Genomic DNA, 142,383 nt, shown 5'->3' on the forward strand with positions numbered 1-142,383 from the left:
ATATGAGTTCTGTCACTGCAAAAAGTGAGAGCTGAGGATAAGCCCTTTCATGTTCATTGAATGAATGGTTAAAAAACTATTTTGAACTTAACTGTTATCATTATTTATTTATCTGACCCATTATAAGGCATCTTACAGGGTCAGGTCAACACAAAGAAAAGGTGTTTACAAAGTAATAATCACATTATGACAATCTAGAATCAAATATTTTGCAGCAACCTAAACATAGTGAACCTCGGATTGAACAAATCAAAATCGTTTAACAAAAGAAAAATTAAATCAAGGCAAGAACACCACCTTACAGGCAAATTCAGGAAATTAAGAGGATTAAGAGCACAGTAAAATACTACAGAAAAGGTCATGAGTAACAGAAGGGATGTTTAGACAGTTTGAAGATAGCGGGAAAAGAGGTGAGTATTCTAAAGGTGCAGAAATTTAGAAGGCTTGCAGTACACCTGATTTTGGGTTTAAGTTTATTCAGCAGCTCTGGAACAAGAAAAAAGAATGACTGATCCTTTCGCATGCCTCCATGGATTCGAAGTACAAAGTGAAGGTAGGTAAAGGAGTCAGGGGACAACTAGTAGTGTAGTGGTTGGAGCAACTGCCTTTGGACCCCCAAGGTTGCAGGTTTGAGCCTCACCTCTGGCTGTAGTACCCTTGAGCAAGGTACTTACCCTGAATTGCTCCAGTGAAATTGCCCAGCTATATGGATGGGTGAATAATTGTAACCTTAACATTGTAAGTTGCTTCAGAGAAAAGGATCAGCTAAATGAATAAATGTAAGTAGGTGTTATACCAAGGACAGTACACAGAGGGAAAAGAGGAGAGCTTGCAAGTTAAAATGAGGGTCTTAAACTGGAGCCAGGCTATAACAGGCAGCCAGAGGAGCAACCTGAGCTCCCGAGAGGTGTGCATGTAACATGCAATGTTATACAGTAGACAAAGAGCAGCATTTTCAATGAGCTACAGAGCAAAAAGCAGCAAAAAGCTTGACTAGGACTAGGAGCTGGGTGGTAAAGTCAGCATGGAAGTTTTTCAGATACTGTGAAGGAATAAGTCCAAGGTCTGGACCATCAAATTAATGCTATAATTTTATTGTCCAATGCTACAATGAGGTTCTTTACAGAAGGTGAAGGTGAAAGGGTAATGTGACCAAGAGAAATCTTGAATGGGAAGTTTGTGGAAGGATTTGCAGTTGGCAATTAAAGGAAGCCAGAATTAAAGAGATTATGGTGAAGTAATGGTCAGACATCCAAGAAGAGACACTGCAGAAACAAACTGATATCTATTATAAGATCTGAGAGGCAAAACACAGAAAGGAGATGTAGATATGAGCTTCATCTGCAGATAGATGACAAAACAGGAGATGAAAGGTGATGAGGGTACCCAGGAGCAAATGTATAGGTAGAAAATGTCCCAGCAGTAATCCCTAAGTTAACCTTGTGGAGAGGACTCAAGAAGATCAAGTTTGTCCAGGAGACAGGAAAAGACTCGTTGGACAGACAAGGCTTCAACCAGTCCAATGCCGTGCCAGTGATGGTGAGATCCTTATGAGAAGAGAGTGGTTAATCATGTCAAAGGCTGATAATGGATCAGGATAAATGAGGATGGATGACTGAGATGCAGCAGGTGCTGATGCTAGTGCACATCACCGAGAGAGGAGATTCTGCAGAGTGCCCTCAGTGAAAACCAGATTGAAGAGGATGCTAAAGATTGTCTTCAAAGAAAAGAGCAGATCTGGTTGTGTATTCTTCGTTTTGATGTTCTACAAAAAAGGGAAGTGGGAGACAGGCAGTTTTGTGTGGTGTCATAGACAGCAGATGATTTCTTGAGGAAAAGGATTACATAAACCTTCTTGAAATGTGCCCAGGAGGTGCCTGTTCTCAATGATGAGTTGAACAAGAAACCAATGTATGGCACAATGCTGAGTGTGACAGGCTGGAGAAGATGTGAAGAACTAGGCTCCAGTGCATAAGTGGTCTCTGTGCACCTAAACAACAAGTCTGACATGTAAAAGTCTGAAAATGGCAAGAAAATGACCATGAGACAAGCCAGACGCTTCTAACATTGTTACATTAAAGAAAAATGCTCAGTGAAAGAACAAATGTACAGAGGCATTCAGCCACAGAGAGGTTGAATTCCCATTGTCAGAAACCAGAAATGAAGTACTGGAAATGGACAGGCAAGCAGCTTAGAGTGATCCATAGACCAATGAGCCCGGTACAGGCTGTTTGAATGGGGGATGGGATCACGAGTGTAGCCAGTGGAAGGAAATGCTGAGAGTCATGAAGGAGCTACGTAATCATTAGAGCAGCGGCCCTGTTGTGGTTTTTATGAGCACGGCAACGGTGACTGTACGTTCTGCAACTAACCATTCTCTCTCATTGCTCTACACTCTTCTACCCTTTGCATTTGGACTCAATTACTAATGGTTCTTTCTATGTAATCCACTTTGGGCTTGTGTTAATCGTAGCAAGACAGAGACCTTAAATGGTGCAAAAAACATATTTGCAAATACTGTTTGTGTGTGATTGTTGCAATTATTGAGTGCAGGACACAAAGTATATTAAAACACCTTCATGCTTATATGCAGAAAAAAAAGAGGTCAAAGCATGAAAGGAAAATGCTTACTTCTATACATAGAAATATGCCATTTTTCTGTTGTGTCAGCAGATCTGTGTTGGTCTTTACCAAAAAGTACTCATTACAGTAATGCTGCGTGCACTAAATGTCTCCTAACTGTACTTGCTTCACTAAATTCTTTAGAATAAATGTTGAAAATACATTAGGATTACTGTCCCAAAAAAAGTGCTCAGTCGGAAATTATCAAATGTTTTGTAATAACTGTTATCGGGAAAAATATCATATTGCAAGGAAAAGATCATTTAAAATCAGTTTATTCACATTTGTTCTGGATCCAGACTTTTTGCCTCTCATGCTGTTCCCTAAAAGTTACTATACAGAAATATTGAAAAAATTAATAAAAGAAATAGACCCACTCCACCCAGTCTGTCAGATTCTGCTAAGCTGAAGACATTTGGTACTGAGACAGAGCTGATGTGGTATAGTGACACTTTAGGAAAGGCTGCCCTGGAATTGTGTCCCCAAATCCTTAAAGATCATCTTGAATGAGTTCTTTGGGATTGGGTTGAAAGAGACAAACGCTTTAACCTCAGAAAACTGCGCCCGTGCAATTCTTTTCATGGTACATCATAGTCATACCCATCTCCTAAGAAGGAATGCTTTAGAAATGGAAATCTTCCCAAATATTGTAGATTTGAAGAAACATCTAAAGCAGGAGAAATAAGGACACGTTTGTGACAGCGTTGCACGGACGCGCTTTTGTGAATTTGCAAAATTTCAGACGTTTGAGGTCGGAATTCACTTCCAGTTCGGAGCTGGAACATAAACAGAGTGCGGTACGTCCTTCTTTTTTGCAGTAGCTTGGGATGAGCTACTCCGAGTGAAGACGTGTCGAGTCCTGTTTCCAAGCTGGCTCTGCTGCATAGAGGAGAGGAGAGGAAAGGAGGTGAAATGAGATCTCCTCACACCTGTCTTTGTGCTCTTCTGCAAGGCACACACTCCTTCACATTCCTCCACAAGCTGCATTTCACTATACGGCTTTCTGAAATCTTACAACTCACGAAATGGGAAACAGCCATTTTACCTCACTAATAAGTATCAGTTTAACGCACCGTGTGTGCACATTAAAAGGTATGACTTATGTACTCTTACCAAATTATGCAAATCAGACATAGAGGAATACAAACTATATGTATACAGATTCTGACTATGTTAGATTTGTGGCACATTTTTCTAATACTTGGATTTGAAAGCACACAATGAATTCACAGCCACTTTTTTCATGGGTTCTGTATTTCAAATGGAACTCTAGAGAAAATCACGGACTGTGTATATTTTGAGATACGAAATAAAACATGAAAGTATTTGCAAGCATATTGGAAAACTATGTAAAAAAAAGAACCACAAAGAACGTGAAGACACTTCAGTAAACAGATCTTATAGTATGCAAAATTTTCTCGAAAAATCGATCCAGTTCAGCGTGTCACGCCCAGGCCTAACAGTAAGTTTTGAAAAAAAAAATATCAAAACTATATAAAAGTTACAACGGAATCCTTAAAAACGTCCTAAAAATGTTTTCCTCAACTTGTGCTTTTGTGGCGATAGTAACGTCCCGCGCGCGACAAACGGCGGGATGCTCGCGCAGGTCGGCGCGCCACTCGCGCGCGGTAACCTCGCCTCCTGCGCTCCAGCCACATCCTCCATATGATGGAGCTGCAGAGTTTAAGAGAAAAAAAAAAATGGGGGGAGGAAGTTTTTCCCTTTTTAAAGCACCATCTTGTCCACGTCCTCAAAAAGAATGGATCTAATTAAAACGTTGCCCTCGTCATCACCGTCCTCCGCGCGCTGCCAGAAGTTCTGGAGGAGGCTGGAGACTAGGCACCACATGACCTGGTGGAGCCGCACGAGGAGCGCACAGCTCGCCGCCCATTGGTCGAGAGGCCGAGTCCCGACACGCGGGCGAAGGAACCTCCTGTCATATAAATAGGGCCAGTCGGACTTTATTGGTCCAGCGTCACGGCGGCAGGTTTCTGCACAGTGTGGAGTTACTCTTGGTCACCACAGCTGCATGTCTTCTTGAAGTGGTTTCAAAACAAAGACCCCGCAGCACAAGGAGTCTGCATGTCTGAATAGACATGCTCAGCTTTGTGGATACACGGATTGTGTTGCTGCTTGCAGTAACTTCATACCTAGCAACATGCCAATGTAAGTTTACGTATGCCTTTTTTTGTTGCTTTACCGAGGATTCGTCTTTTTTTCTGTTTCATGTGTGATTTTCTTGAGGGATAATCCTGTGTTGGTTCTGGGGAATGTTACTTCCAATTTTTTTCCAGGAGAGTTCAAACCCTTTTTTTTTTTTTTTTTTTTTTTAAACCTTTTGGAGGATTCAGAGGATACAATTGAATTACCCCTTAATAATTTACTGTTTAGTGGGAGATTAATGAAAATGGTCAACATCACTGAAGAAAGTTTATTGAAAATCCTTTCTTTTAAATGTAAAAGATGTTGCAGATTTGGGGAAAGAAATTTTAGGGTTTGGGGGGATGGAAATTGGCATGATGAAAAGTTTTGGGCGTTGTACTTCGCTGCCTGCTTCAGGGGACGGTCTTTATTATAGGGGCGCTGAGTTCTGCCCCCTGGTGGCGGTCGTTTGCAATGGTTCGTCTAGCGGATGCCAGCGTAGGGGTTTTACACGTTCTAATAGTTAACCTACATTTTATCATCTGTATTTTTAAGTCCAGGAACCCCCCTTTCCTTAATGCACTGAAATGTCATTTTTATAAATACATCTTAATACAGATTTTCTCTTCCTGTTTGTTGGACAGTCGACGACCAATGTGCAGAAGAAAACGGTTTTTTTTTTTTTTTGACTTTTGCGAAAAAAAAGTACTTATTACATAAAATGCCTAACTTTTCTCTTTCGTATGATAATTCAGTTCTTTTAACATTGATAATTTTGGCAGAAGCCAAAGTCGCCACCTTGTGGTTTTTCAAGAATACAAGCACAGAGGTGCAACACTGCCTTTTACCTTCAGAAATAGTCAATTTTTCCTCTTTTTTTGTTGCAGTGGCACTTTTGTGACCCTTTTGCATTATAAAATGCAAAAACTTTAAACTATAAACTTTCTCATATTGTACAGTGTGCATATACTGCATATGGTTAACAATAGAGCCACTGCTTTGATTTTTTTTTTGCCTTTTTTAAGGCTTAGATTATGAAAGGTAGCTATAAAGGTGGATAACTGAATTATATTTAATAAGATAATAGGGATTGTGTGCTCCATGTCTGAGCATGATGATAATCTCAAACATAGATCAATCAGAGCAGAGCATCTCTGGCTTGTAATTAAGTGGTTGCCAGAGGGTATAATTTTTTCCGTTTTGGACAGGGTTACACACTGATTATATCCTGCATGGCGGCACCGCTTAGGTACTACACTGAGACTCAAAGTACTGGCTGGTCGACTTTTCCATTTGTAGGATTAAACCACCGAAGCGCTGGCGGCTGCAGGTTCTGATGGTACCTTATCTGAGATGTTGTGCCAGGCGATCACCTCAAAAGGGGGCCGTTCGGTCCAGGGGTCCTCCCTCTGTCTCAGGCTCTTCTCTGCAGGCCATCCAGCAGTCTTTGGGGGGGGGAATCAATTTTTTGAAGGGTTTATCGGTTCAATCCCTGCAGAAATTTTTTTTTTTTTTTTTAAAAAAGAGCCACAGACCACAGTGGTACTTAGTGAGCCAAAAAGAATTTTATTCTGGTTCCAAAAAAGGCTCTTGAAGTATTACAGCTTATCAAAAGCCAGCATGCAATATGTACATAAAGAATTTATTAAGAATTTACATTTATTCATTTAGCTGACACTTTTTTCCAAAGTGACTTACAATGTGAAGGTCACAGTTATTACATGCTTACAATCATTTACCCATTTATACAGCTGGGTAATTTATAACAAAGTTAGTATTTTTACACATAGCTGACTCAGTGAAATTATTTTTTTTATCTTTTAACTAAATTTAGCTTACATATTAGGTTAGACTTAATTATTTTGCCTGAATTAATTGCATATCTTGCAATGAATATGCTTTGTGCCTTGAAATGACTACTTTAGCATCTGTAAACAAAAAATGTGATTGGGAGCCTATAAAGCGAAATACTTATATTTACAAAATTCTGATTTTACTCTATGGCCTTTAAAACTTATCTGCTCTATTAATCATCTGTCAGACTATAAAACATAGTTGTAGAAAGATTAATATTGCACAGTTTTAGCAGTAAAAGTAAACATTTGGTTTAGTGTAACTTTTTTCTGTGTATTAACTGAACTTTCCATTTGTTTTTCTCTCTCTGTCCCCATTCCCCCTCCCCACACACACACACGGACTTCCACAGTCCAAATGGTCAGTACATTGGCGCTGCGCTACACAATGGTTTAAGAAACGCTTTTACCTGCATTTAGATCTGTTCTTTTGAATCAGTCCATTGTGATCTTCAGTGACGGAGTCCTTCTTCAGTTTTTTCCTCTCCCGGTAATGAATGTGAGACTTAATGCAAGGAGAAGCTCTCCAGCAGGCACTTTCACCTTTCTGGCCAGTAAAAGCCCTCTATTGGGTACGGTCGGAGTCAGTCAAGAGTGACCTCCCCCTCCTCGCTCGACCCGGGGGGGCTTGGCAGACTGAACGATGAGAGAATGGTGATCTTCTGATCCTTCACTGACCACCAAAATAGTACAGCACCGTATGTCTGCACTGGGTGGCATTTATTGAGGCCTTTAATAAAAATATTATAGCTCGGCTATGGCTGAGATGGCAGCGGATCATTGACACGAACATCACAATGGACAGCTAACACATTTCACAACTCCTGCAAGAGGCATGATAAACTCTTCCAGCGTAGCATTGAGTTTCAGTAGGAGTCCTGTGCTTCAGGTTTCTCATGGGTCACATACACACAGCTTAGATAAATTTGCAGGCGAAGGCACAGGTTTTTATCCTGCCTCTTCATCCATGTTTCTGCTCTTGCGCTTGCATGAGGTCTGCAGCTGAAGAACAGAATGTGCATGAATGTGGTACTTTACTTCATTAGTCTGCATGAGCTTGTTTTTAACCATGTGCAATGATAGGAAGCTGAAGAATAAATCTACTCTGCATATTTGTACATAAGAAATGGGGCAAACTGAAACAAATAAGTTACCAACACTTATTTATTTTTTGCCTTTCCTTATAGCAAGGAATCAAGGTGAGCAAATGTTTCTTATGTATAATGTAATGTGTGAAGTGTGGTGTAAATTTACTCATTGGGTAATCACTGAGCTTACAATGAGTGCTTCCACATGACGTGCAGATCTGAGGGCAAAGCAAATGTGTTTGAGCATCTTTTCTTTTGTATCTTTGCCCTATAGTGCTTTCTAGGCATGTGCTCCTGAGTGCGAGTAAATTGTGAATTTACTTGAAATAAGATGATGTAAGTGGAGTGAAAATTCAGATGTTGTTCTGTTTGCTTTCCAGTAAGCAAAAGAAAACTGCTGAACTGCAGTTGCATAGGGCATGCGGCATAGTGCGATTAGCGTGACATATAAATCATCCCTTTTGTGTGGAAACGTATTTGTTTATATGATTATGTCCAATGTCCTGTAGGGTCCCAGGGGGGACAAAGGCCCCAGAGGTGACCAGGTAAGCCCAGACGGCTTGTATTTACACTCCCGTTGCATGTGTACAAACGTTAAGACGCTCCCATGACCCCCATGTGCCTTTTCCTAGTCTTCATGGTTGACACACAGCAGAGCAGGTCTCGGGTCTCACGTGTCACTAAAAACTGTTTATGTGGACACTTTATGAACATTAATCACACGGAAATTCGTCTTGAAATGAAGAGACGCAAAAAACACACACGTTGTAAAATCGTCTTTTGGATCCTCAGTGTGGAGTTTGTTCTTCTAAAGATGTAAAGTTAAACAGGTGACATTAGAAATGCCACTTTCTCTGAGTAGACAGTCTGGTTTGCCCAAGGAGTCTTTATCACTCACATAACTAAACAGTTCTAATTCCAATTGCATAGCTATTACACTGTTATAACTGCAGTTATTACATAGTTGTGCTTTGTTTTCTCCCTAATCAGTGCTCTAAAAACATAATGACTACTACTATTGTTGTGAGAAGTCATTGGTAAATGACGTTGGCTCATAGCGGATAACTTTTTCCATAACAAGATACTTACTGCCTACGATTATAACAATGATTCTGTAAAACTTCAGTCATATGCGTATGATCTTTTGCCATAGGTTTACATATGGCTTATTATAAATCTGTATCAGCTATCCATTAACCATGTGTTCACATCCTTAGGGTCCCAAAGGTCCTAATGGAAAAGATGGCTTACCCGGACTTCCTGGCCCCCCTGGTCCTCCTGGTCCCCCTGGCCTTGGTGGAGTAAGTTTGGTGTTTACACTTTTTTCCTGTAAACTGGTAGTTCATGACCGGGGCAGCAGCAAGCATGGAACCATGACAGAAAGGTCTCTCTCTCTCTCTCTCTCTCTCTCTCTCTCTCTCTCTCTCTCATTTCATCCCTGGTTTGGGATATAAGGTCCCAGGAGGGCCTATATTGCTGTACACCATGTTCTTCAATGACAGTCAGAATGGTCATATGCCAGATCATTAGATCTCCATTGGCCTGACTGGAAGTAGTCATATGTTGGATTAACTCTTCATTCCAATCTCTTAATTCTCTTTATGTTGTACTTTAGCCACTCCTCTCAATATAGCTAGTCAGCATGGCACAAAAAACAGGAAAAACAAGTAATTAAACAGGCAATAATGACTGAGACTGAAATTCATCATCATAGTCACCAAGCCCTGTGAGAGGTCTGTAGGTTATCAAGAGTCAAAAGGTCACATGGGCAGATTCTGTAAACGGGTGCCTAATAACATTCATCATTACTGGTTTAGCAAAGTGAAAGTTTTTTTTTTTTAATAGGTAAATTGCTTTTTTGCAGAACTTTGCTGCTCAGTACGATTCATCTAAAGCTGCCGACCCAGGTCCTGGACCAGTGGTGAGTGAAGATCATCCTCTACAGTAACTTTCAGTTTTGGACAGACAGACACTCAGTGTTCCAGCCAAACAACAAGCACGAGCAGCAAATGCAGACATACTACAAACACACACAGACACTGGCCAAAACCACTTGTCCTGAGCGGGGTCGCAGTGAGCCGGAGTCTAACCCAGCAACAAAGGGTGTAAGGCTGGAGGGGGAGGGGCACACAGCACAGGACGCCATTCCGCTGCAAGGCACCCCAACGGGACTCAAACCCCAGACCCACCAGAGAGCTGGACCTGGCCAAACCTTCTGCACCACCGTACCCCCACGCCCCCTTTTAGACATACTAAATGATGTTTATGTTCATATTATTGCGAGGCACGTTTGGTAATGTCTGCAGCTGATACCATAAAACATTGATGTTACTCTAAAAAAATATCGTATAGCTAGCAAAGGATAACATCTTACATTTCACTTACACCTACATTTTAGAGTAATTAGAAATGATTTATGAAATATTTCACATATATTTTTAACCAAGTATTACTTCAGCAGTGACTGTGGATTAACTTTATACAACCCTAAAATATAAAGGTACTTCAGTAAAGTTGTGTTGAATGTTGCAAGTCGATATAGAAAAATCTTAATTGAACTCACCTCTGTACTGATTGTAAAGAATGAAAAAGGACACAGCTCTGTCACTTTTCCCTGACATCATGCAGTGGTTGGAGATCATAACTTTATATGATGCATAGTTCATATTAGAACTGTGGTACAGAGCCAAATGAATAATGCCTTTCTTCACTGTATTTAGGCTAAACTGCCATTGGCAACTGTAATCATTTTATGCCAAATGTCAACAGGGTTTGATGGGACCAAGAGGACCCCCAGGAACTTCTGGTGCACCTGTAAGCATGCATTCTACTAAACAGACATTATGCTATTCTAGTATAACTTTGCTTGTTTACAGTTTATTTGCACTCACACCTATTTCTTTTCCCTCGATGTTAATAGGGATCCCAGGGATTCCAAGGACATGCTGGTGAACCTGGTGAACCAGGACAGACTGTAAGAAAATGCTTCCAGCCTGAGCTGTCTCATTTTCTTGTGAAGTATTGACTTGGCCATGGTAATTCACTTTTATCCTCTTTCTTTTTTTTTTTTTTTTTACCTTTTAAGGGACCTGTTGGCCCCCGTGGACCCCCAGGACCTCCTGGCAAGTCTGGTGAGGATGTAAGTGGAATTCTCTTAATCATAGTAAAAATATATTTAAGAAATCAGACCTAACTGAAATTTAGGATATGTGTGGAAAAATATTCATAACATTTGGACATTGTGTTAAAACACGTTGGACTGACAACAGTTGTGTTCTCTGCTGTACACTGATTCAGTTACATAATTATACATTATTCATTTGATTCCAACATTGTTCATTTTTCAACACTTGTAGGGTAACAATGGAAGACCCGGCAAGCCTGGAGATAGAGGATCTCCTGGAGCTCAGGTATTGCCCACATTTTTCATTATTTAAGAGCATTAAAATATCCCTGCAGAAAAGTATTTTTGGACACATTTCCTATCATATAAGGAATTTCACTCTTGTTGTCTTCGTAGGGTGCTCGTGGTTTCCCTGGCACTCCTGGACTTCCTGGAATGAAAGGACACAGAGTGAGTGGACTTTCACTGCTGAAGCAGTGTGTTTCAGGACCCTATGGCCCTTTGTTTAGGTTCTGGATAATTTTGCAGTCTTTCGGACTGGCAGATTTAATGACAAGCCTCATGGCTGATGAGGAGTTGCAGGACTATAGGAATCCAAGTAATGTTCAATGAGTCCCAGGAAGACAACATAAGTACTACAGAAATAAACCAGTGGAAAAACTTTTGTTTCTACCACACATCTCTAAAGATGGGATATGGTCCTTGTTCTATCTAGCAAGGTCTTGCATGACTTGTGTGGTTAGTCACACAGTTCTTGAGAATACAAGATGACGTGAAATCTCAATAGAGGTAACTGACCTCTGGGAAAAGGGAGGTTTTATATTGTGTTACATCTGAAAGCCTGAAACTTGAAAAGCCCTAAAGAAGACGTCGTCCTTTGGTGTTTAACTGGTATAGTGGAATAGTGAAGTTTTACAAGATGATCAAAAGAATTTGAGATGATGCACTTCATTCAATCATATTAAAATAATGTCACCTTCCAAAAGGAAAAGAATCTGACAGAATAATCCTTTGTTTCTGCTTTCAGGGCTACACTGGTCTTGATGGACGCAAGGGAGAACCTGGTGCTTCTGGCGCCAAGGTAAATCTCCACTTTGTCACACATACACCACCTTGTTCTACCAAAGCCTAGGCAAGAGGATGAACTAATGCTTCAATGTCTTAAATATCACAGATGCTCTAGTTTTGAGTAATGGAGCAGACTTTATGGTTCATGGTGGTGCAGACTCACTGTCCAATGCATAAACAGTGTAATGTTGATAATACTTCTCTGCATTTACCCCAAATGTATTTTGTTTTCAATCATAGGGTGAAACTGGTGCTCATGGTGCAAATGGTACTCCAGGTCAGATGGTAAGTTATTTTATTTCTGATATTTTTGCTGGCCAGCTAAAGCTTATTTCAGGTGTCATAGACTGTAACATCTACGTTGAACATGTGAACTTCTTTGTGTACATAAATCTGTGAATCCAGATGTAAACAATACATGTTGCTTATGTGCATTAGTGACCTATGGCACCTTCCCCCCCAGGGTGCTCGTGGTCTTCCTGGTGAGAGGGGCCGCGTTGGCCCTGCTGGTCCTGCTGGTGCTCGTGGTAGCGATGGCAACACTGGCCCTGCTGGCCCTGCTGTGAGTATCCCATTCCATTTGGACTTTGCTGACACCCTTTAGACACAACACTAAACACTGGCTTAGAGGAAAAAAGTACATTAGGGACTTATCTGTTATATGCTTCTTTGTTAAAAACAGTATAAATGAGCATTCATAACCTCATAATATATTATAGCACCTAGTGATGGTAAATGTAACAGCCTGACTGATGTGGTCAATAGTCTTAGTCTGGTGCTATGACATCATCCAGTATGAACTCCAGCTCATATTGTTGTGCAGGGTCCTCTGGGAGCAGCTGGTCCTCCAGGTTTCCCAGGTGCCCCTGGCCCCAAGGTGAGTGTTACTGTAACGTTTATAAACTGTCATTATGAATTTAACATTTATATTGCAAACATGTCACATTCTCAATATCCACTTAGCATAATAATTATCCACAACAGAAGAAGAATACTGCATAGTAGGTCACCTATGTACAGTTTCGTATTTCAATTTTGTTGAAATGTTCCTAACAAGGGGGGCGCGGTGGCGCAGTGGGTTGGACTGGGTCCTGCTCTCCGGCAGGTCTGGGGTTCAAGTCCCACTTGGGGTGCCTTGCGACGGACTGGCGTCCCGTCCTGGGTGTGTCCCCTCCCCCTCTGGCCTTACGCCCTGTGTTGCCGGGTTAGGCTCCAGTTCCCCGTGACCCCATATGGGACAAGCGGTTTTGAAAGTGTGTGTGTGTGTGTGTGTGTGTGTGTGTGTGTGTGTGTGTGTGTGTGTGTGTGTTTGTTCCTAACAAATACAAAAAGGTTATGTAGATATTATTGCACAATTATGGTATAATACATTTCTATGAACTGCACAAACTGATGCTATTTTCTGCATTTCTTTATTTATCAATAATTTTAAATGCCCTGTGATTCTGAGCATGTATCATCTCCTTCAGGGTGAGATTGGACCTGTTGGACCCACTGGTCCTTCTGGACCTCAGGGTGCCAGAGGTGAGCCTGGTCCTAACGGCGCTGTTGGCCCTGTTGGTCCCACTGTAAGTGTTTCGCTATAAAAAATCAAAATGATGTTATCAGTGCATATATCCATGCATACACATCTATTTTTTTTTTTTTTTCCCCCCCCCACACAAACACTAACGTTCTTACTTCACCCTTAGGGTAACCCTGGTAACAACGGCCTGAATGGTGCCAAGGGTGCTGCTGTGAGTATTCATGTTACGAAACCAGTGGTTTTTAAAATTAACGCTGTATATTGAGATGGTTTCTTTGCTTGCAGATACCTATTTTAAAATCGCATATCTGTTATCTTCGCTAGGGTACTCCTGGCGTTGCTGGTGCTCCTGGTTTCCCTGGCCCAAGAGGAGGACCTGGCCCCCAGGGCCCTTCTGGTGCCGTTGGTCCCAGAGGCCTCAGTGTAAGTAGAGCTAGACTCAGGAATGTTCACACTGGTAGAGACCACCCCAGTGCTGCTATCAGTTGACATAGACCACATCTGTGTTACTGATATACCTGACGAAACCAGAATAAGCAACAGATTTTACATGTAAAGTTGGGAACACTAAACCTCCACCTAGTAAACAATGTATTGTTACCAAATGGCTGTAAAGTAGTTGATCCTCAAATTTAGTGAATTTATTTGTAGGATTTGATACAGTTAGCAAAATCATTCTTTAATTTGATTTTATTTTTAGCGCAGCATCCTAGCAATATACTTGATTTCAGTGTAATTTTAGCAGCAGAAACAGTGAGCAAAGTAAAGGTTAAGACTGACATTTTGCTATCCAATTTATTTGTTGGTTAAATGCCCTAATGAGAGCTAAGTCTTACAATTAAGCAAACATTTTAAAAATGACCATAGTTAGACATTTTTATTCTCCTTTTCTTGTTAAAAGACTAAATACTTAAGCTATGATTTTTTTTTTTTTTCTTCTCCTTCATTGTCAAAACCATTTGTTCTGAATCTAGAGTTTGCTATCAGTACAGTCCGTAATTTAAGTTATGCTGTAAACCCTTAGCACTTTGAACTGTCATTACAACACCTCACTCTTGATTTAGTCATTCTATGCCATCCCTTTTGGGAGAAATATTTCTTCTGTATCCTCTATTTTCTTTTCCCTTTTTTCTTATGTGCATAGTTTTTTTTTATTTTTTTTTTTTTTTTTTTTCCTGCTGCCATAGGAACACTGGATGGTCCATCTTGTTTTGCAACATGTCATAATGTAGACATAACGTGAATAAGGAAAATAAAAATACAAACATAATCAAGTACAGCCTGAATGGACAATCTTTTAAAATATGATAGTACTAAAATTAAGGGCTGTCCTATCTCTCCTGTGCTTTAGTGACAAGACCTTGATAAGATGAAACAAACATGTCTGGGTGGTCACCAACAATGTTTCTTCACAAAGTATTTTGATTCATTCACAGGGTATTCTCTTTTTAACTTTTGTTTTCTTGCTTCAGGGAGACCCTGGCCCTGCTGGTGTGAAAGGAGAGACTGGTGTTAAGGGTGAACCCGTAAGTATGCCCATTAATTTTTGCCCTTCATCACAGAAGATGCCCTCTCTATTTCCTGTTCACCTGAGTTACTTTGCCCCTACACAGGGAATGGCTGGTCCCCAAGGTCCTGCAGGTCCTGCTGGTGAGGAGGGCAAGAGAGGCCCAACTGGTGAGCCTGGCCCAACTGGAGCCATTGGCAATCGTGGTGAAAGGGTGAGTATATAGGAAGTCTTACCTTGAGCTTCCTTCTCATGCATGTTAATATCAACTAGATAAGTTAGACTTTCTTCTGGTGCATGGCCTTTGGTCTGAATGGCCAAGTGATCAAGATTAGCAAAAAGATGCTGCAAGCAGAGACAGGAACTTGAGGGGAGCTAGGAGACACTTCTGAAACATTACCCCATAGGTAGCTTGCAGCCAAAAATGTATAGCATTTATTACATCGCCAAAAAAAGTTAGAAATAAGGGTTTCAGAGATGGAATCCATTCAGTGTCTTTTCAATTCAGGAAGACTTGTGTCCTTCAGGTTGGCACAACTCATGGTTGTGTTTTCATCTCTGCAGGGTGTTTCTGGAGCTCGTGGTCTGCCTGGTGTTGAGGGAAGAGCTGGTCCCATGGTAAGGTCCTGAAATGGCTGAATGCATCTCCCAAGTTTACAGCGATTGCATGGTGTTCTAATAAAACCATTTAACACAGAACTGTGACAACATTGTCCGTCATCTTCAGTTTTTAATTGTTTAATGTTTGATTCTTACATGAAAAACAACAAAAGTATCTGGCTGCTTTAGTACTGTTTCTTATTCGCACCTGTTGGCAACATGAAAAGGGTGACTGTAGTTGTTGTTCTTTCCTAGGGAATGCCCGGAAGCCGCGGTGCCGCTGGTGCTCCCGGTGCTCGTGGACCCCCTGGTGATGCTGGCCGTGCTGGTGAGCCCGGTCTTGTTGGTCCAAGAGTGAGTATTCGTCTTTGTAACATGACTGATTTCCCAACAGATACATGTCATAATGTAGACATGTGACATAGTAGGAAGAAATGTTTTGCCCTTGGGAAATTGGGGAACATTCTAAACACATGAAAAATGCATCTGGCAACTGGAGACCTACTAATGTGAATGCATTTGATAATGAGGGACATCTTGATAACTGTAGATTTGCTCATAAGAGGTATAATGAATATGCATTTGTTAATGGGAGACTCCATAATGGCTGTATATCTATGTCAGACACATTATGGCTGTATGTTGTACGATTATACTTTTATTAATGAGGAAGAGATTAATGCTGATACCTTTTTGTTACAGAGGGACATAATGATTATATGTTGGCTGAACTATTTGGGTTTTAACACTTATACCTGCCCTCTCAAACACTCATTGAATTAAACACTGCCCCCTCTGCAGGGTCTCCCTGGTAGCCCTGGTTCTGCTGGTCCCCCTGGAAAGGAGGGTCCTACTGTAAGTATCTACAAGTCTGGAGCTCTAAAATGCATCAGCAATAAGGAGTGTGTGACTTGTGGCTGCAGCCATGCACCACAGATTCAGAAACCTCACAGATGTTGCTGTTTATAATAACTAGGGTGCTTCTGGTCTTGATGGACGTACTGGCCCCCCTGGTCCAACTGGCCCCAGAGGGCAGCCCGGTAACATTGGATTCCCTGGTCCCAAGGGTCCTGGTGTAAGTAGATTTCAGAAAACAAAACCTGTTAACCAGATCATCTCACTTTGACAAAAAGCAAGAATCATATCTTGATAAAATGATGTATTTAAGTAATCTGCGTTCTGAAATGCCACTCTGCTGTATTTTTATTACAAAAATATTGGTCTTGTGGCATATTATTCATAACCCTTTCAAATGCTTTCAATATTTAGGGTGAGCCTGGCAAACCTGGTGAGAAGGGACCTGCTGGCCCATCTGGTTTGAGAGTAAGTATTACCTGGTGTTTTAGAAATGGGCATGTATGCTATGCATTTTGTCTCAGAGTTATTTCTGAGTTTCTGTAATATTGCGTAACAGCAGCTCTTTATCAGCATAATGTAAAACAATATGAAACGAACTCTTCTTTCAATGTTTAGGGACCCCCTGGTCCTGATGGCAACAATGGCGCTGCTGGCCCAGCTGGACCTGCTGTAAGTACTGATCTCAGTGCTGTTCACCAAATCAACGGCAAAATTGTTTGTATTTTCCATAAAAGTGGTTCTAGGTTGTCATTTTCCATGCGCTCTGTCTCTTCTGCTACAGGGCAACACTGGTGAGAAGGGAGAGCAGGGTCCTGCTGGTATTCCTGGCTTCCAGGTGAGTTTCCTCAAATCTAAGTGCACATTTACACTGTCTTCAGTGACATGTAAGTTTCATTAGCCACATTACCCAGATCAAAAAGTTTGCATATTAGCAATATCACCCATACTTTTGCATATCACTGATTTTCACCTCATTTACTTTGACAACAATACATAATGTAACTGACACAGCAGTCATAACTGTCCACCTATGAGGGTCATGCATAAACACACCGTTTATACTACCAACCCCCATTTCCCACTTTTGATGCCATCTCAATTTATGAACTGTTCACAAAGAATGCCTGGCTTTGTGTTCATATAATAATCAAATGTGTCAGTCTGACAGAGCAGTTTGGTTTTTCTGTATGCATGTAGGGTCTTCCTGGCCCCGCTGGACCTGTTGGTGAGCCCGGCAAACCTGGTGACAGGGTGAGCGATCCCAAGAGTCAATCTACCTTCCATGACGAGAGGTCCAAAAAAACATGTCTCAAAACATGCAGCTCAAATCTCTCACTGCATCATCGTCTCTGTCCCATGCTTGACCCTCCTTGTGGAGTGGTTTAAGAATTAGCTTTCCACATTTCCACTGAAATGTGGATTATATTGGTATCTTCCTGCAAAACTTACATGGTAAAATTCCAAGAATCTTGTTCCAGCAGTAACAAATCCCTTTTTAACTGTCACAACAAAAAATAACTAGTCATAAATGTTTTGTAAAACATTGTTGTAAAAGTAGCAGAAAGATATTAGATGTCTGACAACTCATTTTGCAATTCATTATCTAATGATGTGTTTATGTTACATATATTGTCTTCATAAATATGATACATTTTCCATTTTAAATAAGAGGTACTTAAAAAGCTGATTTTTCTCTGATCCAGGGTATCCCCGGTGACCAAGGACTTCCAGGACCTTCTGGTTCTAAAGTATATCCTAAGCTTTCATTTCTACCCTACTTCTCTTTCTACAATGTCATGAACACATTAAGCTCATACCACAGTGTTGTACCAGTTATATAATTAGAACAGAATTCTGTAACTTCATGTTGTGTAAACATTAATTCTCATACACATATGCTAATGAGGAAAAGTTCAGTTTAAAGATCACCCTCTCTGCTCACCTAGGGAGAGCGTGGTACCCCTGGCCCTGCTGGTGCTGCTGGCGCTCAAGGCCCCATGGGTGCTCGTGGACCTTCTGGACCTCCTGGACCTGATGGAAACAAGGTAAGATCAGTCACAATTAATGTGACAGTGTCTAGAAATGTCCCTTAGTCCAGGACCTGATGCAATTCAATGAATTCACAAAAGTTCTGCTCTTATCTTGCATGCTGTTGTACACTATATCTGCAATATTATTACATTAAATTTTATTAAAACTAACCCCAAAACCCAAAGGTGGAAAAAGAACTGGATTCATTCATGATAGTAGATAATGTGATGAGAACTGATGACACATGTTGTCATGTGAGGTCTTCTGTTTTCTCTAAAACTCATCTAGAAGCCAGTGGTGAATCCATGCCCTCATCAGCTATCCTTGTTCCTTCACTACTGATCTATGTTAGATATGTACTGACCATATTTCTCTGCCTTTAGGGTGAACCAGGATCTGTTGGATCCGCCGGTGCTGCTGGCCTTCAGGGAGCCTCTGGCATGCCCGGTGAGCGTGGTGCTGCTGGTACTCCTGGACCCAAGGGCGAGAAGGTACAACCCACCCTCTCACAAGACTCACATCCATGAGAAATGGGCTCATTAGACATTTCCAGCTCCTGTACAAAACAATGATTCACATTTCCTGGTAATAGCAGTTACCCACTAGTAAACTAAGCACTCTGTTATTTTAATGATTGTAGATTATGTGTTAGATTAAAATGCATTGCACTGATTGCTACAATCTATAATGCTATATAATAGATAGTACACTGATCCTAGCATGTTGTTGATGCATAATTTTTCTTTTGACTTAGGGTGAGGCTGGACACAGAGGCCCTGACGGTAACATTGGCAGAGATGGTGCTCGTGTAAGTATTTTCTTAATATATGAAATTGCTTTTGTTTTTATTATAAAGTGAAATACATTGAGGATGTATAAATGGGCACCTTCTGCTTTCTAGGGTGCTCCTGGACCCAGTGGACCCCCTGGACCTGCTGGTGCTAATGGTGACAAGGTAAAAGCTGAAAAACAAGCAGCATTATTTCCAGTGTCTTTTGATAAAATAAGACAAGAATTGGCCATAGACTAATTACTTGGTTGCTCAACAGTTGATTATAGCAAATACTTTTTACAGTAATGGCTCCTTAAGTAAGAGCTAGGTTACATGGGCCAGCAACCGTTCCAACTTGCTTCCTAATTCTCTGCAAAAATCCAGTTATTCCAATATATAGCCAAGAAGAGAAGCATTACAGTTTGAGTCTTCTACCTTTTTCGTGCCCAAGCTGGACACTAGTTTTGGTTCTACAACAATAATACAGGGCTGAGCTGTCAAGTCAACGTTTTCACTTGACTGATGATCTTCACTGGATATTTTACTCAGAGGCCCACCACTTCATTAAATATGCTTTAGTTGTGAAGGAACCATATCAAGTAGTTTGGCAAAACAAGTGTACTGGAACCAGTTCATTTAAGTTCCGATACTTTCTCCATTTAGTCTCTATCTCCCTCTTTTCAAGAACAGTATGTCAATAGCACTATCAATAAAATGAAGTAGTCATGTAAAGGAGATGAAAAGCAGAAATAAATGGCTCAAGAGAGCAGATAGTTCAGTGTGTATCTCCCATCAGGGGATCGCCTTATGTCCCACTATGGAACGGCAGTAATTCAGGTCATAATTATAGTGGGCTTTGTTAGCAAATATTCTACACTGAATTGTTTTCAAGGACTATATTTGGCCTTTATAACTTATTAAACATAATGCTTAATTTAAAGAATAAAGGAGAATTCACAATCTACAAATAGCTTCATACAGAGATTATATCTGCCCATTGTTTCACCAATAAATGCAGTTCATAGAATTCTCATTTAGGAACTGTCAGGTTGCTTTATACACCTTGGTTTTAGGGCCTCTGAACTGGTTACTATGTTGCACTCATGATCATCTTCTATCTTAGGGTGAGACTGGTTCTTTTGGTCCTGCTGGCCCTATTGGTGTTCGTGGTCCTCCTGTAAGTACTGGATTTCGTTACTATTCATAACAACCAATGATAGCATCAAATATTTATCAGAAGAAAAAGCACCTGCCACTCAGACAACATTTAATTTGAACGTAAAAGGCCTTTCAAATGAAGCCCATACATGAATAAAAAAATTGATTGTTATTGTTAGAGAATTGTATGTAGGGTTTTTTTTTTTTTTTCTCTCTCTCTCTTCAGTAACATCTGGTGTTACAGTTGTGTCACCAAGTCTCTCTGTCATCTGTTCTAGGGAGAGCGTGGTGAGGCTGGCCCTGCTGGACCTCCTGGCTTTGCTGGACCACCTGTAAGTTCTTTCATTTGGCCTTGCATACATTGGATATAAACTTTGTTATTAGTCAACAGGTGTATTATTCTCATTCAAGCAATCTTATTTTTTTATTTATTAAAACATGGGTATGCACAATACACTCCAGAAGTTATAATTCTAAACATGGCACAAAATGCATAAAAACATTCTGTACACACACTCACATACACTGACAACACAGTGGATCCTGTACATATGCTTTGATCTGGCATGAGGTTCTGGAGATCTGACCCATTAATTGGTCTATTGCAGGGTGCTGATGGTCAGCCTGGACAAAGAGGAGAGAAAGGTCCTTCTGGTGCAAAGGGAGAAGTTGGGTCTGCTGGACCTGCTGGTCCTGGTGGTAGTTCTGGACCTGCTGTGAGTTTCTAATGTTATAAATCAGTTTTTATATTCAGTTCAACTTCTGTATAGCAGCATTTTGCTCACAGCATTTAACATCAAGTAAAGTGCAGATATGTGCAAAAGTAGTATTGATAAGAAGAATGATACACTGCTAATGTCGTACTGTACAGAGCTTTGAGATTCACCTCAAAAGGTGAATCTCAGCTTTACAATTTCATCTTCCTGTGAGTAAAAATACCTGCTCTGTTGCCAATGTCCATAATGATGACTCATGCTTCTCTATTGTTAAGGGCCCCGCTGGGCCTGGTGGACCACCTGGTGCCCGTGGTGACAGCGGACCTGCTGTAAGTAATGAATCTATGAATTCTGGCATTTGAACACACTTTTTCCAGCTGAAAGGACTCCATGTGACTTACCTTTATTTCAATAACAGGGTTTGACTGGTCTCCCTGGTGCAGCTGGTCGTATGGGACCTTCTGGCCCTTCTGTGAGTACAAGTTGTTTTAATGACTTTTAATATTTCTTATAATTAGACTTGTCATTTTTAGTCTGAAATTAATATTCTTTAATTGGCATCTAGAAATTACTCAGTGGTTTTTGGGAAATATTTGAAATATCCAGTACATTTTCAGCAATGTAGAAACTGGCTCCATTCCATTTTTGGGAAACTGGTCTTCAATGTCTGCTTAACAGCAGTGAAAGGGTGAATTCCTATGATTCACTTAACAATTCAACCTTATACCTTGTCTACTCTTTGATATTTTTACTTAAACATAATTATTTTTAATCTTAATGCTCGCTTAGTTTTTATTATGTTTACTACACCTGACAAGGATCACTTGAAATACTTAACACTCCTGCTTCTACAGGATTTGTTCAGCCGACATCTACCATTAACAGCAGCTGTACTGTTTGACCTCTTCAGGGTATTGTTGGCCCACCTGGCCCCGTTGGCCCTGCTGGCAAGGATGGTCCTCGTGGTCCCAGAGGTGATTCTGGTCCTGCTGGGCCTCCTGGAGAGCCAGGCATTGCTGGTGCACATGGACCTGCTGGCGATAAGGGCTCCGCTGGAGAGACTGGTGCTGCTGTGAGTCCTTTGTATCTTCACTACTATATTTGTTTAGAGTTTCTTCTTGAAATACAGTATCTTACTTGTGTAAGCAAAGAGAGGAAAAAATATACCCATCTTTAACATAGGCCTTCACTGATAATCTGAGTTTATGAATCTTATTTGTAAGTTTCAGCTTTTGGCCACTTATACAAAACAGATCAGTAATGTTAGAACCAGATGAGCCTCACAGTGCAACACCTGTGAAACTTAAGAGCATGGTCTCTTTAGGGTCCTCCTGGAGTTCCTGGACCTCAGGGTCAGCTTGGACCTCAAGGTTTTGTTGGTCTGCCTGGTTCCAGAGGTGATCGTGGTCTTCCCGGTGGTGCTGGCCCTGTTGTAAGTACATTACTTTTTCATTTGATAAAATATTTCATGTAAACTATCTTTTTCTACATTCTGAGCCCATAAAATGTACTGCTACAACATTACTATATATCATTTACCATACAAAAGCATACTGTACCCTATTGTTGCTATTAGTTGAAGACATCTGTCCTATAACTCTAGGACAGAGTCTCATAGCATGTGAGTGATACACATGCTATCAGTGTGTTTCACCTGCTGTGGAGCTTATCCAAGGTCATGTCTGTGTGATCTAGGGTGAGCCTGGCAAGTTTGGACCTGCCGGACCTCCCGGCCCCCGTGGTCCTGCAGGAAATATTGGCATGCCTGGTATGACTGGTCCTCAGGGAGAAGCTGGACGTGAGGTAAGCGCTTGTTGCTGTCTCCTGATGCCTTAAGTGAGAGCAGAACTAAGCCCCAGGATGTGTTCTTCTGCTGTTTTTGGAGATAACCCATTCCTGGATTACTTGTAGTATTCTCATAATTAGGAGAGTGTGAGGTTAATGTGACATTGAAATTGTTGCATGTGAAAATTTTACATTACTTTTGCAATAACTTCTTTGCATGTAGTTGTTCCACATACCTCCTCATTGTACATATGAAACACCATCTACTGCATTTTTAATAATGCAGTATTTGGGGTGTTCTTGCCTCAGTGTACAAGCACCGTCATACTTCAAGAAGTTTCTAGCAAAAGAGCCACTTGTCTATAACGTAGACAAGGAAAGTGCTAACTAGAGATCTAAGTATGCAGACTCAAGTTTGACAATTTTCCCAGCTATTAAACATTATTTCATTAAGGTGACATAATGATTATGATGAAATTGTGGCTCAAATATGGTCTGGTTTTTTCTTCCACAGGGTAATCCCGGCAACGATGGTCCTCCTGGCCGCCCTGGTGCTGCTGGCTTCAAGGTAAAGTTGAAGACTGACTCATTTAATGACTGATTATTGAAGTGGCCTTCACCTCATTGGGAAGGGTTTTTTTTTTTTTTTCTTCTTTTAAGCAGACTACTGTGATTGAAATTCCAGCATACTTTCATACTGCACATAAGTATTAATACTACTACTCTCATTGGTCACTTGCAGGGTGACCGTGGGGAGCCTGGAGCTCCTGGTCCTCTTGGAGTTGCTGGTGCTCCTGGACCCAGCGGTCCTGCTGGTGCTGCCGGTCGTCCTGGAAACCGTGGTGAATCTGTAAGTATCTCTGCCAGTTTTGGACAAACATCTAGTTAAATGCCTTTAAGTTGGCAATACAATATTGTACTTAAACAACCGTCTCAGCAGTACCTTAGAACTGATCAACAAATATACTTCTCTTTAGGGTCCTTCTGGCCCCTCGGGTTCTTCTGGTCCTGCTGGTCCAAGAGGTGCTCCTGTAAGTGCATAGCTCATGGTGAGGTGCTGGATAGGCTGGCTTCTGTTGTCCTTTGCTAACCCGGTCGTGTTGCTCGGTTTGCAATCCAGGGCCCTGCTGGTGCTCGTGGTGAGAAGGGTGTTGCTGGAGACAAGGGTGATAGAGGCATGAAGGGTCTTCGTGGACACGGCGGCCTGCAGGGAATGCCTGGACCCTCTGTAAGTGGTGTCTACCCACTCTTCATCCTCTCCTTAGTTCACATCAAGGAAAACTGTTGTTTAATACAGGACTGCTGCAATATATTGAGGTTAAAGCAGCAAATGTAATCATTTCTACAATTTTACAAGGTCTGAAATGGTATGCTTATCACATACATTCAAGCTTTTTACATCACAATGTCTAGAAAACATGGAACCTGATTCTAGTGTTTGGTGTTAACTTGTGTCCTTCCCACAGGGTCCTTCTGGTGATCAGGGTCCTCCTGGTTCTTCTGGCCCTGCTGGCCCAAGAGTAAGTGTTACTCCATGAACACAATACATGTGCTGCACATAACTAATAACTGGTATAGAGTGAGGCACCTGTAACTCCTGGCCTTTGCTCTTTCACAGGGTCCAGCTGGTCCTCATGGTCCTGCTGGAAAGGATGGTAGATCTGGACAACATGGTGCTATGGGACCTGCTGGTCATCGCGGTCCACCCGGTTTCTCTGGCCCTGCTGTGAGTATATGCTCTCCCTTTTAAAGACCTGGCAGATAGTTGCACAGGAGAAAATTTATCAAAGAATACCCTTAAATCATGCCCTTTCAACTAATTTACAGTACTGCCAAACTTGCTGGTGCCATGGCAGCAAAACTTCAGTTCTTGAAAACATTCCTGAGGGTTATGGAAATTCAGTACTTCATCATTAAAGTGACCTGTATCCCTATATTTGATAATAGGGTCCTCCTGGATCCCCTGGTCTCCCTGGACCCCCTGGCGCTGCTGGTGGCGGCTACGATATCTCTGGTGGCTATGATGACTACAGAGCCGACCAGGCTGCTCTCAGGGCCAAGGACTATGAAGTTGATGCCACCCTGAAGTCCCTGAACACTCAGATTGAGAACCTGCTCACCCCCGAGGGCTCCAAGAAGAACCCTGCTCGCACCTGCCGTGACATCAGGCTGAGCCACCCAGACTGGAGCAGCGGTGAGTGACCGTATACAAGGCATGCGATTACTGCCCCCTATATGTGCAACTGGAAACTACAGTCAGCCTTAGCCTTTCTCTTACAGACATAACAAATGGAATCTATTTTCTTCAGCTGCATTTTTTGGTAATTTGATTTAGTACCAAACAATGACACTACAGTTTTTAACCAGTTTAAGTTACTGAGGTAATTTTTGTCTGTTTTCTAGATCCACTTAGAGTAAGAACTAATGTATGCTCTCCCCTCAATGTCAATCTGTGATGCATACATTAAGGGACTGGGTTTATTTGCAAAAGTGGGAAGACTGTTGTAATGAAGTCTGTTGCTGTCTCCAGGGTACTACTGGATTGACCCCAACCAGGGTTGCATCATGGATGCCATCAAGGCTTACTGCGACTTCACTACGGGACACACTTGTATCTACCCTAACCCTAGCAGCATTCCCCGTAAGAACTGGTACAGAAGCTCTGAGGAGAAGAAGCATGTCTGGTTTGGCGAGACCATCAATGGTGGTACTGAGGTAAGCTGATTCAGTGGACTCACAGTATCTATCTTACTGTTCCACTTAGAGCTGAGGAAGAGTAAATAGCTGACTGGTGTGGTGAAGACTAAAAAAAAAAAAAAGTGGAATGAAAAACTGTTGTTTAGGTCATATACTGTATAGGTAGTTGGTTTAGTTTTCTTTCTGGTTTTTGCCATCAAGGTAAACCAGGCAAGAGCACCAAGTTGATAGATTTGTCATGTTTTCTCCTCCAGTTCGGCTACAACGATGACACCATCAGCCCTCAGACCATGGCCACACAGCTGGCTTTCATGCGCCTCCTGGCTAACCAAGCTACCCAGAACATCACCTACCACTGCAAGAACAGCATCGCCTACATGGATGGCGAGAATGGCAACCTGAAGAAGGCCGTGCTGCTGCAGGGCTCCAATGATGTGGAACTGAGGGCGGAGGGCAACAGCCGCTTTACCTTCAGCGTTCTGGAGGATGGCTGCACTGTATGTCCTCTCCTCCTGTCATATTTAATTGGGTAGCGCTAAGAGCACCAGGGAAACTAGTGTAACTACTGTTAAATCAGAGAGAGAATGCAGAAGAAACTGCAGAGCTGTAGCTATAAGTATGATCCTTAAATTCTCAACATACATTTACTGAACATGTTCTACATTTTAAACACAACTTTGCCAGCAATTTAGTATGATCATACACTCTTATGTTCACTGTATATAATGTAACATAACAGTGTTTATGTACCAATGCATATGTGTTTTACTTGTAAAATTCACAAGGATATTTACCAGTTTACTATATCCTGCTCTGATTACAAAGTTCTATAGTAATGTCTAGAATGACTTAGAATTAATACAATATTGGAATTTTTAGACTGAATCACTGTGGTAAATCTACTGTCTGCCAAGATGTGTCCCATGGTTCTCTAACACATTTTATCTATTTATTTTTTAACTTGCAGAGACACACTGGCCAGTGGGGAAAGACAGTCATTGAATACAGAACAACAAAACCATCTCGCCTGCCCATCCTCGACATTGCACCTTTGGACATTGGTGGCGCTGATCAAGAATTTGGTTTGGACATTGGCCCAGTCTGTTTCAAATAAATAGACTCATGATAAATTAAAAAGAGAAAGAAAAAAAAAAAAGAAAATCTCTGCCCTTTCTGTTTTTTTTTTTTTATACTGAATGCTGATTTCCTCTGCTCATCCACTTGCTTAAGCTGGGCCCTATCGGAGGAGACGATGGACTGAATGGAGCATTGTGCAATGCAAATTAATACAGCAGCCCAAGACACATGGGAAACACCTTGTTGTGGGACATGTCATCTGTAAAAAAACATGTAATAAAAACCCTGAAAGTATGCATCACTTGTGGTCTTTGTATATCTTCCAAAGAGGAGGTTTAAAACCACAACTTCTAAAGGTTTAAACTACCTCATACTTGTACTAAAACCCAATCCACATCCTAAATGTTTCGAAGGCTTCAAGCTTAGTCCTGTATCAGAAGGTGCTCAAATACTTGAAGCAGTAATATGGTGCTATACGTACAACTGCAGAGGAAACCACTTTACTGTATTACTTTGTATTGTCTTTGAGATGGTGTTTTGCCCTTTCTCACTGATATGCCCTTTTTAAGCAGGTGGAACACTCCTCAACCTAATGTCTGTTTGGTCCTGTTTATTTTTGTTTTTGTTTGGGTCCCTCCCCATTTTTCTTCATTACCAGTGTTCATGCCTTAAGCACATTTCGTCCAATTCAGTGGGTTAAGGAGGTCTCTTTCTCGACGGAACAACAAAGTTTATTGTACCTATTTTGTATATGTGAGATGTTTAAATAAATTGTGAAAAGTTCTGAAATAAAGCATGTCCAATGTTCCGAAACACAACACTAAATGACTAAAGTGCCTTTTATCTTTATCCCCCATTTAATGATGTTGGATGTGGACAAAACACCCAAATTTTTTACTTGGTGTTATTGAGAGACATCATCCTTAAACCACAGTCTAATGTTTAACACAATGAAATGAATCTTAGTACTCAGATGTACATAAACTGTATAAAACACATACTGCTGAAAAACTGTTTGGTTTCTTTTCCATAAAATACATTCATGGTTATGTGCACTTTCCTACAGAACTCGGTTCTTCTCCCAGCATCTCCAACTACTCTATTTGTAACATATTTTATTTCTCAGTCTGCTGTTCTGAATATTCTCTTCTTTTTGGGATAAAATAAAAAGGCTAATTACTACAAATTAATTGCTGAATGTCATATTTTTACAGAATATGGGGCTAAATGGGATATTTTCATTTTTAAAGAAGCATACCAATTACACTTTGATAAAGAAAGTGACAAGAGGAGTCAATTTAATAGATAAAATCTTATTACCGAGAAACAGGATAGCTGATGAGGGAGAAACACAACTGGCATCTGCAGCTTTGAGTTTCAGAGTCAGAATTCTATTTCTGAACCTTTACCTGAACACCTACTCTATAAGTTACCTTGAAAAATACTATATAATCATAATTTCTTCAACAAAAAAATTCCACTTTCCACATGATATACTGTACACTAGAATTTGCACTTTATTATAAGACATGGCATTAATAATGGATCTCATCATCTTAAGCTTTTTGCAAACTAATCTAGCACAAAACAAGAATGTAGTCATACAGAAGATGCTAAAAGACAAGTAGTCTATTCACTTTCTATATACAGTATGTAGGATTAATCGTAACTTTCAAAAGAAAGTCAAGAGACTAATTCAAAATCGATTTTAGGGACGATCACGACGGATCATTCAGGATCATTCTGCGAGCTACATAACTGCATCGATCTGTGAGTGCAGATCTAGGTCTCAAAACATCCCAAAACAAATCCCAGTCTTTAATATTCCTACTAAAGATGTGTCATCGATTTGCGTATCCAAACCTGAAAGCAATTCCACTTCTTGTTTATATACCTCTACATACTCCTACACTTAGAGGCGAGCTGAGCAGTACAGCTCTCTCACCGCACCTCCAGCTAAGTCAGTGTAGAGTCTTCACGTTCTCCCCGTGTTTGTCGGGGTTTCCTTCCACAGTCCAGAGACGCGTTTCATGTTGACTGGTGACTCTGAATTGCCCTTAGTGTGTGAAAGCATGTGTGGCTACTCTGCGATGGGCTGGCGTTGCGTTCGGTGTCTACCATGGCTATCCCGGCCCAGGCTCCAGACCACCGAAACCCCGACACGGACATGTGGTCAACCAAAGTGAGCGAGTTGGTCTAAGGGTCAAGGTCAGTGTGGTTTTCTTGAACACCTGAGAAGACACCAGGAGCCGAGAGAGCAGCGCCACACTTACAACACATGAAATACAATCACAATTCCTAATACTCTCGGCGTGACACATTCCCATGTGCGTGTACGTGAACGTGTACGCGTGCGTGTACGTGTGCGTCCGATGGAACCTCCCACCTCGGGGGCAGTGCCAAATCAAAGTACAGTGTCGTTTTCATTACCTAAAACTGTATCCGTATCGGGCTCCAGCGGGATACTTCAATCTAACCGAGACAAGTAAAAAGAATTTTCCGAGCATTAAACTTCTGACAAGACTATTTGAAAGCCGCCCTACATATTTTGTTTAATTTTAAAGTCCCGCGCTGTTGTGTTGTGGAACTTCTGCGAACCCTTAGTATCAACGCCGGGACATTCTCAGATTCTGACTGGCAGAACTAGTCGTCGTTTTGGATAACGTTTATTCGCCTGCTAGTTCAGGATTTCAATCATTTTGTGGATTTAATATTGCGATGGCGATTCAGACCCGCGCCAATTCAGACTCGTCCGAAGGCAAGTTCCTCCTTGATATCAACGCAAGGAATCCACCGCTCGCGCTAGGAGCTACACCGGGAAGAAGCAGCGCGCATACCAGGACGCAGGGCGACCGCGCCCCCGACGTCAATGCTGACGTTGACGTCGACGCAGCCGCCGTGCCGACGCTGAACCCCGCCTCGCGCTCCGCCGCCGCTCGCCTGTCTGCTTGTTGTCATGGAGGAGCCAAGATGGCGGTGCTGGCCTACAGCCTGGGCAAACGAGAGATCAATCACTATTTCAGCATAAAAAACGCGAAGCTGCTGTCGGCGGTGGCTGTGCTTCTGCTCGCCGTGCTCCACTCCATCGCGCGGTACTATGGCGGTAGGTGCTTAAATGGATCAAAATGTGAATTAAAAATGATGGCGCACTGAGCAGCGCCGCGCCGCAGACACACACACAGTCAGTCACATCGCTCGCGAGTCGCATGATAATCGGCCGTTTGTACTGGCAGGATGATGGATCTGGGTCCCCAGGCTGAATTGCCCCATACGGCTGTCAGGCTCATTTCACGCTGCTGGGCCTAAGATCTTAGTGAAGAGGTGTTTGTCTGCTCGCCGATCGCCGGTCGTTCACAGCTGAGCGGCAGGTGGAGGGGGCATGATGATGATGATGATGATGATGATGATGATGATCATGACAGATGTGTGTGCAGACATGATGGAGTGAGCGCACATCGTGGATGCCGATCGGGCAGGATGAACGCACAGCACACGCAAACGTACACGTACTGGGGCTGTGTGTGCCCTGTCGTGTGCCCTGGTGCCTGTCTCCGTCCCTTGTCCCCACCATGCATTGCCCATCACGTGACACTGATGTCTCCCTGACCCCTTCGCTGTGGACTCTTCATCACCGTGTGTCCTTCCTCTTCTTCGCTCTTTCATTTCCTTAAAGTTTAACGCTGCTTTGCTGAAGTGCTGCTCCTAACCGGCTTTTCCTTATTCCGCCGACCCTTTGCAGCCGAGTACTGATGAGTGGCCTGCACGGCCGTTGTTGTTGTCATTATCCTGTATTTATTTGACACATTTGTTAGTTAAGCTGCCTACTGTGCTTTACCTTTTCACGCGGCAGGGTCGCTTCAGGGTTAGCGCGTTTGTCCGAAGGGACGTTCAAACCCAGGACCTTCCGTTTGTGAGGGAAGAGCCCTTAACGCTGTATGGTTGCCTTATGGAGTCCGTACTGCACCACTCATGGTACTAGATCCCATGACATTCAGTTAATGTGAGTGACTGTGATTCCTTGTCAAGAGCGCCTAATAGTCATCTCATTCATGATGTAGGATGTAAGCGGTGCTGAAAACATATCTGTGGAACCTTTACGGCAGCAGGTGGCGTAGTGGTTAGGGCTGCCACATTGTACTCCAAGGACCTGGGATCAAATCCCACCTCCTGCTGTAGTACCCTTCTTTGACCCTTGCTACTAACCCTAAATTCCATCCATCGTCAACAACCGCTTGTCCCGAGCAGGATCGCAGTGAGCTGGAGCCTAACCCGGCAACACGGGACGCAAGGCCAAAGGGGGGAGGGGACACACCCAGGAAGGGACGCCAGTCCGTCGCAAGGCACCCCGAGCGGGACTCGAACCCCAGACCTGCCACATACTAGGCACCAGCTGAAACCGCCGCACCACCAAACCCCCCAGTTACCCTAAACTGATACAGTAAAATATATGGATGCGGTATAAATGGGTAGATCATTGTAAGTTGCTTGAAAAGCGTCAAAAGAGTATGTTTTATTGAAGTTCTAGTTTTATTTTTATTTATTGCCAATTATAACTTGTATACTAGAATTGATCGAGTGGCATTTATTGGTGCTGCAATTGTGTGCCACCACTCGATGACTGTGGTTCAACATTCTTGGGTGCTTGCTTAAGCATATGGAGTGCAGAGGACACACAGGATGTGTACACACACACACACCCACACGGAGCCATTCCCGCCCTGTGTTAACCCACTGTTACCATGACTGTGTCCTAAGTGTCAATGATCTGCGATGATGTACTTTGCACTGGTGTCTCACCTCCCTGCAGGTGAAGACAGCTGTGGGTGGCTGCTCTCCAGTGGTCGCTTCCTGGGAGAGAACGTCTGGCAGCCTTATGGCTGTATGATGCATAAATACAAAAGCAGGTGAGAACCGCAGCTCGGAGTGATGGCGCCCATCTGCCTGCCATCAAAGTTAAGAACTGGAGTAGTAATTCGTGGGAACAGTCAGTGAGATGTAAGGCCAGCTGCCGTGTAGCACAACTGTGCCGGATGCACTAATGACTGCAAGTACAACAGCGCCACATGGTGGCAAGTCTCAGAACTTATTGACTGCACTGCACATTGTATATACACGTGCAGTCTTGGAAAAGTTTTTTTCAATGTGGCCTTAAACACACACTTTCTTGTGTTTGCAGTGAAGCAAAGACATGTTTAGAGAGGAAAAGAGTGGCATTTATGGGTGACTCCAGAATTCGCCAGCTTTTTTATTCATATGTGAAGATAATCAACCCGGAAGTGAGAGAAGATGGGAACAAGGTACGCGTGTATATCATGAGTTTATACTGCACCACTTGTCTTTATTTTCTGTTACCTGTTACTAAATGTAAGTCTTTCTCAACCACTCTGCACTTGTTTCTCCTTTTTTCAGCATGAGAACATTCACATCGAAGACAAGAGCGCTTCGCTGAATGTGGTGCGTTTTTAACTCGGAGGAGAAAAAAAGGCCAAAATTAGCTGGAACTCTCTTTCCTCTTAACTCAGCACTTAACTATTTCTAGCACTTATGAAAAAGTAAAACTATTTCTGCTTTTTTCGACATGACGGAAATACAAGGAATTGTTCTACAAATAAAATTGACTCTATTTATATGGATATTTTAAAAAGTTCTGCATGCAGATGAAAACTGGGCTGATACTTTTGTCTTTCATAGGATTTCCTATGGTATGCAGAGGTGAATAACTCTATGAAGGAACGTTTCATAGCCTGGACCGAGGCAAGTATAAAGGAAAATAATATTAAGTAATTTTTTTGTCAATTAGTGATTGCCACCAGCAATTTAAAAGTTAAAAAAAATCAAAACCTGCATTACTGATTAGGAAAATGCAGAGGAGCTGCCTGCTGGTTCCTCAGGATAAATAAAATTTTTGATCCAGGTTCAAATCCCACCTTGTGCTGTAAGTACCCTTGAGCAAGGCACTTACTCTTAGTTGATACAGTAAAATTACGTAGCTCTATGAATGGGCAGGTAATCGTAAGTATCTTTTCTCCGGTGTGACTTATAATGTTGAACTACTTACATTTATTTACCCATTTATACAGCTGGGTAATTTCACTGGAGCACTTTCGAGTAAGTACTTTTCTCAAGGGTACTACAGCTGGAGGTGAGACTCGAACCTGCGACCTTTGGTTCCAAAGACAGTATCGTTAACCACTGCACTACTAGCTGCCCCTGAATAATAATCAATACGTCAGTGTTGTTGCAAATTATACACTTCAACTATGTATAATTATATGAAATTGCTGCAATGTATCTTTTACTGTTGGAATTTCCAGGGTACCTTGGTAAAGCCGGACGTCATCGTCATGGGTGCAGCTACTGTAAGTAGAAGGGATATTCCTACTAAAAAGCCCTTTCACAGACGTTGCCCTGCAGTGCTGTATTGGTGACGTCACGGCTTTTCCACAGTGGTCCATCAAGTTAAACAGTGGCAGCATTGAAACTCTTCATCAGTACAAAGCCAACCTTTCTTCCATTGCACATCTGATGGAGAAGCTTGCCCAAGAGTCTGAGGTCTACTGGGTCCTGCAAGGTAAGTTCTGGCCAGAATTTAGGAGGTCATCAGGGTCCCTTTTCCGAAATACTTACATCGACACCTTCATTTTTTATGTGTTCTAGTAATGAAGCCTTTTGTGTGGCGCAAGGCAAGTTCTGCCTCTAGGCCTGGTCGCATACAATTAATATACAGTAGTTCTGCTGTGGGGCGCGGTGGCGCAGTGGGTTGGACCAGGTCCTGCTCTCCAGTGGGTCTGGGGTTCAAGTCCCGCTTGGGGTGCCTTGCGACGGACTGGGGTCCCGTCCTGGGTTGTGTCCCCTCCCCCTCCGGGCTTACGCCCTGTGTTGCCGGGTAGGCTCTGGTTCCCCGCGACCCCGTATGGGATAAGCGGTTCAGAAAGTGTGTGTGTGTGTGTGTGTGTGTGTGTGTGTGTGTGTGTGTGTGTGTGTGGCCGTAGATTTAAGCTTGAGTTCAGCAGAGGCTCAAATGAAATTCATTATCTTTCAAATCTTTGAGATTCTTATTCTTCTTGGAATTTTTGCCAACGGTTGTGGCAGCCAGTGGGTGCTGGGTTGATACTGGGCTGGTATACTGGTGATTCAAAACAATTTGTGTTGGGAAGGGAATGGGGGTCTGGGTAGTAGTCCTCCTGTATCCACTGAGTGTCTGTGTTACAAACGTGATTTGTGAGTATTATGACGACACAAAACATTTTTCTCTTTCGTTTGTTTCAAATTTGTTTTCGTTTTTCTGTTTGTTTGTTGAAGAGCAAACATGCCCTGTGTTTACTCATCCAGTCACTAACTGACAGTAAAATGCATTCAGATACAGTAAGAGTATGGGATCAGATTAATTCAACTCACCTCCACAGTGTTTACAGCTCATGTCTTTTGTTCCCGCCTGCTGGTGATCAGTAACAAGCTGATGAGCGCCGCCCTGTTTATGGGGTCCGTCCATAATCGGCATTAAATCTGAGATTTAGTTTGAATGTAACTTAAAGTTTAAAAAAAAAAAAAAAGGGTTGCCTTTTGACGTTTTTATCTATTATAGCTATATCCAGTACATTCACAGACTCTAATGTCTTAATTATTATTCTAATTGTAACATAGTGGTTGGATTTCCAGGCAAATTGAGTTATGAACAGCCTTCCGGTCCCAGTTATGTTTGTAAGTTCAGTTCAGTTCTTTTTTAAAAAATGTTTTTAATAACCACTGACCCCTTAAGAAACACATTTTCTCTCTGTAATGCAAGGTTTTCCTTTGTCTTAGATCCGGTGTATGAAGAGAAGTTGAGTGACAGCAGGAAGATGATCACCAATGAGCAGTTAGAACACTACAATGAGGCTGCAGTGGACGTCCTTAACGGCAGCAAGAGGACCTCCACAACCAGGGTGAAGGTCCTCGGCGCTGCCCGACAGGCTGCTCTGGAGACCATCTCCGAGTCCCCGGATGGCCTGCATCTGCCTGAAGGGACGAGGGATGTGGTAGGTAGCACCCTGTCTTCCAGGGTTTTGTGCATCCATGTGATCAGTGTCACAACACACTGTAGCTTCATGGGTTCTCTGTGGCCAGCAAAGACACAGCAGCATTCCTTGTGTGTCACCTTTGAGGTCTCTTGTCCTGCATGTTTAATGAACACATTTTAACTAGTGTTTGACACTTTGGATGCCAGGTATGGTAATTTAATGAGCTTATTTAAAAACCAGTATGCCCCAGAGCTTTTAAATCCCAGGCTGTGCAATCGTAGCTTAAAGGCTAATATTACATGTTCATACACGTTCTTGCAAACAAAGCTGTACCCAGTGTATTTCAGCTACTTTTTCCATTGTGTGTCATTTTGCCCATTTCATGCTTTTGGTCAGAGTGGGAAACGCTGGTGCCTCACAGTTCCTGGTCTGTGGGTTCAGACTTGGGTTTGAATCTGGCTCAGTCTGTGTGGAGTTTCCATGTTCATCCTGTGTTCATGTGGGCTTTTTCCCTATAGTACAAAAGTAGTGTGTGAATCAGTGTGTCTTTGTCCTCAGATGGAGTGGTGTACTGTCCAGGGTGTAGCCTGTCTCATGCCCTATGTTTCTGGGTTAGATTCTAGACCATTGCGACCCTTCACTGGACAAGGGGTTATTGAAAGTGGATGGATGTACTTGACCTTAGTGAATAGTACGATGTCCTCATTTCTTCCGTCTCAGGGGGCCATGGTGTTGATGAATGCTGTGTGCAACAAGGTTCTGAAGCCCATCGACGGTTCCTGCTGCCAGCCGCTCCCTCCTCCAAACCTCCTGCAGAAGCTGACTGCTTGCATCTTCCTTGTAGCCGTGGTGGTTTTCCTGGTGATCCGCTTGCTGGGCCGCAATAGGCACCCCAAGGGCAAGCCGGTGTCCGACGTGGAGAGTGGGGCCGAGAAGAAGCCTGCCCTGGCCACCTCAGTGGCTGGCCCCAAAGGGGCCCTCCAGGCGGTCTGCAAGATGGGCCTCATCATGGCCTACTTCTACCTATGTGACCGGGCGGACTTGTTCATGAAGGAGCAGAAGTTCTACACACATTCCACCTTCTTCATACCCCTCATATACATTTTTGTTCTAGGCATCTTCTACAGTGAGAACAGTAAGGAGGTAATCAGGGGTCTTTTTCTAAAATACTTACACCCACATGTTGAATTTATAGCTGTTCAAATAAAGCAACCTTTTGTGTCACCTTATAAAGAACTGATATTTCAGTTATATGTGAATTTAAGGACATGCTTCACCACTTAATTTGTACATTGACTTTTTCACACATTTTCATTCATAAACATTAAATGATATTACAAATTTTGACGATTTCTAGCTGTTCTGAAATTTTTGCTTGAATAGAAGGAGTCATGTTGTGCATGTGTTGTGTTCAGAAATACTTAAGCTTTAATTTTTTTGGTGCTTTTTTCACTCCAGTCGAAGCTGCTCAACAGAGAACAGACTGACGAATGGAAAGGATGGATGCAGCTGGTCATCCTGATTTATCACATATCTGGCGCGAGTGCTGTGAGTATGTTTTGGAGCATTTATTTAGACTTCTTGTGTAGCAATTGAATGCGTATGAACCTGTTGTTAATGTGCGCTTGATCATATTCTAAATGTGAAAACTTTCTTTTTCAGTTCATACCCGTCTATATGCATGTTCGAGTCCTGGTTGCAGCATATCTCTTTCAAACAGGCTATGGGCATTTTTCCTTTTTCTGGCTCAAAGGAGACTTTGGACTGTATAGAGTTTGTCAGGTAGGTTTCTGTAAATACATCTCACTGCGTGTTTGTAGCACATTGTACATCATGCATTAATTGTCCTGTGACTAGGGATGGAGATGGCAGTTATTTTTGTAGTCATTGATTTGTTAGTATTAACTAGCGTAAAACCAAAACAATGTCATACCACTTCTGATCCAGAACCCAGTAGATGAATTTGTGAATACAGTGGGAATTACGTTAAAGAAGAATGTATTAACATGACCAGACATATGTCGGTTCAACCACTCGAAACGTTTAATTAAATATACCGTTATGTCGCATCTGAGATGGCACATTTAATACTGTTATTAGTTCATTTATTTGATATTTTTCTTCAAAGCAACATAGTGTTGAGATACTTGCACTGATTTACCCATTTATTCAGCAGGGTAATTTTTACTGTTACAATTCATGATAAGTACCTTTGTCAAAGGGTGCGACAGCAGGATCAGGCATTTGTTAGTAATGCTACACACACATTTTGTTTTCACAATAGAAATTCACCTAATGAGGCTTTTCACTGAACTGATTTTTTTTTTTTTTTTTTAAAAAACATGAGGATTAGGTGTGTTTAATGCAAAGGTGTGTTTAATGGTGGGATTAACTGACCAATAATTTTTTTTTTTTCTTTTTTTGTAATTTAAAGTCAGTGCTACCCCATAATTTTTTTTTTTTTTTTTTTTCCCCATTTCTTAATTTTTTCTGCATAAATGATATAAATCAACCAAATTTATATATCTTTTTCAACATGGCTTGATAAAAAAAATGTTAAACATAATTAGTATGTATTTTAAAAGCTCACCAGCTACTGATAACTCCCAGTCTGTGCCTGTTTTGTAGAGACTGCAGTCATGTGTACTCATTCCCTTTGTCCATGTCGCCTTCCTTTACAGGTTCTTTTTCGACTGAACTTCTTGGTCATAGTGCTGTGTCTGGTGATGGACCGGCCCTATCAGTTCTACTACTTTGTGCCACTGGTGACCTTCTGGTTTGTGGTCATCTACAGCATCCTAGCCATTTGGCCACAGATTGTCCAGAAAAAAGCCAATGGTAACTTTCCATTTCTCCTGTTCCATGAGGTGGGACCCAGAAGAAATCAGTAGCATTAACAGATTATTTGTTTCTCTCCCCCCAAAGGTAGTGGCATCTGGCACCTGGGAGTCCTTGTGAAACTGGCATGTTTGTTGTTGCTCATATGCTGCTTCGCATACTCTCAGGTGAGCTCGACCCCTGGTCTTCTTGCTCTACGTGTGTTGGAAAGTGCAGTGTTCTCTCTTGGAGCCACACACAGAGACCTGTTAACCCTGTTGTCATGATTTCAGGTGCTGTTTGAGAACATTTTCTCTGCATGGCCCATATCTACACTTTTTGAGCTACAAGGAAGCATTCATGAATGGTGGTTTCGGTGGAAACTGGATCGATTCGTAAGTTATATCCTACAGAACTCTACACCCTTTCCTCATATAACAGGATCCTGTACAATGAAAAACAGCTAAAACGGTTCAGGAAATTATATACCATATACTACACATACACACACACACACACACATTGACTGAAACCGCTTGTCCCAAGCGGGGTCGCGGCGAGCCGGAGCCTATACCATATACTAGTATTATATACCAATTTTTTTTCATGCAAAGGGCTTACCATGTAGTCCAGAAGCTTTTTTTTCACCCAGTTATGTAGTCATTTTACTTCCCCAGCCGGTATTTCACTACCTACTCTGTCTTTCGGTCTTAGATGCGCACATGCTATGCTTCTTGTATAACAAAACCAGCTGCTACATTTACTTCCTGCTTCCTGTTTCCTACTTCCTGTCAAATTGGAGATCTCAACCAATCACAACACCGACTGTGGAAAACCTAACACAACTAAAGCAGAATCTGCAGTTTTAATAATTTGGATAATAAGTTATACAGGCGAGTAGTTTTGCTTATTTTCAAGTATCGGAACATACCATGTTGATGTTGTTATTGTCATGCATAAAATACATTTGGCTTTCGTATTTTAGTTTTAGGGCGCTTACAGGGTTTTTTTTTTTTTTTTTCTTTTTTGCTCTTCTATCCATCGTCTGGGGGTGCGGTGGCGCAGTGGGTTGGACCACAGTCCTGCTCTCCGGTGGGTCTGGGGTTCGAGTCCCGCTTAGGGTGCCTTGCGACGGACTGGCGTCCCGTCCTTGGTGTGTCCCCTCCCCCTCTGGCCTTACGCCCTGTGTTGCCGGGTTGGGCTCCGGTTCCCCGTGACCCCATATGGGACAAGCGGTTCTGAAAATGTGTGTGTGTGTGTGTGTGTGTGTGTGTGTATCCATCGTCTGTGCAGTTTGTCCCATTAATGCCCTGCTTACCCAGCCACACACACACACACACACACACACACACACTCTCTTACCTGGTGCTGTGTACATAGCCACAGGCCATATAGTATATTTAAAAGATGTTTCCCCCACCCTGTTTTACAGGCTGTCATCTACGGAATGTTGTTTGCCTTCGTGTACTTGGTTCTGCAGAAGTGTCAGGTCCTGTCTGAAGGGAAGGGGGAAGCTCTCTTTTCAAACAGGATCTCCAACTGTTTACTTTTTGTGTCTGTCGTCTCATTTCTGGTAAGGAAATTATGAAACAATTAAACTGTGTGTGTGTGTGATAGAGAGAGAGACTTAAAGACAGCTCTGGATGCTTGTAATTCACTGCTTCTGGAATGACTCTGAGATATAAATGATTTCCCTTTTTATTACAGACATATTCCATATGGGCCAGCAGCTGTAAAAACAAGACTGAATGCAATGAGTTTCATCCGTATGTTTCCGTTGTACAGGTAACTATTTTATGTGTGAATTTTGAAGTTAAAATTCAAATGAATTTCTTTAAAATGTATAATAAACATGGAACTAGTAGGGAACCCTTTGTGATTGCTTGTTTTGTTTCCACAGATATTGGCTTTCATTCTGATCCGGAACATTCCTGGATATATTCGCTCTTTATATAGTTCATTCTTTGCATGGTTTGGCAAGATATCTTTAGAGGTGAGGAAAAAGATGAAGCCTGTGTAAATTCCATTTCCTTTTTTTTTTTTTTCTTTCTTGTAAAAAGCTGATTCTGAAATGAACCTTCACATTGGAGAGTGTGAAGAAAAGTACAGCCAGAGTTTTTTTTTAAGCTGTGCCCAAAGAAATGAACACAACGGTGTTGAAACTATCGTACCGGTTTATCTGCACACTTCTGCTCTTCAAGTTCAACACTGTTCTCTTCAGAAATAATTGCCTGTAACCTGTTTACTAGAAGTTACCGCCGATGTTCCTCCCGATATTATTATTTGCTGTTATAATTTACATTATTCGTTTAATTGGCACTTTTTGCCAAAGTGCCTTAGTGTTGGGCTACCTACAATTATTTCCCCATTTATTTAGATGTGTAATTTTTTTAATGGAGCAATTCTGGGTAAGTACCTTGCGGAAGGGTGCTATAGCAAAATGTAAGATTGTAACCCACAACCTCTGAGCTCAAAAGCTGTAATCAGTATGGTACCTATTATTATTATTATTATTATTATTATTATTATTATTATTATTATGCACATGTGACTGCTCTGGAATTGACCACTGCCCCATCCATGGCGTACCCTTCCTTGCAGCCTATGTTTCTGGGTACTACAGCAGGACTGGGGTTCAGTATAGCAACAGTGAGATGATGAGACAAGAGCCCTAAGCGCTCAGCTTTTTGAAATGGAAAAAGAACAGGTGTTGTTTCTGCAGTATTTTTACCTTTTTCACGCTTTACCAGCGTGTTAATTAGTTTTCGAAAAGTGCAGCAATGTTTTTCTGAGGCGCAAGAAAAAAAGTTTGATGTCATTATGATGGCATTATGCCCATATGACTGATCTTGGCAGTTTATTGAGAAAGTTTTGTGTCTTTTTGCAGCTCTTCATCTGTCAGTACCACATCTGGCTGGCTGCAGACACCAAGGGTATCCTGGTTTTGGTACCAGGAAACCCCATGCTCAACGTCATTGTGAGCACCTTCATCTTTGTGTGTGTGGCACACGAGATCTCGCAGGTCACCAATGACCTGGCCCAGGTGGCCATCCCGAAGGAGAGCCCCGCCCTGCTGAGGAGGATCCTGGGAATGGCCATCTTCCTGGGGGCTGTGCTGCTGCTGAGCACTCAGCAGACAGGGCACTAAGGGCAGACCGGCTCCAAAAAAACCTGAGTCGACAAACTTTCAAAGTTTATTTTAATACCACAGCAGCAGCTCGGAATTGACTGCCTTGTGGATTACAAGTGTACAGATTCTCTCTTCCAGTCCTCCGTGCGAGGAGCTCCGTTTCGCACCTCGCGGAAAGATGGCGGCAGACCCTGCACAACTGAGCCGGCTACACGATGGCGTCGCTCTCCGGCAGCCCTGCGCTCGCGTGCCGCTGGGGCGAGTACCGCGGGAGGGGACTTGTACAAGCCCGCTGTTGCGTTTCTGCTGAAATCAAATTATTTTGTACATATCCAAAGCAGCAATACCTCCGTCCCCATGGCAGCCCAACAGCGCTGTAAAGCAAAATCGGTAACGCTCTCACCCATTCTTCTCCAGGCGCTACATGGCACTGTCACTGATTGAGGGAGATGTAAGGTGCACTCTACTTGATGGCTTGGGGTTCCACTTTGTACAGGGTTTTTTTTTTTTTTTTTTTTTTTTTTTGCTTGTGTTTACCCAGGACTGCTTTTCAGAATGAGGTGTTACTTAGTCCTCGCTTTTGTAAAATGCACTTTTAAGCTTCCATAGCAAATAATGTTGTGTTCTAACATTGTTTTCCATTGGAGGGTAAACCACTAGTGTGTGTGTGTGTGTGTGTGTGTGTGTGTGTGTGTGTGTGTGTGTGTGTGTGTGTGTGTGTGTGTTTGGACAGCCCGCTAGCTGCTTTCCATGTGTTGTGCGCTGCAGACATGCTCTAGTTATTTTAGGGTGGTCTTCTGACTATTTTACCATGAGTGGGTGTCCAACCCTTTTACTTGGTAAACTAACTTGGGAACAGCCACAAAGCTGTGTAAGTGTTAAACTCCTCTGTGTGAAGCTGCTGAAAAATAGGCTCCTCTGCAAACCCGGTGTGTCCGACATTCCGTCGCTCTGCACCCTTAACGCCATTTGAAATGTTCTCTCTTGGACAGACATTGGGGTTGTGTTCTGAAACTGCTGTGTTTCACATTCGACTGCTCACGCTTAAGGCCGCAGCTGCTGAAAGGACGCTGGTGTCATGAGTGCTCGACGAGATGACCCTTCCTTTCAGTGCACCCGCACAAGGAAAGGTACCCAGTGCACTGCGGTTTGCACCATGGTCAGATTGGCAAGTGGTGTGTCGTGCGATACCATCATTTATTCAAACTCATAGCCCATGCAGTAATTTTTTATTATTGTTAATTGTATATTTTTTATGAGCGCAAAGTAGAGCTTTTGATTTTTATTGATCTGCCATAAAAAGCTAATAAGCAATGGCAGAAGTTCAGTTCACAACTGCAGGAAGGAAGGCACGCTGGGCATAATGGCAAGGAACGATTGAAAAAAACAGCGACGTACCAATTTTGACCATTCCTCTGACAGCGGTTCAGTCGTGGAAAGATGACACTTCACCAAGATACGACTGCTTCAGTTGGCCAAAACCAGTACTGTAGTACCGATGAACATAGCATCCTGCGCTCGCTCTGTCTAGAAAGACCAAGGGCCCCAGTAAATCGCACCCGAGCCCATATGACTTTTTAATTTATGCTTAAATGTACAGAAGTTTGACTTACTTGAAGATGAAGTAAAAACAGGCAGCCTCAAGTAATTTTAGTTCTACCTTTATGTTTAGTGTGAGCTGCAGGTGGATTGAACAGGCACTGATGATGTATGTTAGGAAATATTTAACTTAAAATATTTGTACCTTTTATGTAACAAATTGCACTGGCACGGTGCAGCTCATTTATACGCAAGAGACCGGAGCAATTGGAATACTATATTTTTGGAGAACTGTTGTGACCCCAGTACATCCATATTTGATTTTTCGGTGAGTACTTATCTTACTTTTCATCACTGCTTAACTGTGGTATTGGAACTCTGAATTATATTGCTTTGTAACTAAGACTGAAAAAAAATATATACATACATATATTATTGTTCAAACTGAATTGACTTTTTTTTTGTAAAGTACCTTTGTCTTGATTTATATAAAGCACATTACCTTATATTGTGACCAAAAGGTAATGTGAATGTGTTTTGTATATATCGTTTTGGTCATGTTGTATTTAAAGAAGCAGCAGCTAAACTTAAATCTTTGTATCCTTGAAGCCCTCTGTACAACTGTTTGTGAATTTGTGTTGTCTTAACGGGAAATTTTACCCATTTTTATTTATAAATGCCTTTTTGTTGTACATTCATGGTTAATTATAAACAGTTCTTGAAATAAAGGTGGCTGTTGGTCCTTTTGTTAAAGTGTATAAAACTTAATCTTCAGTGGAGATAATAGTTTGAAAGGGAACTGAATGGAAATGTCTGAAAAGGCATCCAACATATGCAAATGAGACCAGATTAAACATGAATTATTTATTTTTGTAAAGCACTCTTCTCCCAAAGGTGATAATGAGCAAATTTCCAGGGGGAGATGCAACGCAAAATGCCGCGGTCGTAGAACTGTTCGGATAAGCCAGTGCGTTCTTCACCGAGGTACGCCTTACTTTGGAGAAAAGTGTCTGCTGAATGAATATACTGTATAAATAAATGGCACAATGAAAATGTACAGAGAAGATAGAGCTGAAGAGAAGTGTCTTGTGAGACCCCTCTTGAATGCTGAAAGGTATTCAGCAGTTCTGAGAAACAGAGGGAGGTCATTCCAATAGTGCCAAAACAGAGAAACTTCTGATCCCTTATGAGTGGAGCCACCAGTTGGACCAAGTGGCTTGGTCAGGGCTGTCGGGAGGGTTCAGGTCTTGGACAGATGCAGATCCTTTGATTTTTGTACTGTACACCATAACCATATACAGGGAATTGAGTGGAGAACAAAGAATAACAGAACGCAAGTATTTAAACATTTTAATTTCACTGTGCAACAGAATGAAGAATGAGTACGACATACAATGTGTAACCTTAAGTAATCTCCATTATTTCGCCACTTCATAAACCAGCAGTTGAGGAAATGTGTTTTGTTCAAGGCTTTAAAAAGTGACTATTCCACATCACGTTTACTTTAACACTGAGTAAATGTTACACAAAAATATAAAACAGCCATTCTTCCAAAAAAAGTCCTTCATTAGTCAGTACATTATTCATTAGTCTGTACTGTATATTATTTACATGACAGGGAACATGTCCACTGCAATGTTACGTTGCGTGTTGGCACAAGGACATTAGCAAGGACAGCATTAGCCTTAATTTGCCATGTAACCCCTGCAGGCTGTACTTAAGGCGTTCAATCACAGATTCAGCGCCTCTGCCACCTTCCTTTCTTCAGGAATACCATTTACCTGCCATGGAAAAGAAATTCAGTCATTTAAAATGTCAGAAATTACCTATGCAATTTTTTGCTTTTAAATCTGGGTTCTTCATATTTTTTTTCTTTACTCATTGTATTTTATTTACAAGTTACTGCTGTAAAAGTCAGTTTCTTTCATTTTACTTTGCTTCTAACACTTTTAACTGAGCTGTGAGACATTTGTCCAAAAAAAAAAAAACCTGCCAAATGCAGAATATACTTGCCTCCAGCCTTCGAAATGTTGACATACAATAATTATCTCCTTTGTAAGCAGTAAATGGATAAACAAAAATGTGTAGTTAAGGAACCTGTAATCAATATGAACATTAATACTATATAGACATGTAGAGCAGGGAGACTTCTTGCTCTGACAAGCTGGATGACTGCTAAGGTCACAAAAATATTAAAGCAATTTACATTTATTCATTTAGTAGATATTTTTTCCCCAAAGCATTTCTTAAACTAAATACGTTAAATTGTATAGCCTTGTATATAAGGGCTATACAATGTATTTAAATATATATATAAGACATTTAAAAAGTCCAATATAGCTTCACTTAACCAACCTGATGGCTGCTGCCGGGGAATCTGCATCTGACTTTGTAGATTTCTGTATAACGAGAAACGTTTATTGGTTATGCTTTTTTTTACTCCCCCACATTCAAATATGCATTTTACACTTTGTCCTTATATTGCTGTTGTGAATCAGAGCAAAGCAAGCGACAAGAAAACCCAACTTCAATCTTCAGGTGTGTTAATTTACATTTAAGAAGCACTGCCTACTACTTGACTTCAGATCTCTGAGATCTTGGTATGTATATATCCCAGCTATACCAAGAACTCTGAGTCTTCTGTGATGCGACAGGCACGAAGTCAACACTTCAGTCACACCCCTCTCACAATCAAAACAGTGCCACTCACGTTTGCGTCTGCATCAGGGGCATGCTGGTGGTCTCGTAGTTGTCTCGGTGTATGGGGGGCACCACCTCCCCACTGACATGGTGGAAAACGGGCAGCGTGGAGAGGGGCCAGGAGATCTCGCGGTTCTTGGACATGCTGCGCAGCTCCTTGGTGGACTTCTGGATGGAGCTGTGGTGGACGAGCTGGATGCTGGAGAGAGGCGACAGCGAAGTGTTCGGAGCTCCAGCTCTAGAGGGAGTGCACCTCGCCAAGCAGAGCAACTAGAGTATAGGAAACCTATGAGCTGCATCACCTGACTCAACAAGCCCCGTCCTTCTTCTGGATTAGACCATTTTGCGTACGCTTGCTTTGAGTTTGATTTTGCAATTTAAGGGATTAATAGGCCAGCCAACAGTTAAGTCCCTCTTTTAGGCCGACGCATTTCCCTTAGCCGTCCGGCTGGGAGGAACAGTCCGCAAAGAAGGAGGGCCATGATGAAGTGGCTGCCTTTGTCTAACATCTCCCTGGGATTAAGCAGCTTCCCACACAATGAAGGACAGATGAGGCAATGGATGAATCAATGTGGAGACAAAGCGGTCACCATGAAGGAATGTTGAAGAAAACAAAAATATTAATGAAGTCAGTCCTATCAGAACTGAAAAACAAAAATTAAATGAAAAAAAAAAAACAGGATAGAAGACACTTACTCTGGGGTTTGCATGTTTCTTTTTTCCCTAGAAACAAAACAAAATGAATGAATTAAATACTAATATTAATAGTTAAGACATCCACACACAACGTAATGGAGATCAAGTCGGGCTGATGACCGATGGACTCGGGGCTCATGTAGCAGCAGTGGCGGGAGAAGCTTTTCCCAGTCCCTGCAAGGCTGATAATGGAAGGCACATCTTTTGCAAACAAAAATGATGATGATGATGATAATCATCAAGACTGGCATGAGAAAACAAAAGAAAATAATTTGTCTCAGCCGATGAATGGCACATATATAGACGGGAGAACAATGTGAATGAGACGCTGCTTTTTTTATAAGGAGATTGTTTTAACTCTTTCAAAGAGCCTATGGAAAGGTTTCTTTAAAACGTACCTAAAAGCTTAATGAAAGCTTGCCACTGTATAATATGAAAATACTGCAAGGGGCTGGGTTCTGTACGTCAAGCCACAATCGAACCCTCACGACTCAAAGTTTTTGAAACATTCTTGAACTAAATTCCAGAGCAGTACCATATTTAAGAACTGGCAGATGTAACCCTCAGTAGCCCTTCATGCATTACGTGCATTTTTCCGCAAACAGGAGCGTGGTAGCTGGTACATCATGACTACTGTGCTAAATCAAGCTCTACAAAGATGTTCGGCATTCTTGCTATTCTTCTTGAGAAAGGGAGCCGCACACTTACACCCCTTCGCGACGGCAGCACATGGAATAGCCGAGGATAAGCAACAGGACCAGGGCGACTGCGGAAGGCACAGCCAGTGTGATCAGGAAGTCAGCAAAATAGTCCCTACTTTCCAGCGTCTCTGAGGGGGGCTTATACTCCCCCATATCTGGCAAGATGCCTGTTCCGGGCTCTGCCTTCTCCCTGTGCACAGGAACCACTTTGGTGATGTCCACCTGTGGGATGAAGCTAAAGGTTAATAACCCTTATCCATCCTCTTGTACATCAGGTACCCTCTAATGTCATCACCTGGGCGAACATCTGGTGGAGCTCAGTAACGCACATGACATTCTTCTAAGCAATCCACACCAAATGAACTCTGAGTCTCTTTAGAAAGCTCTAGACACCAGTAAGGAGCACAATGAAATTGTTACCAATGAGGTCAAGTATCACGTGGAAGACCTTTGTCTTATAAACTGAATATGAACCACTTTGGCACTGAATCAAAGGACTATTAAAAAAACCACTTCAAATTTTTGCTTAATGTTTTAAAACTCCGAGTGGTTTTTATCTATTAACCTTCCGTGTCCACAATCGTCCCTGATGAAAACGGCCAGACTGCATTTGTGCACTAATCCCCCAGGGTCACATAATGCACAGTGTACCAGGGACCCGGTCAAACGCTGCACGGTCTCCCAGCCTCACCAGGGATATCTTGCACCAGTCAATGTGGAACTGCGCCCGGAACTTCTTGTCGCAGCTGATGACGGGTTCCATCTCCTGGCTGCAGCGCAGCTGGTTCTGCGGCGTTTCAACCTCCCGCAGACAGGAGGAGAACGGCACATCAGCGCCCACCATAACATACACCCTGCACGAACAACACACGCCGGTGACTGCCTGCACACACTACTGGGCTTCACGCATCACAATGCTTAAAATTCCTTATGTGTGGAAAGTATGAAATTCCAAACAGTTCAAAATGTTACGCGAGGCATAAAAACAATTATATAGATTGTAAATGTAAGATGCATTGACCCTAACATTATGCAGAATACTACACAGCTTATTTGTTTATTTTCAGTGTATTTACCAAGCCAAGTCATGTTTGGTCGTGACTTTATCCTAAAGCTTCTTATCTTAACAATGAAAGAGGATTTAAAATATATGAATTATTGGGGCAGATGAAGCATGACGATATCAGTGATCTCCCTGACCAGTAAACCAACAGAATGAGAGATGTGGGGCCAGTGGGAGGTAACAGGTGCATCCATGAAGAGAGGCAAAAGCACATTACCACTGTGACATTTCTTTGGGGCTTTGCTCTGCAAGCTTCTCAGATTGCAAAACAAAATGCATGCTTTAATAACTAGCTATACTTGTATTTCCTCCACATCATACAAACATTTCATGTATCCTTGCTGCCCAGCAACCTTTTTTAATCCATTTTATCCAGTGGGTACCATTTGGCACGGCAAATCACATTTCCTAATTCAAATTAAAAATACTAAAATGCCGTTTTAAAAGTATGGGGGGCACGGTGGTGCAGCGGTTTTGGCCGGGTCCCGCTCTCCGATGGGTCTGGGGTTCGAGTCCTGCTTGGGGTGCCTTGCGACGGACTGACGTCCCGTCCTAGGTGTGTCCCCTCCCCCTCCGGCCTTACGCCGTGTGCTGCCAGTATGGCTCCGGTTCGCCGCAACACCACTTGGGACAAGCAGTTTCAGCCAGTGTGTGTGTGTTTCAAAAGTGCTTCTCCATTGTTAATTTCAAAGAAAGCAATATTGAATTTCTGCATTTCAAAAACATTATCAAACATCAAAAAACTTTGCATCGCAAAACGTTCCCCTAGAGCACGCAGCACCCATTCCAACTCCTGAATTCAATGGATCCGATTGGATATACACGCTACAACATAACACTTTTGAATGGAACTGATAGCTGCAGAGATCCTATTATGTTAATCCTATTGCCTTTATATTCTGTATCTAGCAGAAAAACAGAAAATGTGTGATGCAAAAGGTACCTATGTATTTGCCTTAAGGTTCCCCTTCTACTTGGTGAGACCATGATCTGCACACAAACTCACCCTTCCTTCAGATCATTAATGGGCAAGGGCACACGCCCGCCCCTGTCCAGTGCCGACGTTATGTTGATGGCATTCAGCCGCTCTGGTTGCCACACATTCTTCACGGCACCCAAGAAGTCCCCCAGCACCTCGCTGGCCAGCATCTCCTCTACATTCATGTTCTTGATGAAGAACTCGGCTTGATACGGCAGGGGGAAGTCTGCCATGGGAGAGAGAGCACAGAAAGGGACTATTGGCTCTGTACCATGCTGAAGAATTAACAAATCCCTTTGGGACATACAGTACACTACAGCTGGTTCCTAAGTGTTTATACAGATTTTTTTTTCAGGACTTACAAATTTACAGGACTTGCAGTCTAGGAGATAAACCTGAAGGTTCCTGGTTAAAGCTCCTCTCCCTGCTAGTGCTGTGGTGCAAGGATCATCCCATGAATTGCTCCAGTAAAACTCCCCAGATGTATAAATAGGTCAAGATACCTTGTTTTTGGAGGATAAGTATCAGGTAAGAAACTGATTGATTATTGACTTATGTGGTTCACTGGAAATTCAACCCTTTGCGTTACCTTATTCACCAGTGGTTTTCTCTCACCTTCTGTGGACATGATGTTAATGATGAGGTTGTGTCTGGCAGTTTCAAATGTGCGCCTGTTATAGGCTGTAATCTGCAATACAAAAAAAGGAAAACTAAGTGCTGATCAGGACATCTTATGAGAGTACATACTTCTCTCCAGTCGTCTGAACTAGACAGTAAATAACATTTAAGAACATAAGAAATTGGGATCATTTTCTTATGTTAATCTGGAAGGCAACTGGATGAGGACAGATAACCATGCCACAATATTTTGGTGAACCAAAAGGAAGTAGTTTACAGCTTTAACTGTTCATGATGCTACTGCACGGAAAGCCAGATGGGATATGAGACAGTATTTCACAGTACTCTGGAGAGAGAAAACTAGCAGAAGCCCAGCATAAAATAGACTGCTGGCATTTTAAGGCAACCAAAATATGGTCGTAATTGTCATTACAATTTATAACTGTTTGCTGGTCCATGTATGGCAATGACCAAGTTGTTAAGGACACAGGTCTTCAGAGAAGGGTTGCCAGGATCAAATCCTGTGAGGGACCCTGCTATTGCACCCTTGTGTGTAGGACCCAGCATGTGTCACTTAAGGTGAAAAATCCAAGGGTATGTAAACAGAGGAAATGTAGTCACTTGGATGGAGGGAAGAAGAAACCATTGGCTAAGTGCCGAAATAACAATGACAGCAAGTTGTACCTCAATAACAGTGGGCTTCCCAACCAGTTCTGACGTCGGGGACCCGTATAGCACCCCGTCGCTATGTGGTGTGCGCTGGATGTAGCGCAACCACCCCGGTCTGTCCGGGTAGCCCATCAGATTGGTGTTAAACGTGATTGGGTCGTTACTGGCATCACCTGCAGTCCCATACAGGCACATAAACAAGTGGGACATGCTTGTTCATTTATGCAAGTAATGTAACGGAAACACGCTTCAGAAAAAAACATTCTCAGTGGAACAGAGTGTTAAAAATCAGTTTTTACATTTTTCCATCTTCAGGTCTTCCTGCATCGATGCCATTAATGGCACTGTCACAGTCACTCATACAACTGCTTTCAAAGGATGCAAAGGTACATAAGCTTTGCGTAAACATTAAAAATGGCCATACCTGGCTTCGGATAGGGAGGAAACTCCCCCTTGAAGTATTCTCTTTCAAGGACATGAACGAACAAGACCCCCGCTGATGGGTACACATTGCGGTCCGCATGTGACTTTGAGAGTATAGTGACAACTGAAGGGAGGGGAGAGAGAAAGAGAGAGTGAGCTCAGTGGTTGCTCATGCACAGGTATTTCTTATTGCATAATGACGCTGTGCACTGTGCTGGGCACCACCCCTGATGCCATTCTGCGAGACTGAATGGTGGACTTTTTCTCCGACATACATAACATTCCACATTTCGAACAGATGACACCGGACTAATGAGGATCTGCAGGTACTGTAACTGAACTCTCCTTGCAGCTCAAACAGCAATGCCTATTTTGCAATGTTCCAGCATTCATACACACACAAACACACATGCAGAAGCTAAAACTGAATTTTTAAATCAGTAATGGCACATACTGAGAAAAAAAACAACCTCAACACTTCAAATCTCTATGACTAATATCTCCAGACACGCTGTTGAGAACATGTCACATTGGGTAAAGGGTATGGTTCAGAAAAATGCTGAAAGCTGCAACAGTATAACTGTCTACTGTTGCAATACAGCCATGATGGCTGACAACCACAAAAGCATAAAAATCCCAGTAAAGAGAGTATGCGATATTTCAAAGAGATTAGTGCACAGATAAAGTCAAAATTAGCAACATCGGTGTTAAAAATGTGTATAGAAAACAAAATTGTGGTAATATTAAAACATGACAATTGACATAAACCCTGTACTTGAACACTACACATTTTTTCTAACATTATTTAAGGACCATTCCAGTAAAAATTATTATTTTATGCAAAAATACATCACAGTTAAGCTTCCCTTGCCTAAGCTTTTGGCAACAGTGGCTATAAAATCTCTTTAAACTCAGAAATAAAGATCTTCTGTAACAAATGACATCCATAAAAGAGTGGAGATGTAGCAGCAGTAGTAGCAAAACTGTCACATTTTATAGTGCCACCATAATCTGTGTCATGTGTGTCACTCATATAGTACTGAGGGACTTTGGGACCATTTTGCAGCACTCCTGATCATTTCCTTTCTGCTAAACATGCATTACACACATTTCAGAACCGCTTGGCCCATACGGGGTTACGGGGAACCGGAGCCTACCCGGCAACACAGGGCGTAGGGCCAGAGGGGGGAGGGGACACACCCAGGACGGGACGCCAGTCCGCCGCAAGGCACCCCAAGCGGGACTCGAACCCCAGACTCACTGGAGAGCAGGACCCGGTCCAACCCACTGCGCCACCGCGCCCCCCCTGCAACATGCATTACATGATCTTCTAAATTCCCTTCTGGATCAAGGCACGCAAGTCACTCATTGCGTTTTTACGTACTTAAAATGATCACTTTGTATTTTGTCCTTGAAAGTCCAGGTGACATCTTCAATGACTAAATGTAAAATCTCTCTGTGTGTAAAATTGCCCATTTTCACATTGCAATATCATTGCCCCAGGAGTCCAGAAAACATGATGCTTTTAGAATTGTACTGTGCTTTCCACTACAGTTCTCTCCATATTGGTCCCTTGTGGAATAGTGCCTTGAGCAAAAATATTAAAGAAGAAGGTGCCTTGTAACCAAAGTTCAGAATGAGAGCGGATGACCTCTTGAGTGAAGCTGAGCCCCTGCTGACACACTAGTCCACGATGAGATTGATAGCAAAGTTGGGAAAAGGACACAAACTTATCAGAGTCTGATAAGTCCCAACATATATCCAGTGTCTCTATATGAGGAGGCGCACTGGCGCAGTGGGTTTGGCTGGGTCCCGCTCTCTGGTGGGCCTGGAGTTCGACTCCTGCTTGGGGTGCCTTGCACCCCAAGGCGTCCCATCCTGGGTGTGTCCCCTCCTCCTCCGGCCTTGCCCCCTGTGTTGCCGGGTTAGGCTCCGGTTCACCGCGACCCCACTTGGGATGAGCAGTTTCAGACAGCCTGCGCCTCTAGACAATAGCAATCTTAAAATGTTTTTAAATCTGCCACTAACAGCAAATTCCACCATCCTGTTGTACCTTTATTTAGATTACATATGTCTAGCAGTGGGAGAGGAACACAAGCACTTCACTCACACACACACACACACACAACCTCAAACGTCCTTTCGGAAATCCTTGGTTTTTGCAGACACGGTTGCCCTTCACGCTCCGTGAGGAAACTTCTGGAGTGCTCAGTGGCTTTATGACCCTCCGCTGAGCGAGGGAAGCACTCATGCACTTAACCATTGACGAGCTCTGGCCGCTGTGGTGTACCGCTGCCGGCCTTTGACCTCCGGCTTCCTGGAGCCGCGCTCTCGGAGGCACCGTTCTCACAAGGATCAGCCACCAGGCAGAGCCGCACAGGAGCGCAGGGCGCGGAGGAGCTCCCGAAACCAAATTCAAGGTAAACTCTATTCTCCGGTCCTGTCGGTGCAGCAACTAGGGCTTGGCAAGTTCCTGACAAGCTTCTCAACCTGCTTTTGGGTTGAAAGATTTGCAGATAGCAGCAACCGTAATTGTGGAGTCTCGTAGCCTTAGGTTCCTGGTTTGAATTCCACTCTTGCTGTGCTTCCCTTGACCAAGGTACCTACCCTCAATTGATACTGTGAGAATACCTTCTGTGTAAATGGGTAAATCATAGTAAACTTGATTATCTGACTCTTTAATTGGGCAGAGTTGTCAGCAAAATACTGGCTGTAGCAGTATGAAAACCACAAGCATCTCTGGAAGGGTAGAAGAGTCCTGGCATTTATTTTGAAAAGTGGCAACCTTTGTTATTGAATGGCTGTATTTGATAGCTGGTTTTTGTATATTATTTCTCCAAAAAAATGGTCAGTGACATAGACGGAGGGAACACGATGGCTCTCCTCCACTTCTGAGATGTTCCTCATATACCACCCTACTTCTACTCCCCCTAAATTATTAAGAGTTCGGTTTTATTGTGGAAGGATTTATTTTTAAGTCCAACAAAAGCTTCACACATTTAAGTTAACCCTCGCCAGGGAGTTATTAAATTTAATTCTGGTCAAAACACCACACATTTTTCAAACTGTTACAGGGTCACAAACTGAAAACACACAGGAACGCAAGCGTAAATAACCAGTCATTATTAAGGGAATGCAGTGTGCAAATAGACGTGAGGACACTCGAAACTCGGCGCTTTATTAAGTTCTGTTAGCGAGTAAAGCAAACACACCGCGCGCGCGCGCTTCTGCGCACACGCACACGCAGACACACCGCGCGCCCCTGCGCAGACGAGCACGCAGGCGGCGCGCGCTCCTGCGCAGACGCTCACTCACCGTTCGTCCGACGGCCTGAATAACGGCGGATGTGGCCGGCGCTCCGATACACGCGGACACGTTTGAAATCCGCCGCACCGACCAAGCAAACTTTACACAATGAACAGAAATAAGACGTGTGAGACCCACCCACCCATCCATTCGATCAGCCCAGCTTGCTAAGACATGATATTTTTGTTTGTACAGATCATACCGCAGTCGTATGTGACCTCGTGTGGAATAAACAAGCAATACTGCCGCGTTATTATACTAATTACACTGAAGCATCGTTTTTCAAATAATCTTTAAGGTAAAATGAAGACGGAAATGTTGTGATTGCTAGTACAGTACTACTACTAGTACTAGCAGGCCAACTCACCTAGCTCGAGTGGATAGGAATGCTAATCGTCCTGACCCGCCGGTTAAAACACACTGAGCATGCCTGTGTTGGCGGTGCCGTGATTTAAACAATTACACAGCCGTTTGAGATAACTCTGCAGCAGGATTCTTTAAGCAGAGGGCTAGTCTGCACGGCGCCTTCCCACAGTCATGTTTTCCATTACGGACTCCCGTCTACTACTAGCCGTCATTTGGCAGCGAAAGCACAGATTATGTACTTGTTTTACTTAAAGTCGATACATACCAATCGAGAGCCATACGAGAACACCTACTGAGTCCATTGCGCGTGTCACGTCGTGAATGTTTTCATTTAGAGCGATTTAAACGTAATCGCCAGTGGTGATGACAGCTTAAGTTTAGCATCTCCCTGTGAGATTCCTCCCACTGCATCCACCGGGAGGAGGAGGCTGAGCTCTGCTCTGATTGGTTCTGGTGTCGTGTTAAGGAGCCTGAGCTCTGCTCTGGTTGGTTGTGACAACGCTTCCAGGAGGCCGAGGTCTGTTCTGATTGGTTTTTGGTGTGTATAGTGGAGACTAAGTGCGCTCTGATTGGTTAGAACCTCTGGCACACATGTTGACAAATCAGATGCCGTGTTTAAAAGGGGAAAGGGGGGAATTCGCATCACAACCAGGCTCAAGGAAGCACGAATGTGCGGGGAAACGGCTGTCATTGTGTTGCCCCTGGAAACAGAAAAATATTTTACTGATGTACATTCTATAATTTTAAGTCTGCTGGAAGCACGAAGATATATAGGAACACGTCGAATATGCTGTCAGTACTGATCACACGTGGAAATTTATATATATAAAGTCAATTAACGGATAAAATATAAATTGACATACTTAAATTTTAAGGATTAATCAATGATCCGAAACATGGGATTCGAAAGGTAACTTAAACAGGAAATTCAATACAAGCAATTACACTAAAAGCTTAAACATTATCAATCTCCTCCCTCCCTTTCCCAGAAGCTTTTCAGATGCAGTTTATTCACATAAACCGAATTTAGAAAATGACTCACGTTATCTTTAGACCTCACGAGCTTGCCATACCTGTCTACTTTATGCTGTATTTAAGCATTTCATGGTCAGTCTTGTTCAATATGTCAGAAGTAAGGTCACGACCAAAAAAAAAAAACACACTAAAACCGGAGTCTTAGAATTACTCTGCATGTAGGAGGTTGGTGTTTTCTAAAATACAGTTAGAGCAATGAATTCCAATTGTTAATATCAGCTGTACATATTTTTAATTTCAAAATAGTTTTCCAACACAATCTGCAAAATGAAGACGGACTTAAGAGTTCAAACATAATATTTAGCCTAAAATCCGCAAATTCTGATATTAAATGCATAAGTAATGTAAAGAAGTAATTACTAGTTCATTGAATTATGTTAAATATTTGTAAAGGTCGATGTTCCCAGAAGTGGTGCAGTGCATGAGGAGGGCTTTACTATAAAGCACATTAAAATTCATTTAACCCCCTGCTGAGCAGACCAGACAGATGGACATTCTGAGCTGTACAGCGCTGTCTTATGGTTTCGCACAACTGGGGAGATGTGAAGGTTATTCTCTCCTTTCCCTTTTGACTGAATGAACAGTTTTCTTTCTCATATTTGCCCGTGGTTCCTTTACAGGTCCCACCAAGACATCTACTGTTACCTGGCTTAATATACCTTCGTTTGTCTAGATTATGATATGTGACAGACTCACTTTTTAAAAGCTTATTGGGAGTAACCAGATCTTGTAGGGAAATGCATGTAATGCCATCTTCCATTTCCTATCTGCAGAGCTTTTTAAAAGATTATTTTTAGGTTGCTTAGCAACAATGACAGACAGTGGGGGCTGTTGACTCAGGCACAATGCATGGGAATTCCGTGATAACTGTCAGTTACACGGACAAGAAATAATTCTAAAAGTACCTCTGCGCGAATCATGTGTTGAGTGTTCATTTATGGTCATTTTCGGATCCCACTCACATTGAAAAGCAGTTGTATTGCGCATATCTGTCATTTTCAGTCCACTTCAAGGTTGCAGTCGTCGTTCGTGGAATAATGTATATTGATCGAGGTGGCCGCAATGAACTTTCTACACTACCTTGCTGAGTATTCCACCAGAATGGTCCAGCCTCTCCGTTTCAAAACACGCAAAGCCTTTGCTCAATATCAAAAATCTCTGCGTTCTCTATGTAACTCTTGTAGCTGTTCATAGCTGTGCATTTTCACTATGTTTCTATGCTTCCATTGCAATAGCTGCAGGGTTATGATGCTGTACACGAGACTTTTTCACAAAGCTTCCTTTCAAAGAGTTTAATCATATGCCTCTGCGTGGCAAAACACATCATCTATTTTCTTTTTGTGTTTCATTCATTTCTTGGTTTTTTTATCAAATGTCATTTCCATACATGCACACGTTTCTCATTTTTTTCTCATGATATTCCGATGAGATCAGCTCCTAAAGTAAATTGGATAAAAAGAAATGGCAATAATACCCATACATACTTATGCAAAAATAAAGGTTTAAAACCTTGCTCTGAATTGATGTTGTGAAACATTTACTTCTGTCACTATTGTGCTAATACTGTCAGTAAAGACACATGCATTTTTTTGCTGAATCAATGTAATTCCCACAAAGCGTTGAAGAGCTTTCGGCAACAATGATAAGTTTTGATATTTTCGTAAAGTTGGGATGATGGCTCGCACAAGATTTACACTTGCACTAAAACACGTTTTCTAAATTGGGCTACGCTATGCTATGTTTTCTGGCGAAAAACATAGACTGTAGCCTATGATAGAGCTATATAATAAATAAGGCCATACAAAGAAACTACACGGAAAACGCTTTAAACGGGATGTCCGTTTCGCGCCTCGGTGTGTTTCCGCGGTATTAATGAAACGTGTTAAACTGTTACGGTATTTTATACCAGACTGCGGTGAATAAAAACACCCCGTTGTGCGGCTTACTGGGTGAAACCATTGCCGAGAACACGGAGAGACACCTGCCATGTGTGCGGACCCTTGTGCGCAGCACGCGACCGCAGCGCGAGCTCGCGACGCTCCCGGCGGAGCGCACAGCGTGCAAAAGGTGCGCGAATCACAGCGGCCTCGTCGGCACAGGGGGTCTTCACTGAAATCCCCCGTGCTGCGGTGCGCGCGCACCCCCCGTGCCGCGGGTGGCCGTGTCACACACTGCCCGCAATGGCGCTGCGTCGCTGCGTGTGCAGCCGCGCAACCGTGTGTCACATTGTCTCGATAGGCGGAGTAGCGAGCGGACCTCGGGCGGTGCGGGAACACACACGCGCAAGCGCTCATTGAGAAGGAGCTCCGCGCGCCGATGCGCGAGGACCCTGCCTGCGCGTTCTGAGCTGCGTCTCCCGCCCAGCATGGCAAACGGGATGTTAGATTATTTGTTTTCCCGCGGCATCTCTTTTGAACCATGCAATGCACGTAAGTGTCTCTTTTGTTTTTGTTTTTTTTTTTTTTTATTTCTCCCTCCCATACACTGTAGCAACAGCTTGACAATATTGTAGATACAGAGCTCACTTCTGCTTTTTCGGTTAACAACATCACCATCCTCCCGTATTCATCATGCACGCACCGTTTTCCCTCCTCCGGTGATTAACGAAAACAACATGTTGTTTCGGTCCAAATCATAGTGTCTTGCAAGATGTAGCTGTCATTCAATATGTCCTGCTTGTGTGTGCTGTTTGTCCACTGAAGCACACTATGACACACTAGTGTACAGAATGGTTTTCACTTTTACACCGTCTGAAATTGCTATAATAATAGGGTGCCCAGTGTAATGTCAGTGTGTGACATCATATATTCCTTAAGGTTTATTTCATCCGAGCTGTGTGTTGTGTGGAATGAGATTATGTTGACTTCCAGGCATCCATCAGCTCCGAGGTTTATAAATTGCCTTTCTATGTAACAGACGTTTTAGACTGAAAAACACTGTATGTCCGTACTAGCCCTTGCTTTGTATGTGATATATAAATATACCGGCGACATGATCGATCATGAACAAGCGATGCTTATGAAAATGGAGTAACGATCAGGTGAAGCGCTCCCGTGTTTATGCACAAGTAATGTGTGTTATTAATATAGTGTATTTATTATGTGGAGTGTTGTATCGATGCCTGGTGGTGGTTACGATTTCAGCCGTGTTTACACCGTAGATGAACCCCCACAAAGTCAAGTGTATTCAACGGAATAATGAGTGCATTCGTCGTGTCGTCGAGGCGGTGCGGTTTCAGCGGCTGTGCTGGATTATTGTGAAACGTTTCTGTCGTGTTTTGACGTCTCCTGACGGCTCTGTCCGGGCCACACACACACACACACACACACACACACACACACACACGTCCCGTTGCATCGCGGCGGAAGATGCGCGGTGATGCAGAGCGCGGCGGGGCGGTGAAAGAGAGCGATTCCCATGCGGATCCCGAAATGTGTCTCCGAGGAGGCTGTAAATCACCCCGTGCCCTGCGACAGACCCGCTCACTTTATGCTCAGTGTTCTTATCTGTTCCACAGAGGCGCTCTGCTTCTCCTCCACATCTTTGGATCACATGCCACATACGGTATGAGCTTGCATTTAAGATGATGTGTTATGAATTGAGCGCAAACTGTGTGTCCTTCTAGCTGCCTGGACATGTAAAAATTGTGTTTTTTCGCTCTTTTCATTTTCTAGTTGAGGTTTTTTTTTTTTTTTTTAAGGGCTCATTTTTTGAGGTTTGCAAATTTGATGTTTTTGCTGTGCTTCTTCATCAGGTATTTCTTTGGTTCTAGGAAATTCTGCAGAATGCAGTGTGGGAGCACGTGGTGAAATGAAACACTGGAGATGCTGAAGGCTCCTTTTCTGAAGGAAGCATGATGAAAACGGAGGCTTCCGGGGAAAGGTCCACCCTGCGGAGTGCCTCACCCCATCGAAACGCCTACAGGGCTGAATTTCAGGCTCTGAAGAAAGCCTTCGACCAGCCCCGGCAGGATGGAGACCCGAAGCATAAGGATCCTGAGAGGCCCAAGCAGCCAAGAGGCCGGCAGTATGGCACCCACGTCAGCAGGATTAAAGACATGTTCATGCAGATGGGGTCAGAGAATTCCAGCGCCACCCCCAAAACCAAAGGGAAAGATGATGCGTCGCCTCAGAAGATCAACAAGCCTACAAACTTTGTCAACAGGGCGGATGGCTCTGTGGTGAAGCTGCAGCCTTCCCTGAGCGAGCGAGCCAGCGGTTCCCACTCCAAGTTCTCCGAAACCAGGAAGCTCTTCGAGCAGAGCACCCGCGAGGCCTCGCAGTCACCCGTCTATTCTTCCAGTCGGGAGAAGCGGGGTTCCCACGAGCATCTGGACGACTTGAGGGGCACGCGATCCAACAGGGGCAGCACGGACTCCCTGGACAGCCTTTGCTCCAGGACCGAGGCCTCGTCGCCCACCGTTAGCCAGCTGAGCGCTGTTTTCGAGAATGTGGAGCAGCAGCAAACCATGGGCTTCAGGAAGGGTGGTGGCGGGCGGGCTTTGCACTCCCCCGATGGGTTCCAGCGACCGGCTGATCTCAGTGAGGATGACACAAGCTCGCGGCGGTCGCCAACACGCGGCAGCCACAGGTATCGTGCGGGTAAGAACACCATCCCTCCATCATCGTCCTCAGAAGACCTCCTCAGTCCCAGTCCGGTGTCCGAGGCCAGCAAAGCCATCTCGGATGGCGTCCAGCAGAAGACAGCAGAACCCAGAGACAGGGAGAGGGACCAGAGAGACGCCCAAAGCAGGGAACAGGGAGATGGACACCGGCAGCACAAGCAGGTGGGGACATACACAGAGGCCGTGGGAGTGAGTACTGACCCGGCTGCAAGCAAGGCTGCAGTCTGTGATGACGCCACCAGGAATGCTGCTCACGCGCCAGCCGGCGAGACGGATGAAGGCACGCGAGGTGGCCCGCCCGAGGACTCGCCTCAGGTGGCAGAGAGTCTGGCCAAGGAGCCCGAGGAGGAGTATAGTGGCAATGAGAGGGTCGTTTTTAATGCCGACGGTGATGCCTGCTACCAGGGCTGGGGAGAGAGCTGCACGGACCTCGAGGATGAAGCATATGAGGATGAGTGCTTTGACCCAGGTTCAGAGATCAAGGAGATCCCTGGCTTGCCAGAGGAGGCCGAGGGAGAAATTCCAAAGGGGAGGAAGATCAGATTCAGCACTGCTCCGATGAAGGTGAGACGGCTGTCATCGTTCTGAATGCAAGAGTTCCAGGTTTTATAGGAAGGTCAATATTTCACTCTATTTACACTTTAATTTCCTCCTTAAGATGCGTAGAATATCTCCTTTGCATATCAAGTTTCAATTGAAATATCAAGTGCTAATGGTTTCTGAAAGATTGCTTCCACACAGTGTTTATTATTTGCATCGAGGAAACCTGCAAATGGTGTTTTGGTTTGTGGTACCAACTAAAACAAAATTACATTCCATTCCATATTAAAATTTAATGTTTTATAAAATACTTCTGTGAAGAATCCTGTTACTAGGAAAATAGCAAGGCCTCTAAAGAATGTTAACGAAGGGATCATTACCTGGCAAGTTGACCATTTTAAGGCTTGGATTGATGTTTACAGAGCTGATGCCTATGTTGCTTTTGTCATAGATTAGTGTTTCAAATGAGGAACAGGCCACAGTGTCCCGCTCTATGGCTCAAAAGCGCATCCTGACTGTAAGGTGTGAACTTCGACACGGATTCAGATCTTTCTCCTGTTATTTGCACACGGTTCATGTTTGGAAGACATTGTGATCATGTGTCACACTGTGATACTAAAGATGTTGGGTATGCAGTTTTGTGTTCCAGGTCCCTTTGTTCCACACCCCTTATAGAAGCTTGGTGATGATTACCTGTTGCCAGTTATTAAAAACTGCTTCTGTCTCAGAACGTTGAGAATGTCTTCTATTTACAGACCTGGAGGCTATGACAAATGATGAGGACAGAGTGATGATACGTTTAATTGTGTGTGTGTGTGTGTGTATGTGTAATATTGTGTAATATTGAATTAACCGCTGGTTCAAGTCTCGGACCTTTAAATTAATAAACGATAGATTTTTTTTGTTTGAGATTCTGAGAACAAAAGAGTTTCCATATTCTCAAACTCACTGAGTGTTTATGGTACTTCATGTAATTGAAGCTTTATATCAAGGACTGTAATTAATAGCTGCCAGCCTACATGCTATTGCTGTTCTGTAAAAGTTGTTACTATACTTACGAAAAAGGTTGGAAAGTTTGGCTAATCAGTAGAAGATAAACCACCAATAATACTTGTATGTCCGTGCTCTGCTGAGTTTGACATTCAATTTCACCTTTTCCTTGTAATCTGCTTATTTACATCTTGGCATCATTTTGTGCAGTAGGTGGCATAGCATGGTGCAATATTAAAATAATGTCAATTAAATTAGCATGCATGCAGTGAACATTCCGCAGTCTCAAAAGCGACACTTCTAGAAGTTTAATGGTAGTAGTTTTACAGTTTTGATCGGGATGTGAGGACGCAACCATACAATTAAAAAAAAAAAAAAAAAAAAAACGACAGAACTATTAGCAATAAACTAATTGTTACAGCAGGCTTTGGAAAATCATTTGGTTTGCCTTCTTAAATGTCATTTGGGTTGTGCCGTTGAATACCTCTGTGCTTTTGTTTTTCAGACAATGTGTGGCTGTTGTTCATTAATCATATGGAATATTTAACCGAGGCAGCATTTTCTGGAGATGTGCAAACAGCCGGATCTTTTCTTCGGCGCACTGACTGAGAGAGGGAACGCAACACAACACTGCCTTCTTCTGCAGGCAATTGCTATTCACAGAACAGTTTTGCTATTCAGCCTCCGACACAATAACATAGGTCAGAATACCAAGGTTGTTTCTGAGTCTTGGTTTTGTGCAGAAGACATGACGACAAGTTCAGTCTCTACCTGGGTGCCTTTGCCCTTGAGGTTCTGCTAATTTATTAGAGCTCGAAAGTTTGAAAAAAAAAAAGAAACTAATGGGCAACATTTGGCTCTGAGAATGAGAAAAGACCATCAGAGCTCATCGCAACGCGTACACAAGTACTTCGCTACACCCTAAAGCACGGCCAGTATTCTCTTTAGTTAATCTTCCTTAAAGATTTCTCTCTCTAATATTTCTTAGCTGATAAATCTTTTCCACATCTAGGCCGTTAAACTTTAATTAATCTCAAGGTATTTGGAGGCTGTAATCAAGGCTTTCCATACTATTTAATTTTTCTGCACTGATTACTCCACAGCGAGGAAAAACAGTCTTACAGAAAATTAAAAAAAAAAAAAAAAAACAAATTTAGTAATGTATGTATTGCGTGTTTGGAGATCAGAGCATCTTCTCTTAACTTACTCCCTAATGGTGTCTTGAATATTGTTGTATTTTTAGTTTTCTAAAATCATTCACTGGCTCAGGAGAATATGTGATTTTGAAGAATTGTGTCATGTGTTATCAGTGTTGGTGAATGAGTCCGAGTACATCAGATCCCCCACCTTTCAACCTCACGCACGGTTGCTCAGCCAGTGCCAGTTCCAGTTGTCTGTCTCAAGGCTGCGTGCCCCGCAAAACCCAACGTCCACACGCCGGGCCAGCCACTGCGTCAGCACCTTGCGAGGCCTAGGTCCAAGGTCCTTTGTGACTCATAGGCCTACCGAGTTCACTCGGTGCAATAGCTAATGCTCCCGGCTTCTCCCAGCCTCTGCTCGGCCTGCCGGTAAGGAGCTGCCGTCTGCTCTGAATGGGAATGTGGATGTTGAGCTGAGAAAGTGTGAGTATGTGTGTGATGCTGTGTAAAAGCAGCAGCTGAATAAAAACCTTGTGTTTTTAAAATTTCCTTGTTACATCTTAGGTTTTTGAATCTGAAAGTTGTCTCGAAATTAAGCTTTTAAATCGCTCAAGTAATCGTTACGCTTCGAAGCGATAAATGCCGAGTATGTTCAAAATTAAGAGAGAAATAAAAATTACAATACTTCCGGTAATGTATATATCCATATCCTTTACAGGTGGTGATTCCTGAACAAAAATTTCTTGCGCTCATTGCAGGCATATGTTTACATGGACAGTGTTTTACCCCTTTGTATGAACTCCCTTAAGTGTTAATATTTCAGAGAGTCTCCATGAGAACTTGAAAAAATAGACTTGGTGTAATGTGGCAGAAGGTCAAAGTAGGTGTCCTTATTTTTGAAAGAAAATATCACTTAAGGATAATGTACAGTACAATCAGAGTGTTTCAGTACCTGAACAACACTTCATCATGACTGAGAAGGAAAATATTAAATTTTTATCTGAGATTCACCTAACTCGCTCACTGTCGATATCCAGTTATCCAGTGCAGAGTCCCGGTGGTCTGAAGCCTATCACAGAAGTATGGAGCACGAGGCAAGGCACACCCTGCACGTGACACTGATCCATCGCTGGGCAGCCACGCACAAACACGCTGCAGACAATTTAGAGTTACTAATCCACTTGAAACACCCATCTTTGGATTGTGGGAGGGAAATGATGTGAACAAGCAAACTGGAGACAGACTGATTGGGGATCAAACGCACGCCTGATCGCGAGCCCAAATGCTGCGAGGCACCCGTCCTACCTGCCGTGCCATAAAGCAAAGATTTAATATGAAAGAGAAAGGAGGATAGTAGATCATTTGAACAATTGTTTTTCCATTCCTCTGAATTGAGAAAAAGGATTTTCTTTTATGGATAATGCTGACTTTTCATGGCTGTAACTTGTGAGATATTCAGCTTCTTCTAAGCATTTCTTCCGCATATGTTAGCAAACCTTTAAACTTCTGCATGCCTCTTCAAGCTGTAACAGCAGCTTACGTTCCTGTCAAGTTTGGATTATTCCCTGCTGCATCTCACTGCATTGCGGGAGACTGGATTTGGCTAAAGAAATTCAGTCATAAAGAAATTTTGCGGCGTTAGTGTTATGTCTCGTATGTCAGCATTAAAAAAAAAACTTGACACGGCCTCAGGAAAGGAAGTCATATGAGTTGCTGTCCCTGAGCAGAAGTCAGCAGAGAACCAAAAAAAGGTCCAGCAGAAGTTTTGTTTTGGATTTCAATTCCGATTTTATCCTGTCATGATCAGGGCTGGATAGAGTCTCCGTGTGATACTGTTAATGAGCTGGTACTGTTTGCGTGATAATGCTGTTGACGCTTGAGCTTCTCCAGCTGAACCTTAGACGGGTTGTGAAGAAACATGGCCATCGCGTGGTTTCAACGAGGCGATTCGGTGTCAGACACCCCGCTCTCCTTTTGTGACCTTATCCCGGTCATGTGGTCCTCATTGTTCCAGTGCCCACCCCATGGCAACCGGGAGCACTTGCAGCACCACACAATGTTTCACATTGTCGAGAGGTGCTTGCAGTGGTGTAACTGCAAATTTATTTATCCACTGTGCATTCGGCAGCTGTTTCTATTAGCAGCTGGACTAAACGTGTAGTGAGCCACCGGTTGTGCGGAGAAAACGCGGAATATCTGGTGGCAAAGGGATATTATTTACTGATACTGCTGCATTTCATATTGCTTGGGCAGAGGAAGCTATGTGCATTGCTCAGCTAAGTTTCACTGCTAACGCCATTAATTCACAAGCCCACCTACTTTGTTGGATTTTTGCGTTTAATGAAAGGAGAAATTGTTTGCTGTGGCTTCCATTCTCTGTACCTTAGAGCAACTCTGAGGGAGATCCGTTTTCTTCTGCCTCTGTGGGTTGGATGGGAGCTGAGATTATGCCAAGCGCTCGTAATGTATCACCGCGTGAGATTCTTGGCCAGATAGGCTGCCTACGGAGTGAAGAATGTGTTGCGTTAGAAAACAAACCTTATTCCCCCACCCTTGTCACTTTCATCACGAATGCATACAATGTATATGGTCACAGTGAGATGATGCAGGGCTTTGGCCTGCGTATAGATTCCTGAGCCCTTGCATCTTTTCCCCCCATGTCTAGCACCTGCAATCACACAGTATGACTCATCGTCATGACTCACAAAAGCAAGAACCAGTACATTCGCACTTCATAAAGTCACTCTTAATGCTGTCTTAATGTACAAGTACTAGCATGGGGGGTTATTGTGTCTACTTAAATGTATTGTAAATGGAAGTTGGATTGACCGTCGCACACGCTTGCTGCGGAGGCTGAGCATCTACCATCGCCATGGTGACGATGGAGCCGCTTGTGACGTGCTTCATGATGATAAACATGAGAGAATAGGCTGTTGCTGTTCGGAGTTGCACTGAGCAGACATGCCAGGCGTACGGATCACTGGTTCAAGGACAGGTTCCTGATCGACTACCATGCAGGCCTCCGGGGAAGATGACCAGGTCGTCTGTCTCAGACATAGCAAGGCCAAAAAGCTACTTAATACAGTCAGAGGTGGCTGGCGGTGGCCCCGGCTTCATGCAGAGCTCTTTCCCGAAGCCTGGCACCAAAAACGACTTTGCTTCTCCCTCCTCCTGCAGCAACACCATCCCCCACTCCCCCCACTGGACAGTCTTCACTGAGAACAAGTACTCGATATTCCTTAGTCTTGAAAAGCGAGCAAGTCTTGAACGGTGTCAAAGAATCTTGCTCCTCCCACTTGTCACAATGGTGCAAACGCAAGAAATGTCCTCAACTGGGCCTGTCGCCTGGGGAGCAGCGAAAATTGGCGGAACACATGGATTGGTAGAACACGTGGGTGTGAGCGTGGAACATGGAGCGAGTGGGCTATTTGTGTAGCATGCCTAGCCACTTCTTACCGTGTCCTTGTGAACCTCTAGGAAGTAATATCTTACTAAGGAGAACAGGCTATTTTCAGAACACGCTAGGTATCTAAGTGTGGTTTGGGCGGCTTGCAACGAAATTAGTATTTCAGTGGAAATGATCTCATTAGATATTGTAGCTTCGGCCAAATGATGAGTGGTGTTGGTGATCCTTTACTCTCTGTTAGTGGCTTGGGATTCTGCTGTTACCCCAGACAATGACTTATTTATGAGTCAGCTACGCCAATATACATTGCATCCTCCAGAAATCTACATATTTTTTTTTTTTCAACAGAAAGGAAAAAACTTGAACAGTGACATGCGATGTGATAAATGTTATACGCTACTGAGCTATGTATGAGTTGGGCACAATATTTATCGACGACTTTAGACAGCTAAGCCACTGGAACAACACCAGGAGATGAGATGGAAAGCGTGATGATCAAATGCATTTGTGTGCCTGCCTATACTGATTCTTTGATCAAAAATGTATGGTAAAAGTGTATAACAGTTGGTGTGTGTTCAGGTTTGGGTTGTTACCGTGGAGAAAAGACATTTGTTATGTTCGAGTGCGCGTTTCAGTGTGAAGCCTCTGCGTCAGCTTCCTTTTATTCCCACATACTTGTTATATCAAAACTGAAATCTCAGAACTCTACTAAATGTATTCTCTTTTCGCCATGCAGAGTGCACTTCCCTTTTATTGTTCGGTCTTCTAATGTGATTGTAATGCATTAACGTCTATGACCAGCAATCATCCTCATACCTTTTCAGCTGAGACTGTGTCCAGTGTCACTCTTGTGTTGAACAACATTATGCTTTCAAAGGTCCATCAACCTTTGATTATGTTCAGGTTCCAAGGCAGTGAAATAACATGTATTTGAAAGAGCTTTTTTTTGTTGTTGTGGGGTAGCTGTTTTATTAAAGCTGATTCATCAAAATGCTTTCACTGTATTTTTCATAGTTCCACATCCTCAGATAATGTTAGCAGAATAACCCAAGAGCACTGTATGGATATCACAGAAGTAAGTACACATGCAAAGTGTCACACTGGAATGAACTACGCGCTTTGAACGAGACTGATCTAACAATGCTGAAGACAACCTTCTGAAGAGCTTTTGAAAAGGGCCTGAGATCCTATCCTTTGAGGAGCCATTCAATTTTACACATATCCACAGGTCAGCTGAGGTCAGGTGCAGAACAGCTTTTCCTCATCGATGCCCTCAGCCACCTCTCACGTATTATTGCTGGCCGTCCTCCGCTGCTGGGAGCATGGCCTGCATAGAACATCTTGTCCTTGGTGTCCACCAGGTGATGTTCGGTCGGAAGATCTGGCTGCTCGCTTGCAGGGCACAAGAGGAACCGTTGACTTCCTCTGCAGCCCTCACGGAGCTCTTCCTGGCAGGCAGGAAATCACATGACCTGTGTCTGTTCTTTGGCCAGTAGCAGTTTGCTGTGTCAGTTCTCCTGGTGCTGTCAAAGCTGTGACCATCAAAAGAAGCCTTTCCCTGATGACTTTTATATTTTATGGCAAGTTTTCCTGCCTGAAAATAATGCACGCTTTGGCTGTGTTTCAGCTTTGCATACTTTAAAACAGGCTCCAAGGTTAAATGCACAAACATTTTTCCCTCTCATGCTGCAGTGTGCTGCAGCAGGCGTGCTTCCTAAATGCAGAACACAGTTCTGAAATCCATTATATGTTTCTATTGCTAATCTGCAACAAAGCGGTGTACAGTAATTGTGTTTCTAATGATGCAAGACCCTTAAGGACTTGAAAAGACTGATGGCATGCCATCCGTCATGAAGCTCTTGCAGGAGGATGTCCTGCGTTCCCTTGTCACAGTGGCGAGGTATGGCTCTGCTCCTCAGCTGTTTCTTAGTAGTCTGGTTTTTTTGAAAGCACGAAACAAGGACTCGGATTAAATATCACGGATCACGAAATAACTTCGAGAGCGTCATCGTACTGTTCGCACAAGTAGGTGTTTCACGGATGTCGCATGTCGGCAACTGAAGGGAAACAGATTCCGATGGACGAGCAAAGCGATTGCCACGGTGTGGTAGTCACACTTTCATTTGCAGATTGATGGTAACAATTAAACACCTACAGTCTCTCAGTGATGCTGCAGGAGCTGCCGCAGCCGTGTTTCCACAAGGGTCTTCGGGCCATTCGATCTCTCTGTCTCGACCGCTGTGAGCAGCTCAGGAGCGTAGGGCCGTCCCTCACACTGGAGCGAACCACACATCAACCTTCATGTTGATGCGTTTCCAGTGGGGGCAGAAGATGAACGGTGACAGAGGTAGCCTTGAGGACTTGAAATCACAGCTCCACCCTTTTTAAATTTATGTGAGGGAGATGTGTTTCAATCTTTTCCCAAATTTATCTTTCCAACAGCTAAATAATGTGCTGCAGAAATAGTGTGCATGCTTCTCAACATAGTAGTTAATATGCACGCGTGAAACATGTTGGCTAGGAATAACGAAAATCCGATTTTCCGGTGTTCAGGTTTTTAACACGTACTCGAACGAGGATTATGACCGCAGAAACGAAGAGGTGGACCCTGTTGCATCGTCTGCCGAGTACGAGTTGGAGAAGAGAGTGGAAAAGCTGGATCTTTTCCCAGTCGAGCTCGAAAAAGGTGAATCCCTTTCTTGTGTTTTTTTTTTTTTTTTTTTTTCACTTTCGAAATATTCAGCAACACATCAAGTTCAATTTGTGAAGACACAAGCATAGGAGAACAAATATAGTATGTAGAGAAATTGTGTGTGAAATGTGTTCATTTGTAAATAGAGAAACTGCACAACAAATTGACTATGAAGGCCAGCACATTTAATTTTAATTATACATCCACTCACAATGCATCCGCATTCATGTGTTGAGTGCTGTGTGCGGCCAGTGCGGTAGTATTCAGGGATTTAAAAAGCACAAACAGACTCGCTCCCACACACGAGCTAATGCGGCTCCATTGACTGCTGTGTTCGCCGTCCCTCAGATGAGGACGGGCTGGGCATCAGCATCATTGGGATGGGAGTCGGTGCTGACGCAGGCCTTGAGAAGCTGGGCATCTTCGTCAAGACTGTCATCGAAAAGGGAGCTGCAGAAAGGGATGGCAGGTAATGGGATTTAGAGCCAGGTGCTAGCCACCCTGTGGAGAGAGGGATTAGCAGGAACTGGATTAGGACTAGGAGGGCGAAGGGAGAAAGGGAGGGACCATTTAAGGACAGACACTCCACTGGGGGATGCAGTGGTGGAAAAAAGTGCCCATCATTTTGACTGATTTGGAGGTGGGCACTTGAAGTGGGGGTTATTGTGCTCAAGGGATTGGTGACTTTGACTGTACCAAAATGCATAGAACACAGAGGTCATCTCCCATGTGTGTATATATATATATATATATACTGTATATTTTTTTGTAAATTTTTAATCATGATTATTGTAAGAAAACATCATTCAAAAGGAAATGTTCTAAGCATCACCTTTGTAGTTCTTCAAAGGGACAGAAGGAGCACTTGGGGTTTAAGCCTTCGTCAATCTGATACATCACTTTAGCTGTCAAAGATGCTTGGGCATGGCTATTTTTTCATACTTCTTGGCAACGTGAACCCAAGTTGTGTTTGCCTTTGGCGGGCGATGGAGTAACCAGTGGCCGACTGAAGCTTTTCACGTTTCTTCCTACTTCATTGCCTGGTGAATTGTAGGGTTACGGACCATAAACCCTGATGATAACGGAACTTTCCGGCTAATTGTGCAACTGGGGGACGTGACTTGTCCTGTGAGGTCCTATGACTGCTACTGTTGTATTTAACCGTTAGGAAATGGCAATATGTAGTTCTTTTTGTATGCATTCATTGATATAACACTTTAAACATTAAAAATAAACACCACAGGTGCAAAATGACATGAAAACCCTAAGATATTTTTATACGTTGTATAAAAATTTCTTACCTTTGTCCATGGTGTCATATGATATAGAATGTACAACATGGAAAATTATAATGTTTGTTTTAGACCTCCATTTGCAATTAAAATGAGTATCAATATTTATTCTTAATGCCTCCATAACCAATGCAAATGCGTGAGAGCTGCGCCACCTGAAGAGAGGGCAATATTATTTGTAGATGGCATGGGTTACGAGTGCGGTCATTAAAGTGAGTCTGAGCAAACATGGTAAAGGGTACGGTTGTTAAAGTTTGCTCTCATTACGCAAGAATAACTGGAGGAGTTACACGTCTCTGCTACCAATTATTTGGACAAATCGGTCTTCTTTCTGTTTTTCTGTTTTTTAAAATACTTTCTTCACCATTGGATTGGACCTAACGCTTTGACACATGCAAATATCTGTGCTCCATACGGGGTTAAAACTAGATATGCCATCTCCTTTTTTCGAGGTGTATATGTTTGTCTCCCCAGGATCAAGGTCAATGACCAGATCGTGGAGGTGGATGGGACCAGTTTGGTCGGTGTCACCCAGAGCTTTGCTGCTGCTGTCCTGAGGAACACCCAAGGTGTAGTCAGGTGAGCATGCCTATCGTATTGATTAGAATCCTAGCATGAAAGCTGCATCTTTTTTGAGCCTTATTTCTCACCTGCGTTTGAGTTAAGGATTGTATTTCCAATATCAACATTCTTCACCGCTAGATACCCGCGTAGACCCGGATCTCATTAGCATATATAAATACCCTTCAGATATTGAGACACCCTTCACAGAGCAAAGCCATGTTCAGCTTCTCAGAAACAAGCTGGAAAACAGCCCAAGAAAGCTTCTAGCCAACAGCACGGTTCCACACAGGAAGGGAACAGGACTCAACAAAATGGAGATCTTTTTAACTGCTCTTATCCACTGTTGTATCTCAGAGATTTAATCTTGTCCTATATCTTTCCAGAGGGTCAGTTAAACAATGCCTTCTTAAGGATCTGGGTCAATATCTATGCGCATTACAATAAACAGGGGTTTAAGTAAAGACATTAGCCAGCTGCCTTCTATAGTGCACAGTATGTACTCTCTGAAGAAAAAGCTTTATTCCCGGCAGCTTAATCATTTACACAGCAGTATTGCTTCTTCTGCGCATATTGCTTGAGCAATAAAATTGGTAATCAATTTTCCTAAGAGACAACACAAAACAAGCAAAGCAAGCAAACATTATATTCTTTCCTGTATATGTCTGGCCAGTTGAAGAGCCTTTTCACATTTCTCTATTCTGTCCCAAAATAAATCACCTCTCCATCTGTCTGAAGTAATGCAGCACCTGAAATGTGCATATGTGCAAGGAAGGACTTCTGAACGTTATAAGGATATCTTCTGGGTAGCAGTATGCCGGAAGCACACATAACAAGGGAAAGCAGTCGTGTTGAAGTATGTGGAGGAGAGGTCTTTTCCAGGTCAACTAATTTCCAGGGCTGCGGCACACGAGAAAGAGGAGCACCACCACATTTTTGCGCAGCCATTTCACCCCATGCAAATCAAAGTCACACAGATCACAACCGATCTATGTTTTCTGACTGATTCAGGCTCTTGGCAGAGCTCCTTCCAGCATCGTAGGATGGGCCACGGGAAACCAAAAAAGGGTTTTTTTATTTCATATGATGGCTAAAAACATACTCTAAACCAAGAGTGTTTTTTTTTTTTTTTAAATCTCATCCAGGTTGAAGACATCAAATTTAATATCTGCTGCAGTGTTTGTTTTAGTCGGAGGAAATCAGTGCAGAACAGTGAATGTCCTCTTTGCTATTGCACTTCTGGATCCTGTGATTAAGGTTGCCTCAAGACAGATATGTCAATTTCCCATAGAATTAATATTTCTTGTGCAGGGTTCATGTTCCGGTATATTAATAGATGATTATTTAGTTCTTTACCCCGTGAGAGACGCTCAGCGTACCTTCGTTTTGGCTCTCTTCTGGAATACGGTGCTCTGCGGTTGAAGACTAAGATGTAGAGCAGTGAGCTACCAGAGCCTCTAATAGGGGTCCAGCCTCTGAGCTGTCGTTCTGAGGCAGCATCTCACACGATCGCTTTCCCTAGAGAGCGGGTGACATTTACTGCCTCATTGCACGAGCGTCGAATGGCTCCCCCATTCAATCAGGCGGCAGGAATGAGAGGAGCCCAATCACTCGGTGCGTAATTTGGTACCTCTGAAAATAACGCGAGCTGAAGAGTCTCTCGCCCTTCTTTTAGCCGAAGACGTCTTCGTTTCATTTTCATACACCACTGGAAACTGAAACCTGTCATCGCACTTTCAGACACAGAAAAGCTGTAAAAAAGTCTTTCTCATACATCTATTTAGGGATTTGTTTCTTTCCCTATTATTTTCTACGAGGGGATTAGTTATTTTTGAGCGGATCCCTCCCAGCTCATGGGTGTCTAATTCGGTTCCAGGTTTGTGATTGGACGAGAACGACCCGGTCAGGTGAGTGAGGTGGCCCAGCTCATCAGCCAGACTCTGGAGCAAGAGCGTCGCCAGCGGGAGCTGATGGAGCAACAGTATGCGCAGTACGATGCGGACGACGATGAGGTGGGGTCTGCGATCGCTTCCCTCCGGCCTGGTTGGAACGATCCCTTAACGCTGCACCCTAGTTGAGCTTAAAACAATCTGTTGAACTGTGACATCTCCATCTGCTGGCTACCTGCTTTGCATATCTCATTGCTTGATGTAGATAGACATCAGGGTAAAGGGCTGGCACGGTACTGTCTGTTATGCCAAATAAGAGATTGGAGGATGGAAGCTGGATGCAGATGCTGAAGCTCATGCTGGGGCTAGAGGAAGTGTCTTGCACAGTGCTCTTCCTGTATCCCCAGAACTGGCTGTAGCTGCCATGTGCTCCATCATGCAGAAACACAGATGCAGCAGAAGCTGCCCACTCACAGTCCTCCCTGAATTCCATTCACCTGTAATATTTAGTGCTCTCTGCATCCCAGATTGGTTTTAAACTCGGTGAACCCCAGGCCATTCACCACAGAGCTCAGTGCTGGGCTGCAGTGGTCAGATTTGTTTCATTTCATACATAAGAGCTAAAGTACCGCTCTCTTTTCTGAATATTCTGGTGACTTTGTGTTATGATAGTCGTGTCCTTACCTTGGGCATGTGAAACTTCGTAGTACATTGGTAAAGTGTCGATGTGCTCGGAACAGGATCAGTACGAAGATTATATTAATCAGCTTCTGTAATAACTACTGTATTTCCTAATATTTAACTGCAGTGGGGAAGAGAATATATCTTTAATAAAAAGCCCATAGTGGCAATGAGAAAGGGCTGTTTTTGCAGTTATAAATACGAATAGTATCTCTAGAGCATTGCTCCCCTTTGTTTTAACACACATTACACACCTCTGCATTATTTTTTTTACATTTTTTCCTTTTAAAGGAAGTTGATTTCAATTTTCCAGGCAATTCCACAGTTCATAGTGATATATTATTGTACTGGCAGTGATTATTACACGTATTGGCAGGAGCTTTTAATTAAGGTAACGGAACATAGAACAGACGGACATGAGGAAGCGTTTCAGCTCAAAGCAAGGTGGCAGCAAGTTTAATTAATGTTTCATTACTGCGTGCCAAAAAGTCTTAGAAACAAATGCCGTGATCATAAATAAGGCACAGTGAAATCTTTCCCTGCATCTCTTTCCAGCCAGTGTGGTTCCATGGAATGAGTCTGAGTGGATATACCTAAATTCCGTTGTTATATAACAGCAGTGAAAATCACAGATAGTGCCAGAATCGTAACATGCACAGAATTGGTAAGCGACTTTTAGGTCATGTGTTCATGTGATCAAGTCACATGCATGTGAAGGCTGCTGGTGGTGGTCCCGGGGGGGGATCCTGTTCTAGTGCCCTTGCGGAAAGGTGGAATGGTACATACACTGAATGGCTCCAGTAAAATGTTCTGTTGTACAAATGGGTGAAATTGTAATTTGCTCTCTAAAAAAGCATTTGATAAGCAACAAATTATTGTATCTCTCATCAGTTGGCGATTCGTTAAGCCGAATTGCCGCTGTCATGTGAATTTAGTTCTCGGCGTCATAATAATGGACAAGAGACTCGGCTCCAGTGGTCAGTGTGCGTTTGATGTTTGCGGACTAAAATCAACACTGAAAGCGTGTCTTGCGGATAATTTAGAGCAGCGCTCATGTATACAACATAAATTTTCTGTCATTTTATGTTTGGGAGCACAGCCTGCTTTTATCGCTAATTTATTTTTAGAGCCTATTTCCAGCCTTTTCGGTGTGTTAACAATTTGCCTCTGGTTTTGCAGATGTGTGAAAGCAGCATTCATAGAGGCCAGTTGCAGCACAACCAGTTGCCATTTCCAGCCTATATTTGGAGGCTGCAATGAACATTTCTTTCTTATTCCTAAATATGAGTCGACTCGGAAGTTTTTCCGAATTCAAGGGCAAGCCCAACAGGAACAACAGTAGCAACAGCAGTTGTTCAGCTATAAAAGTTTGTTGCTTAAGATGCAAACTAAATCCTTTGTGTATCTCTCAACATTTTGTCAGCTTCTAACTCTCCTTGGAACTGAAGGCACGGATTACAAGCAGTTGAAAAAAAACATGCAAACATTAAGCAGGAGAATTTAAGCACCATGCCAATTATTTTATGTAACTGTCATTACCCTCCGTTTTGATTCATATACATAAAATTTCACTCTAATAAAACACCTGGGGTGCTGCCGACAGCTAATAGCCATTTCTGGCAGCTTCTGCTGATTAATTTTTATAATCACAATAATAACATTTCATTTAGTACGCACATTATCTCCCTCGTGCTTCGCTGGAGGAAGATGCAAGAACTGAATTAAATTTGAAACGTATGTTAGGGTTCGAGCTAGCCGTTACAGTGCTGAGGTTCCACACTCTCAGCAGATCCAATATGTGATGTTATAAAACATTATGTTCTGGTCCTCCATCTGTAGTATAAAAAATGAGCCCAGAATTCTCAGATAAAATGAAGGCTTTTTATGTCTATCTAAACAACGTGGTGTGTGACTTGATGGTGCCATATCTGTGCCTGTATCAAAGAGCCTTTCCCATGGCAGGTATGTGTTGACATGGTACCTCTGCAAGGGCACATCAGGTAGCAGTCTTTGATCCTGCTCTGGAGCCACCAGGGGTTAAACCCCGCCTCTGATAGTAGGAGCTCCGCCCACACGGCACCTCCATGACCATGTTCTTTCTGCTCCTCATACCCTTGCCCTTTCAAAGCCTTATCCCCCCCCTTTCCACCTTATCCCATGACATCTGCCACCCTTCTTTTGTTAAGTCTAGACTTTACAAAGATTATTTAACAGGTAGTGAAATGGTCAAGGGGACATCAGACTGGTCGCTGTATCCAAAATGTGGAATAAAACATTCTACGTTCTACATTCAGAGTGGGGAAAAGCATGGATTTTGACCAAGTCAGTTAGAAAGCAGACATTTATGTATGAAGGTAAATAGCAGAAACTGTCTGTCCCGCAATTATGGGTCACCTGACTCTTAAACATCTTTTTGAAAGTGAATTTCCCCCTTCTGAACACAGATGTTATGTTTCAGTAATCCAGGCTGTTATTATCCAAATTATTATCCTTACAGTTCTAAGTGGTGCACTCTAAATGTGAGATTTGTCAGCGTTAATGTCAGAATTAGATATGTGGCAGAACATAGTAAACAGTCATTTAATTCCAGTGTATCATTTATAGTCAGAAAAAAAGAAAGGTGTATTGATTTTACAATCAACAAAATTCCTACCTCTCTGCTGAACACTGATTTTTTTTTTTTTTATCCTATGAACCTGAAGCATAAAAAAACTTAACCCTATTGTAACTGGTCAGAAATGTTATTTAGACAAAGGAATGAGCCTGTGTGCATGGACTAATTTGCAGACAGGTATCCCATGCACAAAATACATAAAATACAATAAAATTAATCACTGATCTGTACTGTTATTCAGGAGCATTGTGATTCCTGATTAAGGAAAATCATCTTTGTTTTCCTGGAATAGCCCTGCGAAAGTCCTCAGAGAGCCATCGCAGAGTCCTCATAATGAACAAACCTGAGTTGGGACCGGGTTCGCAGCCCACTAGTTAACACTCATTCATTTCTGATTGCAGCAGCAAATCAGCCCAGTGCTGCTTTGTGTAGGAAAGCTGTGCCTTAATTACAGTCAGCTTGCTAACCCATGTTTCTCGACGAGGTTTGACACTGACGTATGGTCCAGTTGAATGTGGATTACGTAGGTAGCAAGCTCCATTGCATGTTTGACGATGGCGTCTTCATTCTTCCGTTTTCTCCATCAGACACGACGGAGTAAGTGCAGACAGGTGAATTAAATCCATTTTGCTTAGATGACGTGATATTCTCCAGACAGGAGAGTACGCCACAGATGAAGAAGAGGATGCAGGCCACACACGTGAAGGTGGGGAGATGACTATTGAGGTGTTTGACTTGCCTGAAGCAGAGGACATGTATTCACCCTCTGAACTGGACACCGCCAAGCTTGCTCAGAAGTTCCGCGAGGTAAGCCTCGCCCACTAGGCGGTGCCGTGTGGTTTCCGCACATCACCCCCAGCATGCCCCTGGGTTCGTGAGCCTTGACAGAACGAGTGCATTCGAACAGTGTATTGAGTCAGTCTGTAGAACATTTGTTGTTTCCCAGATTTTGATCCCTGTTTAGATTTAGATCCTTTTAGATTCCTCGTTGATGAACCGGGTTAATGAAACTATATTTCTGCATGCATTCTTTCACTAAGCTCTGGGGCCTCTAGCGGAGATGCAGTGGCCATTAAAATGTCACATCCGGGTTTTCATTTGTTTCTTTAAAGTGTCCCGATTTCAGTCTATTTTCCAACTCTACAGTCGTCCCAAAAACCTTGGAAATGTGTTTTAAGAAAGGTGAAGACAGGCTGCTGTGAGAAAGACTATGCTCCCAGTCTTTAATATGCAAGAAATCTCCTTGATGGCAGAGATATCGATCCCATCAGAGCTTCTCTTCATTTTCTTCCCCTTCCTCTCGCTTGCTCCCTCTCTCTCCTTCTGTCTCATTCACCCTCCCTCCAGTTGCACCGTTTCTTCAGAGTAAATCTAAATAGAGGGAAGCCTGAGTCTCAGAGCATCAGAGGACAAGAGACAGTGTGATTTATAGCCTGCCACTGCTACGCACAGTTGCGAGTTGGCTTTGCTGTGCAGAGCCGTGGCCCTGCCTCCCAGCTATCTAACTCCTTTCCAATATCCGTACAGCTCCAGATCAAGCACACAGTCACAGAGGCCGAGATACAGAAGCTTAAAAACAAGGTAAGTTGGTCGTCTCTCCGTAGCACTCTGTAAGGCAAAGGAAGTATGAGACAGATTATAATACCACAGAAACTGTCTTTCTTATTGTAGAGGCTTAATTCACAATATAAAACACAAGTCCAGTATACGGTATATACCAACTGATCGGCTATAAACTTTTTATAACTGATGGAAAAAAATTCACTTACATGTGGCTGATGTCATTGCGGCTTCTCAATGGTACCAACTTTTGGTTGTTAAAAGCATCATGTAAATTAAATGATATGCTGTGCTGTATGAAAATGTAAAATGCCGCAATTTAGGGTTTACTGTTTCTCATGTCCCGTGCTTCTGGGATTGCATCTGGAACACCATGACCATGTTTAGGATAAACACTTACTGATGGATGGATCTACAGATGGGTGTGTGGGTGGCGGGATGGGTTGTAGTGTCGTGGTTAGAACTGTTTCCTTTGGATCCAGAGGTTACAGGTTCAAATCATGCCTCCAACTGTAGTATCCTTGAGCAAACTACTTACCCCAAAAGTTGCTTTGTGAAGCATCCTCAGCTCTGTAAATAGGCCAGTTGTACATAGCCAAGCATTGCAAGACACTCTGGAGAAAATCATCAGCTAAATGTATTTTAACTGTGAATGTTAAGCTTGGGCAGTTTTATAGCTGCTTTTTAGATTAGCTTTACTCACTTGATATCTGTTTTCCTGGCACTAGTCCCAAGGGTTTCTCAGAAACATTTTTCTTCTGTGCCAGTGCTCTTTCATCACTGAATTGCTGTTGAGTACGTCTGTATGGGCAACATCCTGAGCACGTCGGGATGTCTGGTGCTGCCAGTGTTGGTGACCCTGTGGTCAACCTTTGTGACTTGCACCTGGGACATGTGCTCCAGCTGCAGGCTGTAGAAAAGGAGAAGCAGCGCTGGGACAAAGAGCGAAGTCAGCTGAGGCAGAGCATTGAGGACAACAAGGAGAGGATGCTGAAGCTGGAGAGCTACTGGATCGAGGCACAGACCCTGTGCCACACGGTCAACGAACACCTCAAGGAAACCCAGAGCCAGTACCAAACCCTGGAGAAGAAATACAACAAAGCGAAGAAACTGATCAAGGACTTCCAACAGAAGTAAGTTTAGCTCTCGGGGATCAGGTGCATTCTCGTGCTCCAGTGATCTCTTGTTCAGCTATGTTCAGCTAGGTTCAATTGTTCAGTTATCAGTTGAAATCTAGCTGTTATGATGCATTGTGCTAAGTGGCACATTCAAAATAATGACTTCAAAAAAAGTAATTGTTGAAATTACAGTTGGTGAAATGAAATAATTTACCCCTTGTTACTCAGAATAAGCATTTCAGTTACACTGTGAATCATGTTAGTGACACAGAAAAAAAGCCCTTTATCTTATGTTTAGCCCTTTATGTTTCCTTCAAGTCAGTAATACCCCAGAAAAACAATGCATTTTGAAATGACAGCTAACACCTCAGATAAGAGGCCTTTGTGTAAGATAAAGGCCTTTTGCTGGGAGCATTAGTATTCAGCACAAAAGCCCCCTGTTAGAGCTAGGCTTGTGGTCTGTAACATGGTGAAGGAAGACTCCATCACAGTGCCGCATCCTTTCAGAACGAGTTTACCTCTCGCTAACGTGACTGGCTGTAATTGCCATTCCCCTTGGGCGACATTGCCACGGAGGAGCTACCCTGTTTTAATGGTGATGCCAAAGCGCTGCGAATGGGACTCAATTTTGTGAGCGAAACGAGCTCACGGAGCAAGGTCAACGTCCTCTGTGGCCTTGCTTTATTTTCTTTTAACTGTGCCAGAAGCCCAGATGCCCCTTACATCCGCCTGGTCCGAAAAGCCCATCTCAGCTCGTCATTTCAGGCTGTTACCATCGCAGAAAAGCAAGCTCGGTTTAATTTTCCCACCAATAATTTCCAACCTCCCCCCCCCACCACCCCCGGGCAGGGAGCTTGAGTTTGTCCAGAGAGAAGAGGCTGAGAGGAAGAGGCTGGAAGATGCGGAGAAGGCTCATTTAACTGAGATCCAGCTACTGCAGCAGAGGGTAATTACACCATCCCATCCTTTCCTCCTGCAGCACTTTCAATTGTTGCACCGGTGTAAGTTAGTGCAGATAACATAGACTTTGCTGTAACCCATCCACTGATCTGAAATGAATAATAGCAGAGGCTCAGACGTCAATTTTGTTGACATCAGTAGCTCGTGACAAGTATCCTTAATGCTTCTCAAAGGGTGTACTGTATGTTTGTTCCTCCCAAAGGGAAAAAAAAAAATGCCCTGACTGATTTACATCACCTACTACATACAATACTGCTATGTGTAATACAGTGATTACATTGTGGGCAGTGCAGGGGTGCAACGCTGCTGCTTCACAGCTCCCAGACTATGCGGCTTGGACATGGGTTTCAGTCCAGCTGAGTCTGTGTGGAGTTTGCATGTTTTCCCAGTGGGTTTCTTCTGGGTACTCTGGTTTCTTTGCATAGTGCAAAGATGTGTGTTTCAGGTGAACTGGTGAATATAAAGCACCCTTAGTGTTGTCCAGATTGGTGGATACTTGTTAAGTAGCTTAGTGGAGTGCATTTTGCATTGGGTCGCTTTGGGTAAACTAGGGTAGGGTATGATAAGTGCCGTCAAGTTGAATCTGATTCACGGTGACCATTATGTGGTTTAATGGTAAGGGAGGATACAGAACTAATTTTCCTTTGACCTTCTTCTGCACCCTGAGCCAGATTCGAACTCACGGCCAACCGAGTGGCTCAGGCACCGTGAGACACCCGTTGCGCTCCAACGGCATCATTAAAATAATAGTAATAGCTTAACACTCTTTCACCAACAGAGCTATCGTAGTGTAGAAGTGAAATTCCGAAAGATGACTTGGCACAAGCAGCCTGGCCTTCCTTTATGCTCTGGACGGTGTGATTTAGAGGTTTAACAGGGGGTCTGGGGAGCTGATGTTTTTACTTTCAGGATGACTCAGTGGTAGGCCTATTTAACATAAAAGCCAGAACTGCTAATTAAAGTGTCATTCTGTGTTTACTACGGTAAGATGAATTGCTTAGTCCATATATAAGTTAGTTTGAACATTTCTTCTGCGTGAGCACAGCACTGTGCTTCTGCATCCCAGCAATGGGATTATAGTCCAACTCAGACATTCGCTGTGTCCGGGGATATCTGTATTTGCACCCGCTGGATTATTTTTGGGCAGTATTTACATTTTATTTATATTGCATTACCAACTTCATTTGGACATTTGTGAGCCGTGCGCTTTCTCCGACTGAATTCTGACCCGAAGCCAAATGGCTCTCCCAGATCTCAGACCTGGAGGCAGAGCTAATGGTGCTGATAAAGCAGAATGGTATCCAGGTGAACAACAACAACAATAACTGCGTGGTGAGCAGGCCAGCGCCGGGAAGGGGCCCCGACTGGACACGGAGACCCGTGACAGCCGAGTCCTGCCGAGGTGAGTCTCGGGGGAGCTTCTCCTCTCTCCGATTCGCAGCCTCTTTCAGTGTGACTAACATTTCGTTGCATTTTTCGTGTGAGCAGAAGCCCTCATTAACAGCAACAGATGCCGAATATCTGAATTTAGCCACCTGTACAAGCCAATATTAACCCCAACCGCACCTTTCCCCTTATGACAGGACCTCGGCGAAATGAGAACGACGACAGTGCGGAAGATAAACACAAACAGACCTCTTCGCCAAGGCGGTGTGCTGTTCCGTTAAATGAAAAATGATTCTGGAGCCATTTTTATCCAAGCGGTAGATAATTCAGAATGAGAGAACGTGAAATATCTGGTCTCTGTTAAACGATCCTCTTCAGGGCTGTCGGTGTGTAATTTGGGCTGCATAAATAGGGCCCGCATCGATCGAGACCGTCTAGAAGGAGTTTTAAATACGCCACCGCGTTGAGTTATGTAAACACAAAATTACAGCCTGCGGATTCCAGTATTAATGTGCAGGGGGACGAAAGCCGAGGGCGCTATTTGCGTTTGTGAGGGGGGCTTCGGTCCTTGTTGTGCATCGTGTAGGCTTTGCGTGAGAGGAGAGGTGGTGTTAATGTACCTCTCAGAGTGTGCTCTTGCGAGCGGGACCCTCTCTCCAGCTGCCGTCGACCAAGACGGCCCTCGAGCCTCCCATGCTGGCCCGGCCGCAATATTTCTCCCACTTCTCGGGGGTACGCTCCGAGTGTGAGATATATTACAGCATGTTACAGCTACTGAAGTTTTATTAGATGTCAGTATATAGCTGATTATTAATGTATGTAATATACGGTGGGACAATCGCATCTGCAACTTATGCGATTTATACTTTGCTGTGCGAGTTCTCATGGCCTACCCAACATTTCTTTTGAATATGCCATGATATTATTGTAATGAAGGTACCAAAATATTTACTCATTTAGCCGATGCTTTTCTCCAAAGCGACTTACGATGCTAAGGTTACAACTTTTTACCCATTTACACAGCTGGGTAATTTTTTACTGGAGCAATTTTAGGGTAAGCACCTTGCTCAAGGCTACTACAGCCAGAGGGGGGATTTAACCTGTGACCTTTGGATCCAAAGGCAGTAGCGCTAACCACTACGCTAGGAGCTGTCCCGCTATTGTAAATAGTAGCTGCTTTAGCGAACTGAATTAGTTCTGTTGGCTCGGCTAGTAAAACTTTGCTTAATAAACACAACTCACTCAATTGAGCAACCTGTTTTCTGTGGCACCTTTGGGTTTTGGATCTGTTTCAGCATTTTTAAGTATGGCGACAGTGTTTGGGAATACATGTTTCAGCTGATGCTTTTCTTCAGAGGAGCTCACAAACACATGCTCATTTGCATAGCGGGGTAACTTCAGAGTAAGAACCTTGTTCGGGAGTTGGACGGCACGAGATGGGATTTGAACCTGCAATCGTGGGATCCGACAACAGCAGCACTAACCACAACGCTATCAATCTCCCTCCTTGGGGAGGTGACTGTAATGATTATTTAAAAAAAATGAATCCCACAACTGTTTCTTGTACTCTGCAGACACTTCATTTTAAATCTCAGTGACTGTCTACCTGAGTTGTAGGCAGAATATATTATTGTTTTACAGATGCACGATTGTGACTTCTGAGGTCAAGTCAAAAAGTATCCGCACCGATGTTTGTAAAAATGTTTGTGCATTGTTGCGGATACTTTTTGTCCTACCACCATATGTCGTCAGCCTAAGTGCTGTAAATATTTACAGTGATGTGGAAAAAATGTACATGCGGTACATGTTCAGAATATCTGTTTGTTCCATTTCTTCCAGAGTTTTTGCTTTTTTCAGCTTGGCCATTACTGTCGCGCAAATAGTCCTGGAAGCGTGCCCACTCAAAGCAATGCGATAGCTTGATAAAAGCAGTTTCACACTAAACATTCGATCTACTGTGACTGAATGGGGTGGCTTATTAGGCATTATCAGGCAGCTGCTGGGGGCAATTTTTTTTTTTTTTTTACCAAAACTGTTGTCTCTTATATTGCATTTTCTTTCAGTGAAAAATGTCAGATTACTCAGTAGAGTACTCAGTGCAGGGGGGATGTGGTGATGCAGTGGGTTTGACCAGGTCCTGCTCTCCGGTGGGTCTGGGGTTCAAGTCCCGCTTGGGGCACCTTGCGAGGGACTGGCGTCCCGTCCTGAGTGTGTCCCCTCCCCCCCCAGCCCCATGCCCTGTGTTGCTGGGCTTGGCTCTGGCTCCCTACAAATGGCTTCAGATGATGTGTGTGCGAGTAGCCAGTGCAGCAATTCATGGGTTGCCTTCACAGCAACGTAACAGGTAGCGCTTTCTTAATAAATATAAACCAGATCAGCTTTGGCACAAAAACAAATATGTGTTTCTGCACTGTATCTTTGTGAGCCGGATGTTTTTAACGTGCTGCTGTTTTGCAATAATTTCTTTAGTGTTTTATATTGTTTGTTAATGGCACTATTATTGGAAAGAAAAGTGTACAACGTACGTAGTAAAAAGTTTTGGTGGAATTGTGGATTCAGCCTTAAAATGCAGTTTGTATCGTTAGTTTTTATTGCTTTTATTATTAATGAGCATATAAGGTGACCTTGCCACAAATCCAGTCATAGGGTCTCCATGCAATGAGTGCAGTGTACCGCTGGTGATCGTGGGTGGTCCCATCTGTCAGATTTCGGTGAGGCGGCGCTGGGGGCGCAACGGCTGGAGAGTGATGCTCCGAAGGCACAAGCCCAGGTCTCGACCGGGAACAGCAGACAGAAGTCCTCCGTGGCTCCTCCGGGAGATGCGCTCAGCGCTGCGGTAGGGGATGACGGCGTGGACAGGAGGGTAAGGCACACATCGATGCGGCGATCCTGGAGCAGAGGGCAGAGCGAGGGCCACCAGCACAGTATCTGTCACACGCACAAACACACTTCTTCACGCTGTCACTCGCACACACAAATCCCTGTCACGCCCTATGACGCATCATGTGACGCTCCACTCGGACAGCCGGTTCTGCCGATATGGCTGAGAGCACGTAAAGAAAAATTCCTACACGCAACACTCAGGCAATTGCAAAGGCCTAGTTTAACTTTAAAAAGGCTGCAGTTCAATCAGACGCAACATATCGACGTATTTCTAAGAGACAACGTCAGTATTCCGTTTCATTCATTTTGAGGTGTGTGTCCTTGGCGATGAATCACATTTTCACCCCTTTCACCTACCTCCAGCTATGTCTGATGTTATTTCGTTGCGTAATGGATTATGTAATGCGCTAATTGCAGCACTGCTGCCCTATAGTACACATATGATCTAAAGTGGTGTTAAAGCACACATATGTTCCCCAGGGAGGTTGAGAGCGAAGATAATTTTACTTAAGATGCTCGTGCAACACCTGACACTGGATTTCTGACTTTTTGTGCAGAAGTCAGAGGGGCTTAGCAGTCCCACAGCGTCCCCCACAGTGCTGCCCCTGGGCTCCGTGATGGACGCAACCGCCAAGCCCTGCAGCGGCACTGACTCCGTCCACCACCAAGACCAAGGTCATGAGCGAGCCCGTCCGGTTAATGCGCTTCACTTAAATAATGGATCACGCCCTGGTTCTGACACAACCTGACAGACAGAGATTTCACCTCCTACGGGACCTTACATGGGCTTTTTTCGAGATTAAATTCATTTTACTTTTATGTAGTGCACATTCCGAAAAAGGGCTGCAAGGATTAGTAATAACTGGGACATGTAAAAAGTCACAAAGTACAGCGCACATTCTGAGTGAATTTTTAAGGATTTACATCTTACACGTTACAAATATTCCTTTTTCGAGGAGAAGGAACCTTTTTTTGTTCTACCTTAGACCGGTTTTCCGGAACCAACGACTATGCTCTTTTTACGCTTTCCAAGTTATCTGCACTTCGAGGGACATCACATATTTTTGCACTTTCTGCAACTCTGTGGTACCCCGTTCTTCACTTGTTAATATTTGTCTGGAATTTTCACATTTGACTGATTGCTGTTTTCCAGTATATGGTATTTGTCAGGGTAAAATGTACACCACCTCAGGTTGTAGATGTAACTTAAAAAATTGCTGGTTTTTGTCTCATCGATCTGCCCTCTTGAAGTTGTGCACAGTCTCAGGTGAAACAAGGTAATTCACCTGCCCAGAGTTTTTCAGCATTTCGTTCCGTTGCTGTCTCTCTGATGCTCCTCTGACTTTTTACGGCTGTGCTGTGACACATTGCAGCTTCATCGTCCCTCTGATGATATGTAATTGCACATTATTCCTGGACAGCATTTTAATACAAATCTTTCCTTGCTAATTGTATAACTCTGTGCAGGTGACCTCTTCAAAAGCACCTTAAAGTTGTTTTTATCATGCACCTAAACACTGAAGTGCTTTAGAATTGTACCTTGCTCAAGGGTGTTGCAGCAGAGTCTCGCCGGACTTGATCCGATGGCCTTTTGATGTTATGAGTCTATGTCCTTCACCGCGCTGAGACCTGCTGTTCTGTTCTCTGCAGTCCAAGACAGGAAAGAACTACCAGGAAAGGGCCATAATCATCTTAAATGGGTCTACTCACTGGAAGGGTCTTCTAGAAAAATCTGCAAGCTAAGAATGGCAGTCAGGGTGGGAGCAGATGTTGACCTGGTATGTACGTTTTTCTCTACAGGCTGCCATTCGCTGCACTGTTCCAGTGTTTCATCTGACCAGGAGAAGAAATCCAGCCGACACCCTGATCCAAGGTAAGATGGAAGGTGATGACAGTATTAACAGAAGATAATTCACTGGTTTACTCATCACAAGATTCGGGAGCTGTCCTCATATTGCTCTGCTTCTTCACGCTGCTCTCGTCCAATTTTCACTTGCTCCATCACCTTGACCTTAGTGTTGGAGGACGGAAGAAACGAAGGACAGATAGGAGTGATAGTGCTCATTTGCACACACGCCCTCCCGAAGAGGTGTGTAGATAAGACCCAGGTCAGCTGAGATAGTCAGGCCAGCTGTAGAAGAAAAGAAGTCGCAAGTTGCAAGTAGCAAGTAGTATTGCCTCTGCTTTACACTCTGAAGGTCCTGGGTTTCAATCGCCCTCCTTCTGTACTACCCTTGATCAAGGTACAGCAAGAATACCCTGCTGTACAAAAGGGTAAATATTTTGAGGTTGATTATGTTACATTGGAAGTTTGCTTGGACAAACAAGTCACATAAAACAGGTTAATAATTATTGAAAGATTTTGCTATATTGATATTGTATTTATATATAGGGGGTGCGGTGGCGCAGTGGGTTGGACCGAGTCCTGCTCTCCGGTGGGTCTGGGGTTCGAGTCCCGCTTGGGGTGCCTTGCGGCGGACTGGCGTCCCGTCCTGGGTGTGTCCCCTCCCCCTCCGGCCTTACGCCCTGTGTTGCCGGGTTAGGCTCCAGTTCCCCGCGATCCCGTATGGGACAAGCGGTTCAGAAAGTGTGTGTGTGTGTATTTATCATGGAATCCGTTCCAGGCTCTGTGTTTTTATGTGGGTGGAACTCACATGTTGTGCGCATATTTGACCTGTGCGCATTACATAAACTCCCAGTGTGCGCTAGGTGAACGGGTAGAGGCTGAATATTCCTTTTTGGGGTAGCGTGTGCACGTGAGCTCTTTGTGCTGTGTCATATCAGCCTGAATTGATACGGCAAAATTGCCCATCTGTGTAAATGGGTAAATACGGTGGTTGTATGTAGTTTATTTTACAAAGCAAACACCGCAAGTCACTTTGGATAAGAGCTCAGCCAAATAAAGAAATAATAATAATTATGACTCATCCCTCGTTAGATATTGTTACGCTCCTGAAAGAGATACTCCATATCTTTGTGAAAGACACAGCCCCCTATTTCTGCTCTCAGCCCATCGGCAGTGAGTTGTTTGAGCGCAGGGGGCAGGACAGCAGCTGTGGCCTCAGCGCACCGACCACTAAGTCCTCTCCTGGCACTGGCGTTGCCAAGTTGTCCTTGCCACAGCTGTGTCCTGCCCCAGGAAAGGGAACAACCTCCGTTAATCGCTGTACCGCCCCGTTCCTCATCTTGGCAGCAGATTGGAGGGGCTCAGCGCTACAGCCGATCTACAGACATGAATGGTGGCATTTTTTAACAGATGCTCTTCTTATGAACGCTCCCTCTCACTACACCCCCGCCAGACTGCTACGCTTCTCCACCTCTGCCCTCTTGGTGGTCCCACACACACGACGTCCAAAATGGGAAGCGCGGAGGCTCTCCGTTCCGGCTCCCAAGTAGTGAAATGACCTCCCGCTCTCACTCAGAACTCCGGCGTCACGCGTCTGCGTCCAAATCTCTCCCTCTGTTGGCGTAATGCTGTTTTTCTGTTGTTCTCTGAGATGCGCGTCGCTTTGGAGAAAATCGTCTGCTAGACGAATATGCGTAAATGTAAATGCACCGACTGGGCAGGATGTCGAAGGATCGGCGATTGAAGGGCTCACCTTTGCTAGATCACTTCAAGCCTGCCCTGCTCTTCCCTCCCTCTCCACCTGTCTAATGCCTGTTTCACTTCTCCTCTTTCCAGCCCCACAGAGCCGTCCGCAGAGAACAGCCCGGAGAGACGGAGGGACAAGGTAGATGAGGGGAATTCGGAGAAAAAACATCCAGAGGGTCAGCAGAGGGCATATGTTTAAAATGTAATCTTATAAAAATGAAAGTCTTTAAGCTGTGATAACCTGAAGCATCAAATTTGCTCAAAAAGTAAGAACAGTCGGTAAGAGCAACTCCTGCTATGGCAGATACAAATAAGTCCAAGAGGATTAAACTGGAATAACTAATACAGAAGATAAAAATAGAAGAAGAAAAAAAATGATAATCGATAGTGTCTGCGTAGAAAATTACTGGAAATCTGCAAAATGTATTAATTTTGCATCGCTGGCAATGCTCTTAGTCTTCCAAATGAGCAAGAACAACAACAGTAACTCCCTTCCTTTACTGTTTGATACATTTCCGCTGAACAGAAGTATCCTTCGTGGCCGCAGTTCTTCTCGTACTCGTATGACACGGTATTTTTTCCATCCTCGTGATTTATAATATCAAATATATCCATCATCTGATGCAAAACGATCAACCTTTGCACGTGATGAGAGCTCATGATTGAGTCACTGCATGAACACAACTAAATGAACATAGTCTGCAGCTCTATGTATTAGATAAGTCATAAATATTCTAAATCAGTTTAAATATTATTGATGAATTTTGTATTATCACCAATCTATAATACTTTGCAATAGTATTTGTTGCACCAATATTACTGTAAAAAAAATATATTGCTTGTCTGGGAAATTCATGCCAGTACTTTCCTGCAAAAGAAAGAGAAAATGAAGCGTACGCATAACTCCACGGAGCGCTGTTGCTAATAGTTCTTGGCTCCACCGATACCTGAGCAGCTGCTGTGCCACCATCCAGCATGGGTTTGGAACACTTGCAATACCGCAGTCTGTCGGCTGGTGGGGTGATAGTTTTTGCACACTTGTATAGAAGAGTGTGTTATTGAGGAGTCTGCTCAGGATATTGTGTTCATGCCTTAGGGTGTCTAGTCCTTGGGCTGAAGGTCTTGTCATCCGAACACAGTCACATGGAGCCCTTTGTCTTAACTTGGGGCTGGAAAATTAGTGCTGTGTATAAACTGAACACATAAACTGAGCAGCGGGGAACGTTCAGGGTTGGAGCTTGAGGGAGAAGTGCTGTTTAAAACCCGACTCAACGACAAAGACCCGCATCCCATGCCTGCACCCCCACCGTGTCAAATTGAGCTGCACCGGTGGGACAGGGCAGCCCCGGTGCGTCACGTCCAAGGTGAGCGACCTGTCTCTGGTGTGATCCTCCGGGGTTTGAGAGCGGAGGCGGCTGTCGCTAGAACGTCAAGCCCTCCTTTCCGCTTTGCCTGATTTGTCAGTTCGGAGCTTGGCGAGACAGTGCGGACGCAGGCATGCGCGCCGCTGTCGGGGCGCCGCAAACACGCGGAGGTCACGGACTGGCTGCAAGTGAGCTCGGGGGCGGGGAGGCGGAAGGGTTTCGCTTCCTTCTGCAAACGGCCCCCCGAACCCCTCCTGCTCCGCTTCATCGGTATGACTCAGCTTTGCGTCAGTCTCTCGAGCGGTGGTCGCACTGCAGCCGTCGCTGCCTGCGGGAGAAATCTCACACGGTGCGAAGCGTTACGTAACGCATCACATCATGAAATGTGAAGAAAACCGCTGGTCAGATTCCACAGCTCAGCGTCACTTGAACATTTTCATTGAGCTAAAACTTTCTTTTGCAGGATAGTAGGTGCGCGCAGGGCCCCCCCCCCCTTTTTTTTTTTCCACTGAATCCGAACGTACGTAATCTTTTTTTACTGGATTTACAGAGTCCGGAAAACCGTCTTTTATAATGATTCCGTGCATGCAACTATCCGTCAGATTACAGGTTTTATAAAGTTATTGAAGGTGACCTCTTTGCTATAACAGACCCAGGCTTTGAACGAGGATTTCCGCGCAAGTGCGGCAGATTTCAGCTGCATGCCAGGTGAACACAAGATGCCAGGCCGCTCGCACACCCTGGTGCTGTCATCTGATGAGGTGAGATTTCCTTTACATGGCTTCAAACCGACCATCACCCACAACCTCTTGTCCCAAGCGGGGTCGCGGCGAGCTGGAGCCTAACCTGGCAACACAGGGCGTAAGGCCGAAGGGGGAGGGGACACGCCCCCGATGGGACACCAGTGTGCCGCAAGACACCCCAAGCAGGGCTCGAACCTCAGACCCACAACACAGCGAGCACCGATCACACCCGTCGCACCACCACACACAGCTTCGTAACAGAGCTTAAAATGTATTTTACACACACACACACACACACACACACACACACACACACACACACACACACACACACACACACACACGGCGTAAGGCCGGAGGGGACACACCCACAACAGGACGCCAGGCCGTCGCAAAGCACCCCAAGCGGGACTCGAACCCCAGACCCACCGGAGAGCAGGACTGTGGTTCAACCCACTGCGCCACCGCACCCCCTTAAAATGTATTATTTTTATGTTAATCAGATTCTGTGTTAAGTGACAGCTACAAAGAACACACACACACACTGACTGAAACCGCTTGTCCCGAGCGGGGTCGCAGCGAACCGGAGCCTAACCCGGCAACACAGGGCGTAAGGCCGGAGGGGGAGGGGACACACCCAGGACGGGACGCCAGTCTGTCGCAAGGCACCAAAAGCAGGACTCGAACCCCAGACCCGCCGCTACAAAGAACAGACTGTCCTAAAGTGGGAAACAGAATGAGATTTATGTTACAATTCTCACTCTTGTCTTGTCTTGCTGTCTGAGCAAATGTACATTCCAGTCTTTTTCCTGTAGATGGCGCCAGATATGTAATTTTTCCACTGTTTAATATTCTATTCATGTTTTTCATTGTCCTTCACTGCACTTGTTAGAGCCTGGATAGGAAAGAAGACGAGGTGAGACATTGCTAAGAGCATGAACTTTAAAAAAGTCTTAGGCACTTAGATGCTTCACAAAAACATTTGTTTTAGATGCTTATTTAATGTCTTCTGCATTAGTGTCAATGGGAAAGAGCATATTTTACATTTACAAGCGTTCCTTTTGCAAAAAGTTACAGTGTTACAATAAGGGTTTTGCATGTTGTTAAAGCAAGAAAGTACAAATACACACCGTCTGAAACCGCTTATTCTAAGCGGGGTCTCGGCGAGCCGGAGCCTAACCCGGCAACGCAGGGCGTAAGGCTGGAGGGCGAGGGGACACACCCAGGATGGGTCGCCAGTCCATCGCAAGGCACCCCAAGCAGCACTCGATCTCCAGACCCACCAGAGATCAGGACCCGGTCAAACCCACCACGCCAAGCAGTTGGTGATGGATGCTTACTAAGCTTTGTAGGAAGTTTATTAAGTAAGAGCAGTATTTTTTAAATCATTCTCACTTTACAGCTTTTTCCCCAAGTGCCTAAAACTTTTGCACAATACTATATTTAAGTTAGTGTTTGATTGGCATGAACAGAGGGTGGTCAAAATATTGGAAACACAGTTCATGACATCTGTGAACAGCATCTAATTAAGGGCCACCCTTAGCCATCAGCACAAACCTTCTTGACTCTGCTTGGCCCTTGATGCAAGTCTGCAACTTTACACAGTAAGACACTGGATCTTCCTGTCCGCCTATGAGCTTCACCTCAGCTGCTGTTCTGTTCTAAAGCCATTTTTTTTTACTTCCTCTGCTGTGCCATTTTCCAACAGTTTTCTTTTCTATTTGACATAGTTTTCTGGTTTTCGCAATCGGCGCAAATGCATTTTGGCAACGAGCTGCCTGGCACTCTGTTCTTTCTGTTGATCGTCTCATCTTCCTGGAGAACCTCAACGATCAGAGTGATAATAGTCAGAAAATGTTTACAGCTGACACCCTTCCGCGTAGCTGCCTTTACAATTGTGGCTTAGTTACTACCAAGTCCAAGTTATTTCTCAAGTAGCGTTTCCAGTATTTTCCCCAGTCCCTGCACTTAGTGACCTGACTTAAAACTGAAGTTGTGTCACAGGGTGCAGTATGTTGTTCTATGTGCGTGCGCATGCTGTGCACGTGTTCCTGAGCGCAACAAGTCGGTTATGCTGAGCGGACTCTTTGCTCTCCTGTGGCCGGATTCGCCCCCTAGATTCCGGATGAAGGCCAGACTCCCAGACACCACCAGTGGCAGAACTGCAGCGTACTGGAGTGGAACTGCCAGCAGGTGTCCCGGTGGCTCATGGGCCTCAACCTGGAGCAATATATTCGAGAATTCACTGCCAGAAACATTGACGGGGAACACCTTCTCCAGCTGGATGGCAGTGCTCTCAAGGTATGAGGAGATCCTTCCCTGGGAGGCGGCCTCTTGTTTAGCTTGCTTGAGGAAATTGAGTGCCTGAGTGAATTTCCCCACGGGGATCAATAAAGTATGATGATGATGATGATTGTTATGATAATAATAATTGTGGAATTAAGCAGCCTCTCGGATGCTCTCCCTTCAGCTGTGTCTTCCTCTCATTGTGGATCAGCCTGGTGGTATAATAGGTTTCTTTCCACAGCACAAATGAGGGATTAATATATACACACACACATTTTCAGAACTGCTTGTCCCATACGGGGTCGCGGGGAACCGGAGCCTACCCGGCAACACAGGGCATAAGGGGAGGGGACACACCCAGGACGGGACGCTAGTCCATCGCAAGGCACCCCAAGCAGGACTCGAACCCCAGACCCACCGGAGAGCAGGACTGTGGTCCAACCCGCTGCGCCACCGCACCCCCGGGATTAATATAAATATATTAAATAATAATTGTGAATGTTTTACTTAGTTTCTTAAAGTATTTTGCCCATTTATACAGCTCAGTGTTTTTACTCTATCAATTTAGGGTAGAGCCTTAAGCAAAGCTACTTCAGAAAAGGGATTCACATCAGGTACCTTCAGGTCATAAGTCTATGTTTTGAAGTGAACTGCTGTGCCATTTATTTCTATGATGATAATGACAGTTGTATTTACATAATGCATGTTATGTTTAAATAAGTGCTTTCTTTTGCAAAATAAAGGCAAATGGAAGAAATTACAGATTCCCCCAACTTCTGTTGTTAGGGCTTGGGTGTGGTGTCTTCTCAAGACCGTGCCCTGATCAAGAAGAAGGTGAAGGACTTGAAGGCCCTTGTGGAGAAGGCTCAGAAGAGCAGGGAGAAGCTGGAGAAGCACCGTGAGAAGCTGCACAAGAAAGAGCTAGAGCAGATGAAGAAGCAGGCAAGGAAAGCGGACAAGCCCCCCGGGGTGCCAGTGGAGGGGGCCACCAAGTAGCCTATGAGAACATGCCCGTTGATAGAGTTGAGCGTTCCTTGAGTGGTGTCCTTCGAAGGTCTTCGAGCAGAGGATCCAGCGCATTGCGCTGAAAGGCCCAGAAGCTGCCACTGGAGCCGGGAACAAGCCGAACCCATGACCTCGGACTGGAGATTGAGACCTTTTCCTTGTTGCACTCGTCCTTCAGTTTTATGGAGTTTCCGCATCGTTCAGTCACGTCATTTATTTTGCGGGGTGGGGGGGTTAGTGACCGAGGAGCTGTCACTTGAAGGAAACTACAAGTGGAAGGTGTTGAAAATCTGTACTTCTGTAGTGACATTTTTCTCACAAGCTGTGAATGAGTCTCATGTGCCATTTTTACTATGAATAACATGTATATTCTGTGCAGACACACTGATTTAACTTCGTCACCTCACGCTTTTGGTGAAATCCACCAGACCATGTGCTGGATTACAGTCTAAAATATGTTTAGCACACTAATATAATTTATTAGGCTGCTGCTTTTTATCTAGTACAGAATGGAGGCCTTGTTCACGCAGCTGAAGATCCTGTGCACTTGGTTTCCTGCACGCTCCCACTGCCACTTTCATCGTTTTACATCCTTGGGTCCAACAGGCAGCGTGCAGCCTGGACGAGGCCTGCAGGATGACGCCTGCAGGAGGGACGAGCAGTTTCAAGCGCTGTGGGAACTGGCAGTACGGATGGGGCCGGAGCGTAGGCGGCGGAGCGTCCGAGCCGTATGACGATGATGGAACGGGAATGTCCGACCGGGAACGAGCCGGAACAGCGCAAGTGCGGCGCTCCGTCGGAGCGAGAGCTTGTCCCGAACGGTTCCGGTTTCATTCTAAGGAAACGCATCCCTTTTGTTAGCTACGTGGCCGGCTTGGCGTTCTCGGTGAGAGAAAAAAAAACTTGACAAACGAGCGAACTAGACGAGAGCGGGAATTTGATAACGCGATACATCTCGGAAGGTCACGAGCATAATCGCGTGAGATGCAGGTAGAGGTCGTGCGAATGAGCAGAGACGTGCACCGGAGCGTAGTGCGTACCGACGCCGGGCATTCAGCCGTTATTCGATCCACTCACGTCCTCATCTGGTCCTCAAGATCTGTGCTCTTCGGGAAACGATGCACAGTTATGTAAAATGCTCGGTGACGCTGCTCTCTCCGTTCTTTGTCTCGCACGTCGTGCACACGCTTCGCAGGCGTTCGTTTTGGAGGCGTTCCTCGCTCACGTGGAGGACGTCTGTAGACGTGCCGCTGCTTCGGTGCTCTTTGGCATGAGTCACGATGAGTCCACATCTACGTACTTTTATTTCCTCCCCAGCGGTCGGCAGGATGAAGTTTTTTTTTTTTTTTTTTTTACCTGTCTTTTAAGACGCTTCAAATTTCCATGAATGCATGTTTGTGTTTGTGCACGTTCTGAGAACTTCCAGAGTCCCCACCCGTATTTCTTCTTCATTTTTCCTTTCGTTGAATTGCGTGTTTTACTGGAAGGCTCAGGGTTTTTCTTTTTTGTAATTTTTTCTGTAATTTTGTCCCAAGGTTTTGGACAGTAGGTTGTGCCAAAGGTGCAGAAACCACATTACAGTGTTCATATATCAGCTGCCAGACAGCAGGAAACACCCACCAGTAGCCGGCCCTTTCAGTGTGGGCGAAATGTGAATTTAATAGCAACCCCAGTGACATATAAAACTGCAGAGCAAGTACTAATAACATTGTTCTGATTTTACCTTAAAAGCGATTCTCTAACAGACCCTTAACGACTGCTGCATATGAATTTTTTTCCGCATTTTTTGACCTTCGATTTTTTTTTTTTTCTGTTAACCAAATATCAAAATCATTTAGAAAATTTAAATGGTTTTGATTTTTAATTTATTTTAATAAAATTTAATATGTTTAACAGTTCATCATTTGAAATGACCAACCTCTGCAACGTTAAGGCCCGGTGAAATCTAAAGAGTTAGTAAGAACAAAGAACAGTTCTTCATATTATAGTCAGGCTTTTCAAAATGCTTATGCAACGTTGTAAAACCGTTTCGGCACATTCGGCTTTCTCACGCAAAGGCCTCGAGAATGGAAAGAAAGAGCTCTGTAGATATTCCAAAATTCATCCAGTCTGCTATGAGTCAGTGCTTGATGTTTTTGTAAATGCAGAAAGCAATATAACTTTCGAAAGCCTTGTTTTATATTATAGAATTCACAATATACTGTATAGGAAACAATTTGAGGGCTAAAAAGTCTGTTAATGTGAATGTGAGAGCAGCGATAATCACAGCTACTGACCAGGTGATATAACACAGATGTACATTACTGTCCAGCATTCTGTATATGTCTTGTATCCAGTATCTTATTATTATTATTATTATTATTATTATTATTATTATTATTATTCTTATTATTATTATTTTTTGCCTGTTATCATTTTACATAATATAAGAAAGGAAAGGGCAGCTAAACTATGGAGGAATTGTATTTAAAAGCACTATTCTTATCGGATCATTATGCTGTATCCTCAGTTATACAGTAGAAGTCTGATGTAGGTACAACCTTTGCAAATAGCATGTGAAAGTTCCGGCTTTTATTTGTACATTTTCTTATGTTCTACCCGCATGAAGGACACCTAGGTGCCATGTCTGTGTGAGCTCCCCTCCCTTTTCTGTTTTTTAAAAGCAGAAGGACGCAGCCTCTGAAAAGGCCAGTGATTCCACGTGTTCTGTTGCTTTGTAAATACACCTCATACCAGTGAGTAATAAGTCGGAGAAATACAGTGAAAGTTCATTCCAAAAGTGCACGTCGTTTGTGTCTTTTATCCCGGGTGGTTTTTGTCAGGGAAGAAAAAAGGTTGAATGCAGGGGGGTTAGTTGTGCCTGTTGAACTTACATTTATTCATTCAGCTGATGCTTTTCTCCAATGTGACTTATGATTTTAAGCTATAATTACTTACCCACCTATACATCTGGGTAATTTTACTGGAGTAATTCAGGGTAAGTACTTTGCTCAAGAGTACTACAGCCAGAGATGAGATTTGAACCTATGACCTTTGGGTCAAAAGGCAGCAGCTGTAATCACTGCGCTACCAGCTGTCCGTAGCAGATGAACTCTTAGATGAATCTTCAGTGAATCTTCTGGGAAATCTTGATCCTGGCAGTTCAACAGCAGGGCTGAAAAGGCTAGAATTCAATGGGAACGAACATTCACTCAAGGATCAGTTTTGGCTCACGATCTCGATAACAGCGAGAGAGGAACTGTGAGCCAATGTACTGTATATATCAGGGTATCAGCTGTAAGGGAAAGTACAGTAAACCCAGCGGGTCGGCCGCAGCGCTGCGACATCCCACCTTTAACAAACACGGCTCCTTGCGTGACGTCAGCAGACTGCGAGTGAGTCCAAGAGAGCTTGTCTGGTCGAAGGTCCCAGCTGAAGCACAGGTAAAATTCTGGGATGAGGAGAAAAAAATAAATAAATAAATAAAAACAGACATGTTGCTCCTCAAACCCAGTTTGCACTTACATTTACATTTATTCATTTAGCAGTACATCTCATAGAAAATACAATGTGTGCATTACATTAGGAGAAAGAGACATAAATGCAGATGTGTGATTCTTAAAAACAGTTAGTTTCTTTCACCATATGAACCAATGTTCATCACATGAGAAGCTGCTTAAAACTTTATTAGAATATCTATGATTCCGATCACCTTCCTATTAATTTTTAAAAAAAAATATATATAAACATTTATGTTACATTACAGGAGTGGCTTTGTGAAGGTCTATCCGGGCATCATCTTAAAGTTATAGGGGATGAACATTTACACCTTATATGAGCTTAAGAGATGATGGGTGAAGTGAGTGCAGAAGAGGTGAGTTTTAAGACCCTTTATAAATGTGGACAGGGATTCAGCAGTTCTGAGTGAGAGGGGGAGGTCATTCCCCCACAACGGAGCCAGAACCGAGAACCTCCGTACTTTACCTTTCGTGCGCGGGACCACCAAGCGAGCAGAACTGGAACAGCGTAGCAGTCTGGTTGAGGTGTAGTGCAGTCAAGTCACTTGATAGGCAGAGCTCCACACTTGCCTATCAAGTGACTTGACTGCGAAAACAAGGGCATTCATAGTGTTGCACCCACACACACACACACACACACACACACACACACACACACACACACCTACGCAGGAATATGCCAACAGAGCAACGGCTGCTATGACCACATAAATGACCTGTCCTGTGTCATTGCAGCTGAAAGGAGTGTGTTCCTCCTTGCGTTAATCGAGGCCACCCATGTGGTTGCTGGTTGTCCTCTTATTCTTCTTCCTCCAGCTTTTCCAAATGTACCATCTTTTCAAGAGAATCCGGTATCGGCCTGCGATTTCCGCTTCTCACATGCACAAGGCCTGGTAGAATGGCAACCACGTGGATCTTGATGTACGCTCTAAGTGACAGTTCCTAAGGGCTGTATTTCCTTTGCACTGTAAATCTGCTGCCTATAAACTTTGCCATATTATTTATGTGTTTCCTGTTGTGCTCCTGCTCTGTGCTGGCCGACATAACAAAGCGTCTGTAACGAAACGGCACAAACTATGAAAGGCGTGTCTCAGTCTTTCAATCTGTTCACCCGTAGTCTGCGAAAGACCGAGTCCTTACACATTTTCGTTTTACGTGATGCTTTTCTCCAGAACGACGCTACAATTGTTTACCATCGTTAACTACAGTTATTTATGCATTCATAGAGCTGAGCAATTTTTACTGCAGCAATTTAGGGTAAGTACCTCGCTCAAGGGTACTACGTCAGTAGGGGGAGATTCGAACCGACGACCTTCAGGTCCCAAAAAGCCACTCCACTGTCAGCTACTCCAGCGCAAGGCCTTGTCTTGGGGGAAGTCTATTCTACTTACCTCCCCCACCCCACCTGGTCCTAATTTCTATAAATAATGCCGGTGTTACTTTGGCCCACGATGAGGTGCAGAGAGGAAGCTGAGACCCACAATGCTGGATGACCAGCTGCCCCCACAAGAGCCGTGACCCTCTATAAATAACCTGGCAGCTGCACTGCGCCCTGATTGTGTTTCACGCAGCCCCGATTCCCACCGCACGCAGCGCTTCGGCCAGAGCTCCAAACAACGTTGCCCATGATCACGGTCCTCGAAGGGGAATGGCCCAGAGCACCCCGCGATCGGAGGCGGACCGCCGGCTCAAGACCCGCTTCCTGCAGGCGCTGCAGCGTGACGACGCTGACGAGGTGCGCAGGATCTTGCACGCCACCAGCCTGGATGTTGAAACCGTGCTCGACGTGGAGGACCAGAGCATGATCCTGGCGTCATACAAGCAAGGTAATCGTACAGAGGAGCCCCTGTTCTGAAACGACCCCTGTCAGATGAAATACCCTAGTAAATCCCCTGCTTGGCGTGTGACCCCCAGTAGTTGTTGCTCAGCTATGAAAGGAATTTGCTTCCACCCTCAGACCTTTCGAACCTTTGCTCTGGAATTGCAGCTCTTTTAAAGGCTGCAGCTCTAACCGTAACCGTAACCGTAACCCAACTATACAGCAGATACACACACATTCACACACCGCGGGCAATTTAGATTCCCTAACTCATTTGAAACACATCTTCCTAATGCACATACACTTGGTTTTGATGAGACCTTTATTTGAAATGATTTAAAGAGCTAATGATCTATGTGGTGGAGGGAGCTTTGCTTGTTCGATCCACTCTAAACACTCTACTCAGAGATACAACCGCAGTGCCTTACTAGGTCATTCAATCAAAAATGTTCACTTTCTGGCGACACCATGTGAATCCCCGGTTCACCACATTCCTGCAGGCTACTGGTTGCCGGGACACAAGCTGGAGAGCTCCTGGGCCACGGGCCTGCACGTGTGCGTCATGTATGACTCTATTGCCAGCGCCCTGGTGCTGCTGGAGAAGGGAGCTGCTGTCAACCGCAAGCCCAACGGCAAGACCCCCCTGCACGTAGCCTGCGAGGTCGGCAACAGTAACTTTGTGGCCCTGCTCCTCAACCACGGGGCGAGGATCAACAGCGTCTCCCTCAGCGGTCACACTGCGCTGCACCATTGCATCACGGGGGAGTCTGTAGACTGCGCCAAGCAGCTCATCCTAAAAGGTGGCTCCCATTCAAAGCAAAGTGAATATAAATCACTGCTGCAGTAGGCCCGTCTGTGGCATTGGCAGCTGAGAATAAATCTTTATGCACTAACTACAACATTAACTTTTCTTGCCCATGATGCATTGTAGACCAGGGCTGTTAATCTCACGGATGACTTCAGAGGGTTTTCCAGTTCTTACTACAGCACTTGGTTCAGTTAGGGTAGAGTGCAGTAACCATAATATTATCCCTAATTCAAACCTTAACCCTAACCCAGATTTTTCCCTAATCCTAACCTTAATCTTAACCCTAACCCTAAACCTAACCCTAACTGTAACCCTAACCCTATCCCTAACCTTAACCCCAACCCTAACCCTATCCCTATCCCTAACCCTAACCGTAACACTAACCCTAATCCTAACCCTAACCCTCTCCCTAACCCTAACTTTAACTCTAACCTGAACCCTAACCCCTTACAGTAAACCTAACCTTATCCCTAATCCTAAAGTTCAAATCTCACCACCTACTCTATAATGGATCAAGGTACTGATTCCAAAATTGCTCCAGTAAGTTATCCTGATGCATAAAAGGCTAAATCATTAAAATAAACTTAACACTATAATTTGAATGGGGGAAAAGCATCAGGCCAATAAAAAAAGCATAAATGTTCAGTTATATTGGCCCAGAAAAACAAGGAATCTGTAACCTTTCTCACACATTCTGTGCTGTGTGCTGTCTCCCGTTCCAGGGGTGCAGGTGGACAAGCGCAGCGACAACAATGACATGGAGACACCTCTCCACACGGTGGCCCGCTGTGGCATCCCCGAGCTGGTGGCCCTGTATGTGGCCCACGGTGCGAACGTGGATGCGGCCAACGCACATCAGGAGACCCCGCTCATCACCGCTGCCTTCTGGGCGCTGAGCATGCGCGAGCAAGAGTACAGCACTAACCACCACCTGGTGTGCCGCCTGCTGCTGGACCACGGAGCCAACGTGAACCTGCAGGAGGAGGACAACAAGACCGCGCTGCACAAGGCAGCCTGGAACTGCGACCATGTGCTGATGCAGATGCTCCTGGAGGCGGACGCTGACGCCCGTGCCATGGACATCAACGGTTGCTCACCCATCCAGTACGTGCTGAAGGTGACCCCAGTGAGGCCAGCTGGGGTCCCTGAGATCTGCTACCAGCTGCTGCTCAACCACGGTGCTGCTAGGATTTACCCCCCACAGTTTCACAAGGTACCCTGCACACGCATCACTATTTACACATCACAGTGAGTGCTGTGATCCTCACCTGCTCTGTCTCAGAGCTACTTTTCCCTCCATCTCACACTGTAGGGTTTAAAATTGTTAAAATACCCTGTTATGGATACTTACATTTATTCTTTAAGATGACATTTTCCTCCTGAAAGACTTACAAAGTTAAGATACTTACAGTAATACAGTATACTCCTTTTCCAGCTAGGTGATTTTTACTGTATCAGTTCAGGGTAAGTACCTTGGTCAAGGGCACCACAGCAGGAGAGGGGATCAAATCTGGGCCCTTTAAATCTAAGGGTGGCAGTTCAAACCACTATTGTACCTGCTGCCCCTGATAATAACCGTACGTTTCTTTGGCGTCTGCTAAATTAATGAAAGTAAAAACGAATGTAATACTGTATAATGACCAAAAATTTCCAGCCAAAACACTTCAAAAACTTTCTGAAATAACGTCAAAACCTTTAAGTATGACGTATTGTGTCCTGTCCAGGGTTTACGCTCCGTCAGCCCTGGACCCAGTGCTTTCTGGGAGAGGCTCTGGATCATCATCACCCTGCTCAGGACAAGCAGTTATTGAAATTGGATAACTAACACACGCACGCACACAGTCTGAAAGTGCTTGTCCTGAGCAGGGTCACGGCAAGTCGGAGCCTAACCCAGCAACACAGGGCTGGAGGGGGAGGGGACGCACCCAGGAGGGGATGCCACTCCATCACAAGGCACCCCAAGCAGGGCTCGAACCCCAGACCCACCAGAGAGCAAGACCTGGCCAAACCCACTGTGCCACCACGCCACCACACCACCGCACCCCCCCAGATAACATATTACAGGACTAAATATACGTATAGAACACATTAGACACACATTTTCCTGACAAACACACCTCTGCAGGTGCTGCAGTCCTGCCACCAGTTCCCCAGGGCAGTGGAGGTGATGGTGAACTCGTACGAGCACATCAAGTGCACAAGGAAGTGGAGGACTGCCATTCCAGACATTGTATACAAGGTACCTTCACCGAGCCCTTTCTACGCGTCGTCTCTCTTCTCTTGTCTCCGCGTCGCCAGAGAGCAGCGGAAAAGAAGATGTTTGCAGTTACGTAATTTGAAATGACATCTGTAAGGCAATACATACATATTTGCACAGTCACGGCGGAAAAAAAATAACAGGATCCCAGCAAAGAATGCTAACGTTCACACTTACATTTATTCATTAGGCAGATGATTTTGTCCAAAGTGTCCCACAGCTCAGGGCAAACAGAAGTGCGTTTTGCATTTCACCAGCAGACAGAGAAATATGGATCCAGACAAAGGTTGGATTCGGTGACCATGCTGTATATATGAACACAGAGACGTGAAAAAGGTGGGGGGGGAGGGTCCCTTTTAATGTCCAAATCACTTTGATGGCCCCTCAGAATTAATATATTACTCCGGTGAGTAAAATTACTCGTGTTTTTGGACCCAGATATCTGGCAAGTTGTTCATCCCGTTTCAGCCTGTCATTCTGTGCAGATCCTGGTTTCGTTTCCTCATCCCAGTCTCACATTCATCTTTTCATTCTCATGCGATGAATAACATCACCCTACCCGCCCCCCACCCCCACGATCATCAGCTGTTCTCCCTTTTGTCGTTCCCAGCAACACCGGGAGTTTTACGACTCTCTGTTCGCGGCGTGCACAAACAGCCCCCGCACCCTGCTGCACCTGGCCAGGTGTGCGATCCGTGCGCAGATGAGGAACAGGTGCCACGGCGGCATCCAAAACCTGCCCGTTCCTCTGTCCATCCAAAGGTACCTGCTGTTGGAACCCGTAGGAGTCATTTACTGATGCGATGTGACTTGGACCTGCAAAACTTGACATTTCTCAACAGCTGTTATTAGATATGGGAGTTTGAGGAAAAAAAAGAAGACGTGTTCCCTGCTTTGTATTATAGCTATGAATTGCACATTGGCTCTGAAAAGAAATACCTATAAGAAGAAAGGGACCACGGCAGAGGAACTGTGTAGGTGTCAAGGAACTGGTCTTGTCGTGAATTGGTTTAGTTTCAGGTTTCAGGAAGAACTTTGCTGTTTTTCACTAAGAAGATGCCGGAACGACTTGAGTAAAATACCTGCGGCGCGATGGGTGAAACTGCAAAATCTGCATGTTCATTTGCATAAATGCATAAAGCTGTGCTCTTCATTTAAATGAACTGTTATGGAGAACACCTCTTGTCTTTCCTGTGCCGTTTTTCTGAATATATACATATATATATACATATATATGTATATGCATAAAGGTACGTGCATTCTGGGAAAGTGTACAAGGAAGGCAAGTAGCGCTGCAGCTGTTGCAGCTGTTAAAAATGCACTTAACATGAAAAACCCTTTCATATTCAAATTTGAATGAGACTTTAAAAAGATGGACTTTTAGCAATATGAGTTAAAGTGTGCGATAATTGAAGTTGGGCTTTCATTACTGTCGTGGGAATTTGCGGAACTGGATGTGTTCCAAATGGGCAAAAGAGGTTTTAGGGTCTTATTTATTATGAATAACGTAACACTGGCAGACAACAGATGCACTTAGGGGAACATGAGGGTGAATCTTCGAGCTGTTATTCCTCTTCCAAAGACCCCAGATTACACCCTGAAGGGTTTAACTGGCAGCCTCTGCGTCCAAAACCCAAACAAGGCACTGTACTGCAGGGTAAAAATACACGTCTTCCATTCAACATAATGATGACTTTAAATATGACTTCTTCCCTCTGGAACATATGTAGAATGTAAATTATGCACAATATGAATTATTAAATTTTGCCTTTTTTTAAACTAAGGTCCTGTGCTTCGGGACTGCGCAGAACTACATTTTAAATACACGGTTACAGATCAGTTACAGGAACATGCATTTCATAAAAATAAAAATAAATCTGCAATAACCTAGTTTGCATGTTGCAACCTTATTCTCGGAAATATTCACTTTTTTAATTAATAATGAGTGACTTTGCTGTATTATACCTCAGAGGGGCCATTATTTCTACAAAGGGTAAAACAAATATCAGTTTGAAGCACCTTAGGAATTAAAAAGGTCCAGACAGAGTCATGGTAAAACGTGTATTTTGACCCAACAAACTAAAATTGTGCTACAAAATCACACTCCAACTGGCAGTGGGACATGCTTCTTCCACACTGCTGCTACATCCTATAAATTCCACCAGTTCTTCATCTACTCCTTTTGTTCCTGTTCACAAGCTGTAATAAGCGATGTAGTGAATGCTGAGATCTCAGCTACACACGCTGCTGCAGCACCTCCGAGAGAAAGGTGTAAAAAAAGGACGTGTACGTGACACTTTTCTCCAAAGCAAATTACAATTATTCACCGAGGCAATTTTACTGGACTCTTGTAGGGTAAACACCTTGCTTAAGGATACTGTAGCTGAGATTCGAACCCACAACTTTCAGATCCAAAGGCAGCAGCTCTAACCCCTATTCTACCAGATGCTTTGACAACTAAGTAAAATAAATAAATTATATGCTTTTAAGGTGATTTCACCTTTACTGATTTTGAACAATATAATTTTGCATTTACAAAGGGAGCTGTTATTGTGATTGTGTCGATGTATGTATACTATATATAGAGAGAGAGGTGTGTTTTCAAGATGCCAAGGTGAAGGGCATGGGCTGACCCAAGCGACTCAGAAATTCTTCCCCTTCGGGCTCCACCAACATCCAGGGGCCAGGGAGCTCCAGCCAAGGAGCTCATAACCGCATGTTGAGGCTCCGCAGCAGCGCAGCATTGAAAATCCAGCTGTGCAGATGGGTTCGGATTATAAGTTGCTTTGGATAAAAGCTGAAGAAACAAAGAAGTGAACGAGCGTCACCTCCATGGGCCGAGTGCTCCTGCACGCACAGCCGATGGTTCTCGTACGAGCAGCGTCCTTCTGACCCTTGCCGTGTTTATTCCAAAGTGTGCGACAGGGAATTCTGGGAATGCGGTGCAGACACGGTCCTGGCAGATTCCTCTGTCCAAAGGCTTTCTCTACACACAGAGGCAATGAGCCCGAGGCGAGCGACCCGCCTACAGCATTAGATAAACAGAGCCAGCAGCCCTGTACTGCCGTGCTTGGAGTTGGGCTGATAAGGCGGTTAAGGAACTCCCACGTTACCAGGAACGGCACCGGTGATGCGTTGGGGGTTCTATGCCCGTAAAGCCGAGAAGCGACAAGAACAACGTCCGAGGGTCACAAATAGGGGGGAAGCTGGTTCGGATGTGGCGCGCGTGCCCCCGCGCCGGCCGGAGGGGCACCCCGCCGGGAAGGAAAACGGCCAGGCGGGTCCAAAGGGAACTGTTTGTTCTCGGAGCCTGGCCACCTTCCAGGAATAAGAGTCCTGGAGCGGGGCCAAGGAACAGCTCTCCTTCTCAAAACAAGCAGTGGGGGAAGGTGGTGAAAGTCAACCATAAAGAGCAGCCATCACATCCCGTAACTCTCGCTGGACAAGATTTTTCGTTGACCGTCGCCCACCTGAACAACTGACAGACCACACTTGTATATTTTACGTTAAGCGAATGCTTTTGCGACTTTAAAACAGGATACCGAAAAATAAAAACACAATTCATCAAACCTGGGCCGCCGAGGCGGCAAGACACTCGTGTTACCGCGGTGCAAAGTGGTACAGAGGACAACTGCCTTCTGACAGTCAGGACTGGTCCTCCGTTTTCTTTCCTACAGAGGTATCATGCATTTGTCTTTAATTATCACAGTAATTATTATTATTGTAATAACTAGTACAAGTATTTAGTTGACAAGATCATATACAATATTCTGTTACCTACAATAATTTAGCTATTGATACAGCAGAGCAGTGTAACACACACACACACACACACACACACACACACACACACACACACACACACACACACACACACACACAAAGGGATGCCAACAGCTATTTTAATGTAATTAAGAGATAAGAACCAGCGAAGGAAAACACATAAGCAGCTTACTGCAATCACTTTATTTGCATCATAGGCTTGGAACACAATCGGGTGCCTTGTTAAAGAGGCTCTTTCGCAAGTCGGGGTGCGAAGAAGCCCCGGAGCTGTGCAGCACGGGGCCGCAGGGCGCAGGAGCGACACGCAGCCATTGTCCTTCTCACCCGATACACTTCAGCAAGATTCTTATCACATGTGGACCACACACTTTCCATTACGTAACGTATTAACAGTGTTGACTAGACAACATCCAGTTAAAAAAAAAAAAAAAGTGCTGTAGCATGCAAGTTTTCTTAGGCAACAACGGAAGCTGCCAAGTTCAAATTTTATTGCTGACCGTGTCAAAATGGGAAATGAGAGGTAATGCGAAGGCTTTCGGCTTGGCGTGGGAACGCCGAGAGGCCGGGCGCCCCCGCAGAGGCCCGGCGGGCCGGAATTCCAGAAGACGAGACAAATCGCAGCCACACTCCAGGAAAAACACAGAACGTTCAGCGTCGGGACCGTCCGTAGCTGCGGAATAACCGTCCGCGGTAAGACTGAAGGACTACAGCAACAAAGCGGTGCTGTGGAATTACGGGTACAAACCGTGGACGTGAGCACCGAAGAAATTCTGTCGTGCGACGCCATGAAAGCAATACAACGAGCAACATGCATGAAGGACAGTGGTTGTTCTTTATTTGAGTGAACAGAAATTTTAGTTTATAGTTTTATAAAAACTAACCTAAAAAAAAAAAAAAAAAAAAAACTATCCTCTCCATCACGCCTTCATTTTACACAACGCAAAAGCGGGTTTATTCAGTCAGCTCCACCGATCCGACCCTTGGGTCAAGTTTTCATGAACGCACACAGCACTCTTGACGATATGAACGTATGACACACTGCGACCATCCTGAGATCATGTGAGTAAAACAATGACATCCACCGCAGACACTCACGGCTGTTGGCACTTCAGTGTAATTAGTTTCATACCATCTGTTTAAATGCAAAACAATACTGAAGATGTAAAAATGCTGTTAAAATTTAACATTCATGTACAGTTGTATGTCTGTGTCTGTGTGTGGGGGGGGCGTTAACCCTTCTGTACCATGGGCTTGGGGTCGCTTAATGCATTTCTACAGAAATGAGCTAATCGAGAGTCACAGGGCACGACTATGGCAGGTTACACTCTCTCTCTCTCTCTCACACACACACACACACACACACACACAACAGGATCAACATTAAAAACAAACAAAAAAAAAGAGACAAATCACAATATTTCAACATGCAGGGAAAGGAATGAATAAACAAACCCTTTGATAGTGTTCCTTTTTCATACTTACGAGTGGTTTTATGCTTTTGCCAATAAACCGCATAGAACTGTGAAAAAGGCAGAGTATGGCCTAAACCAAAACTGCTTTGCAAATGTTGCTTTTGTAGAGAAAACTATGAAAACAACCCCTGGAAAAAGGAAAAAAAAAGAAAGGAAGTCTGTGGAACAGTTATATCACTTTACACCTGAAACCAAAAACTAGAGTAAAACAGAGTAAACATACGATGCTCCAGATACCAAAGAAAACACTTTTTTAAAAATTTTCTAATACTTTGGTTGCATACCCTTCACAGTCCCCTTGAGCAATGTAGTCTGACTTTAGCTCTTACCTAATAATATAACTGAGACAGAATTAACCACACACTAACAATACTTCACTTCCGGGATAACCCTTGTGGGAAACTTGCTATGGTCAAACTACAGAGCAGCTTTTAACAAAAGATTCATAGCTGGTGAGGTAAAAATTGGCTTTTCATCAAAACTGTCAGTATTAGCTTATCTATAACTGAAATCTAATTTCTACTCTGTGCTGTTATGATCGATAGGTCTGAAGCGCTTAGCTGCCGGAGAATGTACACCTGTGTGTATGTACATCTGTGTGAATGCACACCTGTGTGAATGTACACCCAAGGTATAATTTGCTCTTGAAATGGCCCACATGTGAAAGAACAACCTCCCACTTCACGGCTGCTCATTAGATCATTTGGTCAGAAACAACAGTAAGGTCAACAATCATGTAGTGGTTGTTGTAGCCAAGGCCTCTGTCTAATATACAGTACATTGTATATATTAACACTAAAAACTGAAGACATCTGTTCTCTTAGCAGAAACTGAAAACCATGGGGAATGCCCAAAGGTATGTCACTACACAACCCTGCTGGGACTCAAACCCATCTGTGCCCACAGCAGGCCCAGGGAACACAAATTGGCCTGTGTTCCATTAAGCAGGTGAGATGAGTGGGTCATGCTGCCCGCTCATGGTGACTCCTAAGGTCAGCTGTGCACCTACAGAACTATAGGTGGAACAGGAAAAATGTTGCTCTCTTCCAAATGTACTACATCAGAACGACAAAGCCCATTCAATAAAAAGAACAAACTGTGTGATTGTGTGAACCCAAGTGTCATGCTTTTGTGGGGTTACATAAGGACTGAATAACTGAGCATGTCAAAACTAGGAGGAAAAAAAGGAGTGAAAAAAGATTTTAAAAAAATTTTTAAAAATCAGAAAAAAGTTGTTTACATTAAAATAGCTCAAACGGTCTCCTAAAAGTGCAAATGCTCGTGTCAGTCCCTTATCAAGACAAATCAAGTTTATATTTTAATACTCTGTAACTACCATAATGATAAAATATACTTAAGGAATCTGCTACAATCTGTAAAATGCAATGTAAGAAATGCCCCCATACAAACATCTGAGAATTCCGGTACTAAAAGTAAATTCCTCAACGCTTCTGGCTGCCATCGACTCTAACGTGCTGCTGCCCGCAGACTTTGTGATCCACACTATGGGCTTCCGATGGCTCCAGCGTGTCTCTTGTCATGCCAGACTTCTATACATTGTACTCGTACTTGCCCAGCTTCTTGGGCTCACTGCTGGGAACACACCAGTCGTCAGCCTCCGTGCTCGTCTGGTAGTGCCTAAGGGCGGACTTATTGAATACCGGCAGCCGCTCAATGGACTCTGAGGACAAGGCCTGTGAGTAGAACAAGGAGGCACAGACAGCGGTGTTCATCTGGGCTTCCTATACGGTCCCATCATTGTTATCATTTACATGTTTTACTTTTACTTTTTCTCATCTTTTACTCATCTTTCCATTTTTTTTGCTGTGACATCTAAACTCATGGGGCAGCAGGCAGTCAGTATTTAAGCTCATGGATGTGTTTGAGCTCAAAGAGAGGACTGCTGCGGTATGCTTGAACACAGCAATTAATACACATGGAATCAATTAAATATTTCATATCTTGGCGAACATTTTAAGCTATTAATCAGTTCATGCAACTTATCACCATGTGGCCTAATGACAACTAATCACACCTCACGTTGATAAACTCCAAACCATAAAACACTCTGCACAAACAGAGAGGTGTCACCTTTAGGTAAATCACAGCGGAGGTTCCGTATCCTTCCATAGAGTACAGCTGCAGATCTCCCTGAAAATACTTGGCGTAGAGACGGGAAATAGGGAGGCCGTAACCAAATCCAGCCTATAACACAAGCCAAAAAAAAAAACTTCAACAAAAAGTTCCAAGTTAACATATGAGAAGCTTGAGCTGGTTGGTACATGTTATTTTTCAAAATCGTTCAGTTTTTTTCTAAGCTTGACACAATAGCCTGCTGACTAATTACCGCCAGCATATTAGATGTTTGATTGTCCTCACCAGTGGTGCATTGCGGGTGTTGCCAGTGACTGGACTAGGTGCTGTGGAGTACATGTAACTGAAGAGGCGCTCGATCTTCCTCAGCGGAACTCCACCACCTCTATCCGACATCTGTGAGCAGCAGAAATCTTAAGTTAGTCCTTTGCGCTCCAACTTCATCACAAAGCCATGATGGACACTGTCCTGCATTTTTTGTCTCTGGCTACATTTAGCGCCCCTCCCCAGAACAGGTTGCTGTTATTTTCTCTTTCGTTCCATTTCGTTATGGTCCCCCTCTGGGTGATTTTGCAGTTTTTTTTGGCATGGCAGATGGGGGATAAGTTTTGGGCTAACAAAGTGAACCACAAAAAAAAAACCTTTTCAACCCTTCATACTGATGTTTTTTTTTTAATGCAGTTTTACTTTTTTTGCAGTTTGTTTCTGGAAAATAATTTAGAAAAGTAATAATTTTGTTGTTTTATTCAATCAAAGCTTTTCTGAATCATGCATGTGATTGTAATAGCAAACATACTGTATGCCTATACATAAAAAGCTTCCTCACCATTCAATGTATGCGAGGCTTATGAAAGTCTACATTTTGAACATAGAATTTGGAAGATGATAACAATGAATTTTAATTATACTAACTTCTTTTCTTCTACTATTAATTATAAGTAAATGCAGAAATTGAGTTGCGATTTTACAGTGACTTTTTTTTTTAAAGGACTACTGGGTCTACAGGGTAACAGCAAGCTCTCTGTGAAAATTTCATTTTCATGGGGAGTGTGTAAAACTATGACAAACTGCACTGAGCATCACAAAACAAGCCAATTGCCCCCACACCTTTTCAAAACTGTTGGCTGCGATGCAATGCCAAGCTGACGAACCTTCCCACAGCAACATAAAAAAAACGTCACCTTTATGGTCAGGTCTTCGCTTCCGAGGGAAACTCGGACTTTGATTGGCGGAAGCGTAAGGCTGGACTCATGCGCCTCCACTGTAGCTCTCATTGCATTCTGCAAAGAGAAACAATGACCACAAAGGTTCAGCCCATAACAGCAAAATCACAGGCTGCCGTGCAGGCATAAAGACAAACGGCTCATTTCTCAGAACATGACCGGAAAATTACATACACTGGACAGACTTGAAAGCCTATGCTCATGCTTGACAAAACAGGAAAATCTTCCTGCATTTAAGGACTATATTTATACATTTACAAAAATAGAAAAACAATGCCTATGCTTGCAATAACCATTAAAAAATAGGGAAAAGCTTCCAAAGGTACCTTAAAGAGTTCAAATAACATGTGATAAAGATGGGACGGTACATAGACGATATGTAGGGGCTGTCCGGGCGCTTTGGCTGCAAATAAAAGAAAGCCGGCATCACTCAGCAGCCTTACGTGAACATTTTGTTTTGATCATTTCAGGCACAAATTAGAGACACGTTGCGTTTATTAAATTTAAAAAAAAAAAAAAAACAACACTGTAGGGCTATCGGAGTATAATTTCCTGACTGCCAGGGAACCAAAAAGCAGTTTCCTCACTCTGCATGCAATTTTAATGCTGACTAAATGGGTATAAATTGGCAGAAAGGCGGCTTCTGAACTGCAAATGCGATGAAGCACATTGGATTTAAGAAAGACAGGTATGGAATAATACTTCCACTGAAACAAGATAAATGTAAACACACTATACATAAATGTAAATACTAAAACACATAGTGTAGCTGTCACTCCTTATGTGATCTGGCAGTCTGTAATGACTTCCAAAACACCTGAGCAATGTGGCTGTAATTTTTTACAACACAACAGTCTTTCATTTAAGGGCAAAGAGCTTGTCAATCACTGGAATGTGTCTAAAACGAAAAATTCTACATTAAATGGCATTGCTCTGAAAAAAAATAAACTGATATATTTGCGGACTGATATAGCAGTCTATCACAAGGTATCGCAATTCGCTGTAAACCTAAATAATCTAGTATTGCTTTGAAGTTCAGAATATGATTAAAAGCCCTTGTTTAAAAACTGTAAACATATAAACCACAGGGCTGCAAGCCTCGTCAGAATGTAAGCACATTCTCTAAAGTTTAAACAACAGAATTAGAGGCTACGAATGCTAGAGCCGTTTTACAGGGTACTAGTATGAATAGACTATAAATACATTATATATACTGTAAGTACAACAAGTTACAATTAACTATACAATTATAACAGTTGAAGAACTGCAATAGTGGACCAGACTGAAAAAAAACAACCCTCACATTTCCGTGTGACTATCTTTAGCCTGTTTCTCCCCAAGGACTGTGACAGTAAAAATCAGTGCTGGTAATCATACAACCTGCACTAATGGGTAAAGCAGTTAAAACAGCCCATGGCTGCCAGTGCTGCTCTGCAGCGTGAGCCAGGAAATAAACCTAGATCCAGTTTTGTTTCATTCCTTTTTCTGTTGTTTTCTACTGGAAACAATGGCACTCACAATTCACTTGTTTGATCTCCACTTCAGGAGATGTTAGGTAATACTGATCGCAGAGCATCTTGGAGCTCTCGTAGGCATCTGAAAGAAAACAAATAGATGCGGGTTATTTCCTGCGCCGGGGGGGATCTGTGACTGTTATGCAACCCTGTCTTTCGTCTTTTTGGTGGAAATACAGACGGCGGCGAGAAAGAGAAAAGCAAAACACAAAGGCAACATCGCTTTCGGTTAGAGAGCTGGTTTAGTTCTTCCTTCCCACAGGCTATCCATCAAAGTGCACGTTTTAATATTTAGGCTGTTCACTTATACATGAAATAAAACGCTTGTTATGCATTAAAGGCAAAGGTCAGAAAACGCCGACAGAAAAAGTCATAAACACATATGGACAGCCTGCATGTTCCCTTATTACCTTTTATAACCTCCACCACATCACAGTTGGGATCAATGCTGCCAATGTGTTTTGGGTGGGCAGGGTTGGTGCTTCCATGGAAGATCAGCGCTGAAAACACACGCAGACACACACACACACACACACACACACACACACACACAGACTCACCTAAGTTACATCTCACAGCATGAATCTCCAGCATCAAGATTTTGCATAAAATTAGACACAGGCAAACATACGCAAATGTAGGTGATCGCATTTGGATTAATTAATTGATTTTTGTTATTAAATGAAAAATTGCACAAAACTATAAAGTATATAGTACCATGAAGTAGTTACCTTAATACGATCTTTGTGCCAACATAAATGTGACTTGTAACAGCTTCATACATTTATATTTACTCATTTAGCTGATACTTTTCTCCAAAGCGACTTACAACATTAAGGTACTTACAACTGCTTGATTGCTACAAGTGTTAAATTACTAAACATTTTGATAGTGATCAAATAAAAAGTCAAGCAGCTTGTACTTTATCCCCCTTGCATCCCTTAACTCAAACTCTTATTATCTTTAAAAGTCACTTCAGTTCCAGGGTATATTACTATGATTATACAATAATTAGTCTTAAAGAGACCAGACATGAAAAAGTTTGTTTAAACAACGGCAGGACAGCAATAAAAAACAAATACGACAAAGCGCTCACTGTGCTGGTTCATGAGCATCCGGGTCGAGATGCGGCTCATGTAGAAGCGGTCGAGGAAATACTGGACATTCTGATTGGTCACAGGGTCGACGCCGAACGCGTCCTTATACTCCACGACGCCTTGAGCCATAGTGGGGACCACATTGTTGTGCCTGTTCCTGATATTGATGAGCGTTTCTGTAAATCTGCACAGGAAAGAGCCCGTTGAAACCGCCGAAAGGATTATGTACAACTGCCCCACACGACACATTCAAGAAAATTTAAGCTTAAACTTGGGGGCACAAAAAAGGCCATTACATGCATTTCAACTTTTTATATTACAATCAGTTACACACAAAACACGGAGCATTCTTTACCACGGTGAAAAAAACACTATGGTCTTTTACTGACACTTTTCTCCAAAGCAACATAAAGGATTAAGTTAGTTGCAGTGATTTACCCATATGAATAATCTTTACTGGAGCAATTTAGGGTATGTAGCTTGCTCACAGGTACCTGTAACTTTTGGTGGAAAGGTAGCAGCTTTAACCACTGTGCTACCAGCCGTACCCAGCAAACTGCTCCATCAAAGTGTTACGGAAATAATATGTCTTTAAAATCATGTACTGAATTTGAGCCGCCCCCAGCTTACTTTTTTAGGATTTTTTTATCTTCAGGATCTTTCTCCAAGAAATCCACAATTTCCATGAGACTCTGTGCATACCTGTTTACAAAACAGAGGTCATCATCCTAAAACACAGGCAACGCAAAACACGACTTTAAAGTCCGACTCTTCAACACCACCAATTTAACAGAGGAGTAGACGCTTAGGGAGGCCTGGAAAAACCCCTAATTTTTCCGAGAACTAAAAAGCAACTTTAAGAAAAAGCTGTCATATATTGCACATTCAGCTAAAGATAAAAGCAGTATGATATGTAAACTGGAATTCTAATTATGAAAGTATGAGCACTGTCACTTAAGCTCAGTAGCGTTTTTTTCATGAAATCCAAGGGCGTTTAGTTTATCAGGGGTTTGAGGCGTAACTGGGAGTTCCACGTACAGTAGGGCATGGAGTAAAAAATGAGCTGAAGCATGACGATCCAAAGGTGAAGTGTGTCAACGGCTCGGCCATAAATACACAGGCGTACTTGTCACACGCTGTTAGATAACAAGGGCTGGCAGACGTTCAAACCCTGGCCCCACGAGCGAGGAACCGCGGACTGACCGACCGCCCACTGGCCTATTTCTAGGTCAAACATGATGTTTTCGAAGCACTGCAGATGTTAGAAAATAACCACTGTAAAAGTGTGATAACGTACTGAACATGATCAAAAATGTTCTTAAGAACGAGCTTAACCGCGTCTTATGGATATATCGGCAAGAGGAAAAAATTTGATGTTAACAAAACACACACACACACATCTTCAGAACCGCCTGTCCCATACGGGGTCACAGGGAACCGGAGCCAACCCGGTAACACAGGGCGTAAGGCTGGAGGGGGAGGGGACACACCCAGGACGGGACGCCAGTCCATCGCAAGGCACCCCCAGCGGGACTTGAACCCCAGACCCACTGGAGAGCAGGACTGTGGTCCAACCCACTGCGCCACTGCACCCCCCACATGTTAACAAAACTAATTGTTAAAAATATTAAAGCTGTACGGTTCCATATCAGGATCTTCCATCAGATACAGGGCATCGGAGGGGAAAGCTGTCCCGGAAGCAAGGTAAAGTCCCGGGTTTTACCAGCTCTGCAGCAACTGAAGAGAAGGCGTGCCGAGGAGTTTGTCGGGGAGAAAGTCTATCTCCTTCATGATGTTCGCCAGCCGCACTGGAAGTTCCTGGCGCAGAAACACAAAGGAGGTCTTCTCACAAGCATTGGCGGAACCTGCACGGACAACACGTGGACGTTCATCAGCGAGGCTGCAGCAGTTATGTCTGATCTCCTTCAGCCTGTAGGTTGTGGGTTCGAATCCCCCTTCAGGTACTTACACTGAACTGATACAGTAGGATTACCCTGCTGTATAAATGGGCAAATCACTCAGTCCATTACCTGCAACATACCACTAAGTGGACGAAAAGAGCAGGTAAACAGCAACAACACAGGTAAATGTATGTAAATTTGCCGGCGCCGCTCAAAAGGATCGAGTCAATACTTTTCCCTTTTTTCCCCTCCATTGATTATTAGTGAAACCGTGCCGCACACAGTCAGTGACAGTAAGTAACCTGTCCGGCCGGGGAAGTTCACGAACCTCCACCCGAGACGCGCGCCAGCTCCGGCACATTAAATATAATGTCGCGATCGCGATCCTGGAGCGGAGTGTCGCGTGGGCGCGCGCGCGCCCGGCACACGAGCGCATCGACTTCGTCATCGTCGTCATCTTCATCACCATCATGATCATCAAGACCAGCCACTCACTGTGTGCATATGATCGGAAACTGCCCAGAGTCGGTTCCGCGATCGCGTCCAGAGAGCAGAGGAGCGCAGGAGCGCAGGTGGAGCAGGCGCACGGACGGGACGAGAGCGGCTGCTGCCCGCCGCTCGTTCGGCCACAATACGGACACGTGAGAGTCACTGTCACCGTCACCGTGCCGCGTGCGTAACGGCGAAGAAGAGCGTTACTGCGAAGAGGGCGCGGAGGAGCCACCGGGACACGGATGCCGGCGGTCATCGTGATGATAGATTTGTCCGTGAGATCAGCCTCCTCAGCAGCAGCAACAACAACAACAACACATCAACAGCAGCAGAGATACGCGGAATAATACCGGGTTTAACAAACAGAGCAGGTCTCACTTACCGAAATCTATGAACTGCTTCATGGACAGGGGGGAGGGGGAGAATTTGGAGAACCTCTCCACCTCCTTCGGGATGGCACTCTTTGCGCCGTTCTTCAGCAGAAACTGTGCGAATTTCATGATGATGATGATGACTAATCCTAATCGATGATGCGCCGCGCTTCTCTCGTCCTCCACGCAAGCCAGGCGGCGCCTCGCAAACAGCTCAACTAGCAGCTATGGCGAATCTATTCGGAGAAAAGAGACATTCTGCAACGGATGCGGAGCACGGGACTTGAGCTCATCACATACCCCTCGCAATGTCTTCGTACGTGCAGAATGTGCCAAGATCGGTTGATCGGTTGCTTCCTTGGGACAGCCTTCGGACTTGTCGACGGATGATTGACATTCCAAGTAGCCAATCGCAAACAAGAACATCGTGATGGGCGGTGTTAAATGTTATTTGCATAGCAAAAAACCAATCGCAAACACGGATACACACTAGCCAATCGCTCGAGTCCTGGGAGGAGTTATTAGTGATGCTGTTGTCGCAGGGTTTTGGTGGTCTCGCTTTTCCTGGAAGATACCATTGCAGCCATGTTGCGAGGCGCGCTGCGCACGCGCACAGATCGCGACGGCTGAGGTTGGGGCGGAGCTTAAGTGTCCGCTCGCGTTCCGAAGCGCATCCGCGGTTCGCTCTCCTTGTAGGATTCTGTAAATGGTACCTGTTTCCATGGAAACACACAGCTGAGTACCCATTGGAAAACATGAACTGCAGTTTTTAGTAAAAATGTTGCACCATTGAAAATATTGCAAACTGCGTTACTGCAGAAGACGTATTTTCAGCATATAAATATTGCAATCTAAATTACTGGCCTTTTTTCTGTACCTCAAATTTAGTAAATGTACCCACCGAAGCAATGTGAAATATACCCGTTTGTTCCTGTTTTCTCTATAGTTTCGTTTTTCTGTCATGTTATGGGTCACTCAAACATTTAAATACATATTAAGGCATTCCACACTCATTGTATATTGAATGTATATTATGATTATATCCCAATCCGGAAATGAACGTATTTAGTAAATGAATTCAATTTACAAATGGTGACTGTAATCATAAGCGGAGCAGTAAATGCATATTAAACAATTGGCTCATTTTCAAATGGACACTTGACATATGTATTTATTTCAAAGGTGTTTTAATTGCCTTTCTCCATGTCGTGTTGGCATTTTGTACTTCATGCTCTAACTCCTTTCACTGAGTTTTATTTACATCACTCTAAGTCCTATAAAGTGCCTTTGACAGTGTTCTCTGTAATGCTTTCCGAGAGAGTTTCTACAAGAAAAACCCGAGACTGGCTGCAGATTTGTGCTGTACAACCTGACAAATGTGGTTTTCACTATAATCACTTCATAATGCAGAGGGTGGGAGAGAAAATTAAATTTAAAGATTAAATACATTTACCTGATTCTTTCCTCCAAAGCAATTTACAGTGTTAACCTGCAATTACTTACCCATTCATACAGGTGGTTAATTTCTAAGGGAGCAATTTAAAGTAAGTACTTCACTCAAGGGTCCTACAGGTAGAGATGAGAGTCAAACCTGTAACCTGGGGGTCTAAAGGAAGCAGCTCTAACCACTATACTACCATCTATAAGCGGTTCTCTTTTATGCTCACCAAAATAATGTGTCCTTTTCAAGCAAAATCATGGCACTGACTGACACGTATACATCTTATATAAAACTGTAATTTATTAAAACATTTTAGTCTTAACACACTATTGATTTCTTGGCCATATTTTCATTTCATTAAAATCTCTTGTCAGGGGGTGCACTGACGCAGTGGGTTTGACCGTGTCCTGCTTTGCGGTGGGTCTAGGGTTCGAGTCCTGCATGGGATGCCCTACAATGGACTGGCGTTCCATCCTGGGTGTATCCCCTCCCCCTGTGCCCTGTGTTGCTGAGTTAGGGTCCGACTTGCCATGATATATGTGTGTAAAATCTCCATGTGGAAATTTAACTAACCCTCTGGAAATATCTGTTCAGAATTACTACATCACAGCTGTCCAAGAGAAGGGGGCAGATAAATATTGAATATTAAAAGTGACTTCAAGATTTCACATGCTTCTGGGATCATTTCTTCAGAGATACGATTGTTTTACATTTATACATTTTTCCGTTTTGCAGGCATTGCTGCTGTGATACAATATATATGCCCACATGCAGTTAAGTGGAAAACATTGTTAATTTAATATAAAATTTCATAGCTGGATTGAAGGGGGTGAAAAATCTGTCAGTACACATTTAACAGATTTCACTCTACTGTTTAAATGGGTAAACCATTACAAAACCTATGATTGAATACTGTAAGCAACAAAGGAGTTGGCAAAATAAAGGCTTATAATAAAAAAATATTTTGTGCAGTGAGACAAAAGTCAGAACTTAAATTCTTATTCATATGATAGGCTTATTAACTGATTTTGGCCTTATTCATCTTATTCCCATCATATGACCAAAATCAAACTTATTGCAGTTGAGTCTATTTACGACAGTTTTCACAGGAAGCAACCGATTTAAGGGAGAGTTACATTGCTCTATAAATTTGTATTTAGTTAATCTGAGTTATGGACAGACACAATTCGATGTGAGGAGCTTTTGAAACGAAAGAGGCGCACCCGTTCTGTTCCGCTGTTATTTATAGACACCAGCGGCACCAAGAAGCAGTGACGGTTGGTCACGGATGTAATGACGCTGCGCTCCTCTAGGGGGCGGCGATGGAGCGAAGGCCTGGGTACCACACGGCAGAACAGAGGAGGAGACTGAGCGCTCGAACCTTCATTCACCACCGATCTTTTAATTGACCAAACCCGTCGGAGTCCCACGGCAACCCCGAGGTGCATTCAATAACTGTTTAAACTGTTTATTTACTATTATTGTTCCTTGGAAATTTGCCATTTTCTCCCGAATGGACGCCTGACGGAGTCGCTCCACACACACACACAGTCAGCGGTGCAGCATCTTGGAAACGAGAGACGCCGGAGAAAAAAAAGAAGGTATATCTGGGACAGCAATAATCATGACATCTATTTGAGAAGTACATCATAATGACGAAAATCCGTTTAAGGAAAATACGATGATTTCCGCGCGCATTTATTATTTTTACGAGATTTGTAACATTGAAAAAAAGCCCTCTGCAAACCGAGCCGCTGCTCCTGTGCATCACTCACGGTACCGCGAACGCGTCCAGGCTCATCCGTTGTTATAAATAACAGATTGCTCGGCCTGTTATTTCATCAAGACGACGTGCTGTTGTTGTGCGCAGTCGGAACGCGAGTTTGAGTACATGCCATGGTGGATTGGCGCATACATAGCGGTCTGGGTGCCTGTCACTGTGGAAGGTAGAATTTATTATTCTGAATTCATTTAAAGGTTTCATCCTGGCTGATTCACAACGATCCATCCATATGATTAGGGCCCGTGATCAATAACTGTCACTGCGTTTCAGTCTGAATAGTTGAGGACCTCTGCAAAAATGAGGCCAGGCAGCCAGGGTCGCAGCACACCTGAGGGACCGCAGCCTCCCAGATCAGTGTGTGCAGGTGACACTAGTAGGGTAACATCTGCCCAGGTACTGGGGGGCTGAAAATCGTAGCACTGGTACGCACCGGAGGTGTACACCCGTACTCTGGGGGGGGGGACACGTGGGCCTCCTTTGCGCAGGGACAGCAGGTGGCGTAGTGCTTAGAGTTGCTCTGTCGCACTTGGAGGACCACGTTCAAATCCCACCGCTTGTTGTTATACTCTTGAGCAAGGTACTCACCACGATTTACTGCAGTAAAAATACCCAGGGCTATAATCTGGTAAGTCGTTGCAAGTTGCTTTTTGAGAAAATCATCAGCTAAATGAGTAAATATTGGACATTGTGCGCACACACCCCATTAACACCCACGGCTGACACAAAGTGCTGGTTCTGCTGTGGGTTCGGTTCTTGCTATTTACAGATTAAGGTGATACACTGTATATCATAGACACTGTGGCATGGACTGAGTACAAATATCAGTTAAATTGCGTAATGTGGCTTTTTAATATGACTAAATTAGGTAGCAAGGTGAGTAAAGTTGCTGCATTGTGCTCAAAGGGCCCAGGTTGGAATCCCACATACCGCTGTAGTGCCCTTGGTCGAGGTACTTATCTGACATTTCTCCAGTAAAAATGAGTCATATAACTAAATGGGGTAATTAATTATAACAAGCTTAACATTGTAACACTGCTTCTGAGGAAAGCATCAGCTAAACATAAAAGATTATTTGCTACAGTTGTGTTGCTGAGTCTATTCCTGGCACAGCAGATTCTGTCAGTTGTTGAGACAGCTATGGAACTGTAAGCTCTTATTCTCTCGCAGTGTGTGGATGCTCACAGTATATCTGCACGTCTCCTTGGATGGTACCAGCTAAACCCAATTTCTGAAACTAGGCTGCCCTGAGGATGTCCTGCTCAGCATTTAGCATCCAGAGCCTTGGGCACCATCATTTTTTAATACAGTCAGCTGACATTTTCCTCCGAAGTGACTTACAGTGTTGAGGTTACAATTATTTACCCATTTATACAGCTGGTTAATTTTACTGGAGCAGTTTAGAGTAAGTACCTTGCTCAAGAGCACTACAGCCAGGCGAAATCTGACATTTTGGTTGAAGAGTCTATTTTGGCTGCCCTATATTTAGCTTGTTTGTAATACCGTTTTATGTCACTTTCTACTTGTTTATGAATGATAATTATAAATGTCATGGAATAACCCATCGTACCTACGCACATTTTGAAGTCATGTATTAATGTTGTCTTTTTAAGTAATATTTATGTCTCTCTCATGCTCATTGTATTCTTTAAATAAAGTTTTATTTGTCATTTGTCTTTTACCCTACTTACTGTCTACCACTGTCATATTCTATATGTCAGCAGCCTGCATTCACACTGGTTCCCATATTAGATTCCCCTCAGAAGGGACAAGGTCAGCGGCCTTCATTTACAGAAGTGTAACAATAGGTTCTTGGAGACAAGCGTTTGCTGCCATTTCGGAATTGGTGCCATTCAAAGTTCGTAGGACTACAAGATAATGAATTTCTTGGTTGAGCATTACATCCGAATACAGAGCATAACGAAATAAATGCAAAGGAATGAGCCAAATGTATGACATAGATTTATATATATATATATATATATATATATATATATATATATATATATATATATATATATATATATATATATATATATATATATATATATATATAAGGGGGGCGCGGTGGCGCAGTGGGTTGGACCACAGTCCTGCTGTCCGGTGGGTTTGGGGTTCGAGTCCTGCTTGGGGTGCCTTGCGACGGACTGGCGTCCCGTCCTGGGTGTGTCCCCTCCCCCTCTGGCCTTACGCCCTGTGTTGCCGGGTAGGCTCCGGTTCCCCGCAACCCTGTATGGGATGAGCGGTTCAGAAAATGTGTGTGTGTGTGTGTGTGTGTGTATAAAATGGTTTGTTATTTTATTATGTGACCTACACCTAGGTCTAAAATGAATGAAGAATTTCTACCACCGATTTCAGGGATGATATTATAACATTCCTTTGTGGATCTTTCACTATTTAGAACACGCTTACGTGTTAGACAGGCTTGTGACACAGCTTCAGGGTTTCAATCCTTCAATTAATAATTCAAAATGTTGTATTAATTTGTATGTAATCAAAATGACTGAAATAATATTTGATATTACTTATTTTACATTTATTATACTATTATTTTCACCTGGGGGACATGGCGGCACGGCAGGTAACGCTGGCGCATCACAGTCCATGGGATCCAGGTCTGTCTCTGTGTGCGTTTGCATGGTTGCTTGTGTGATATGTTTGCCTGGTGTATCGCTACATTATAAAGACATCCCAGGTAAACTGGTAAATCTAAATCGTGCCCTTGTCTGTCTGTTTTTGCTCCGTGATGAATTACCCGCTCGTTGGAGCTGTACCCTGCGTTACACTGTATCTTACACACTTCCCAGAACAGGCTCTGGACCGTAGGAACTCCGAAGTGAACGAGTGAATAACTGAAAATAGATGGATTAAACTGACCATATGAATGAGCTGCACACTAAAACCAGGTTTCCCTGTTTAAAACGGCAGTTCTTTCTTTAAAATAGAGTTTTATGAGTGCACGGAATGAACAGATCGCATACAGTACCATCATGAAAACAATGGGCCCATAGAAACACCGAGTTAAAAATAAATGTATTAAGTGAACAGATTATTGTACCCCGCACATAAGGAAGCAATGCAGAGTAATCAGAGACCCAGGACAAACCGGGTCAGTTTTACTTCCGGCATCAAACTGGCCTGTTTAAACGAAAAAATAGAAACTGGAGGATGAATGGATATTGAGAATTGAGATGGATGTTTCATCAAAAAATTGAAGACTGGTCGAGTCCATTTTTGTTAATACAACTAACACAAACACAGCTCTATCTGCAGTGGGAAGAAATGCACATACAGGACATGCAGCCAAAGAAAACACAGTACGTACTGCCGATGACATGGCTCTATTAAGGGGACTTTTTGCTGTGTGCCTTCTTGCCTCTTGCAGACGAAACACAATGGCAGACAAAAGTGATCTGAAAGCTGAACTGGAGCGTAAGAAGCAGAGGCTCGCCCAGATCCGGGAGGAGAAGAAGAGGAAAGAAGAGGAAAGAAAAAAGAAAGAGGTAAGGACCCCTGAAGGCGAGCATCCAGGCCTTAAGGGTCCGGCCACTAAATGCCTGCTGCTCATAAAACACTTTCCACAGGCTGAGCTTCATCCATTATAAATGGCAATACGCAAGTATGGTATAGTTATTATTGACCTTGTATGGATCACACATCCAGGCTAATCCAGAAATATTAATTTAATGCATTTGTATTTAGCTGATACTTTCGCCCACGGTTGGGGGCATGGTGGTGCAGTGGGTTGGCCTGGGTCCTGCTCTCCGGTGGGTCTGGGGTTTGAGTCCCGCTTAGGGTACCTTGCGACAGACTGGTGTCCCGTCCTGGGTGTGTCCCCTCCCCCTCCGGCCTTACGCCCTGTGTTGCCGGGTTAGGCTCCGGCTCCCCGCGACCCCGAATGGGACAAGTGGTTCAGAAAGTGTGTGTGTGTATGTGTGTGTGTATGTGTGTGTGTGTGTGTTTTGTCCACGGTGATTTACAATACCAGATAAACTACACTACTGTCAAGTTTCTGCTCATCTACACAACAAAGTGCTGAAACACACACACACACACGTTGTGTGAAAGGATCACGATTGCTGCATAAGAGCTGGTGTACTCCATCCTCCCGTTGTGTGATGACTTCTAGTGTGTCTTGTGTTTGCGTGCGCAGACGGACACGCAGCAGAAAGCAGAGGCCACCCCAGAGGACTCGGACCTGGACCGCAAGCGCAGGGAGACAGAGGCTTTGCTGCAGAGTATTGGGATCTCACCCGAACCTCCACTAGGTACAGGCCACAGAACCAGCCGTAACTGTGACTAGGAACAGGGAGCAAAGCCAAAATTAACATCCCTAGGTGCAAATCCCAAAACTGGTAATACTTTCATTAAGGTTTATATTCAAGAGGGAAAGGCTCTTGTCACAATAGGTGATTTGTAACATTAGTTTTTAAAATGCATTTTTTAAAAAAAAAATCATTATGAATTAACATTCGTATTTATGACAAACATCAATTTACGTTTATGGGTTCATCAGACACTTTTCTCCAGAATGAAATGCAGTTATTACATGGCTTCTAAAGCAGTTTAAATAGTGTGGCAGTCAGTCCTTCTGCTCTTTCACAACAAGAATAATCCGTTTTAGACAGCCATGACTGTTTAATTCACTTTGAAATTATTTCCCTGGGTGTCAGGAATATTACGCTCGTTTGTTCGGCACACTTAATCCAGGTTAAGTATGTTATGTAAAAGTACAAATGCAATTCTCCTGGGATTTGATGCTAAGTCCTGTTTGGCAGTTGTTCTTTTACCCCTGCACCAGATATTTACATACAGATTCAGTGTTGCTCACCAATTACACCTTCTTTGCACTCTATTCTTATTTTGTAGTTCCTGAAAATCATTTTTATTTTCACTTAGAGATCACTTGAAGCATATTTTTTCCTGCTTAAAGGCAGGATATGTAATTACATACTTAGTTGCAGTGATTATTAAAGGTTAGTATCTATAGTCAGTATCTATAGGAAGTGTTTAGTTGCAGTCATTGCAGCTAAAGGTCACACAAGTTATTGACTGTGAAGGGGCAATTATTTTTTCATACGTATGATCGCTTGTTTCCGTGTCAAGAAAATTACGTAAAAACAATACTGGTGTCACTTTTTTCTCTCTCAGGCTCAGTTTTATATGCTGCTAGAACTGACAAAAAGATCTGGTCAAATTTGATTTGCAAAAAAGATGCAGGATGAGAAAAGATGGAAAAGTAGAGAAAACTGGAAAGGTGTTCTCACAGCAATGCATGTGTTAAATTCTTCTCTCAAGCTGTGACACATTTTGCTTTAAATTTGTTTGGCTTCTATTAGAAAAGTTCAAAACAGGCATAAAAAGGTATAATTTCTTACTTTTTTCAGTTGTTTTTTCAGTGTGAACAGCTGAAAGGACCCATCCAGCATGTACAGTACCTTTATAGTATGAGGCAGTTAAACTCATGCGGGCTTTTATTTAATCAAATGTAATTACATCGTGCTCTTTTTAATTTCAAATGGAAAAGGAGCACTTTGAGTGAGTATCATTTGTAGAAAGCCCATTCTGCAGTCTCTTTGGGGTCCTCTTGTGGGGAAACATCACAACAACATCCTAAACAACTGCTCCAAAGCCTTGCTTTAAGCAGATGAGAATGAGAATGAGAATGAGTTTTATTGGCCAAGTGTGCTGACGCATACAGGGAATTTACCGTGGTTCTTGCTGCTTCCAGTATTTACAGACGACGAACAGCTGACACGGAATCACAGAATAAATAAATAACAGATCACGATAATAATGTAATAGAATTGGATTTCGATAGGTGACGTGCAAAATCTCATTATCTACTTAACCCATTTTTTGATGCTGTTTTGAAAATTTGGAAGATATGACCTTCATTTCACATGAAGGAATATTTCTTGGGTTTTTTATAACTCCTGAAACGCTAACTCATCATGTCTGCGTAGTCTGTTTAGTCTTCTGTAAAAGTGCCCCCGCTTTTCCCATCACTTGATGCAGTTTGTGTCTTCAGAAACTTCAGAAAGTCCACATCAGTGTCAGCGAAGGTTTGGACATTGTGAACTTTAAAAAAGAAAAAAAAATTAAGTATGTTTTCCAATCTCTCCAGCGGATTTGATGGTCTGCTCATGGCTGAGTCCCACACGTCTTGACTCCACCGGAGGCACAGCACCTGTTAACATGGCATATGTGTTACTTTCACTATTTAGTCCCAACCCCTGTGTCCCCTCCTTCAAAATCAGTGAGCACCCCCAGCGAGGCGGGCAGCCAGGACTCAGCTGAGGGCACCGTGGGGGGAAGGTATGCCTCTTGCCTGAACCACATTTTGTCTAATGACAATAACATCACTTCTGCTACTGGCTATTACCTTTCCACTCATTTTATGGCACATTGATTTATATTACAGTATGACATAGGATTCACTTTTAGATGCAAAGAAATATATATGACTTCAACAGCCTTAGAATTTCAGCAGTAATATACATCTTGAAAAGACAAGAAAAACGAACCCTCCCCAAACAGTTACCTGTTACACACACGTGTACACATTGTATATTGGGAAGGAAACGTGACCATTCTGGAAGTGAGTGTGAGTTTCAGCTTCACCTCAATCCAACTCTCTATTAAATTTAACACCCGAAATAAGATGCATGAAGTAAAGGTACAGCTTGCCTTCACGTGCTTCTCTCTTTTTTCCCCTCACACACTGATCGGTGGGCTCTAGATACAGGTAAGAAGTCAAATGAGTGTACAATACACCATTATGTACCTTTCCTTTCCTAGCACCATGTCACTAAACCAGTGCTTGTATGTCAGTGTACGTTTTAATCAGTGCATTGCATTTATGACCTAAATACTTCTTAGCTTGAAATATAGATAGATAGATAGATAGATAGATAGATAGATATTTTACCAGAATGCAACTGAGGTCATGGGTATGCAGTTCCCACAATGCTGTGCATCTCAGTCTGAGTCAATTACAGGAGATGAATGTAATTTTTTTTTTTTTTTTTAGATTTCAGATAGATTCTGTTTTCCGTCTTTCTACTGAGAAAAATTACAACAGTGACTTTTCAGCTTAAAGGTGGTGTAAAGCTTCATGGGATGATCCAGCCAATTTGTGTTTACATTGAGGGGTTTTGCTTTCCCCCTCTGCCTTGCCGCCCCCTGCTGGACCACGTAGGACCTTACAATGGGATACAGACCCTTCTGTTCTCCAGCTGCAGGCTGACTCTGAACTTGGGTAAACACCTCCCTTCCACTCCATCATCCAGCGCGTTCTGTTTTACCCCTTCCGCGGTGAATTTATGGTAGTACGTCTAAGGGCTCCCTGGTAAGAGGATTTATTCAAAATGTATCTTGTGCTTTGCCGACATTTATAGTGAAGGTTCTTAGTTCATCGTCATTGACACTGCAGCGGTCATAAAGTGCCACAGAGGTTATGCAGACTCATCTGCTGCTTATAAAACCTTTTTGCACCCGAGTTGCATATGGACATGGTCAGGTAGGCAACACTTTTTAAATACCTTTATTTTCACTGATGTGAAATACAGGTCTTTTTCTTGGTCTCCAGCTCCAGAAACCACAGACTCGGAGCATCCAAAATCACGCAGGTGGACTTCCTGCCCCGCGAGGTGGTCATGTACTCCAAGGAGACCCAGACACCCCTGGCACCTCTGCAGTCTGAAGGCGAGTAAGAGTACAATGTACCATGTTTAGAGGCACAGTTTACCCGGCAGTACGGCTCGTGTTACGCCACTTTCCTAAATGCATTGGGTTCTGCAGAAGCAGAGGCAAAGTAGTATTTCTCCTGATGAAAAGTTATTCAAATATATGTCAGATACATTAGAAAAAAATTAATTAATAGCAACTTGAAGGTTATTATTATTATTGTTATTATTGCTGTTGTTGTTAATAATAATAATAATAATAATAATAATAATAATGAAAGACTTCAGTAATCAGCAACACAATAATTTACTGAAATGCTTTGGTAACTTTAATCTGTCGTTTTTTAAAAAGTGTACCAGTTCACGTCCAATGGCCTACAGATGCATTAATTTCCCATACAACGGGTCCATTGAGGATGTAGGAACCAACAAACACAAGTCCACATGCAGTAAGTGGTTGCGGTCGAGTTCGGCCTGATCCCAGGGTTGGCGTGGACAGGCGATGTGCCCGGGTCCAGGTGTTGAGGGTTTGCTGAGCATGTGTGGTCACCGCTCAGCCCACGCAACAGTACTCTTCATTCACAAATAGGGTTTCGGTAGAGGTCCGGCTCAAGCCCCCCCCCGACCCCCGGCCGTGCTACAGCGGTCACCGTTCACCACTCCTAATGAGCCCAGCATTTCTGCTCGTTCTGGGAGTGTCTGTGACATCCTGAGAGAACCCAAGTAAGAAATGTAAGAGAGGCTAATGAAAACCACATGGCTCATTTTGTAGGTAGCTAACAGGATGCAGAGAGCGCCCCCAGCGCCGCGCACCCAGCTAGGCCACCGCAACAGTTCCTTTAAAGCCACTGGCTTCCCGAGCGACTGTTTCTATGCTGACTGCGGGACGGCTTTGAATTTTTATCTTTCTAAGCCTGATCATATTCACAGCAGTTGATTTCAATTATTTCTTTTATTTCATTTTATTTATGACCGTGTAAAGAGCAGACACACAAATGCCACTAAATTGATTGTGTCCCCCAGCATTACAAGCCAAGGCTGGTATAAAATACAGATGGTTACAGATATACTAAATGAGACCATATGGAACTCAAACAAGACCTCCTCCAACAGGGATTTGCATGACACTCTAGGCAGTTGTAACGCTGAATGTAAAGCATTACACTTAATGTCTTTTCAGTATCGCTTTTAATATCATACAGAACAGCAGACTAAACCTACGTCACTGTGCATGAAATGGTCATGTCAACATCTCTGATGTGCTTTTATATCCTTCTCACTATACTGTTATCACAGACACACACCCATTATATATTTTTAATAATACTCCTTATTATGTGTGTATATACAGTATATGTATAGTATGTATGCATCCTATACAAATGCACTAGATATATATATGACATACAGACATACAATATATTTGTATTAAAGAAAAGTATATACTGTATAGGCAATGTAGGGGGCAGTGACGCAACGGGTTTGGCTGGGTCCTTCTTTCTGGTGGGTCTTGGGTTCGAGTCCTGCTTGGGGTGCTTCGTGAAGGACTGGTGTCCTGTCCTGGGTGTGGCCCCTGCCCCTCCAGCCCTGCGCCCAGAGTTGCCGGGTTAGGCTTCAGCTTGCTGCGCCCCCGCTTGGGACAAGTAGTTTCAGACATTGTGTGTGTGTGTGAGAACATAAGGTGTATATTTTATATGTATTATATTAAATACAGACATACACACAAATTATATATATATATATATATACCTTATTATATACTATCTCTGTCATACACTAAGGCATATATTATATATATATCATATATATTTCATTTGTATTAGGTTATACAAGCAATATAATTTTATTTTTTAATATATTTTTTAAAAAAAGAATACACACCTCATGATGCATTATCTGTACAAAATATTTTTTCTTTTCTCTGTGGTTGGAGTGTGCCAGAAGTGCACAGCACTCTTGTGCCCCCGCACTCCCTCTGTTGGCTACAGCTGTCTGCCATGTGACTCCACATTTCCTGTCATTATAATTGATGTGTTTTTATTCTTCCCACTTCCTGAAGCCTGATCAGAATTAAAACAGCAGATGGAATTTCCTGTCAAAGGGCGTCATTTATTCGGCAAGGGTGCCACTGACAGGTCTTTGACTGGACTTCACCCTCAGTGATATTCTGGTCCCTGCTCCGCCCACCCCCTGCCTTGTGTGGACTGTCTGTGGGTTCGAGGTGGGGTGTCCTGTGTGTGTGTGTGTGTGTGTGTGTGTGTGTGTGTGTGTGTGTGTGAGTGTCCATAAGAGCTCTGTTGAGCTCGTCCGTGGTGTTATAAGGTCATAGTAATAAAAAAGAGAGCATGATGTTAAATATTTAAGGTGACCACCTGCCGAGAACCCCGAGTGTGTGTTTGCTGAGGCCTCATGGGTCACCCAGCACGCTGCTTGCCCCAGGCTGCCTGGTCAGGCTCAGCCATCTGCCTCTCTTCACTCCGGGCTGTTCCTCCTCTTCCACAGTGTCTGAATCACCTGCGCGGGCCTGCTATGTGCTGGTCCACGTGTTTAAGGGAACAGGCTAAAAAGTCCCTGTTGCTTCTTCATTTCATTTTGAGATAAATAAGATACTTCAGAATGCCCGTGACTACAAAAAATATTATAAAAGAGATTATTTGTTGTATTATTCAGTTACAAGCATCTTCAGACAGTGTGTGTTATCATTTGTCTATGTTGAATGTAATGCGCATACACACTACTTGAAACCTCTTGCCCCATATGGGGTCGCGGGGAGCCGGAGCCTAACCTGGCAAAACAGGGCGCAAGGTCAAAGAGGGAGGGGACACACCCAGGATGAGACACCAGTCTATCTATTTATTTATCCAAATTATACTTTATATACTATACTTATATAGTATATTCTCATAAAGATATGTATGTAGTTATATATAAACTTTATTATGCTTTAATACTGATATATATATATATATATATATATATATATATATTAACCCTTGTAATACACTACTGTATGGGCAGAGCTGCACTAGCTTTATGTTAGGGTAAGCACAGTATTTACCTATTACCTATATGCACAGGTGGTGTGGCAGTCAGGCTGAAACACAGATTCAAATTCCGGACGACTCCTGCCATGTTACCCTTGAGCAGGGTCCTTCTTCTGAATTAACAGAGCAAAAAATATTCAGCTGTATTCATGGGAAAATCCTTGCAAGTAGCTTAAAACTGCAGGCTGCTTTGGAGAAAAGCATTAGCTAAGTTAATAAATGTATATAAATCATGGTGAGATTGTTATTATGAGTTAGTTTTGTGCTCTTTATTCGTGTTGGTGATCAAAGAAACATGTCCTCTTTTTGTAGACAGTAAAGCCACGGTACCAAGGTTCAGATCACCGGACGGAGAAGGGTGTTTTGTCTGTTTCTATAGAAGGGGTACGAATGCCGCAAAGCCCTGCAGAGACATGACCTGTCTTCTTAAAGCTTTGCGGGTTCTCACCCTCGGGGGATGCTAGGAAAGGGCATCCGCGCGCGTGGGCGAGCTCCTGGCGCCCGGTCCCCGGCCCCGACCACAGAGGGGCCCTGCGCGTTCCCCCAACAGCTCGGCCTAATTGCTTGCGGACGCGAGGCGGACGAGCAGCTTTTTGGGGAAAAAAGCAAAACACCGTGGTTTCGTTGCTTTGGGGAATAATTATTGTTTTAATTGAGGTATTATTTCTCACTGGAAAAACGTGCTCTCGCTGAAGCGACCCATGCTACGGCCCAGTACGTAAAACGCGGGCTGCACTGCTCGTTACTCATGTAGCCGGCAGCGCAAGGAGACGCTGTCCTCTGACTTTGTGTTTTTGAACCCGTGCTTTGTTCTCATTTCATTTTTCACATTCGCAGAGCTTTTTTTGTGTGTACGAAAGGCTTTGGTGGGAATTATTATCTTTATTCATTCCTTGCCCTGATGTTTTTTGCCCAAGTTACGCATCTATGCCGAGGGTGCTTAAAGTTATTTACCGATTTCGTTCTGCTGGGGAATTTTACTGCGGCAGTAGCAGGACTCGAACCCAGGTCCTTTGCGTGGCAGGTGACAGCTCTACGCTTTGAGCCTGAATGTAAGATAGCAGCCCATGGTGCTCTTCTGTCACTGTCTGAAAGGCAAGGTGACAGCGGTCCTTTGAAAGGTGCCATGTTAGCGTGATGTTAGCACGACGCTAGCATGACGGAGGCACGATGTTAGCCCTCTCTACGTCGTGTTTCGCACGCATTCTCCAGATGTCCTCCGCCGCGACACGCACACCCCAAACGACAGAAACGTCTGGGACTGTTCACCACCGCCGACCGTTTTGGCTTTCAGCTTATATACGGTATTCTGTGCGTCTGAGGTTCGCGCGGGAGCTCTCGTCGCACGTCATCCCATGGCTCTTCGTTCATCTGGAGCCCCGGTTCATTCTGCACTTCATACTTTTCCTGACTCTGTTTATTAAGAGGCTTTGCAGAACAATGTCTGTAGTGTCGGCTTTCTTCAGGTTATTGTCTTTTCAATAGCTGCGCAGTGTCCTTCTGCAAGCGGTTATTGTGCCAGTCGACGTCCTGCACAGCTCAGCTCCTGGGAATCCGGCGGAGCCATAATTGGTGTGAAAGGGGAGGTTTGTCGTTACAAAAAAATAAATAAATTGGCAAATTACAAAGACATAGCTTTTTCTGTACGCAGCTCCGGCAGAATGTACAGGCAGCTCGTGGTCCCATTAGCCGAAAATACTTTGCATATTTTGATGGATTGCTGTGAGGCTGTTTATCAGGCAACTTGAAATGTGGGGCAGGTCCACAAAGCTGGCCTCTGCACTTTAGGAGAAAGCAAGGAGGGCATGGCTTGAATGGCTAATCAGATGGATTTGGCAAAAAAAAGAAAAAAAGTGGCTTGAAAGCGGACAAATTAGATGTTAAAAGTGATTTTTCCTGCCTCGACGGGAAAAAAGTAACTGACCTATGGACACAGTAAAAAAAGAGGTTTTCTTAGCTCGCCGCATAGTTTTGGTGCAGCCGCGTCTGCTCTGAGGTTAATACCCCGCTCGGAGAAAGCCAAACCGACGGCGCTTTGGGTTGTGGGAAAAGGCATAGCGCTGACACAACATTAATGGAGTTTCCTACTGATTTCCATCGGGAGATAAATATCGGTTTCGGCTGTAAACTTCGTGCCGAGCGGCGGCCTGTGTGCCCGGTCGGATTGGACCGGTGTCCCGCTGGCTGCGGTTCAGACTCAACGCGCACCGCCGCTGAGATCCTGGGCCCGCACGGGTCCTGCCGGCTGGAGTCTGCCGGGCCCTTAATGGGACACATCGCCGTGCGTGTTTAGTCTGGAGCGCCACGGGAGTTGTTTGCAATAGTTATGATATTAAAGCTGTAATTGTAGTCAGTGAACCGCATGTGTACTGCAGCCTTACAGTTTGCTTTGGGTGTCACTGCTGCGCAAACCACCTCGGCGAGGTTAGAAGTTCGCAGGGTCAAGGAGGCTTTTTTTTTTCTTGCTTTTCTGGGGTATTTTTCTGCATCATTACCATTGGCGGCTCTTCTGGGAGGGTCTCCTATCCGACTCACTGACTCGGGCTTGAGGAATAACTTTTTTCTTGCTTCAAGTGGACCTGTAATAGCTCGTAATTGCAAGAAAGCCTAGTTTTAAGTGCTAATCTGCAAGGAATTAGCGAACACTCCCTATGAAATCACTCGTTACACCATAATGAAGCTGTTCAAAGTGCAAGAGCGAATCGTGAAATTGCCATGGCCTTTCCAGCAGTGGTCTTTTTCGTTCATTTAGTCTTAGATCGTATTCAGTGAGAAAAACTTTAAGAAATATATTTTGCATTTTAGAAACATCGTGGTGAAGTAATTTGGTTGTGGAAATATTTATTTTATGTGTCATATTTTTCTTTTTAGGGGAAGAAAGTGCAGTACTCACAGTTTATAAATTCAGCACTGAAATAGCATTTAGTGGCTCTGTTAATGGGAAAGTAATTGGGCAGTTACCTTAAAGAATTCAAATGAAAGTAAAAATTTAGGGTGGCTGTCATTGTAACCATTTAGGCTATTGTAAATTATTGCTGTACGTTGACTTTTTACTTTTGGTTGGAGACGGCCATAGTCCAGCAGGGTCAATCCAGAACTAGGTGTTGGGTGCCGGACACTAACTTATATTCGATTTCATACAGCCACTCTATTGCACTTCTTAAATCTTTAGCCTGAGGATAATGGCTAAGGGTAAAAGTCAATAAAAATGGTTTGGTCTATAAAATGAGAACAAGACGACTAATGAGTACTTCAGTTAGCATATGAATCTAACCCACAGGGGACTTATGCTGATAACAATAAAAACAAAAATTACTGGTATTTATAGCATAGGCACGACAAACGTGAGCGCGGGGGGGTAACCAGGGTTCAAGAAAGCCTTCTTTATGCACCTGGTGCTTGTGCACAGTATAGCTCCACCGAGTACCATTGCAAATATGTTTGGTAAATTGTTATGCCCCTGACTTACAGCCACATGCATGGCTTCTAAATAACTTTTGGTTATAATGAAATATACACATCAAGTGGGAGGTCAGTATGGGGCAATAGGTGGTGGTTTGTAATGCTAAAAAAAATCTCGCAGGAGTTTTTCAGACGTAATGGATTCCAGGGAGTGAATATTCATGGTTTCAGCGCTGGTTGGATAGGCACCAGTTGGCTACCAGGTGCTGCGAATCTGCAGATGGAAAATTCCACATCAAAATAGCATTGTTGCACTTCTTAAATCTCCAGCCTCTGGTTTGTGCTTTAGTGAACCCACCGCAATAGTTTCCTTTTGTGTATTTAATTTAGTGCGTACTTTTAGGTAAGAGTCCCAAATGCGGTGGAACAATAATAAAGATGTTGACATTGGCATTGCCAATAATAACTTTTTAAAAATTTAAACTTGGGAACAACCTTTTTTAGCATATAGAACCACCACATGTCATTCTTCACACATGTGACAAAGGTTATAGGAATTAAAAGTGTATGAGGACAGCTGGGAAAGGGCAGAGACCCAGCTCGCTTAATGGTGGTGTTTCAGGCCAGAGAGTTCATGTGTGTCCCTGGGGCCGGGTGGCAATGGCATTCTGTGTTTAATGGCTGCCCTACCGCATTTCCAGCTCTCCAAGACCCCGGTGGGCCACTGTACCCCCCCTCCCCACCCTGCACCTCCTGATAGCAGAGCACATATGGAAGTGCTTGGAGCACCTTGTTGTTCCTGATCTCACATGAGAGCAGACGCTGTAGGTGTCAGTGTCCTTCTGATGATCACCAGCCTCCTCCTGCTCCTCCTCCATGTGGTTCAAGTGGTGAGAAGGCCGCTTGGCTGTGCTGTGTGTGCTTGGCAGTGGGGGGGTTGGGGGGGTTGGGGGGGCAAGGGTGACAGAAGGTCCTGTCACACTCGTTCTTTTCCGAAACACATGGTCAGAATTAATAGCTTGCAGCAGAGTCAATGCGTTGCCCAGAAAACGTTCCACTTTGACTCACATTGCTCTCACAAGAAGTGTATCGACTCCGGTTTCACTGAAAAAAGAGTCTCCAGTCCCCAGCGGTTAGGATCGAGAAGGGATATCAGTCAAAAAAAAAAAATCTGATATCAGAAGAAAAATGTGTCTCACAGTTGGAAAAGCATGCCAAGTGGAACACAGATGATTGCAATTTTCCTCTTTTTACCACTGTATAATAAGATACATGAGCCTTTTATTGGCAAATCTATGCGACCCATATAACTACAACAATATTTGCCATCTGATGTGGGCGAAAAATTGGAGAAAACATTATTTTGGTCACTTTGGTATTTTTTTTTAAATTTGGTGATGAACTTGGGGGTCCCCAGTTTAACCTACAGCATTTTAATGTAGAGGCCAGAAGCCCAAGTGTGCCTGGGTGGTCTGCCGTCTGCCCCCTTGAACTCCTTTGCCTCTTTGTGCATTGTCTGAAAATACACACGCATCTCTGAGTCCTGAATGACACACACTTGTACAAACAGCTCCTGGTAGACAGCCAAGCGCCATGTAGAGCTGCATTTTTCTTTTAATTTTCCAAGAAAATACATCCTGTGGTGTATTACATATTTTTCAGTTCCAGTTCCCTCATTTGGCGACAGCAGCGCTGTAAAGCAACTGCGGAACAGCTTCATAATTTTCGCTGTAACCTTGTTTAGTTTAATACATATTTGCATCATGTGACAATGGTTTTCTTATAACCATTGCACTCAGTTTTGTTTCCCTCAAGGAATTTTAAATGAGGTTAATTTTACTGCTGCCCAGCAAAGCTTATTTGGCTGAGCTCTTTAATTTTTCATGTTGTAATATGACAGATGACCAAGAGGGGGCAGTCTAACCAAAGAGACCTCTGGACAATACCCTCCCAGTATTAAGCAATGTCTGCTTTCTCTTATGACACTCTGTGGTACTGTGGGACAATTTGTGAATTAACAAAACCCCACCATCATTACCATCATGTCCACTGTAAACAAATTTAGCAAGATATTCCTCCTTTCAACATTGTTATGAAGGAACTTATATGTTTCCATTTAGCGACACTTTCCTCCAAAGGAGCATGGTCATTTATACAGCTGGGTAACTTTTACTGGAGCATTATAGGATAAGTACCTTGCTCAAGGGTACAACAGCAGGAAGTGGGATTTGAACCCAGCTCATTCAGAGGGAAAGCTGAGGCTCTAACCACTACACCACCTGCTACTGTAGATGGGGTGTATTGTTTTGTAATATCAACATTCATCTACGCACGCAAACACGATGTCTTCATCTTCCCTTGGCAGCAAATAACATACCCTCCCTATTGTTCTCCGGTCATTTCTTTCCTTCACTGGCTCGCATGGCAATTTTTTTTTTTTAAAGGAAAACAAAATGTAACAGTAGGAGCCATTCATAGTGGTTACAATCAGTGTAGTTGTCACCATAAAATCAGAAGGTCTCTGGTTCAACTCCCACTCCTGCTGTAGTACCCTTGAGCAAGGTACTTACCCTAAACTGATAGAGTAAAAAAAGGGCTGGCTGTGTTAAAGGGTAAATCAGTGTAAGTAGCTCAGTGCATAAACCCAACATTACAAGGTGATTTGGACAAAGAGCTAAATAAGTAAGTGAAAATTCCATGAAGGGAATAAATGAAGGGATGCGGTGCAGCGTATAAACTGGTAATGTATGGACCGAAACCCCCATAAGAACACATGTTTGCGTGGGGTTTTCTTCTGTTTATTCGCAGGAAGCTCTCGGCTTGGTACGGGCAAAGGACTCGCACCGACGTGTTCGGAAAGTTTGAAGTCATGAGGTTTAACTGCGTGCTGCTGCATTTAGCGGGCAGCGCAGTGGGCTTTACGCCGTGCCGCTGGGAGAGCTCCAGGTCCGCTGGCACCGGTCGCCCGCCTCCCTTCTGCGCCGCATTTCTGCTTTATTGCGCTCGTCCTCCTGGGAGCTTTGTGGCTTTCCCTGGAAGGCTCATAATGGACATTTTCAATTAATTTCCTGATTATTCACTGTTATTTTATCGCACGGGCTCTATCTGAGCTACCGTACATTTTCTGTACAGTAAAAACTTGAGTTTAAACTTTAGCACAGTACAGCCATAAAGGGTTATTTGTTGCTTCTTCATTCCTTTTATTAGAATCCAATTTGAGCTGAGCATACAGCGGTACACGAAGGCGGAGAATGCGCTTTATGCGCAGTGCAGGCGCAGCACTGCGTGGATATTTCGTATTAATTCGGACTCTTTGGCCCACCAGGCCCTGCAGTGGAAACCATCAGTCCGTGGTGACATTCAAAGGGCCCGCTGATCTGACAGGGTACTTAACCTTTGTTCAGAGCAAAACCCTTTTTATCCCCATCGAGTGAACACTTCCAAACAAAGTGGTGTTCCTCCTGTCTCTGAGGAGCCGTGGAGAGCAAAGATCACACCGCTTTGCTTGTTTCTTTTTGATCATTCCGAAGGACAGGCTTTCCTTCTGCCGAAAGAGCTCCGAATACCTGGAAGGACAGCTGGAGGTGCCCCGGGGTTGCCAGAGCTTCCTCGCTGCTTAACTCACATTATATACAGCAGATTAGACCATACCTGATGCGTGCAAGCAGCACCGGTGCCTCAACTTCCCTTGGTTGCGTGGCTGAACGTAGGTTTGATCTCCAGTTAGCCTTTGTGGAGTTTCCTGAGCTTCTTCCAGGTGCTCTGGTTTCCTTCCACAGTCCAGAGATGCGTTTCAGCTGAACTGCCTGTAATGTGTGTATAAGTTTCTGTGTTACACCGTTCTGGTGTATAAACGGGTGAATGGCTGTGGGAAGAAGAGCGCCGTGTGTCTCCTACTCTAAGTCACTTTGGGTAAAGGTGTCAGTTAAATGCTAGGTATTAATCTTTGTAAGTCGCTTTGGAAAAAAAGCAGTTCGTAAATGAATAAGAGTAAAAATGCATAATCCATAGGACTCCAGTTTAGTGCATCTTGACAGATTTAGTGCTGAGATGAAACGTTTCGGTTATTTCGCAGCACTTTCGGGACGTCTGAGGTCTGCCGAGTGATTTCGGCGCTCTCGGACACACGCGGCCCCTGGCGGAGCTGTTGCCGTCACCACTTTGCCTCTGGTCGAGTGAGAGTCTGCATCCTTGGCACCGGGGACCAGTCCAGGGGGGACGGAGAGCGCCGGTGCTCCACTGAAACAGAGCTGCTGTCCGACTCTGTTACTGTCCATGGTCCCACCGACCGTACGTGATCGGAAAAGACATGAGAAAAGGAGCCGTGCTCTCTCGTCTAGTGTGCTTTTTTTTTTAATAAAAATGAAAACTGTGACAGTAACCGGGACATATGATATTATTTTTACCGTATTCGCAAAAACCTTTTAAGGGATTTGCCCTTAAATCGGTACTGGAAGTGTCAAGGAGGCTCCTGATTGAGAGACAAAACAAATCAGGTTGTTGTTCACTCGAAGCATTTTTTTTTTTCCTTAGATGGTATGACCATGACCTTTGTGAGGAGCCGTGAGCGGGGGTGCTCTTCTCTGCCCTTGGTCAGCTGGGCAGCACGCGGAGTGGGAGACGCGGGTACAATGCGTCTTTTCAGGCTTGGCCAGCTGCCCCGCGTGTACGCCGCGGCCTGCTGTGCACCTCCCCAGCCACGACTCCGCAGCTGAATTATGAACGACCTCCTAATGGCCCAGGGCTAAATATCGTAAAAGGGGTTAAACATGAAAAAAACAGCTCTAGAGACACTTCATCGCGGCCAGTTTGTTTCCCTGCTTTTATTTGATGCACGTCTGAGCGGTCTGCGTGTCGCAGCTATTTTAACATTCGGATCATTTTAGAATAAACTGCATAAATGAATTTAAAAGGGAAAGTTTTATCATGAAAAACGTTAAATAACTTGTTACCTTTTCCATTTGGAGAGGTGCCTAATATTTGCAGTTTGAATGAGTTAAATGAACTTTGTTCTTTTGCTAAATTGAACTATTCTTCTTTTAAACTCAGTCATTTTGATGCTCTTTTTTTATTAGAAAATCAGACTTTTTTTTTGTTTGCATTTTTATGCATTCTGCAAATAATTGCGGACCTGCTTCGGAAAACATTTGGAGAACTAACTAGGGTAGCACAGGTGTCCCTCGCCGCGGCACACAACGAACGGGGGGTACGGCGAGCACAAAAACAGTGTGACGAAGCAGACAATATGAGAGGAAACATTATTGTCTTTGGACAGATTGCTCATTTGTAGGACGAGAGCCCCGATGAATAATGGCGGCTGTTGAGATGCAGCGTGTCGTGCCAGGACTGCATTAGAGTGCCCTTTCAAGTCTCCCGCCCGCCTCCTCCTTGAGCCTCTGTTGTGGTCTGCAGACTGCCGCGCACCCGCTGTCTAAGGGCCCCCTTTCATGGTTCGGGGCCCAGGGGGGTTGTGGGGGTGAGCCGGTTGGGGATGGGTCCCTCCCACGGAAGCTCCTCAGCCGAGATCGTGGCCCTCCCTGGCCCAGAAGTGAGGACTGTTCCACCCGACGACCCCCCCCCCCACACACACACACACACACACACACACGCACACCACCCCGCAAACCCTCACCGCTGCCAACCCACCCCCCACCAACCCAGACTGCATTGCAGCAGACCGCAGAGTCAGGGAGCGGCCCCCCACCTCATTGCACTACGCCAGCCCTCTCCTTCCAGGAGGGGATCTCCGCCTAATCAACTCCATGCCCGCCTGGGATGCCTGCGGCCCTGCAGAATGAAACTGTGGAAGGATGCTTGGGGGGGGGGTGTCCCCCCCGCGGGTCAACACTCCCTCGTGCAGCCCGTGTCATATCCTTCGGTGGAATCCGTCGGTGTCGGCGTCAGTTTTTCAGCAACTAGCGCATCTGCGGGCCGCATTCCGGTGCACGCTGACACACCGTAGGCGTGAGGTTTCCAGACCTGTGCTCGACACACACTTTCACGCAGTATTAGCTGTCATTTTCTAACGGATCTATCGAGCACCGCAGGGAGGAACTATTGTTGCGCCCTTGCGGCAGAGCCTAGTTGCAGTGTTGTGCAAACCCATCCCGTTTTACACCGTTGGGACACCACTACTTCTAATTGTGACCCTTTCGATGAGCCCCCGATCCCGATGTGCTCCTATACTGCAGACAGTGCCAACGGTGGGTTTGTTACAGTCTGCGTTACTGTGGCTGCAAGTGCTGTCAGCGGCCAACGATGTTTGGAGGTTCCCTGTCGAACGATCATCCTGCTAACCCTTGTTGGTGTGCATCTGGAAACAAGAGGTTACGGATACGCTGGGAAATATGGAGGGGGAGCTGCAGCTTGTGGCATGTCGGGACCCAATTTTGACAGGTGGGCGCAGGGGATCGGTGCGAAACAGGCACAATCCGAGCTGGCGCTGCCAGCGGGAGGAAACCAAGGAGATGGATCTTGGTTTTGCAGAGAAGCGGTGGGGGATGTTATTACCGCTGCTGCCGGTGCTTCCTGAGCGCCGGGCGAGGTGCTGCGGCGGGTCGCCTTTCATCAGACGACCCAGCGAGCACCCGCTTCATATCTAGTCCCGCGGAGTAGCTCTCATTAACTGCCGGGTGACGGAGATGTGCGTCGATCAAATGAGCACTGACAGACACGATGAACTTTGTTAGCGCTGTCGCTTTTCATTTTGTGCGCCGCCCATGAGGGGCGAAAAGACGCGGCGGCGAGGCCTCGCGCGCGAGAAGCCCGGCGCTCGGCCTCAAAGTCGTGCCATCGCCCTTTTTAAATGCTTTGAAATCGGAGATGCCAAAGATCGTCGCGGAAAATTTCGCCTCGATATTAGGTTCGCGTTCCTTTAAGCCTGCAGGTCGCAGCCGCGGCGTCGCGTCTTTCTTCAGAAAATGTATTTATGCAACCGTATGCCGCGCTGGAGCTTCCTCGCTGCGCCGTGGCCAGACGCTGACAGCGTCCCCTCGGGATCCGGGGGTCACGTGAGGTCGAGTCGTGCTTTTCCGCCGCAGGAAGGAGCTGGAGGCTTGGAAGTAAAAGCTCTGTTGCACCCAGAGCCAAGCCCCCAACATGGGCCACACAATAGGCGGTTTTCTGGCGAGCTCTGGAGACAGCCAAACGATGTGCTCCCTGTTGTAATTTATGTTCTATTTTCCGTCGTTCCGCAGAGATATTGCGGGTTCGCCCGTTGCAGAGGCGGACGACCGGAGTACGACAGGGTGCGTATGCGAGGTGCCTCCCTCGCTTCGGGGCCACGGAGGAACCAGTGGCGGCTGGGGCCGGGCTGGCCGGCTGCCCGTCTGGGGCCGCGCTCCTCCGGTCACTGGCGTGCAGGCTCAGCCGTGCTCAGCCCAAACCGCTTTTTTTTGGGGCTCGACCACATTGCATCAGCTGAGCTCTAAATCAGAGCGAGTGGCCCGCGCCACTCTGGGAAGCTGGGGGCTTTGCAGCGGGGGTGGGGATGTGGGAGAGATTCCGCTAGGCCTTGGGGCGAAGGAAAGAGGAACGAGAGCTCCAGGTGGACGGCACATTTTACCGCCCTGCCACCCGTGTGAGGGGCTGGCTGCGAGGTACTGAGAGAATGGGAGTCATGAGGCTACAGTGTGGAATACAAGAGTCCCGAACTCTTGCTTTTCATTCGGCCACAGTCTGGGAGAGAATCATAATCACCTTGTTCTGTGACCGTGTTTGTTTTATCGCTATGCAGTTACTACAATATAGCTCAACGTAAAAAAACAGTAATAATATAATAGGTAAATAGTTCATTTCAGATCCCATCTGCTGCTGCAATACTGTTGAGCAAAGTACTTAACCTAGATTGATATAGTGAACGTATAATCAGGAAAATCACTGTAAGCAGCTTAACGCTGTCAGTTGTGTATACATTTATATACTGCGTACTTTAAGCATACAAATACTGAGTCAAGACTGAAATGGAAAAAATATATAAGTATATATACGTGTGTGTGTGTGTATATATATATATATTTCATTCAATTTCAGTCTTGGCTCAGTGTCTGTCAGGCTTTGATCCCATCTTGAGCCACTTTAAAAGCAGTGGGCCGACACTGCGCGCGTGATGCGACATGCCCGATGCGATGAAATCATTTCCTGCTCCAAACTGGGTGCGTGCCGTCAGGCTGCCCCCGGCCACTTAACCTCTGACAGAGGGTCAGTTCGAGAACAGTCCCGCAGAGGCCAGAACCCAACGCACGGAGTGCGGAGCTGCGGGACCCTCTTTACAGGTGCCTGCGCCGATGCAGCCGTTCACTGCCGTGGCGGCGAGACAGGTGGGGTTGGGGGGTCCCAGAGGGGGCTTAGGGGTTTATGTGTACACATGGCCAGTGTGGAGGGATGGGGGCGTTGAGGTGGATGTTCGGCAGGTGCCCTTGGCTGCCTCCTGCTGCGCCTGTGCTCTGTATTAGAGTAAGTAGCCAAATTCGGGGTTCAGTGGAAGGTGCTTATATACATAAAACTTTGAGCATATAAGTCTTTATGCATTGTCCGGGTTCCCCTTCCTTAGGTTCCGCTTTTGTCATCTGACTTATGTTTTTAATGCTCACATCAGTGGGGTTTATTAACATCAGCCTCAGTTTTTTACTGTATTGCCAGAACAGTGTTGTAGTGATATTTAAAAGTGACTGAAATACAGTAAATAACGTGCACTTGATGTTCTTGCCCAACGTTTCCATGGTGTCCCATCACACGCACAATGCCTTACCTTAAAATGGACAAGTTTTCTGCCCTCTGGTCACCGCGCTGTTTGAATTGATAACAACAGGATATTTTGTCTGAAAATAGTTCACAGGCCGGACTCTGGCTGAATGAGAGAATCTGCACGCCCCCCAGCCCATCTGGCTTGAGTGTTTATTTGTCAGGTTGAAGGGGTCTGTGAGCTATTATCCGTCTTTGTAACCTCCTGGTGTGGGAGTCAGAGTGGGAGGGGGTGTTTCACACGGCTGCTGTTTCTCTTCAGATGAAGAAGAGGATGAGGAGGAGATCACGGATCCCACACCTGGACCAGAGCCCGAGCAGCAGGAGGCCGAGGAGAAGCAGCACTCTAAAGAAGGTAAAGAGGTGAAGGCTGTCAGAGGCTGCCAGGGGCTGAGTGCTCGTGCCATACCCGGGCTTTGCCATCCATTATCTCAGGCTGGATCTTCTCCAGGCCCTGATTCGTCACTTATATTTTTGTGAGTCTGGATCTGTGAGCCTTTACTCTACACCCGTCAAACAGGCGATGAGCAGAAAGCCCACGTCACTTCTCACAGCCAAGCTCAAATCAATGCGATACGCTCCATGAAAAAGTAACAGCCTGCAAACAGCATAATTCTACATTTCCCTGAATATGTTTTCCTTGCACACAACAGTTTGCTATGTACATCATGCAGTTTTAGATGTTTTCCTGCCATTTTAAGTCTTAATCTTGACGGGAAATCAGTTTCCCTCTGTGCTGGCCATTGCATGTATGTGTTTCACTTTGGATGTATTAGAGCTCCTGATGCCACTAAGGAGAAATATGAAATGGACACTATCCATTATCTGCTGCAGAGCCATTCGTCTGCCAGAGAGTGAACAAGTAACACATCTGGCTGGGCTATTTCAGAGTGTGAACGGTGGCAGAGAGCTCTTGAGCCCATCATGCTTCTCAGCGGGGAAAGCTCACCTTCGGCCCGAGAGGTGCTCCTGGGAGACTCTATCGGCTGTGTCTCTTACTGGCTGGATTTCTCCTCTAATTGTCCGCTGCCGGATAACAGGATTATGATGAGTCACATTGCATTCCTGTACATTCGTGCGAGTTCTGGGCATCTGATCAGACAGGATGCAGAGACTGAGTCCGGCTTTCAAGAGCTGCCTACTCATCCGTCACATAACCCAAATCAGCCATGTTTGACTCCAGTGTGTGCTCTTTAATTGTGCTAGATAGATAGATAGATAGATAGATAGATAGATAGATAGATAGTCAGTTTTTATCTGTAGTGGTTAATTATTACAATGATGAAAAGATACACTACAGAAAAAAGACTGCCAAGGAGAACTGCAGTACTATTAATAAAAATGTTGTTTAAGTTAAGGCACTACTTTATTTTAGTTTTTTTCCATCTTGCACCAAGATGATTCAGTGTAAAATTAGTTTTGGCCGTATTGGACCACGTGAAAGTAAATGCCAGAGAGGAAACAATTTCTTGTCTTCTTTTCAATTTTCCTCGTGTGTTCCCCTTTTAGAGTCTGTGAGAGCTGCGTTTGTCATGTGTTCTTCTGTAATGTCTTCAGTCTAATGCAAAGAATGAGTTAGTCAGAACATTCGAAAAGCAATTTTTAGATTTGAGCTGGATGCTCGAATTCTGAAATAAGGAAATAGCGACCGTCTTTGCTGACGTTTATTTGCATCCTGAGCAAGTTGCATTCATCGCAGGTCGGTATCGTGTTCTCATGGTCCCACGTGCGAGCGGTCACTCGCGTGTGACCTGCCGTATCGAACACCGATCTTATTGGCTCTGTGACATCCTGGGGGTCGGGGCCGATTAAAAACGTGTCGCTTGACCTCCCCTTTTGCCTTCAAAGTGGCCACAGAGTACTCTCTTTGTGTGAGCGCATGGTAAATAAGTTCTCTGCAGAATCGGGCTTTGTCGGCCGAGGCCCAAGAGAGCCCAACGGGCCCACTGCATCTAACTGGGCCTTGGA

At 44.0% G+C, this 142,383-nt stretch overlaps 7 protein-coding genes across 9 annotated transcripts in view; 5 read left to right on the forward strand and 2 right to left on the reverse strand.

The window, feature by feature from the left end:
* The first annotated feature begins 4,580 nt into the window (after window positions 1–4,580).
* col1a2 (collagen, type I, alpha 2) lies at window positions 4,581–26,917 on the forward strand. The gene is made up of 51 exons (XM_018731818.2): window positions 4,581–4,788; window positions 6,971–6,978; window positions 7,805–7,816; window positions 8,215–8,250; window positions 8,923–9,006; window positions 9,570–9,626; window positions 10,475–10,519; window positions 10,626–10,679; window positions 10,791–10,844; window positions 11,062–11,115; window positions 11,226–11,279; window positions 11,857–11,910; window positions 12,138–12,182; window positions 12,361–12,459; window positions 12,721–12,774; window positions 13,367–13,465; window positions 13,589–13,633; window positions 13,747–13,845; window positions 14,895–14,948; window positions 15,036–15,143; window positions 15,494–15,547; window positions 15,785–15,883; window positions 16,331–16,384; window positions 16,506–16,604; window positions 16,799–16,852; window positions 17,003–17,056; window positions 17,169–17,222; window positions 17,585–17,638; window positions 18,091–18,135; window positions 18,334–18,432; window positions 18,802–18,909; window positions 19,173–19,226; window positions 19,320–19,373; window positions 20,314–20,367; window positions 20,627–20,680; window positions 20,957–21,064; window positions 21,340–21,393; window positions 21,483–21,536; window positions 21,975–22,136; window positions 22,389–22,496; window positions 22,760–22,867; window positions 23,364–23,417; window positions 23,592–23,699; window positions 23,827–23,880; window positions 23,970–24,077; window positions 24,316–24,369; window positions 24,468–24,575; window positions 24,797–25,043; window positions 25,380–25,564; window positions 25,801–26,043; window positions 26,514–26,917. The coding sequence occupies exons 1-51, from the start codon at window positions 4,719–4,721 to the stop codon at window positions 26,658–26,660; spliced, it is 4,077 nt and encodes a 1,358-aa protein (XP_018587334.1). The 5' UTR covers window positions 4,581–4,718; the 3' UTR covers window positions 26,661–26,917.
* A 2,610-nt stretch (window positions 26,918–29,527) lies between these two features.
* casd1 (CAS1 domain containing 1) lies at window positions 29,528–42,721 on the forward strand. Its single transcript, XM_018731823.2, has 18 exons — window positions 29,528–29,726; window positions 31,431–31,527; window positions 31,800–31,920; window positions 32,033–32,077; window positions 32,315–32,377; window positions 32,938–32,982; window positions 33,071–33,194; window positions 34,427–34,641; window positions 35,344–35,766; window positions 36,082–36,171; window positions 36,286–36,405; window positions 37,305–37,461; window positions 37,549–37,628; window positions 37,734–37,835; window positions 38,873–39,013; window positions 39,148–39,225; window positions 39,341–39,433; window positions 40,328–42,721. Exons 1-18 carry the CDS (start codon window positions 29,594–29,596, stop codon window positions 40,586–40,588), a joined length of 2,388 nt encoding a protein of 795 aa, XP_018587339.1. The 5' UTR covers window positions 29,528–29,593; the 3' UTR covers window positions 40,589–42,721.
* A 728-nt stretch (window positions 42,722–43,449) lies between these two features.
* sgce (sarcoglycan, epsilon) lies at window positions 43,450–53,997 on the reverse strand. 3 transcript variants are annotated; one of them, XM_018731825.1, is made up of 12 exons: window positions 53,896–53,997; window positions 49,960–50,082; window positions 49,551–49,708; window positions 48,864–48,936; window positions 48,276–48,474; window positions 46,898–47,060; window positions 46,214–46,428; window positions 45,506–45,532; window positions 44,820–45,008; window positions 44,465–44,508; window positions 44,123–44,160; window positions 43,450–43,890 (listed from the first exon to the last, which is right to left on the reverse strand). In XM_018731825.1, exons 1-12 carry the CDS (start codon window positions 53,930–53,932, stop codon window positions 43,840–43,842), a joined length of 1,317 nt encoding a protein of 438 aa, XP_018587341.1. In that variant the 5' UTR covers window positions 53,933–53,997; the 3' UTR covers window positions 43,450–43,839. The 3 variants fall into 3 exon arrangements, with proteins under 3 accessions (XP_018587341.1, XP_018587342.1, XP_018587343.1); XM_018731826.1 differs by lacking the exon at window positions 45,506–45,532; XM_018731827.1 differs by lacking the exon at window positions 44,123–44,160.
* Window positions 53,998–56,862: 2,865 nt separating this feature from the next.
* On the forward strand, window positions 56,863–93,826 carry ppp1r9a (protein phosphatase 1, regulatory subunit 9A). The gene is made up of 19 exons (XM_018731836.2): window positions 56,863–57,094; window positions 58,420–59,853; window positions 67,918–68,050; window positions 68,405–68,525; window positions 69,823–69,927; window positions 71,786–71,921; window positions 75,748–75,900; window positions 76,621–76,674; window positions 77,557–77,786; window positions 78,621–78,717; window positions 79,983–80,133; window positions 82,823–82,980; window positions 83,558–83,675; window positions 84,801–84,873; window positions 86,683–86,731; window positions 88,607–88,717; window positions 89,592–89,615; window positions 90,818–91,000; window positions 91,772–93,826. Exons 2-19 carry the CDS (start codon window positions 58,519–58,521, stop codon window positions 91,979–91,981), a joined length of 3,441 nt encoding a protein of 1,146 aa, XP_018587352.2. The 5' UTR covers window positions 56,863–57,094; window positions 58,420–58,518; the 3' UTR covers window positions 91,982–93,826.
* A 2,908-nt stretch (window positions 93,827–96,734) lies between these two features.
* asb4 (ankyrin repeat and SOCS box containing 4) lies at window positions 96,735–101,492 on the forward strand. Its single transcript, XM_018731828.2, has 5 exons — window positions 96,735–97,313; window positions 97,807–98,106; window positions 98,837–99,327; window positions 100,240–100,353; window positions 100,982–101,492. Exons 1-5 carry the CDS (start codon window positions 97,136–97,138, stop codon window positions 101,168–101,170), a joined length of 1,272 nt encoding a protein of 423 aa, XP_018587344.2. The 5' UTR covers window positions 96,735–97,135; the 3' UTR covers window positions 101,171–101,492.
* Window positions 101,493–104,323: 2,831 nt separating this feature from the next.
* Window positions 104,324–115,434, reverse strand: pdk4 (pyruvate dehydrogenase kinase, isozyme 4). Its single transcript, XM_018731829.2, has 11 exons — window positions 114,330–115,434; window positions 113,278–113,419; window positions 112,185–112,256; window positions 111,554–111,738; window positions 110,868–110,957; window positions 110,462–110,539; window positions 109,270–109,346; window positions 108,902–109,000; window positions 108,006–108,116; window positions 107,718–107,831; window positions 104,324–107,320 (listed from the first exon to the last, which is right to left on the reverse strand). The coding sequence occupies exons 1-11, from the start codon at window positions 114,445–114,447 to the stop codon at window positions 107,177–107,179; spliced, it is 1,230 nt and encodes a 409-aa protein (XP_018587345.1). The 5' UTR covers window positions 114,448–115,434; the 3' UTR covers window positions 104,324–107,176.
* Window positions 115,435–117,082: 1,648 nt separating this feature from the next.
* dync1i1a (dynein cytoplasmic 1 intermediate chain 1a) overlaps window positions 117,083–142,383 on the forward strand; it is a 50,237-nt gene continuing 24,936 nt past the window's right edge. Inside the window, exons 1-8 of the mRNA XM_018731837.2 lie at window positions 117,083–117,360; window positions 120,925–121,042; window positions 121,693–121,807; window positions 123,767–123,857; window positions 124,282–124,287; window positions 124,741–124,800; window positions 125,131–125,246; window positions 140,678–140,770. Coding sequence (XP_018587353.1) covers window positions 120,935–121,042; window positions 121,693–121,807; window positions 123,767–123,857; window positions 124,282–124,287; window positions 124,741–124,800; window positions 125,131–125,246; window positions 140,678–140,770 — 589 coding nt within the window. The 5' untranslated portion in view covers window positions 117,083–117,360; window positions 120,925–120,934. The remainder of the gene's footprint in view (window positions 117,361–120,924; window positions 121,043–121,692; window positions 121,808–123,766; window positions 123,858–124,281; window positions 124,288–124,740; window positions 124,801–125,130; window positions 125,247–140,677; window positions 140,771–142,383) is intronic.

The sequence above is a fragment of the Scleropages formosus genome, chromosome 23 (assembly GCF_900964775.1).
Source record: "Scleropages formosus chromosome 23, fSclFor1.1, whole genome shotgun sequence".
Lineage (NCBI taxonomy): Eukaryota > Metazoa > Chordata > Actinopteri > Osteoglossiformes > Osteoglossidae > Scleropages > Scleropages formosus.

Bases quoted from the DNA above. Each gene is read 5' to 3' on its own strand.
- col1a2 (XM_018731818.2), top strand. From the start codon at position 4,719: ATGCTCAGCTTTGTGGATACACGGATTGTGTTGCTGCTTGCAGTAACT. The intron at 16,385-16,505 runs GTAAGTATCTAC...TATAATAACTAG, and splicing joins CTGGAAAGGAGGGTCCTACT to GGTGCTTCTGGTCTTGATGG. The intron at 21,394-21,482 runs GTAAGTAATGAA...TTTCAATAACAG, and splicing joins GTGGTGACAGCGGACCTGCT to GGTTTGACTGGTCTCCCTGG.
- casd1 (XM_018731823.2), top strand. From the start codon at position 29,594: ATGGCGGTGCTGGCCTACAGCCTGGGCAAACGAGAGATCAATCACTAT. The intron at 32,378-32,937 runs GCAAGTATAAAG...TGGAATTTCCAG, and splicing joins GTTTCATAGCCTGGACCGAG to GGTACCTTGGTAAAGCCGGA. The intron at 39,226-39,340 runs GTAACTATTTTA...TTGTTTCCACAG, and splicing joins CGTATGTTTCCGTTGTACAG to ATATTGGCTTTCATTCTGAT.
- sgce (XM_018731825.1), bottom strand. From the start codon at position 53,932: ATGGACTCAGTAGGTGTTCTCGTATGGCTCTCGATTG. The intron at 47,061-48,275 runs GTGAGTTTGTGT...TTGTTCGTGCAG, and splicing joins ATTAATGATCTGAAGGAAGG to GGTGTATGTTATGGTGGGCG. The intron at 45,533-46,213 runs GTAAGTGTGCGG...TTTTGTTTCTAG, and splicing joins TGCTGCCGTCGCGAAGGGGT to GGAAAAAAGAAACATGCAAA.
- ppp1r9a (XM_018731836.2), top strand. From the start codon at position 58,519: ATGATGAAAACGGAGGCTTCCGGGGAAAGGTCCACCCTGCGGAGTGCC. The intron at 76,675-77,556 runs GTAAGTTGGTCG...CATGTGCTCCAG, and splicing joins TACAGAAGCTTAAAAACAAG to CTGCAGGCTGTAGAAAAGGA. The intron at 89,616-90,817 runs GTGAGACATTGC...TTCGCCCCCTAG, and splicing joins TGGATAGGAAAGAAGACGAG to ATTCCGGATGAAGGCCAGAC.
- asb4 (XM_018731828.2), top strand. From the start codon at position 97,136: ATGGCCCAGAGCACCCCGCGATCGGAGGCGGACCGCCGGCTCAAGACC. The intron at 98,107-98,836 runs GTGGCTCCCATT...CTCCCGTTCCAG, and splicing joins CAAGCAGCTCATCCTAAAAG to GGGTGCAGGTGGACAAGCGC. The intron at 99,328-100,239 runs GTACCCTGCACA...ACACCTCTGCAG, and splicing joins ACCCCCCACAGTTTCACAAG to GTGCTGCAGTCCTGCCACCA.
- pdk4 (XM_018731829.2), bottom strand. From the start codon at position 114,447: ATGAAATTCGCACAGTTTCTGCTGAAGAACGGCGCAAAGAGTGCCATC. The intron at 112,257-113,277 runs GTAAAACCCGGG...TTTTGTAAACAG, and splicing joins CTTCAGTTGCTGCAGAGCTG to GTATGCACAGAGTCTCATGG. The intron at 110,540-110,867 runs GTAATAAGGGAA...GTTTTCTTTCAG, and splicing joins TGTGGTGGAGGTTATAAAAG to ATGCCTACGAGAGCTCCAAG.